The sequence below is a fragment of the Stenella coeruleoalba genome (genome assembly GCF_951394435.1).
Source record: "Stenella coeruleoalba genome assembly, chromosome: 15".
NCBI lineage: Eukaryota > Metazoa > Chordata > Mammalia > Artiodactyla > Delphinidae > Stenella > Stenella coeruleoalba.
In genome coordinates, this window is record NC_137161.1 from 83,471,078 (window position 1) to 83,584,109 (window position 113,032).

Genomic DNA, 113,032 nt, shown 5'->3' on the forward strand with positions numbered 1-113,032 from the left:
GAAAAGGAGAGGAATGCATACTCATATACACACACATATATATATACATCTAAATATACACATATTTTTAAATACATATTTATAGGGTTTGAGAGGGGTCTTTTGTTTGTTTATTCTTTAAGTAAAACGATAAACCATAAATTTCTTTTAAAGTGGTTAAGTATCAGAAATAGTCTCACAGACATAGAAAAAAAACTTATGGTTACCAAAGGGGAAAGGGCAGAAGAGCGATAAATTAATAACTTGGGTTTAACAGATACACATTGCTATATATAAAATAGATAAACAACAAGGACCTACTGTATAGCACAGGGAACTATATTCAATATCTTGTATATAATTGAAAAGAATATATACACATATATATATATACATATATGTAACTGAATCATTTGGCTATATACCTGAAACATTGTAAATCAACCAGACTTCAATTTTTAAAATTAACTTTTTTTTTTTTTTTTTTTTTTTTTTTTGGCAGTGCGCAGGCCTCTCACTGTTGTGGCCTCTCCCGTTGCGGAGCACAGGCTCCGGACGCGTAGGCTCAGTAGCCATGGCTCACGGGCCCAGCTGCTCCGTGGCATGTGGGATCTTCCCGGACCGGGGCACGAACCCGCGTCCCCTGCATTGGCAGGCGGACTCTCAACCACTGCGCCACCAGGGAAGCCCTTAAAATTAATTTTAAATAAATAAATAAAATGTTTATCTACAGTGAGAGGGAGGGAATAGAGCCAAGGCTACAGAGATAAAAGCTATTCTCTGAATATACCTTCTTTTCTAGAATTTGAGTTTGGAACCATGTAAATATTTTACACGATTATAAAAACTTTTTTTTTTAATTTAAAACCCTTAAAACAGAAAGCAAAATGAAACAAATGAACCTGTGTATCCAATTGGTGGCATAATACAGAGCGAGCAGCTGTTCCCAGAAACATCACAACTGTAATTTCACTGTATAAAAAAAATTAAAAACCAAGATAAACTCCTAAACTGTTTTCACTAACTGTATTGTGGGTAGAGGCTTCGGTATTGTTGCTCTGAAACTCATATGTATGTATTGTAATCAGTAATTATTTTGGTGTTTCTGAGAACAAGGAATTTTGGCATGGGAGAAGGGAGTTGCCCACATAAACTTGATGGGTTTAAATAAAATACTGTAATTCTGAATTTGAATTGGAGGTATGCTGTGAATTCATATGTATTTATCTTAAAAAGATGAGTGTGTGTTTATCTGAGTAGGACCCTATGGGGCCTTCCCAGGACAGACCTCCAACCATGCCCTCTGCCTGCCTCTTGTTTGTAGAAAAACTTTAGCCTCCTAGGCTTTCCCTGAGTTCCAGAGAGCAAATTTAATCCGAGAAGTAAGAAAATGCAGAAGCAAAGGAAAACAGTCAAGCAAGACAAAATAATAGTTTAGCCATAGAACAAAGTCAAGGACCTTTGGCTCCTCTTCAAGGGCTGTAGGTAATATCTTGAGCCTTATCTTTGAGCTGTTTTGCAGAGACTGAAACCCACCTGATGATGCAAACTCCTGATTACCTCACCACCAACCAATCAGAAGAATGTCCACGAGCTGATCACACACCCCTTTACCCTCTCCCTCGCCCTGTCTCTAAACAACCCTTCCCTGAAATCCACTGGGGAGTTCAGGTTCTTTGAGCATCAGCTGCCTGTATCCTGGCTTGGCCTTGCAACACATGCTGCACTTTCCTTCACCACAGCCTCGTGTCAGGAGATAGGGTTTACCGCGCAAGGGCAAACTGACCCAAGTTTGGTTCGGTAATGTACGTGTGTTTCCTAGCTCTATTCACCGAAAAAGCCTAGGAGTAGTGACCAAGCTAGTAGCAATGAGCACCCCTAGTGTCCAGGTTAGAGTCTCTAAATACTGCTTCCTACTCAGAGGCAGATACCTGATCTGGGGCAGACGATGTACAAGATGAGCCTAGAACTTCCTGTCACACCAGACAGCAGGGAAGTTCTCATAGATGCTAGGGTTGTGTCAAAAAGACTCAGGAACCAACTTAAAGAGGATCTCACTGGCCAAAATGGGATGGTTTGAGCACCAATAAGGATAACTATGATGAAATGAAACACACCAAGCATGGGCAAATCCCTGAGTTCATTATGGTATTTGTATGTCTCCTAAGGCTGCTGTAATACATTAACAAGCCAGCTTAAAACAACAAAGTTTATTCTCAGTTCTGGAGGCTGTGAGTCTAAAATCAAGGTGTTGTCAGAGCCACACTCCCTCGAAGGCTCTAGGGAAGAATCATTCCTTGCTTTTTGCGCTTCTAGAAGTTGTCAGGAATCCTTGTCTCCCTTGGTTTGTAGCTAGGTTGCTCCAATCTCTTCCTCTGTCTTTACACGGGCAACTTCCCTGTGTGTGTCTCTCCTCTTCTTAGAAGGACACCCACCAGTCATTGGATTTAAGGCCCTCCCTAATCCAGTAAGACCTCATCTTAACTATGTCTACAAAGACCCCATTTCCAAACAAGGTCACATTCTTAGGTTCTGGGTGGATATGAGGTTTGGGGGACATTATTTAACCCAATACAGTACTCAATAACAAAACAAAAGGAAACAAAAACAGCCTCACTGGTCCCCTTAGGAATATGCTTGGAGACAAACTTTTTTTATAAACTAGTCAGTAAAGGGAAGAAATGAAGCATTTATCTTACTTTACCTGTATATACTGTACTTCAGGATAAGTAAGTAGTTGATGAGGTCACTTTCTATATATGGGTCCAGCTAATAAGTAAAACAGGAATGCCAGAATGAGAACATCACCATTTTGCAGAATTTAATGAATGAATGAATCTAAGCAGTGATCGCTGATGACTGCTAACATCACGAAAAGGAAAAACTGGGACTTTCCTGGCAGTCCCATGGTTAGGACTCCACGCTTCCACTGCAGTGAACGGGTTCAATCCCTAGTCAGGGAACTAAGATCCTGCGTGCCGCTCGGTACAGCCAAGAAGCAAAAACAAAACAAAAACAAAAAAGCATACAAAAAGGTAAAACTACATATGACTCCTGACGAAATATTATTGGGAAAATATGTGACCCTAAATCTAGATCTAATTACCAGAGGAACATATTAAATGTCTACAATGATGTGGTCAGCAAAATCAAGACTGTGACATTTTTAAAAAGGTACTTTAAAAAGGAAAGAGAAAGAGTGGTGGGGAGGTGATGGATTAAAAGATGCTTGTGAGATTTAGCTACCAAATCTGATGTTGGACTTTATTTCAAAAAAAGTCAACTGTAAGAAAGACAGGGGGCAACAGGGAAAATTTGATGATCTTAGGAATTATTCTTATTTTTAAGGAGTTTATCCTTTAGAAATACCTGTTGAAATATTTACAGATGTAATGTATGATACAAGGAATTTGCTTCCAAATAATGAGTGTGGAGGAGAGTGGATAGAGATGACCCAAAAAGACCCATAAATTGATGACTGTTAAATCGGGTGATGCGGGGACTTCCCTGGTGGCACAGTGGTTGAGATTTCACCTTCCAAGGCAGGGGGTATGGATTCGATCCCTAGTCAGGGAGCCAGGATTCCACATGCCTCTTGGCCAAAACACCAAGGCATAAAGCAGAAGCAATATTGTAACAGATTCAGTAAAAGACTTTAAAAAAAATCGGGTGATGCCTATAGATGGAGATTCCCTCTACTATTCTGCTGCTTTTGCATACATTTGAAATTTTCCATAATTAAAAAAAAAGGTTTTTTAAAAGTTATTTTTGGGCTTCCCTGGTGGCGCAGTGGTTGAGAATCTGCCTGCTAATGCAGGGGACACGGGTTTGAGCCCTGGTCTGGGAGGATCCCACATGCCGCGGAGCAACTAGGCCCATGAGCCACAACTACAACAAGAGAGGCCGCAATAGTGAGAGGCCCGCGCACCGTGATGAAAAGTGGCCCCCGCTTGCCACAACTAGAGAAAGCCCTCGCACAGAAACGAAGACCCAACACAGCCAAAAATAAATTAATTAATTAATAAACTCCTACCCCCAACATCTTAAAAAAAAAAAAAGTTATTTTTGAGATAGAGAAATTTGGCCATGAATTAGGTATAATATTTCTAATATTAAAGAATTATTGCGTTAGGTGTGCTAATATAATTATAGCTATTTTATTGAGTTTTTATCTTAGAGATTCATACTCAAGTAATTATGAACAAAATTATATGATGAGGGGAGTTTGCTTTAAAGTACTCCAGTGTTGACAGTAGGGAGATAGATGAAACAAGACTGGCCTTATATTGATAATGATTGAAGTTGGGTAATAGGTACCTAAGAGTTTGCTACTCTCTTCTATTTTTCTGTATATTTGAAAATATCTTTAGTTAAGGGTTTAAATAAAAATAAAACCCAGGGACTTCCCTGGTGGTCCAGTGGTTAAGACGCTGCGCTTCTAATGCAGGGGGCACGGGTTCGAAACTAAGATCCCACATGCCACATGCAGTGGCTAATAAATAAAATGTTTCTGTTAAGCCACAAAGTATCAAAAGTTTTCCTTAGCTGTAAATTGTTTTTTGTTGTTACCAATATCAATTAACAATAATGTTCATGATGTAGCAGATGGAAAACAGATATTTTTTGACTGAATCATCACTCCAAGAATGTGTCAGAATAAAATGCGTGACATTCCGAAAGTCAGGGTCATCGAGGTAAACTCAGATTATTCTCTTTGATGTTAACTGTCATGAAATAAATTGCAAAATCCAAGTATCCGGGACTTCCCTGGTGGCGCGGTGGTTAAGAATCCGCCTGCCAATGCAGGGGACACGGGTTCTAAGCCCTGGTCCAGGAAGATCCCACATACCACAGAGCAACTAAGCCCGTGCGCCACAGCTACTGAGCCTGCGCTCTGGAGCCCGTGTGCCACAACTACTGAAGCCCTCGTGCCTAAGAGCCCGTGCTCCACAACAAGAGAGGCCACTGCAATGAGGAACCTGCGCACCGCAGCGAGGAGCGGCCCCCGCTTGCCGAGGCTGGAGAGAGCTCGCGCGCAGCAACGAAGACCCAATGCAGCCAAAAATAAATAAATTAATTTATTAAAAATAATCCAGTTATCCATGAGTAATCCATGAAATACTTAAAAGTTTTATACAGCTTGACAAAAAGCTAAGAGTAATGAAAATTATAGATGAATTTTTAGGAATTGATATGGTGATCCTCTATTTTCTCATTTCAAACAAAATTTTTGACCAAAATAAGTGTCCCTGTGATGCCTTTTTAAAAATTTTGTTTTATTGAAGTATAGTTGATTTACAGTGTTGTGTTAATTTCTGCTGCACAGCAAAGTGAGTCAGCTATACATATGTATACATTCTGTTTCATATTCTTTTCCATTTTGGTTTATCACAGGATATTGAATATAGTTCCCTGTGCTATACAGTAGGATCTTGTTTTTTATCCATTCTATATATAATAGTTTGCACCTGTGATGCCTTTTTTGGCGGGGTGGGGGCTGCATTGGGTCTTCGTTGCTGCGCGCGGGCTTTCTCTAGTTGCGGTGAGCGGGGGCTACGCTTTGTTGCGGTGCGCGGGCTTGTCATTGCGGTGGCTTCTCTTGTTGTGGAGCACGGGGTCTAGGCGCCCCAGCTTCAGTAGTTGTGGTGCATGGGCTCAGTAGTTGTGGCTTGCGGGCTTAGTTGCTCGGCAGCATGTGGGATCTTCCCGGACCAGGGCTCGAACCCGTGTCCCTTGCATTGGCAGGAGGATTCTTAACCACTGCGCGACCAGGGAAGCCCCTGTGATGCCTTTTATAAGGAGTGCTACTTGAAGACAAAAAAAAAAAAAAAAAGGAGACACTGAATAGCCTGTTAGTGTTTCTCTCTGCTTGATAATTTAGTACTCTCCCACTCTAGTATCGTGAGTGTGTACTCCTGGGGCGTCCCCAGCTCCACAGGATGACGTAGAAGTGTTCACAGTCATTCTACAAAACCTGCTTGGTGTTTATTTTTCTTTTAAGCCTTCAAGTTTGGGAGTCGTTAATTACCCAGCAATAGATGACTGATCCATCAAGGGTAAAGGTTTTAAAAGATGCCAGAATCCCTACCTGGGCTGGACCATCAGGGGCTTAGACCTCTTAGGAATGAAGTTTTGAGCGAATTAACTAACTAACTTTGACTCTGGCCAAAGGCAAGGGGATCTCAGAAAGGGTAGTGAAAAGGGAAGTGATAAACGTCAGCTCCAGGATTATGACTGCAGAATGGGGACTGTGGATAGTGCCTACCTGCATTTTCTTGCATTCTGTGTCATACTATTGTTATTTTAAAAAGTTTACATCTCTTTCCTCCTCCTTTTCCTCATTATTATAGATAAGGTGATTTGGCACCTGCTAAACTTCTGTTTGGTCCACAAGTTTCAAAACACTGAGAAGGGATGGAAGAAAGAGGACACTCCCCAGAGGTGCTGGACTTGGTGCTCTTGCAGCACCTGGACCTGAGGACGGGGAGTGTGTTCTTGGTTGAGTGTGAGATGTTGGTGGTTCCATTGTGATAGGTGGGAACATTTAAAAATATTAAATGTGGGGCTTCCCTGGTGGCGCAGTGGTTGAGAGTCCGCCTGCCGATGCAGGGGACACGGGTTCGTGCCCCGGTCCGGGAGGATCCCACGTACCGCGGAGCGGCTGGGCCCGTGAGCCATGGCCGCTGAGCCTGCACGTCCGGAGCCTGTGCTCCGCAACGGGAGAGGCCACAACGGTGAGAGGCCCGCGTACCGCAAAAAAAAAAAAAAAAAAAAAAAAAAAAAAAAAATTAAATGTGGGGAACGATGTATACGTGTGAGTACTGGGCAGCCAGATGGTGGCTATGGTAGGACCTGGTCACAGTCCTGGATCCAGGCTTTTCTTCCTTAGGAGCAAAAGAATTTTTAGCAGGGACGATATTTCCCAGCCTGCACTGCAGCTTAGTGTGGTCGTGTGACAAAATTCTGGCCAGTGGGATGCAAGGAGAACCATGACGTTTTCCCAGGATTGTGTGGACACACACTCTGCTCCCTTTCTGCTCTGTTTCTCCATCCTGTACTCGGAACTTAGACATGCTGGCTAGAGCTCCGCCTTGGTATGTGAGGAAGGAGCTGGGCCCTGAGGCTTCACAGATAAGAGGGATATACCAGCCTGAACCATTTACCTCTGGGTTTTGACACACACAGGAGGAGTCAACTTTGATCTTGTCTAAGCCGTTGTCACTTTAGGTCTCTGTCACTGGCACGGAACCTACTCCTACAAATGTTTTTGGGCTTTGCCTGCATAGCCACAACTGCCCGTTGTTTTGGTGGGCGGGGGGGACTTCCTCTACCTCATTCCTTGTGGTTCTGGTGGGCTGTGAGTCACTGGGTCCCTCCCTTTTCCCCAATAGGCAGGCAGCTAACCAGACCAGCCACCAGAATCCCCCCTCCCCTTCACCAGGAAGGGCAACCTGGGTGGAGTAGCACAGGGTCCTCAGGCAGGTGAGTCTAAGGTATTGTGATGTCTGCCCCCAAAAGAAGATCCTTAAGGGCCCCAGAGTGGTCCTGAATCATGTCCTTTTTGAGTCCTGGTTACTTATCATTTCCTTTGATTCTCTGAGCTCCCCGAGTATTTTTCCTATTAATCTTTTCTCTCTTTCTTAATTTAGAGTAGGTTTTGCAGGACTTCCCTGGTGGCACAGTGGTTAAGATTCTGCACTCCCAATGCAGGGGGCCCAGGTTCGATTCCTGGTCAGGGAACTAGATCCCACATGCATGCTGCAACTAAGAGTTCCCATGCCGTAACTAAGGAGCCAGCAAGCCACAACTAAGACCCAGTGCAACCAAATAAATATTAAAAAAAAAAAAAAACAGAGTAGCTTTTGGTTACTTGCAACCCAAGAGCCACAGCTGCTGATGTTCTCCCACATGCCCTTTGCTTCTCTTTCTTCCACCTCTGATGGTGCCAAGGTCTCTCCCTGGAATCCCTGATACTCCACAGTCACTGTTGTTCCGTAACAAATAGCCCCCTAAGCGGCTTAAAACAACCACAACCATTCTGCTATCATCTCTCACAGTTCTAGGGTTGAGTGGGCTCTGCTGAGTGGTTCTCACTTGGGGTCTCTTATGTTTTTGCAGTCAGATGGTAGCAAGAACTGCAGTTGTCTTGAAAGCTTCCTGTATTTTCCAACCGAGCAATTCCTTGAGGCCAACTGGGTGTCCAATAATTCAACTCCATTCTGACACTAGACTCCACAGGTGTAAAGGCTCAGTCCCACAAGACAGCCTTCACTTTGGACTCCAGCCACAAGTCCTGGGGGCTGCTCGTAATTCTGACAGGTCGGCTGTAAATTTGGGGGTTTCCACCACCCCTGTTCAGGTTTGATAACTCACTGAAATGATTCATAGAACTCAAGATACCACTATTACTTATGATTATTGGTTTCTTATAAAGGATACAAATGAATAGCTAGATGACGAGTCCAATAGGATACAATGGAATATTATTCAGCCTTAAAAAGGAAGGAAATCCTGCCATTTGTGACAACATGGGTGAACCTGGAGGACATTATGCTGAGTGAGATAAGTCAGACGCAGAAGGACAATTACTACATGATACCACTTATATGGAGGAACCTAAAATAATCAAGCTCCAGATGAGTAGATAAAGAAGATGTGAGACACACACACACACACACACACACACACACAACTGCTGAGCCTGCACTCTAGAGCCTGTGAGCCACAACTACTGAGCCCATGTGTCACAACTACTGAAGCCCGTGCTCCTAGAGCCCATGCTCTGCAACAAGAGAAGCCACCGCAATGAGAAGCACGCACACTGCAGCGAAGAGTAGCCCCTGCTCACTGCAACTAGAGAAGCCCGTGCGCACCAAGGAAGACCCAATGCAGCCATAAATAAATAAATAAATTTTAAAAATAATAAAACAGTCAAACTCATAAAAGCAGAGAATAGAATGGTGGTTGCCAGGGGATGGGGGAAGAGGGAAACGGGGAGGTGTTAGTCAAAGGGTGCAAAGTTTCAGTTATACAAGATGAACAAGTCCTAGAGAGCTAAGTACATAGCATAGTGCCTGGAATTAACAACACTGTATTATACATGTAAAAACTTGCTAACAGTGCAGGTCTTAAGTGTTCTTATAACAAATAGTAATAGTAAGTAAAGGAGGCAGGAGAAACTTTGGGGCTGATGCATATGGTTAGGGCATAGATGGTGGTGATAATTTCGCAGGTGTATATTTATCTCCAAGTTCATCAAGTTACATACACTAAATATGTCTAGCTTTTTGTACGTCAATCATACTTCAATGAAATGGTTAAGAAAAAGAAAGAGGGACTTCCCTCGTGGTCCAGTGGTAAGACTCCCTGTTTCCACCACAGGGGGCACGGGTTCCATCCCTGGTCAGGGAACTAAGATCCTGCATGCTGCACTGTGCAGCCAATAATAATAATAATAATAATAAATAAAATTTAAAAAGAGTTGAATAGGACGAGCTCCAAGGTGGCGGGAGGCACAGAGCTTCCATGCCCTCTCCTCACAGCATCTAGACACTCCGCCCTCCCGGCATGAAGGTGTGTTCATCAACCCAAATCTCCTCCAGCCTCATGGTCTCAGGTTTGTATCACACAGGCACAACTGATTAAATCACACTCTTGAACCCAATCTCTTGTCCCTGTCCTACCTCTGGAGGTTGGGGATGGTGCTGAAGGTTCCAACCCTCTACTCACGTGGGAGGTTTTTCTGGTGCTTACCTCCACCCTGAACACACCTAGGGACCCAGGTCTGAGTCACCTCATTAGCATAAACTCCGATATGGTGGAAAAGGTCTCCTTATGAGTAACAAAAGACACTCCTATGGCTCAGGAAATTCCGAAGGTGTTAGGATCTCCGGGCCAGGAACTGGACACAAAACCAGGTATGTTTTTTGTTATACCACACTTCCTGCTCACGAATCCGGCAGCTGATGCCAGCTATTGGCTGCACCAGTTGAAGCTGTCATTCTGAGCACCTGTCTGTGGCCTTCCCAGGTGGCCTAGGCTTCCTCACACTGTGGCGACTGGGTGCCAAGAGCAAGAGATCCCAGGCAGACCAGTGGAGCCACTTCTGTCAGAGACATAATCCTGCCCAGGCTCAGGGGTGGGGACTGTAGATCTCATCTCTCAGTGGGAGATGTGTCAATATCACTTTGTAGGCGGGGCCTGTAGGATAGGAGATCTTCCAGTGGCCAACTTGGAAAATATAACCTGCCACGAGTATGGAAACCCTATGGACACCTGTCCTTTTAGATCCAGGCCACGTCTTCCTGTGGACACGTCTGATGCATCTCCCTGGCATCATGTTTATCTTCCAAACCACAGATGGTTTCTTTTTGTGAGTGTATTCATGGCCTTGCTATCCTGGAAGCTTCTTGAGGGCAGGGACCAGACCTTTAAGAATTTATAATGAAAGAATGAATAAATGAAGTAGCTTAGGGTAGTGACTAAGACAGAAGGCACTGGCATCCAACGACTTTGGTTCAAAGTGTCATTTGCAAGAGACATAATCTTGTACAAGTTACTAAATGTCAATATGCCTCAATATCCTCATCTGTGAAATGGGTATAATAGTACTGTCTCATCCACAAGCTGCTTTGAGTCTTAGAAAGAACACAATAAAAGTATATGCAAAAAAAAAAAAGTATAGTATATGCAGTGCTTGGTAAATAGTATGTGTTCAATGATTAGTTGGGTTTTGTTCTTGTTATTAATGAGCAATTATTATTATTAATGATGATAATAACACATCCCCCTCAATACCCATAATAGTAAAGGTGAAGGTTAATTTTATGTGTCCACTTGACTAGGCCATAGGGTGCCCAGATATTTGGTTAAACATTATTCTGGGTGTGTCTGTGAGAGTGTTTCTGGATGAGATTAACATTTGAATGAGTAGATTGAATAAAGCAGAATCCACTGTAGGCTTGAGTAGAAAATGTGGGGTAAGGGAGAACTTGCTGACTGTTTTCAAGCTGAGACATCGGTTTTCTGCACTCAGACTGCAACTTCCTGGTCCTTTGGCCTTTGGACTTGGACTAGGGCTACCAGCTCTCCTGAGCTTCCAGCTTACAGCAGGTGGCAGACCCGGGCGCTTCTCAGCCTCCATAATTGTATGAGCCAATTCCTCATAACAAATCTCAGCCTCTTTCTTTCTCTCTCTGTCTCTCCATATTTCTCCTATTGGTTTTCTTTGAAGAACCCTAAGACAGTAAACAGTACTGCATTTTTAAAAATAAATTTATTTATTTATTTATTTTTGGCTGCATTGGGTCTTCAATGCTGTGCACTGGCTTTCTCTAGTTGCGGCGACCGGGGCTACTCTTTGTTGCGGTGCACGGGCTTCTCATTGTGGTGGCTTCTCTTGTTGGGGAGCATGGGCTCTAGGTGCATGGGCTTCAGTAGTTGTGGCGCACAGGCTCAGTAGTTGTGGTTCGCAGGCTCTAGAGAGAAGGCTCAGTAGTTGTGGTGCACAGACTTAGTTGCTCCGCAGCATGTGGGATCTTCCTAGACCAGGGATCTAACCCATGTCCCCTGCATTGGCAGGCAGATTCTTAACCACTGTGCCACCAGGAAGTCCCTTAATGCATTTTAAAAACATTTCCAGGGAGATAAGCCAGCATGACACACCACACCTAGAAACCTTAGGAAACAAAGGAGCAAGCGGCAGCTGGCTTGGGGTCTGGAGGGGTGGGAGACGATCCTAACATCTCTCCCACCTGAATTCTGGGCAGGACTTTCACCTTCAGGCTTCTACCTGTCCAGATGTCAGGGACAAAATCGGTGAACCCTCCAAGGAGGCTGGGGCCCAAGCAAACAGCCTGCCTTTGGGTCAGAGGCCCAAGCAGGTTGGCTGATGCTGCCTTGGTCACTCTCTGTCCAGGCACAGCACCTGCTGGCCTGGGTGAGCCTGATGAGTTATCCTCATCTTACCCAGGAGGATCCAGAGATGATAGTGAGTAAAGCAAAAAAGAGAGGGACAGTATGTTACTTAAAATTTTACTGGTAACCAAGAGAAGAACTGAAATCATGATATATACAACAAAGGGGGGAATGGTGATAGCAGTGAGCTTAATCTTTATTTATCACAGCACAAAGCCAAGATATAAGGTTGACAGTTGATCAAGCAAGAAATCGTGGTATTGGCTCGTTATTTAGAGATCGGGGAAATCACTGCAGGAAAACTGATAAAACTAGAAATGTACATTTAGGTTTAATGCCTTTTTCTTTCATTTGTTATATTTCACAATTAAAAAAAAAAAGTGGTTGGCCCTTGGGGGCAGACTTGGGGGTAGGAGATCCAAAGAGAAGTTGGGCTGAGCACCGTGGTCTTTAGTATAAGCTTTGCTGTACTAGTTGCTGGGTTTTTTTTGTTGTTTGTTTTGTTTTTGCGGTACGAGGGCCTCTCCCGTTGTGGAGCGCAGGCTCCGGACGCGCAGGCTCAGCGGCCATGGCTCACGGGCCCAGCCGCTCCGCGGCATGTGCGATCTTCCCGGACCGGGGCACGAACCCGTGTCCCCTGCATTGGCAGGCGGACTCTCAACCACTGCACCACCAGGGAAGCCCGCAGTTGCTGTTTTAACGACGTGCATGTGGCTTTACTTACCAAAAAATTCCAATAACGTAATGAGTGATCGGTACAGCTTGTATCCTCCTCATGGTTACAGCCCTTGCTGGAACTGTGGACCCATAGAACTGAGAGCACAAAGTTCATTGTCATTGTGCGGACCAGCAAAAAAAGGTTTGGTGACTCAGCAAAGCCACAGAGCCCATTGGTGGCGAAGCTGGGCATTCTCGGGCTCCTATTCCAGCGTTCCTTCCACTGTGCCAGGCTTTCAGCATCAAATGTCAGCAAGTCTGACATGATGAAGACAAGGCAGTCATTTCTTTGGGCCATGGGTGCCCCTTATTGAAGGAATCTGAACCATATCCTGGGGTTTTGCTTCTTTGCATCAAGATAGCAAAGTACAGCCACACCCTTGAGATCTTTTTGATTTCCTTCTTGCAATCTCTTACAGCAAGTTTAATTTTTATTCTGATTTTGAGCTGGTATTCCATGCACATAGGATAAAATATGAAAGGAACAAGGGTAAACAGTGAAAAGTCTCCTTCACAACCCTTTCCCCAGGTACCGAGACCCCTCCGCAAAGCCAGCACTGTCACCAGCTTCCTGCGTCTCCTTCCAGAGAGAGTCTACACGTAAATAACCATGTCTATATGACAGAATTTTTCTTATTGAGGCAAATTTGTGAATTTTTTTTCTGCATTACTGTCCAGAAAAATCAGAAGACTCTTGCTGAGTTATTAGTTAAAAGAGAGGCATGGTGATAATCAAACACACCAAAGTGTTCAACATCATTTGCATTTCCACTAGGAAAAGGCAAATTAATGAGATGCTACTAGAAACCACCAGAATGACTAAAATCAATAAGACTGATTAAAAAAAAAAGTCAATAACACCAAGTGTTGGTGGGGATACCTTGATGATGGGAATGTGAAATGGAACAATTTCTTTGGAAAAAAATGTCACAGTTTCTTTTTTTTTTTTTTTTGCGGTACGCGAGGCCTCTCACTGCTGTGGCCTCTCCCGTTGTGGAGCACAGGCTCCGGACGCGCAGGCTCAGCGGCCATGGCTCACGGGCCCAGCCGCTCCGCGGCATGTGGGATCTTCCCAGACCGGGGCAAGAACCCGTGTCCCCTGCATCAGCAGGAGGACTCTCAACCACTGTGCCACCAGGGAAGCTCCACAGTTTCTTTTTATTTTGAGCACAGAACTAATTTATTTCCCTTCAGCCACCCTTGTTAGTGCAAGCTGGGTTTGGTTCAGCAATTGCCCACGGCGGTGAGAAACGGTGGGGGCAGCGCCTTACTTCCAGCTTGAGATGATGCAAATTGTCCTCTTCTCTCTCTCACCTTCCCAAGCTGAACAGAGTGTAAAGCGTGTTTTTGTAAAGCTTGTTCAAGTCCAGAAGCTGGCCCCGACGTGAGTGGCTAGAGGCCACCGTCCTGGAGATGGCCTAGGGAAAGCACGTGAAGCCCTGTTTCTAGGGTTTGGGCCACACATAATGCAGAACTGAGCATCCTTGTATGGACTTTCCCACTTGGGGTTTATAATTTTCATTACTATTATTCTCATGACTCATCTAATGTTCATGTCTAGTCAACCTCGTTAGGGTGAAGTCCAGTCTGCTGTGATAATTTGTAGGGACCAAGTATATCTTTTTTTTTTAAAAAAAAAATTATTTATTTATTTATTTCTGGCTGTGTCGGGTCTTAATTGCGGCACACAGAATCTTTTGTTGTGGCTCGAGGGCATCGCATAGGTTCTGTAGTTGTGGCACACGTGCTCAGTAGTTACAGCGCATGGGCTTAGTTGCCCCATGGCATGTGGGATTTTAGTTCCCTGACCAGGGATTGAACCTGAGTCCCCTGCATTGGAATGTGGATTCTTAGCCACTTGGACCACCAGGGAAGTCCCAGACCAAGTATTCCCATCAGAACTGACTCGCAGATGCCAAGTGAAGCTTCTGACGCCTCCAGCAGGGGGATGGACAGTGAGACCCAGTTCTTCTGACATCCATTGCCTTCTCCACTTGGGCCAGATTCGGTCTCAGCTGCATCTCAAAGATCCTTTCCAGTTTGATTTTACTTTGGTTCTGGAGCTTCTGAACCAGGCCATCCTCAACCAACTCACTTCTCCTTTGCTGCTGAAACAAGAGGACAGAGTTTTCTCTCTCCCAATCCTGCAATAGGGTCAGACTGTGCCCAGTATCTGAAATCCCCCGCCGTTGTTGGAGAAGCTTTGAACGCGCTGATTAGGGTTCTTTCGGAATGAAATGGGAGGGAAGACGTGTTCTTTTTGTTTACCAGTTTATTGTGAAAAGATATGATAGGGACTTCCCTGGTGGTCCAGTGGCTAAGGCTCTGTGCTCCCTATGCAGGGGGTCAGGGAACTAGATCCTATGCAGGGCCCCTGCACAGGGGTCCCTATGCAGGGGGTCAGGGAACTAGATCCCACATGCATACCACAACTGAAGATCCTGCATGCTGCAATGAAGATCCCGTGTGCCACAGCTAAGACCCGGCGCAGCCAAATAAATATTAAAAAAAAAAACTGCCCTAAAAATAAAATCTATTTTTTTAAAAAAAAGGGTATGATAAAGGATAGAGGTGAACATCCAGATGGAAGAGACGTGTAGGGCAAGGTACGTGGGAAGGGGCACGGAGCTCCCATGCCCTTTCTGGGTGTTTCAACCTTGCGGCACCTCCAAGTGTTTACCAACCCCTCACAGTTTCTTATAAAACAAAACACGCCTATCCTATGACCCAGCAATTCCACTCCTAGGTACTTATCCATGATACGTGAAAATACATGTCTAAAAAGATTTGTACAAGAATATTCTTAGCAGCTTTATTCATAATGGCCCACATTGGAAACACCCTAGGTGTCCACAAACAGGAAATCCATAAACCAAGATATACAACACAAATGAATCTCAAAAGCATGATACTGAGGGGAAGAATTCAGATGCAAAAGAGTATATACTGTATGATTCCTTTTAGATGACTTTCTAGAACAGGCCAAACGATCTCATTTCACCTGTGAAAAAGATCTCAACAGAAGTTGCCTTTGTGAGTTGCGGCAGAGATCACCTGGGCAAGGGCATGAAGAAATTGCCTGGGGTGATGGAAATGTTTTACATACAGAGGGTTTTTGCGTTACACAGGTGTATATACCTGTCCAAACTTGGTAAATGGCAAACTTAAGATTTGTGTATTTCATTGTATGTAATTTTTACTTTAAAAGAAGCAAACTATAAGCAACTGTAATTAATGATATGCACGCTGAATTGTTTAAGGGTGGAATGTCCTGATTTCTGTAACTTGTTTTGAAATGCATAACATTAGATGAATTGTTGAATGGATAAATGGTCAGATAGCAAGAAAGCAAGTATAGAAAAATGTTAACTATAGAATTTCGACGGATATGTGGGCGTTCACTGTATATGCCTTTCAACTTTTCTGTGCGTTTGAAAATGTTTACAATAAAATACGGGTGGGGGAAAAAGAAAAAAAGAGAAGTATGGGTGGGAGTATACTTCATATCAAGAAGTAAGTACTTTTCTTTTGTTTCATTGTTACCGACTCACTGGTATCACATCCTTGCCCTGTCATCAGAGCTGAGCTGGTCAACACAACTGCAGTACTGTTTGTCTTCACTATCTCCAGCCATTCGCCCTGAGGGAAGTGGCCAAGAATAGGACTGTGTGTGGTTTCTGGCCATGAAGTTTCCCTGCTCGGAAGTGGCCTGATCATGCAATAGACACTATGCCCGGAGTTGGGGAGGTTGGGGGGATTGCCCTCCGCTCTGCTCCCATTTCTGCCTCTTGTGGTTTATTTCCTTCTACTGGAGGAACACATGTGCCAGTAGCTTCCCGAGACATGATGTGCGGGAATGTTCCTGTTTTACCCGCCCACTGGATCCATAGTTCAGCAGTGAGTAGAATTCTTGGTGGAAGATCATTTTCCTTCAGAACCTTGAAGGTGTGGCTCCACCAGTGTAACTGTTGGGAAACCTGAAGCTGTTTTATTTCCTGTTTCCTTATGCCTTGTGTTTTCTCTTTGGAAGCTTGTGGGATCTTATCTGTTCCCATTGTTCTGAAGTTTCTCAGCGAGGTGCTCTGGGGTGGGGTATTTCTGTTTGCTGGGCTGGTGCTTTCCCTCTGTAAATGCCTGTCCTTCAGATCTGGGAAACTTCCTTCAATTTTTTCATAGATGTTTTCCTTCTTTGCTTTTTCTTTGTTCTTTCTTTTCTATTACAGGATATTATTAGGATGGTTGGACCTTCTGGGCTGGTTCCCTGATGTTCTCACCGTTTCCTATTTTCTCTCACTCCATGTTTTTGGGTCCTCTGAGAGACTTCCTCAACTTGCTGTTGCAGCCTTTCTGCCGAGTTTTTTCAGCTGGCTTGTTTTTAATTTCTGAGGGTTTTTTGTTGTTGTTTGTTTTAATCATCTGAACGTTCCTTTTTCTAAAAATAAAAGCACTCCCTTCTTATTCATGGATGAATTATATTATCTTGAGTTATTGATAGTTTTTTGGTTTTTTTTTTTCAGTTTCCTTCTCTGCTCTGTTTTTGTTTTCTCCAAATTTACTTATTTTGATTATTTTGATTTCTACCTACCATTCTGGAGGTTTACCTCATGTCTTTTTTTTTTTTTTTTTTTTTTTTTTTGCGGTACACGGGCGTCTCACTGCTGTGGCCTCTCCCGTTGCAGAGCACAGGCTCTGGACGCGCAGGCTCAGCGGCCATGGCTCACGGGCCCAGCCGCTCCGCGGCACGTGGGATCCTCCCGGACCGGGGCACAAACCCGTGACCCCTGCATCGGCAGGCGGACTCTCAACCACTGCGCCACCAGGGAAGCCCCTTCCCTCATGTCTTTTAACCCATGGTTCCGTTGCTGATCAGAGGTGGGAAACTAGGGGGTAATGGGAAGGTCTAAAGGAGTGGGAGGCTTCCTGAAGACCCTCCCCTGTTTGGTCTTTCCTCCTAGACTGGACAGTTTCCCCAGAGAAGAGCTCCCACCCTCCACCCTCCTACGCTGAAGTAACCTTCCAGCCGGAGCCGAGAAGGAGGGGGTTAGGGAGGTCCAAGATTCAGCCTAGGCTACTCAATCCTCTGGTCTTTGTTCTGTTTTCCAGATCCTATGCCTGGAGTTACCCACCCCTGCCCCCCATACCCTCTGGTTTACCCTCTCTAGAGCGGGACCTCCAGTCCTTTGTAGGGGAAGGCGGTCACCCTGCCTGATGCATGATAGGAAGCCACACAGGCTGCCTGCTCTTGCTTCTCAGCTCTCATCCCATCTTCCTTACTGTACGCGCCCAACACCCCCAGTCCCAGAGGTGCCTGGGGCTGCCAGTTCCCAACCCTTTGACAAGTCTCTGCTCTCGATCTGCTGTTGATCACCTTTTCCCACTGCTGGTCTAGGTGGCTAAACCAGTCTGTCCCCTCATTCCACCTTCCACTATCTCTTGTCTTCTCCATACTTTCTGTTCTAGAATTACATGTCTTTTTTATTGAAATGCCTTTTCTGAAATTCTAGTGGAATTTTGGATAGAAGGGATGTTAGATACAGTACTTGCAACTAATCATGTCAACCTGGAAATGAATACTGTCTGTTCATTTGCCTGTTAAGCATCTTCCCCAACAGACTGTAGGTTCCCTGATGGCAGGGATTCATTTTGTTCATTTCACACTTTCAACATCTGGACAGTGACTGGAGCGGAATAAATGACTGACCTTGAATGAAGGACCTAAGTAGGATATATGATTGCATACGTAACAGGTACTTGAGAAACAACTATGTAGCACATTCAGAAACACACATGGTCTGATATTTGCTTATTTAATTTTTTTAAATTGAAGTATAGTTGATTTACAATGTTGTGTTAGTTTCAGGTGTACAGCAAAGTGATTCAGATACACACACACACACACACACACATTCTTTTTCAGATTCTTTTTATTTAGTTTTAATTTTTAACTTTTTTGGACCATTCGTTGCCATGTGGAACATTGTAAATGGCCACTCAAGGCCAAACTTGGAGAAGTTTTCAATTAAGTTGTAAACTCACTCAGTTTTCATTTAAAGCTGATTTTCATATGTGGTGTGTACATTAACTTTATTATTTTATATATATTATTATTTTATATTCCTGGTCAAACTTCTCATATGATGGAATTTCACTTTATCAATCTAGAGAAATAATGATCTCCATGTGGTCAAGTCACATGTTTGCTCAAAAACTCCTGTCTTATCAGAATAAAGTCCACACCCCGTCTGTAACTCCGCCTGCAGTTACCTCCAGGATTCTAGACCTGGAGCAGCACAAGTGCCTCTGCGTCAGGACTGAAGACGGCCCTGGGCCTCTAAATTCCTGGACTTTGTTCTTTCCGTGGAAAACTCTTTTCTTCTTCTTTTTTGTTTTTAATTTTTCAAATTTATTTATTTATTTATTTTTGGCTGCTTTGGGTCTTCGTTGCTGCGCGCGGGCTTTCTCTTGTTGCGGCGAGCAGGGGCTCTTCTTCGCTGTGGTGCGCGGGCTTCTCGCTGCGGTGGCTTCTCTTGTTGCAGAGCATGAGCTCGAGGCGCGCGGGCTTCAGTAGTTGCAGCACGTGGGCTCAGCTGTTGTGGCTCGTGGGCTCTAGAGAGCAGTCTCGGTAGTTGCGGCTCACGGGGTTAGTTGCTCCGCGGCATGTGGGATCTTCCTGGACCAGGGCTAGAATCCATGTCCCCTGCATTGGCAGGCAGATTCTTAACTGCTGAGCCACCAGGGAAGTCCAACTCTTTTCTTCTTATTCCATCAAGACCCATTCTACCCAGACGATCTTTCAACTCTCATCTCTTTGGGGAAAGCCTTTTTATTAGCATAACTATAGTTTTTTGCCTCCTGATAAGCACCATATTGTCCCCCACTTTTGTAACCGAGCAGGACCCTATGAGGCTTTCCCATAATAGATCCCCCACGCATGTCCTCCGCCACCTTTTGTCTGTAGAAAAACTTTAGTCAAAGAATAAATTTAATCAGAGAAGCAAGAAAATGCAGAAAGAAAGGAAAACAGTGGAACAATACAAAATAATAATACTTTAGCCATTAAACAAAGTCAAGGACCTTTAGTTCCTCCTCAAGGGCTGTAGATACTGCTCTGAGCCATGTCCTTTGAGCTGTTTTGCACAGACTGAAACTCCCACCAGGTGGAAGAAGTAAGTTAACTGCATGCTGCCCACAAGCACGTAGACCCCTGACCAGCTGGAACCAGAAGGCTGATGATGTTGAGTCCCCGTGACCTCACCACCAGCCAATCAGAAGAATGTCCATGAGCTGACCACGCCCTCCTCCTTGAACACTGTAAGACTCCTCACTACTCCCTCCAGGGAAGGACACACAGTCTTGAGGGCATTATCCTGCTGTGGGCCCGGCAAAGCAATAAGAGCTACTCTTTTCCACTTCACCTATGACTGTGTCTCCATGTTTCTGTTAGGCTGAGTTTCGGCAACACTTCCAGCACTGAGCTCAGAAGGACTGAAATCCTGGCAACTGTGTCCTTGTCTGGTTCATTTCCTATCAGTCCATTATGCAACAACAGCACTGAAATATTTGTTCAGTTAAATTGTTGACTGGAGGCCCCACCCTTTTACTTGCTCCTGGTCTAAAGATAGGAAGGTAATTACACTTAGTAGTTGAGGTTTTTCATAGATTCGCTGGACATTTCTATCAGCAAAGGGACCACAGTTGCTCTACAGTCCTTGAAATCTCAACTCCTCTTTAAGGAGGATCTTTTCTTCTTGAACAACAGACATTTATTTTCTCAAAAGTCTAGAGAAACTATGACTAGAAGTCTAGGATCAAGGTGTCAACGAGTTTGGCTTCTGAGGCCTCCTTCCTTGGGTTGCAGATGGCCACCACCTCACTGTGATCTCACGTGGTCTCCCCTCAGTCTATGTGTTGTCTGTGTCCTAATCTCCTCTTCTTAAAAGGACACCAGTCATGTTAGATTAGGGCCCACCCATAGGACCTCATTTTACCTTAATTATATCTTTAAAAATCCTATCTTGAAATACTCACATGCTGAGGCATTGAGGGTTAGAAATTCAACATATGAATCTGGGAGAGACACAGTTCAGCCCGTAACACCCCTCTTCCTTGGACTAGTATTATGTCCTCCTAACCAGCCTCTCCACACCTCCAATACCTTCTAGGGGGAATCTTTTTTTTTTTTTTTTTTTGAGCAGAGAAAGGTTTATTGCAGGGTCAAGCAAAGAGAACGGGGGGTGGCTCGTGCTCACAAACCCCGAACTCCCTGATGGTTTTGGGGGAAAAGTTTTTTTTCTTTTTTCTCCTTTTTTGCGGTATGCGAGCCTCTCACTGTTGTGGCCTCTCCCGTTGCGGAGCACAGGCTCCGGACGCGCAGGCTCAGCGGCCATGGCTCACGGGCCCAGCCGCTCTGCGGCATGTGGAATCTTCCCGGACCAGGGTACGAACCCGCGTCCCCTGTATCAATAGGCAGACTCTCAACCACTGCGCCAACAGGGAAGCCCAAGGGGGAGAAGTTTTTATAGGCAAAATTTGGGGTGAGGGCTGCAGGCGGCGTGGCCTTCCTCTGATTGGTTGGCTGTGAGGTAACAGGGCAGTGTTCCGGGAATCTTGTGCTCAGCCTGAAGTTGCCATCCTCCACCTGGCTGGGGGCCTTAGTTCCCAGCCAAGTTGTCAATGACTTGCCGCGCGCAGTCTTAATTTGGATATCCGGTGGTCGTCTGGGTCAATCTTCTCGAGTCCATAGAGATAGAGCGATAGGATAATGAGAAAGATTGAGAGGAGAAAAGCCTTGGCCTGTGGGCTCCTTCACAGCCAGAGAACTTGTCTCTGCCAGATCTTGCAGGCAGTGTCAGTCGCCACCTAAGGGCCTCCTGGAATCTACACAGCTCAGGAGAAGTCCCAGCCACCCTTCAGAGGGGAAGCCGAAGCCCAATAGGCAGATCGAGATTCTGCCCTTTGAGTTCCCACGTTGGGCACCAGAAAAGATGCTGCAGGAAAGAGAGTGCGGGGCGAGAGGATGGTCACGTCCCAGGTCTCAGGTGAGTCCCTGGGGCGGCTGCCAAGGGTGGGTTCTTGGCTTTGTGCAGGAAAGAATTCAAGAGCGAGCCACAGTAAAGTGAAGGAAGGTTTATTCAGGGAGATACACACTCCACACACAGTGTGTGGGCCCTCTCCTAAGGTGAGAGAGGCCTTCAAGGGGGATCTTAATGAACAAAGAAGAGATGCCCTTTGCTCTGGAAACGTTTATTTTGAAATAATTGCAAGACAAAAATGTTAAAAAAAATTGTATAGAAAAGGTCTGATTTCAGAAAAATTGTTATAGTACTGAACAACTGAATGAGTTACAGGAAGAGAAGACCTACAAGATGAAAATATTATTGGAAATAACTCCTCTGGAAGATCAGCTCTTAAACAGGGTAAGGGGAGTGTGAACTGGTTATCACCTTGCAGAAGGGCATTGCAGCAACATGTATCAAAACTTTAAACAACTATTCACCTCTTTTTTTCTTTTTTTTTTTAACATTCACCTCTTTTAACCCAGTAACTCCATTTTGGGGGAATGCAGTCTAAAGAAATAAAGCTACAAAGATTCTTGTACATACATGTTCATCCCATCATTCTTTCTCAAATAGGGAAATATCGGCTGTCTGATAATAGAGAAATTGGTTAAATTAAGGCACATGCGCATAATGGAATGAAAAGTAAGCAGTCATGAAAAATGTTCTAACAATGATTCAGCATGATTTCCCACTTTTGTTTAAAAACATGTTCATTATATATATACAGATGTAACTAGGAGGAGATATACCAAAATATTCTCACGTTAATGGTCTGCTAAGAGGACATTATCTCCAGAACTTGGTGCAAATCAGTAGGACATAGTAAACGCTCAACGCATTAAAAATAATTAAGGGGACTTCCCTGGTGGCGCAGTGGTTGAGAATCTGACTGCCAATGCAGGGGACACGGGTTCCAGCCCTGGTCCGGGAAGATCCCACATGCCGCAGAGCAACTAGGCCCGTGCGCCAGAACTACTGAGCCTGTGCTCTACAGCCCACGAGCCACAACTACTGAGCCTGCACTCTAGAGTTGGTAAGCCACAACTGCTGAAGCCTGCGTGCCTAGAGCCCGTGCTCCGCAACAAGAGAAGCCACCGCAATGAGAAGCCAGCGCACCACAACGAAGAGTAGCCCCCGCTCGCCGCAACATGCAGCTCGCTCGCTGCATGCATCAACGAAGACCCAACGCAGCCAAAAATAAATAATTAAAAAAATAAAAATAATTAAGAATAACTAGAAAATGCATATGCAAAGGAGGAAAGTTCAACCTATTTTTGGCTGAATGAACATTAGTTATCTGATTAATGGTACCATGTATGGTCTTTTCTTTATAGTTCTAGGTTGCGAATTTTCTAGAAGGGCCTTGTCATCACCTAAATTATGGGGATCACAAAGAACAGATGTTCACCCCTTGGGCGGCCTCCGACAGCAGTTGGTCGCGGGCTTGGGGAGCCGGCTCCTGGAAGCCGGGGCCTCCCTCGAGGCCCACTTGGGCGGGCGGGGCGGGGCCAGGACCGCGGCCGAAGCGCACAAAGATGGCTGGCGGCCCGCCCCGCTCCCGGCTCCCGGAGTCCGGAGCCGAGCGTTCCCGAGCGTTCCCGAGCGCTCCCGAGCGCTCCCGAGCGTTCCCGAAGCCTAGAGAAACCCCGGGAGTCGCGCGGGCGGGAGCGGCCCCGCCCCGGAGCCTGGGAGCGGAGGCGCCGGGGCGGGGGAGGGGAGGCCGGATGTGAGTGGAGCGGCCATTTCCTGTTTCTCTGCAGTTTTCCCCAGCTTTGGGTGGTGGCTGCTGCTGGGCTCCGGCTTCCCATCGGCGGAGGGCAAGGCGGCGTGGACAGCGGCCCCGGCACCCCGCGCCCCGCCGCCCGCAGCCGCGCGCCCGCCCGCCCGCCGCGCCCCGAGCTCTCCGCTCTTCGCCTCAGTGCCCGGCCGCCGCCGCCGCGGCCCAGAGAGCGGCCCAGATGCAGGCCATCAAGTGTGTGGTGGTGGGAGACGGGTGAGTGCGCGGGCCGCCCCGGGGGTCGAGGGCCGGGGCTAGGGGCCTGGCGGGCGGGCGGGCGCCGCGGGCTGGCCTGGGGCCTGGCCGGGCCTCTCCCGGGCGGGGGGCGCGGGGCGGGGGGCGTGGGCCGCCACCCTCCCCGGGACCGGACGGCGCGGGCCTGGTTCCGGCTTTTTTATTTTTTTATTTTTTGGTGTGTGTGTGGTGGTGGGGGGAGGGAGGGGATCGGCGATCGGCGGCCGGAGGGAAAGTGAACTCCACCCTCCCGCTTTCTCCCCGGCCCGCTGACCGCCCGGCAGAACTCGACCCGGGCCGCCACCCTCCCTCGTTTGCCTGTAGTTTGGGTGGGTTTAGGGAGTTGCCTTTCTTAAAAAAGGACCCCCTCTTGATTTTCCCATTAACCTCGAGTTTCATTGAGACCTTTCGTGGGTCCCGGCGGTCCCAGCTCGGTCGTGGGGGAGGAATATGTGCACGGGCTGGTTGGGGGTGGATCCTAAACTGATTCGCCAGGGGTGCCTTCCGCTTGTACTTAAGCCACTTTTCTGATTTTTTAAGGGACTCTCTGTTTGCTATTAAGGTGGGGAAACTTTTAGGATTTCTAGCTGCGAGGAGCTGGGTGTGCTTAAGACGGTTCCTTTCTCGGAATGTGGTGTGGTCATACATTTAAAAAAAAAAAAAGGAAAGAAAGAAAAGAAAATAAGAAGAAAAAGCTGGCCTTCGCCTCATGCGTTAGGTTTGGGATGTAGCAGAACAGCCTCCCTGAGCCGGGCCGCCCTGTGACTCAAAACAGTTCTTTTCACTACTGTCTGTGGTGGTTCCCGGCCCTAAAGGAAGACTTGTCTTAGGCAGTTTTTTCCTCCCCTGGAAACAAGAATCTCAGTGTAATCCGAGGAAAATCGTGCGTCTCAGCATGGTTCGAGTACATGAGCATTAACAAGGAAGCTCCAAGAATTACTACCAGTTGCAGCAAAGTCAGAATGCAACTGGTACCTATTTGGAGTCTTGTAAAGTCGAACGAAGAGTTCTGGCATCCCTGTACCCTAAACTTGTTATAAGGGCTGGTTTGCTTTTATGCCTCGATGAATTTATGAGTTCTCGGTTTCTTTAGATCATTGTAAATTAGACATTTGACTTGTTTCTATAACTAATTCAGATCCGTGAAGGACAATCAGACAACTGATTGTTTTAAAAAGATGCCCTCTGTATGATTTGTCAGGCTCACAAATGTGAAAGATTATTGACACGTCATAGTTCTGTCTATATTATTAAAAATTGTAAGTTTCTATTTAGGAATATGTATAGTAGTTTTGTGTTTTTTAACCCTTTAAAAGAAAGCTTTAATTTGGGGGAAATGTTCAGTTAATTGGTTTAACAGTGAAATCACTAAATTCATTTAAATGAAGTTTTGATCCTTTTGCTACTGAATTAACTGAGCATATGTCACTGTCTTAGGAACATTTTAAATTATCTGAATTTCCTTTAAAAAATAAGAATGCGGAATCAGTAATACATACTAGTTTTTTTAAAGTCATATTGCTGATAATCCATTACCTAATCCTAGAATGTAATATTCTTATTTGAAAAATTTAAAAACATATGCACAGAAGACATATTCAGTTTACTTAATTATACTTACAGACTGTGGACCTCTACTGTTTGCTTGGCTTGTTTATCTAGTTAAATACTTGTTGAATGCCTACTGTGGAATCTGGATCCTTCCTTCATATCCCCACCTCACCACTTACGGGGAAACCCTGAGCATATCACTCATCCCCCAAGAGAGGTGCCTCAAGGGGAAATTGTGAGATTAAACAAGATGCTGGCTATTAAGTGCCTCACAGGTGCCTGGCCCCTACTGAGTGCTTACTGAGTGCCAGCTGCCAGTATTTTTATTATTATTGCTGTTTCTGTTACTCTGAGGCATTGCTAGGCTCTGTGGAAGGAGTGTTAGGCATAAAACACGGTGACCTAGAGTTTTTTGTCAGTTTTTTGTACTGTATTTGACATTGATGTTGACATTAGAAGTGAAATGTACCTTTACAAAAAAAATTGAGCTGTATTACTTTAAATCAGGGCTAACATGTAGCAGACATGGCTTAAGTGAAAAATCTAGATATATACTTTTTCCATCAAAAGTATTTTCCTGCTTTTATCTGAATAAACTATATTCCTGATGGGAATGTTTTATTAAAAAATTGTTACAGCTATAAGTGCGGGTCTAAATTTTGTGGCGTGAAAGTTGCTTAATGTTATGGAATTTCAGGCAGTTAGGGGCAGTTTAAGCAGGGAAGGCAAACTGGTTGAGGTTCCACAAATTGGAGGCTTCCTTATTTTAAAAATATTCTGGTTAAAGGCTCTGTCGTAACTGTATTATAATTAGCACCAATTAGCCTATATTCTTCTTCTTTTTTTAGAACTTAGCTTCTGCCTCTGACATTGTTTTTTTTTTTTTAATTAATTAATTTTTGGCTGCACTGGATCTTCATTGCCATGCACGGGCTTTCTCTAGTTGCAGTGCACGGGGGCTACTCTTCGTTGCGGTGCGCGGGCTTCTCATTGCGGTGGCTTCTCTTGTTGCGGAGCACGGGCTCTAGGCGCACGGCCTTCGGTAGTTGCAGCACGTGGGCTCAGTAGTTGTGGCTCGTGGGCTCTAGAGTGTGGGCTCAGTAGTTGTGGCACACGGGCTTAGCTGCTCCGAGGCATGCGGGATCTTCCTGGACCAGGGATGGAACCCATGTTCCCTGCATTGGCAGGTGGATTCTTAACCACTGCGCCACCAGGGAAGTCCCCAAGCCTATATTCTTCTAATGGATTATTTTCTATACACCAATTCAGTTGGCATTGAGTATCAAATGTGAGGTAAATTTTGATACTTTTTAATTGTGTTAATCCTTCTGTTGATCCTGATTCTGTTAGTCCTTCCTGAACATGGGGTTTGTCACTTTAATTTGGGGAACTTCTGCCCCACGATTTTCTCTCAGCTTTACTTAGGTAAGACAGCATCTCACATTTATGATCAGCCACATTTTAAATTTTTGGCTGCACTGTGTGGCACGTGGAACTTCCCCAACCAGGGATCGAACCCGTGCCCTCTGGGTGGAAGCGCAGAGTCCTAACCACTGGACTGCCAGGGAGGTCCTGAACAGCCACTTTTAATTGTGTGTTGTTTCGGCTTTGCTTGACTGGGAGGCTGGGGGTGAGTGACTTGAGCCCCCGTTCCCCATTTCACTCCAGGTGGCGTTAGTGGTCTCTCCAGCCCAGTATCTGATTTAGACATTGCTGTCCAGGAATTTTTTTAGTTGAGCATGATAAATGCCTTCCATGATGTCATCTTGATAGGAATGTACACCAGTTCCTGCCTACTTCCATTGAACAAGCAGTAATGGTGTGCTCCATGAGTTTAAGTTTCTGTATTGCCTTCCAAATTTATGTTTAGTGTTTGAATCTGATCTTGGTTGGTAAAATTCTGTGTAATGTGTTTTTTGCTGTTGTTTTAATTTCAGGTGATAATTCCAGCTAAAAGTTTGGGGTTGGGTTCAGTGAAGGAATATCAGGAGTCCATTTTTAGAAACCTTAAAGCCACCCTTTTATAATCTGTCTTTTGCATTAGTCAGTTAATGTCTTTGTACTTCCTACTTTTTCACCTTTGCATCATCAGGTAGCTCTAACTTAGAATTGTAGTCTTCCTAGAAAGGAGATGTTTTACCAGGGATCCTGCTACCAGGGCAGTTACCACATGTCACCAGATGGGATTTTTTCTTCCACCATCTTAATGTGAAAAATGTCAAACATGGGAAAGTTGGAAGAATTGTGCAGTGAACACTCATATGCCCACCACTTAGATTCTGTAATCAAGAGTTTGCTCTATTTGCTTTATCACATGGTAACGTGTTCCCATTTGGGGGCAGTAGTTTAAGAGGATTTGATACAGAAGCTGATTTTGGAAGGAGAATGGGGGTGACACACAGTTAGATATAAATTCTTGGTTTTGAACTCTGCATCTTTAGCTGACCCATATAATCAGCTACCCCAGGGTTAGGCTTGGTGGTTCTAGAATGACAGTCTGGAGTAACGGCTGCTTCAGATTTGAACTCTATCGTAGGTGGCATCTTCAGCCTTGAGTGTTCTAGTAACCTAAGTGTTGAGAATCTGAACTTTTTGAAGCCTCCAATGGTGATAATGACTGGCTTTCTCTAAGTTGGTTGGAATGTCCCCTGTTGGTGGCAGAACATCAGAATTTCAGTTAGGGTTTTGTGTTTTTGTAGCACTAAATTGCTCTATTAATCCATACATTTTCTGAACTTAACTCTCTGCGTAGTTATACATTTACGGAAGGGCTGGTGTCTTCAGTAAACATATAACTGAAGTCCCCAAAACCCATTTCTTGGCATAAATTGAGGACTTTCATTCAGGGTCTTTCATTAATGCAATAAGTATAAATGTATATTTGATACTTATAATTAACATTCCACTACATTCTATTAATTTGTTCTTAAGATCCTAGGTACTTTTAGGGGTTAGGGGAGGGGGAATTAGAAGGGAGTCAGAAGGAGCAAAATTCCAGTTATAAATAAGTACTAGGTATGTAATGTACAACATGATAAAGGTAATTAACACTGCTGTATGTTATAGATGAAAGTTGTTAAGAGAATAAATCCTAAGAGTTCTCATCACAAGGAGAAAAATTTTTTTCTATTTCTTTGATGTTGTACCTTTAAGAGCTGATAGATGTTCGCTAAACCTATTGTGGTAATCATTTCATGATGTATATAAGTTGAATCATTGTTAAACGCCTTAAACTTATATAGTGCTGTATGTAAAATATACCGCAATAAAACTGGGGAAAAAAAGATCTAGGTACTTTTAGACAGCAATACAGGCTCCTTAGTTTGGTTTACAATAGTCATTGGAGAAATCTGGTTTTTCTGTCCTACTAAGATCAATTTATCTTTTTTATTTTTTTTAAGGCAATGCAGAATCTTCTTCTTTTTGAGTTGCCTGGATCCCTTACTTTTTTCTTTTCTTTCTTTTTTTTTTTTTTTTTTTGTCTGCTCTGGATGGTGTGTGGCATCTCATTAGTTCCCCCATCAGGGCTCGAACCCATGCTCCCTGCAGTGGAAGCACAGAGTCTTAACCACTGGACCGCCAGGGAAGTCCATCCCTTACTTTTTTAAAAAAATAAATTTATTTATTTTATTTTTGGCTGCATTGGGTCTTCGTTGCTGTGCGCGTGGTCTTTTCTCTGGTTGCAGCGAGCGGGGGCTACTCTTCGTTGCCTTGCGAGGGCTTCTCATTGCAGTGGCTTCTCGTTGCAGAGCAAGGTCTCTAGGTGCATGGGCTTCAGTAGTTGTGGCACGTGGGCTCAGTAGTTGTGGCTCACAGGCTTTGTTGCTCTGCGGCATGTGGGATCTTCCTGCACCGGGGCTCGAACCCGTGTCCCCTGCGTTGGCAGGCACATTCTTAACCACTGCACCACCAGGGAAGCCCCATCCCTTACTTTTTTAATGTGAGGAAATTGCCAGTGTTTACAGATTTATCGATTTTTATGTGCTTTTAAGTTTTGGCTTATAGGTTTCAGGAAGTAACACTGAAGTTCACCAAAAATTTTTTAAGGAAAAGTTTTCCTTGAGGTTCTCCTAATGGAAAAATAAAGGACATAGTAGGAACATAATTTACTGGCTTTGGTCTTGATTATTTCTACAGGATAGAGCAGAAGCATAGGTTAAAAAAATGTGCTCAATTGCCGTTAGATTAAAATGTTGTGTGATGACTCACTGTCACTTAAAACTTAAATAAATATTTTCTATCTACACTGTCAACTTTGTAACCCGTAAAAAAACTAGTAACAGTTGCGATTATTTATCACAAATAAGATACTTCTTAAATTAAAAAAAATGTGTTTATGTGAATGTTCTTCTAGTAGACTCATTCACTTTCTAGAGTTACAGCATCTTTCAAAGATTAAAAAGAGACCGAACCGAATAGTTAAATATATAAAATTGGAAATTCCAAAGCAAATAGTAACTTCCAGAAATTATGCAGCAGCATCAGTCAAGGCTGACCAAATAACTGCTTCTATTCTTTCTGTGGGGAAAAGCTGTGACTTTGTCTAGAGCCGATGTTGACTTTGGCCTCTAGCATTTATTTGTGGAGTGTGTTTAAAAGCGGTGAATAAATACACTAATGGGAGGTAAATAACCTTTTCTTTTTATCTGTTTTTTAAAATTAAGTAAACATTTAAATCAAAGGTTGGACATGTACTTATTTAAAAAAGTCAGAATTTTATACTTTACTAATTTTCTTATAGAATACAGCTTTTTAGCAAATGATGATTGGTAATAAAATTTCATTTATTATCAGGTGATGCCAGTACCTTGAATTCCTTTACAGTTAAACCTTTCAAAAGATGAAGGCTCAGCTGAAGGTGGAGTTTCAGGAAAAGAAATTTTGGAGCATTTAAAACACAGTTGGTGGTATTTATAGTGATGGCTTTGTTCCTCATGCATAGAGGAGAGACTTAGGACAGGGTCTCTGAAGTGAAACTGTGATATTTTAACATAACAGTTAAAACTTTTAGAGCTTCGTATCTTTGACATTAAGAGGCAATAACTATTAACATTTTTACACAGCAACATTTGTAATTTTGAAAAGAGATTGACTTATCCTGGCCTTAGAGTCCACTCTCTTCCTCAGCTACCACATCCAGCCCCTGGCCAAGCCACGCTTGTTTTGCCCCACATCTCGGTAGCTCTTGAAGTGGCCCACTTCTCTGCACCCTGAAACCCCCTCCACGGTCCAGGCCACCAGGGCTGGTTCCTGGAACACAGTGGCAGCTGCTTCCTTGTTTTCAGCCTCCAGTTTCAACTTCTTTGGTCCTCTTTCCACACTGTCATCAGAGGCTGCTTCTGAAAATGCAAATCTAATGGTTTCTCGGCAACAAAAATCTTCTGTTACTTCCCAAGTAGCATCAAGTTCCAGGCCCTTAACGAGAAGAGAGGACAACTTCTTCAGATTTCCCTCTGCCACTTGCCCATTCTTTCTTCGTCCTTCAGTTTTACTGGGCTTCTTGTAGTCTGGGTCTCGCCACGTGCTGTTGCGTTTGCCTAGAATGTTCCTCCTTGCTGTGTCCCCACTCATCAGTCTCAATGACATTGCTGCCGCCTCTGCCCCCAAGACTAGGTTAGATCCCTTTGCTATCCATCTCCAGAGCATCTTTAGTAACACTTATCACACCTATAATTTTGTGTAATGACTGCATTTTTCATTTTTTAGTTTAGTAACTGCATAAGTTCCATGAGATCTTGTGCGTTGCAGTGTCTTTAGCACCTAGTGTACTTCTGGCATAGCACCCAGTTTGTTGGTATAGATTGAAATTGCATTAATGCTCACAATAGTTTGGTGATGGAGTTGGTAGTTTTGTATCCATCTTACAATTGAGAAAACTGAGGCATAAGGAAGTTGAAACTTAAACAATTCCAGCCAGTAAGTGGTAGAGTTGGCTATGGGTCGCACATCTGGGACAGTGACTTCAGATATCTCAGACTCCTACTCATTCAGGTTTTTTTTTTTTTTTTTAACATTCTAAGCTTTTAACAAAATGTATGGCCAATGAGTCATTTCTGTTTAGAAAGCCTTTAGGAGTTGGACGCTAGCTCCTGATGATGTCATGTTTGACTATGAGGTCTTTGGGGTGAGGGAGTTCCAGCTTTTGTTAAGCCTTGATAATGTTATGAGTGCAACAAGTATTGGCAAGACTGCCTGGGCCTGTATGTAATCTGCTCTTGTTGAGAGGTTTTTGCTAAGAGTGCAAGGAAAATAGAAAATCACTTAACTTCTTTATTGTGAGTCCTAATTTATAGTAGTAGTTGAGATTGAACAACAAAATCTTACGACTCAGAGCTCCAGTGTATCTCGTGACCTTGGTGAGCCAACAGAGGACAGCAGGGAGATGGGCCCGTGTAAGGAGCATTTATTTGGTGAGCCCTTGGGAGGCCAGGGACTCTGAGAAGCCCCTGAAGCCACCCTGTGAATGTTGTAAAATTTAGAGAATGTGTGTTGGCTACTGGTGCAGTGATCGTCTTAATTTTTAGGTGATACCCCCCTGAAGAATTTTCCAAGTGGTTGGGAGACTTTCATCACCGCCCTGGCACCCTGTATCTGCTTCCAGTTGTGCGGGAGGCCCTCCTGTCTCGGGAGTATTTCTACACTCTTCTCTGTTACTTCTCCTCTTTGCAGCTGTTTGGGAAGTTTACTCCAGCGTCCCTGAGCCATTAATTAATATGTCTGGAATGTAATGTGTTAGCTGCTCTAAAAGTTTATGGTGGGGCTTCCCTGGTGGCTTAGTGGTTGCGAGTCCGCCTGCCGATGCAGGGGACACGGGTTCGTGCCCCAGTCTGGGAAGATCCCACATGCCGCAGAGCGGCTGGGCCCGTGAGCCATGGCCGCTGAGCCTGCGCATCCGGAGCCTGTGCTCTGCAACGGGAGAGGCCACAACAGTGAGAGGCCCGCGTACCAGGAAAAAAAAAAAGTTTATGGTGGATGTGAGGATGTGGCAAGGTGGCACGTGAATGCAGATGAATTAAAGTGAGAGCAGTTGTGTGTGGTGGTTGGTAACTAAGCACTCTCTTTAGAGAACAGCTGTCACTGATGGCCAGAGGGAAGGCTTTAGGAAGGTGGTGGGATTTGAGCTGCCACTCGGAGGCAGCAAAATATATTACTTAGCAACAAAATGGAAGCTGGAGAGGAAAGCTATGTTTGCATATTAGTATTCATCAAAATAATTTGAGGATAGATTTGCAGATTCTTGGATGAAAGCCTTCTAGAGATCTTCACAGAAGAGACTTTCAGTTTAAAAATACTTTTCCCGGGGACATCCCTTGTGGTGCAGTGGTTAAGAATCTGCCTGCCAATGCAGGGGACACGGGTTCGATCCCTGATCTAGGAAGATCCCACATGCTGCGGAGCAGCTAAGCCCGTGTGCCACAACTACTGAAGTCCACGCGCCTGGAGCCCGTGCTCCGCCACAAGAGAAGTCACCAAAATGCCCATGCACTGCAACGAAGAGTAGCCCCCGCTCGCCGCAACTAGAGAAAGCCCGTGCGCAGCAACGAAGACCCAACACAGCCATCAATCAGTCAATTTAAAATACTGTTCCTGTTCAACCTTGTGCTTATTAACAAGTATTTCCTGACTACTAGTGCTAATACCTAAAGCAAAAGCAGAGTGTGAAGCCTCTGGACTCTGCCTTTCTGAGTAGTTCTAGTTTGTTTACTTTAAATTTCAGGATAAAACTATGTGTAGTGTTAAATAAAAGGTTATAGAAACTCTTTAGGGCTAAGTACTTGATGTATATACTTCTTGATTTTTCTATAAGTTATTTTCACCGAATAATGAAATCTAAGACTGCATTCATGTTGACTAAGCAACTTACACCATTTTTTTCTCTCTTTAGAGCTGTAGGTAAAACTTGCCTCCTGATCAGTTATACGACCAATGCCTTTCCTGGAGAGTATATCCCCACTGTGTAAGTATCCTGAGTTAAACTGGAAATTAACTTGTCTGTCATACGTTGCTTTGGATTCTATTGACCTTTGTTCTGCTCTTTCTTAATCCTTATGCAAACAGATGTGATTAATTTTCCTTTCAGTCACTGAGGTCTCATTATAAGGTATTTGGACTTTTAAAAAATACTTAATGCAGGGGCTTCCCTGGTGGCGCAGTGGTTGAGAATCTGCCTGCTAATGCAGGGGACACGGGTTCGAGCCCTGATCCGGGAAGATCCCACATGCCGTGGAGCAACTAGGCCCGTGAGCCACAACTACTAAGCCTGCGCATCTGGAGCCTGTGCTCTGCAACAAGAGAGGCCGCGATAGTGAGAGGCCTGCGCACCGAGATGAAGAGTGGCCCCCGCTTGCCACAACTAGAGAAAGCCCTCGCACAGAAACGAAGACCCAACACAGCCAAAAAGAAATTTAAAAAAAAAAGTAACAAATGTGCAAGTACAATTGGTGTCTTTAAAAAAAAAAAAAAATAATCTAACGTAAAGTTTCTGCACAGTGATGAAGCACACAGCTTTCCTAATTGGTTTTTAGATATTCGGGAAGTGAAAGTTAAACCAACTGTGAAGTACAGAGACTGGATAATATAAGAGTTTCGGATAAGTTTGGCTTTCTGGGCTCTTTGTGTGAAGGGTCAAGGAACTGGAACAAAATACTCCATTATGTTTTAATTGGCCTTTTCTGGCGAGTAATTCAACGGTTACATGTCACTGTTGAGTTATTGGGCTTTGGAATTGAAATCAGGGTGTGTGTGCGTGGTGGGGTGTAGAGTGGGGGGACGGATGGGAGGACGGAATCAGCTACTGAGCTGCTTATTCCCTGTTGGCAGCAGAACTGGGCGGGGGTGGAAAAGTGCTTTTCTGATGGTGGGGTTACCAGGGAGCCTCGTAACGCACCGCCCTGCTGCTGGGAGCTCTGTCCTCATGGCTGCGGTGCTGGTGGAGAGGAAACGCCTCACTTCCCACTGTGCTCACCCCCTCAGTCACAACAGGCACGTCTCGGTGTCCTGTGTGTGTTTTAACGTAAGTGGGATCACACTGTCCTGAATTTATGGTGGGGACTTTCTTAATCTCCACGTGTAGCTAGAGCTAAATCATTAACAGCTGTTACTGACTAAAGTGCTGTAGCGACTTAACCACTGGTCACTTGGCATTGCAGACAGGGCTGGCTAAATATCATTGCACGTGTCTTTGTGCACATGTGATAGATAATTAGAGGAACTGTGGCAAAGCAAAGGAAGGGACACTTTATGCTTTGATAGATGCTACACAGTTGCTGTCCCACAGGCTGTCACTTTGAGCAGCTGTGACTGAAACACCCCCTTCATACATACTGTGGTTAACATGAGTTAAAAAAAGTGACCTCATCATTTGCATTTCTGGTCACCGGTGAGATTAAAATCGTTTGAATGTTTACTGTCCATATATAATATTCTGTGAATTGCCTTTTGAAATCCCTTGCTTGTTTTTCCACTGAAAATTCTTCTTACTGTTGGAACTGTGTGTATGAGAAATATTTATCCCTCTGTCTCTCATTTGTCTTTGAACTTTGTTATGGTGTCTTCTGCTTTTTTATGTAAACATGCCATCCTGCCTTTTCCCTGAGTTTAATGTCTTATTAAAAATGTTCTGTAGGATTTTTGTAGCTGAAGTTTTTATTTTTCATTCATTTAGAGTTTATTTTTTGGTATGGTATGAGGCAGGAACCTGATTCTTCTTCACAGGTTGAAAAGAAAAAAAGTCCCAGTACCGTTTATTGAATAATCTGTCATCTTCCCACTGAAGCGGAAATACAGCATATGAGACCTTTTCTTTATGAAAGCTGGTTTGGTCATTAACTTTTATAAATCACAATGGAACTTACTCAGACCATGACTTTGCTGTCACAGTGTAGTAAGATCCTAAGTTTTAGTCTTAAGTATGCAAAAATTAATTCTGGAATTCTATTTTAAAGGCTGATGTGTTGTATTCTGCTTGGCACTTGCCCTGGTTTACCTTGTGAAGCCAGATTTTAATGAGCTACTTCATGGTACTCGCCGTAATTTTTTAATGTCAACCTTATTTTCCCCCTGTCAGCCTGTAGACCTTCTAGGCTTCCTCTTATAGATAAACTAACTTGTGTGTAGCAGCCTCAAATTAATTTAAATACCTGTGTGAACTCACTTTGAAAGCGTTACACCATAGCTTCTCAGATCCAGTTTGCTTTGCGTTACCCTGCACTTTGGTCGCAAGGTGGATGACCAAGGCTCATCTTGGGGGGGTGGTGTTGTTCTGGAAACACTGCCAGCGCAGCCGTCCTGGTGTGCCCCCTAACTGAGAATGACTCACACGTGTACATGGAAAAGTCAACACGTGGGGTTTGAAAGAGGGATTAATTTTATACTTTATTTCTTCCTGGGGAGAAAAACTTTAATGCTCTCTTCATTAAAGGCAAGCAGGTTTTTACTGCTGACAGCGACTTGTTTTGGTTAAATTTAGTAGCTTGTTCCTGTTTCTCGGGTGTTTTTCTCAAGTGCTGCCTTTGTTTCCCTTACACTCCAGTTCCCGTTTTCCCTCTGCTTCTCAGCCCTTGGGAGCCTCGCCTCGCACCTGCAGGCTGGGCTGGGCACCTGCTGGCCTGGCCGCCTCTGGGCCTGCCTCGGCCTCCCCAGCTTTCTGCCCCCGTGACCCCAGCCTGGGCACCACTCAGCTCCCAGGTCTGTGCCTTGTGCTCCACGGCTAGAGACTAACCATTTTCACTCTGTTCCACAGCTTCGACAACTATTCTGCCAATGTTATGGTGGATGGAAAACCGGTGAATCTGGGCTTGTGGGATACAGCTGGACAAGAAGATTATGACCGATTACGTCCCCTATCCTATCCGCAAACGGTAAGGAGCATGACTGATTTTTAGTTTGTCCTTTACAATTCCTGATTATTTAATTAATTCATATCACCTCTGGATTTGCTTATATTGCCATCTTTTGGGTATATCGAGTAATAACAAATAACGTTAAATTAGTTCAATAGTGAATATCCGCCTGGATGCAAACCACGGTTTTGCTTGTTTTTATTTTTTGAGCATTACCAGTTATTAACTACGGCGCTGTGCGTTTTACATTCTTCCGTGTAGTTTTAGGACAGCCGTCTGAAATAGGTATTGATTGTTTTGTTTTGGCTAAATAGTTTTAAGAGCAGTTAGTTTCTAGATGAGTTTGCTTTGTGACAGTTTTGTACCACAGAATCAAATTAAGCAGTGAAGGTTAAGGTTTCTTTAGATCAAGTTAGTAACTAATCTAACAGGTTTAATGCTGTTTTTCTATAAAATACATGTTCATTTTTTGCAGCTTTAGTACCTAAATCTTCTCAATGTAGATTGAGGTTTTAGCTTTATAAAAACGTGTCCACCGTGTCCAGTCAGAAAATTGTTAGATTGGGTTTGCTTGCCTACCAGCTGCCAGCTCGTCTCTACCAGAGCTAATTATATGGAGCCGTAGCTGGTGGACACATGGTCAGAAGCCACTTTTCTCTCAATAAGCAGTTGTCTTACTTGTATCATTTGCTTCTCGTTACATGTCTGTTCTTTGTTTTAAAAGTGCTTTTTAAAACAGCTTTGGAGGGTTAGTGACTAACTGGCCAGGGCAGTTTGCACAGAGGCAGTTGAGCGAATTCCTCGGGTTCAAATTCCGCCCTCCCCTTCCTCGCCCTGTGACTGGGCAGGTTTCTTCACCTCTAGGCCTGCCCCGTTCCTCGCAGGGCTGGATGAGTATAGATGTAGCGCGTAGAGCACGTAGAACAGCCCCAGGCATGTCGCTGCTGTTGGGACTCCTCCTTGTGTTTGTGTAGCTGTGCTGGTAGATGTGGGGAGGCCCTCGGTTCCGAGCTGCATCCAGAGGAGAGGAAGATGCAGGACTCGCTCTCAGCGAGCCGGGCAGCCAGAGGGGTTGGGTCAGGGAAACATCCCGGAGAAGACAGGCCTCCGCCCTTGCACTGATTTAATTATCACTTTGTTCTGGGGGGGAGTGTGAGTGAAAAGAAGTAATTAGTTCTAGTCTACCCAAATCTTGTTTTTTTTGCTTTTGAAATATGGCTTTTTCCAAGCAAAACTTATTGTCTTTTCCAGTTGCTTTCTGCTAGAGGAATTGCCAGGTTTCTTTCTTTCTTTCTTTCTTTTTTTGGTCCGTGGCATGTGGGATCTTAGTTCCCGACCAGGGGTTGAACTTGCACCCCCTGCATTGCAAGTGTGGAGTCCTAACCACTGGCCTGCCAGGGAAGTCCAGGCACAGTTTCTTTGAGCTGTAGATTTTTGCTGATTGTCCTTTAGCTGAATTCTGGGAAGAGTGCTAAACAAAGACCAAAACCATAAAATGGGAGGCTTGAATTGGCTGGCTTCTCAGTTAATCTCCAGGTAAAAGTTAACTGTGATTATGTATTAAAAATCAGCCCATAGGGCTTCCCTGGTGGCGCAGTGGCTGAGAGTCCGCCTGCCAATGCAGGGGACACGGGTTCGTGCCCTGGTCCGGGAGGATCCCACATGCCGCGGAGCGGCTGCGCCCGTGAACCATGGCCGCTGAGCCTGCGCGTCCGGAGCCTGTGCTCCACACCGGGAGGGGCCACAACAGTGAGAGGCCCGCGTACCACACACACACACAAAAAATCAGCCCATAGTCACCAAATGGTTTGAATTCTTCAGTATTTTTCAGTAGAATAGTTTAGGAAACTGTTCCATCCCCAGTGGGTGCTTGCTGAGTCCAGGTTTCAAAGGCATCTGCGTTGAGTGGTAGAGTAGGAGTCCCCAGTCAACTGGATACATCTGGGAGGGCGGCGTGTCACCACTGAGAAATGAGAACCATCTGCTGTGACTCGGGGGGTCCAGGGCAGGGTGCGGCTTCTTCCTTTGAGGCGGTCACTCGCAGTAAGTGCAAGGTGACTTGGCAAGATCCCCACTTTGCATGCTGAAGAACACCTAGATAAGCGACACATTGAATCAGGCTGTAGTGTGTGAGGCCTGAAATCCAAGTGGGTGTTGTCCTTTCGGGGCCAGGACTTGAACTTTTCACATCCCATCTGGGGAAGGCAGTGGACCTGCACCGCAGTGTGTAACCCACCCCTTGCCAGCTTAGGAGCAAAGAGGGGCGGGCACCCCACTAGCAGTTAAAGCTGGGCCTGCCTGGGCTCCTTTGGAGACGAGAGGGTTCTCTTGGCTACTGAGGGCCGCCCCGAGCGCTGAGACGCTGGGGCCTGGAGGGTCTCCTTCCTTGGGCCATGCTGTCCTGCCAGGAGGAGCAGACCCTGGAAGTGGCAGGCTGGCACCTGGATTTCTTCTTGGCAAAGAGAAACCTCTGAACTTTGTATTAAATGAAGCCCGGTCTCTGGTTTGCAGGCTGTTTCTGTGGCTCATCCGTGACACTGCCCTGACCCATGCCTGAAGGGCCAGCTGGATGATTTCATACAAAGGTCTCCCCACTCTCTAGGTCTTCGTGACCTACAAAGAGACGTGTATTTCCTGTGGTCATTTAATCCTGGCATCCTCTGTGTGGCTGAGTTAAAACTGTTTAAACCATTAGCTTCCACTTGGTTCTCCAAAAGGTGGTGGGCACGGGGTCATCATTCGGAGCGGTGAGGTCCAGCCCCCTCATTCTCCTGGGAGAGGCTGGTCCATTTGCGGACGGCTCTGCCGGCAGGCGGGCGGACGGGCAGGAGCGCCGAGGGCTGCTGTCATTTTGGGGCCTGTGAGGGAGATGGGGCTGCGGCACAGGAGTCAAGGTCGGTGGAGGCCCAGGGGCGTCTGGTGTGGGGAGGACAGGCCGCCACGGAGGGAGAGTAGCCTTCAGACCAAAGGGGAGATGGGCCTGAGACCCAAGACAGCAGCTCAGGAGGAATGACGCCGCTCCAGGACACGAGAGTGACCCTGTGAGGAGGGCTGAGGACAGAAGGACAGCGCGTCAGGTCGGAGAGCAGAGGTGGGAGGGACTGGACGCCTGAAGGTTAGTCGTCAGAAGCGCTAGAGGCGTTTTCTTCAAGCCGAGTTTGGGCTGGGGGCAGAAGGAAGAGGAAGGAACAGGCAGACGGTGTCACGTTAATGTGGGACGGAAAGCATGTTCTTCTCCATCAGAAAGATGTTCTGAAAGATGCAAAAGGGTAGAACAGATGTGGTTAAAGGGTATTTTGAAGCTGAGTTTTTGTGGCCAATCCCCATGAGTCCCTGTATCACAATGAAGCTTTGGCATCACTTCAAGGTCTCCGGAGGACCAGGCTTCAAAAATAGCCCATAGATCAAATCAGGATAGTTAGAGAGACTTTAACATTCGCTTTAAATTGTAAATCGGAGAAGCTTGAGTGAGATGAAATTAAAATAGTTGTCTCGCCTGTCTTTCTGTCGATTCTAGAATTCCAGGTTCTCTGTTGCTGAAGAGCAGGCCTTCAGTTCTTACTGGAACAGAGGAGTGAATTGAAAGCACAGTGGTACATGCTGGAAGTGCGGTCCCTTCTGGGCGGCCCCTCCATGCACACGGGGGGCGGGAGCAGCGCTGTCCTTTCAGTAGAGCGGGTCCCTGCACTTGAGCCGCACTCCCGTGAGGTCACAGCCCTCACACCCGGCCGCCTTGCTGGACGGCGTCTGGGCCGAGAGGCCTGCCGTGCAGACGGCCACGCCTCCTGTTGGCTCCAGCTGGGCTCCTGTCTGAGAACTTGGCCGGAGAGCTTTAAGAGGTGTGTCGTTGCTGATGGACGCCCTCGCTGAGGGTGGGACACCCCTCTGGCATGTCCTTGCTGAGCAGAAGCCATGGGCTTCATGCTGGGGAGGGAACCTCCCTGTGCCACCACAGGTTGAAGCGCGCCTCGGTCTCCACCGTCTCTGACCTTCACAGAGTGATGGAGCGATTCAGCAGCGCCTGGCGTTATAGACCCGCTAGATCATCATCTGCTTTTAGATCCCTTGGGAGGGTTGAGACAAAATTCAGATGAAGAATAGGTAACTGGTTATATTGATTTTTCTTCTCGCTTTTTACTAAACTCAAACAAAGTTCTCATGCATTACTAGGTTGGAGAAACGTATGGTAAGGATATACCCTCCAGGGGCAAAGACAAGCCGATTGCCGTATGTAAAACTTTCAATCGACTTCAGTTTCAAGCTTTATCTGTTCTCTCGTTTCACTTAGTTTTCCTAGGATTTCCTATTGAGCCTCACGTTCCTTGAGTGTTTTATATTTAACGCACTCAAGGTTGGGGTTTTGCCTGATAGTTTACCTACTGGCTTGAATCAGAGCAGTGTGTGAACTGCTTTCCTCCCCCTCCCAGGGGACAGGAGGGACTGTCGTGCAAGGGCCCCTGTCCAGGCTGGTTGGGGAAGGAGTGCGGAGGCTCTACCTTGCAGCTCACGTGGCCCGAGTGCTTGGCGGGAGCGGGACTAACCACACTGCGGGCCCTCCTTCCTCCCGCTTTGGTGTCCGGTGCAGGGCCTGTCGGGCGAGGCTGCGCGACGCTGGTGAGCTAACCCACCCCTGCTTTGAGATGTTGTGATCAGCCCAGGTGCCGAGATGCTGTGGTGATTCTTGGACGAGCTTGCGCATGTGCTAGCATTTTCAGTGTCGTTTACGAAAAGCTGTTGTGTGGGATGTTTCTTCCCTTTCAGGTACAAGATAGCAGCTGGATGATCGCAAGGAACTTGGGAATTGTGTGCATTTCACAGAGTAGCCTAATTGCCTTTTTCCAGGAAAGTGTTTCATAAATCTAGCATTTTAGAAACTCGTAGGCATTTTTTAACATGGGTAAATATTTAAATTTCACTTTTTCTTTTTTGGCCACGCCTCGTGGCACGCGGGATCTTCGTTCCCTGGACCAGGGACCCGACCTTTCCCCCCCTGCAGTGGAAGCGCAGAGTCGTAACCACTGGACTGCCAGGGAAGTCCCAAATTTCACTTTTTACACAACACGGTGCAAGCTTTCCGGAGGCCCTCCTTGGGTCTGAGAAGCTCTGACAGCTGGCAAGGCGCCCCTTACATACCAGATCATCCTCCCTCCCAGAGGGACGTGCCTGTTTAGCGAATTCTTGAGACCCGGCTTTATGCCTGGGACTCTGACGGCAGTTCTTTAAGAAGCAGTTTAATTGGAACCCAGTGACCATCTAAAAATGTTTGTACTTAAGATTCTGATGGGAGCGTAATGAAAAGCATACCATTTGAAGATAACAGTTTTTAATTTGAATCTGCTTTTGACGGACTGAAACCAAGTTTTATAGAAATATTGCCATAGTACCTGCCACTCGTTCTTGTCCCCGTGTAGTAACAGAGCATCAAGTTAGTTCCCAGTGGGAGCTGGGAAGGATGGAAAAGAGGCCTCCCAGGGGTCTGAATTTGATGTCTCTCTGTAGCCTCGAGTAACTTACAGCATATTTCGTACTCCACTCCCCTTCTCACTGGTAACTGGTGCTTCACATGCTGGTTCTGGTCTGGGAGCGTCTGACTACACTGCAGGCGTGTCGGGGAGAAGGCGTATGCCCTGGCCCCATGCTTCCCTCCCAGCAGCACTCAGGAAGCAAAGTGCATTCCTCACTGTAAGACCATTTTCTAAACACCTCCCTGTTTTCTTTTTATAGGATGTATTCTTGATTTGCTTTTCTCTTGTGAGTCCTGCATCATTTGAAAATGTTCGTGCAAAGGTAAGTGGGATTTTTTAGGAAAATATTTTGTTACATAATGTCACTCTCAGGAAGAAACATTAAAAAATAAAATACCATTTACTGATAGAAACTTTCAGTTATTTAAGTTGATTTTAGTAATTCTACTACTTAGGTAATTTTTTACATAAGTCATCAGTTTTTTAGGTACATGACTTGAGTATGCAGAGTTCTAAAGTCTCAAGGTCTGATTCAGAAGTGCCGTGTTCCTGGTTAAAATAATGAAGCACTTCGGAGTCGGTCTAATAAAAATAATGACCATACTTTCTACTCTGGCATCTTTCATGAACGTAGTGAAAATGACGGGTGAGAGGCCCTTCAGTTGGGATCGGGGACGTGTCTGGTGGGGGTAATGGCGGCAGAGCTGAGACCTGGGTCCAGATAGTTTTATTCTCATCCTTGAATACGTAAGGGATTTTGAGATGACCTAAGAACCTGGCCTGTTTTACCAAAAACAAAGTAGTTGGGTGGGGGGGTGGGGGGGTTGTCCTTCCTCTCTCCTCTCTCACGGACAAGTATAGCTGTCAGTAGGGGCGTGAGTCCTGGGCTCCAGGCTGGCTAGGCACACACCGCAGCCAGTCGGTGGTTCTGGAGGGTGTGAGCTAGGCAAGGGGACGCGGTGACCAAGTGGGTGGTTGATGCAGTTGGGCACCTGTGTGGATACAGTTCAGGCGAGGGCGGTTCCGAAGGAGAGGCTGACTGCCTCCTCTGCTGGTGCCTAGTGGTACCCTGAAGTGCGACACCACTGTCCCAACACTCCTATCATCCTGGTGGGGACGAAACTTGATCTGAGGGATGATAAAGACACGATTGAGAAACTGAAGGAGAAGAAGCTGACACCCATCACCTACCCGCAGGGCTTGGCCATGGCCAAGGAGATCGGTATGGAACCCCCCATTGTCATGTCTGCTTTGCCCACGTTTTTATTTTCGTGATGGAGGCTGCAGTCCCGCCTGGGGGAGTGGACTCGGGGTCTGGCTTGCCTTTTGGGACCCTGCAGAGCAGGGCCCTCGGTGCCGTGTCAGGGTGGGGGGCGCCCCCGTTCTGATCTGAGGGTGAGGCTGTGTTTCCCACAGGTGCCGTCAAATACCTGGAGTGCTCGGCGCTCACGCAGCGAGGTCTTAAGACGGTGTTTGATGAAGCTATCCGGGCGGTTCTCTGCCCGCCCCCCGTCAAGAAGAGGAAGAGAAAATGCCTGCTGTTGTGAATGTCCGGGCCCCTCCCGCCTGTCCCCGTCCCCCAGGACCCTTTGTACGCTTTGCTCAAACGGTGGAGCCTTCGCACTCAATGCCAAGTTTTTGTTACAGATTAGTTTTTCCATAAAACCGTTTTGAACCAATCAGTAATTTCTAGGTTTTGTTTGTTTAAGGTGTAAGAGTTCAAACTTTCACAAGTTTAGCCCTAAGATGACAAGCTTCCTTAAAGCCTTATTTCTCAAAGCCCCTATTCTTGCTCAGATTAAGAGTTGCCAAAATACCTTGTGAACTAAGTTGCATTGTTGGGCTAAGAACACTAAGCACTAAACTGTTCAAAGACCTTTGTCTGGAAGAGACTAGCTTCTGAGGCAGGAGATGCAGACGCTCGCTAATGAGTTTCAGACGCGAAGAGCAGTACAGCCTCCTTCCTGAAACGTTGCCATTTAATGCATCCTGATTTACCAGCCCATGTTCGCTACCTAACACTGTACTGTACATCATAATGAACGAGTGTAACAGCTCAGCTCTTTGGATCAATCGTTTTGATTTCGTAGTGAGATTTTTAAAACAAATTAGTGTATTAGCTTTGGTGAGATTTTGAACAGAGCTTTTACCGCCGTGTTCCCTCCGATGAAGCATTCTGCTCTGGCCGCGGGTGCACTGGGTGGAGTGTGTGGAACACTTGTGATCAGAGGATGAAAACAGTATTTTAACAAAATATGGAGATTAATTTACACTACATTGTATACGTAATAAACTATTAAAAGTGTCACGGGTAAACGTTTTAAAAGGTTAATTTCTGTCAAATGCAGTAGATGATGAAGAAAGGCCCGTATTATCAGTAAGTGTTTTCTTAAGCTTTTCCTTAAACGTGCCCATCCCTCCTGAAATTGGGCATTTAATCCATCTTTGACCTCATCATTCTCATAGTTGCTAACTTAGTAAGTGCTTTTCTTATAGAACCCCTTCTTAATGAGCAATATGCCTCCTTGTATTATAAAATCGTCTGAATATGCATTAGAAAATTTTTTTTGTAGATTAGTAAAAGTGCATTCCTGTTTTCATGTTACCTTATCCAAAGCTAGTAAGTGCTTTCCTTGGTTTTCTAGTAACTAGGTGTAAAAATCCTATGTTGCAGCTTTACAGTTTTTAAAATACTTAGATATTCTTAAACTGTAAACCCTGCCAGATCACCGACACTGCACCTGGACTAACAACACTGACCGCCTCTTGCCTCACAGCGTGCACACGCTTCCTGTCCTTGCCCTAACGATGTTCCTTGGGGTCTGTGAGGTTCTGTCAACCCCGTGCTCGTGCTAACGAAGTTCTGTACAACTTACCCACTGGCAAGAATACGAGCTTGGACCTTTCAACCACTAGAACAAAATTTTTTAAATTGACAGTTGCAGAATTGTGGAGTGTTTTTACATTGATCTTTTGCTAATGCGATTAGCAGTATGTTTTGCATGTATGACTTAATAAATCCTTGAATCATGATTGGTAATACTGGAGTTCTTGAGAGCTTGGGGAACCACCTGCTGGGGTATGTGTTTGTTTGCCTCCCTGTAAAACCCTGGGTCGTTGGATGTTCATTTCCAATGCATGTTTTCGTGGTGGGGGGACAGGGAGCAGTCTCTCTACGGGGAGAAGACGGAGGAGCCAGCAAACAAAGAGGGGGCGTTGAGTGACGTTCGGTTTGAGACCTGGCGAATGTTGGTGAGACTCATGTGATGTCCACGCGGGGACGTGTGTCAGCATGTCGGACCAGAGCTCTGGGCTGAAGATGCACATGTTGGAACCCGAACTGGCAGCCTGGTAAGGTGGAGACTGACGATATGACTTCAAGATCCTTTCTGGAGCCTAAACTTATACTATCAACAGTTCATGTTAGAAGCAGTTTTTTAAATCCTCTTTTTTATTGCTTGGAAGAGTTTTTTTTTTAAACCAAAGATAAACAATGCAGTTTTAAGACCAAATCTAAAGATTTGCTACAAAAACAGCAGTCTTCCCCCTTCGCACCCTCCCCAGAGGCACCCATTTGAGTTCTCTTAGGTAAATTCTTCGTACTTGTCTTCACATGTCTAAAGCATGTGCTTGCTTTTTTCTCTTTTACTTACCAGATGACTGGTTTATCATAAAAGGATGTAACTCGGGAACAGCCAGACGGAAGAGATGTAGAGGGCAAGGTATGGAGGAAGGGCTGGGCGCTTCCCTGGGTGCACGGCTCTCCCCACATCTCCATGTGTTCCCCAACCCGGAAGCTGTCCAAACCAGGTCCCTTCGAATTTTCTGGAGGCTTCAGTTCAGTCACTGGCCATTGGTGACCGATTGAGCTGTCAGCCCCTCCCCTCCCCGGGGCTCAGGCTGAGCTGGGTGCTCCGCTGGAGTTTCAGTTCCAGCCACCACTGACGACGTCCCCTCCCCGGTGGGGATGCAGTAGCTCCTAACCAGCCGTGACCCCAGCCTCAACACACCTTCCCCACCCCTTCAGTACAGTCGTTTGGGTTGGCGCTGATATTCAGTGTCTGCATTACCACTGCCACGTAAACGCTCAGGGCTGAGCCATGTAGTAACAGAATCTGCCTTTCCTGCACAACTTTGGTTTCTTCTGGAGTACTAGTTTATTTGCTTTGTTTTCTGTGTATTTGATTAACTTAACTGACTTTTCCATCTGTTGTCTGAATCTCTCAGGACATTCGGATGTAGCATGTGTTTCACCAGTTTTCATTTCCCTAAAGGCACAGAGCCCTCTGACCACCACTTCTCTTACGTGTTGATCTTTTATTTTCTACATCTTAACTCCTTGTTTTCTAATTTACTTTCTCACCTTGATGGACAGATTCTCCAAGAGTTTCCTGAGAAGTATGTGGGTCACCTATGTTTTTGAGCACTTGTATCTTTGAAAATAACTTCATTCGAACCTGATACTTTTTGGCTGGGTCTGAAATTCCAGGCTGGAAATAACTTCTCTTCGGCTTCTTGAAGGCAGATCTCCCCGTCGTCTTGGCTGTTTGCACTGCAGGGGGCGGTACGTTTATCTCCACGTCTTACGGGGTCTGCCCTGCGTCTTCGTGTCCTGGGTGGATCTTTGTCTCCCGTACCCTGTGCTTGGTGGGCTTGTTCGTCTGGAAGCTTGTCTCCTATTATTCAGGTATCCCCTTCCCAGCTGCTTTTGATTTCATTTCTTATACTTTTCATGTCCAGGAGCTCTTTTTTCCCTAAATACTATTTTTCAGCCTCGTGGATCAGTTTTGTGGTTGCAGCACTCCTTCTGTTCCTAAGCTGTATGTAGCTTCTCCCGTGTCTGTTTCTTTTGGTCCTTTGTTCCCCAAGTGTCTGGCAATCCCTGGCTCGTGCTTGAACACTGAAAACTAAAAAGCAGACCGGACACTGAGCACGTAGGTGGGTCACGCCAGGGCGGTGTGGTTCAAGGTGCTGGGATCGCTTTGCTTCCTGCCGCTAGGAACGTACAGGAATTATGTTTAGAAACGAAACTTGTAGCAGTTGGATGTTACCGCAGCATTTCAGTCAGAGACCTTTGTGGGTTTTCAAAAACTAAGGTGGTATGGCTGTGACAGCTATTAGGCCCTGAGGGGGCGGGTATCCCTAGAGGTCTGATTTCCTTGGAGCACCTTCTTAAAGGTTATGGGGGCCAAGTGGGAGGAGTTGTTCTACTGCGCTGGTGTCCAGCGCCCCCTCTACCCTGAAGCAAGCGAGGAGCCAGATTTCTTCCAGCCGTCACTCCGGCTGGTCCCCCGCTGTCTGCTTCATGCCCGGGTCCGAGGTACCTGGGGCATCTGGTTTGTAGAGTGGATTTATTCTTGTCTTTCCTTCCCCACTTCACCCAGGAGTCCGCTTACCTCTGGCCATCTCATTGTTCCTGTCTCTTCTTCCCCCCGTCCTTGTGGGTCTATGCTTTCTAAAGGAATCCCATTACTCTCATCTTACAGGGTTTGGATCGGGGGTGGAGTGCAGTCAGACGCCTGGGCAACCTTCAGTCTTTAGCCAGAGCTCCAGGAAAACCTAAGACTCCATTTTGTTGTTTACAGTGGACAGAAAAAAGATGTTTAAAACAGGACTGTTGTAAAACTACCCAGTAAAATAGACCTTCCCAGACACACCCACTGGGAGAGTTCACGGCTGTGCAGGCACTCATGATACGTAAGTGCTTTTTTTTTTAACTCACTCTGAATCCACTGGCCGACATCTGCGAATACCCCACGAGAACTGGGCCATCACCCTGAGGCTGGTGAAGCAAGCAGCGTGAGCAGGGCACAGGGCACCCGGAGGCCAGGAGCTGCAGTCTCTGCTCGCCTCCCCGACCTGCTTTCGTCCGATTCCCAGTCGGAGCTCAGGGCTGACCCTCACTTAGTGCCACCCATGACAGACCCCAGTCTGCACCCTCGCAACTGATACTGAGTTTGTGCAGGCGGGAAAGTCCAGTTTGCAGAATACACTGCACACCTGTGTGCCAACTCGTAAGGCAGGACCCTGTCCCTGAAAAGGTGGCCTGAGGGGCGGGCGCCTACAGATCGTTAGGGCCTTAAACCTGGCTGTGGGACTCCCGGGAATCGGCAGGCCTACAGAAAAGGGCGTGACACCCACTCAGTCTCGGGGGGGCCGTCACCTCAGTGCTCTCCTGGCTCCTGATAGTGTGAATATTGTAGTCAGAAGTATTTCTCAAATTACTCAGTCATTTAGGAGACCACTGAAATCCGATCATTGGCATCATGGGAATCACTCAGATGTCCACGGCCCGAGCAGCTCCCAGTTGCCCTGGTTACGCGACCTCCACACTGGAGCCTCCCTGGGTCGGACAGGAAACACAAGCGGCCCTGTCGGACACCACGCTGTCCAGGGCTCTCATCAGGATGTCGGGCATGTGGTCTGTTAGCATCTTTGGGCCGATGAGTATTTTGCTGAATTCCGATTCGTGTGACCATTTCACACTATACCGAGCAGCAGGATAGCAGGAAAACCTGAAAGAGGAAAAGCCGAGCATCTCTTCAAGTCTCACCCCCGTGAGTCTCCCTTCACCGCTGGTGGGTGACTGACCGCGTCAGGCCCGCCGCACTCACCTCCCTGAAGTGCCCACTTCCTCCAGGTGGATGATCCTGCCGGGAGGGTAGAGAGGGGGGTACTTGGTGGGGGACTCGAGCGGGGAGTCGCTGGAGAAGCTGTAGGCTGGGGACCCGTGCGCCAGCAGGCTCCGCTCCCCGAGGAGAGGCTGCGTCAGGTCGCCCCCATCCAGCTCCGTCGGCAGGTCCTCGGGGTGCCCTCCAAACAGCTCGTACCAGCACGCGCGCAGCAGGATCTTGTACTGAGGGCGAGACCGAGAAGACGGCATGCGTGTGACTCCGTGAGGCTTTCACGGTCCCCGGAGACCTCCTGCGACCCGTGAGCTAGTGGCAGCAACCCCACAGCACTTAGAAGCCTGGCTGCTTTGTTTTTCAACATGGACCTTAGGAGTGTGGAGGTCAGGGGCCCAAACTCAGGTTTCTCTGGGGCAGTGACGCCATCACACTTGAAGCAATATTTAAAAACCAAATTCAGGCAGATTTTGAGGAAAAATTACCCTTAATTCTTTTTAGGCAATTCTGTAAACCAGTTTTACCCTTTACCCTTAAAGACATTAGATACAAATTTTTTTTTTTTAATTTGGGGGAGTGTAGCTGATAAGGAGGAAGTTTATCTTTAAATTAAAAAATTTTTTCTAATTAGCAACAAAAAACGTCACAAAACAAAGATGTTAAGTGAAAAATCATCTCTAGTCCCGTTATCTAAATAAAACCACATTTTGGTGTATTTTTTTGGTGAAAGCTATATATACCTCGTCACCTACCCCTGCCTTGGATTACATTCTAAGAAGCATTTTTAATCCTTCCGTTTTTAAAAAAACTCTTCAAAACATCATGGATATTCTTCTCTACTGGTAAATAACAATGCATTTATATTTGTAACAACTATGATATCCCACAGCCCAGCAATACCAGCGCCTTCTAAACTCTGTATCTGGCAGCCTTGTTTTCTAAGCTTTGGGACCAAAACCATCAGAACGCTGTTAGTCATGACAGGACTAAGTATGACCAAAAAAACAAATCACTTAACCAAACAGGGATGGTTCTAGTATAGTATGTTCTAGTTGCAGCTTCCCTGCGCATGGTTTAGCCATTTGCTTCTCAGGCGGCCTCTGCAGAACAGCAGCCAACAGTCTGTGCCGGGGGTAGAAGAGCTTCTAGCAGCATCAGTGCCCTGCGCTATGAGGCCACAAACAGCCTGGTGGGGAGGCCCTAACCCCTGCAGGTCCTCTTCCGCACCCCCCACCCCCGCGTTACCTTGGGCTTGTTGCAGTGAGCAATCACTCGCAAGATTCTCCTCTTCAGATCTTCCAAGTTGGTCACACTTAACCTGTTGAGCAAAAGACCAGACTGAGGCTTAGAACTGCCTTTCCCGCCAGCCCAAGCCCAGACAGGACAGCCAGCAGACTCACCTGGGAATCACGTCCTTGCCCAGAACAAGTGACACGATGAAGGTCTTAGAGTATTCATAAAGGGATTTGCTGAAATAAAAAAATAAAGTGATTATATTGCCCACAGAAGGCTTCCAAGAGAAAGCAAGTAACTGTACCAAGTTAGGAAGAGGTCAGTGTTCACAGAACTCCACTCTATTCTCCACCCTCTAAAGGGGAAGAGAAATAAGAGATTCCAGGTAGAGCAACTCACTGGCCAGATTCTCCTGAAAAAGTAAAAGGCATGGGGGTTTGCGTTACTAGATGTCAGCACTGGGTAGGCAACTAAGGTACTTAACCCAGTGTGGCGTCAGCAGAGTCAGACGAAGCCAGGGGAAAAGTGAGCACAGACGCCTCCCACAGTAGGGGAAGGATGGGCTTTTAGTAAACAGTGCTGAGATAAAGCACTCAAGGTGTGAGCGGGAAGATGAAACGGAACCTCTACCTCATGCTGTACACAAAAAAAACCCCGAATTACACATAGATTAAAGACCTAGGTAAAGGTGAAAGGTCAGACTAAAAGGCTTTCAAAAGATACGATAGGAGACTAGCTCCATGTCCTTGGGACAGAAAGAGTTCTTAAAACGAAAACCTGGGACTTCCCTGGTAGTGCAGTAGTTAAGAATCCACCTGCCAATGCAGGGGACACAGGTTCGATCCTGGTCTGGGAAGATCCCACGTGCCGCAGAACAACTAAGCCTGTGTGCCACAACTACTGAGCCTGCGCTCTAGAGCCCGTGAGCCACAACTACTGAGCCCATGTGCCACAACTACTGAAGCCTGTGCTCCACAACAAGAAGCCACTGCAGTGAGAAGCCCACGCACCGCAATGAAGAGTAGCCCCCGCTCGCTGCAACTAGAGATAGCCTGCACGCAGCAACGAAGACCCAACACAGCCAAAAATAATGACAAATTAGTCAATGTTAAAATTAAGAACTGATAAAGACTTGACCCAGACACATCAAGAAGTGAGTATATTTACAACACATACTTAGAACCAACAAAGAAGTGATATACTGAATATATATACAAACCAGTGAGAAAAAAAAGACAATACAATAGAAACGGGGGCAAAAGGAACTTCATGAGAGTGGAAATTCAATAAAAATATGAAGAGACTCAACTTCATCATGGAAATGCAAATTAAACAGTGAAACATCACTGCGTGCCCATCAGATTGACAAAAACGTTCAAATTGGACTCTACTAAGTGTTAGAATGTGGAGGGGTGTGCACGCTGCCGGTAAGGTGTGACTGGGTGCAGCCACAACACGCAAAGCGCGAGCATGTGCGCACTCCATGACCCAGCACGTCTGTGACAGCCCGATGTCCGTCACCAGCAGAACGGATAATTTGTGATATGTGATGAAACAACGAGAATTTACACTAACATTTCAGACATCAAACAATGTGCGGAAAAAAAATAACAAAAAAAGTATAATTCCCTTTCTCTGAATTTCAAAATCATGCAAATCCAGACTATGTAGAGACATGTCTACAGGTGGTAAAACTGATTTTTAAAGCAAGGGAAGGGACTTCCTGGCGGTCCAGTGGCTAGGACTCTGCGCTTCACTGCAGGGGGCATGGGCTCAATCCCTGGCTGGGGAGCTAAGATCCTGCAAGGCCACATGGTGCAGCCAAAAATTAAAAAACAATTTTTTTTAATTAAAAAAAAAAGCAAGGGAAGAATTTTCACAAAGATCAGGACAGTGATTCCCTGTGAACAGGAAAGGAGAGGACACACAGGGACTCTTCTAAGGGACTCTTCTAAGAGTATTAGAAAAACACATATCCACACACAAAGAGCTGGAAGAAAGCAAACATGAATAGTTACAGTGATGACTTCTGGGTAGATCCTGATCTCTCCACTTACTTATATTTTTCAAAAATTCTACGATGGATACAAATTTAATTTTTACCCCTTTCATTTTTTATTTTTTTTAATGGTCATACAGATTTCTTCTATCATCAGGCCAAAGATTATACAGGATTAAGTATGTTGAATCAGAAAAGAAAAATAATTTTCAAACTCAAAAAATGAATTAGTAACCAAATTCAGTGAAGTTGCAGGATACAAAATTAATATACAGAAACTGTTGCGTTTCTATATACTAATAATAAACTATCAGAAAGAGAAGTTAAGAAAACAATCCCATTTATAATTACATCAAAAAGAATAGGACTTCACTGGTGGTCCTGTGGTTAAGAATCTGCTTTCCAATGCAGGGGACGCGAGTTGATCCCTGGTCAGGGAACTAAGATCCCACATGCCGCAGGGCAACTAAGCCCGCACTGCAACTACTGAGCCCGTGTGCTCTAGAGCCCATGCACCACAACTAGAGAGAAGCCCAAGCACCACAACGAAGATGCAGTGTGCCACAACTCAGACCCAATGCAAACAAATAAATATTGAAAAAAAAAAAAGAATAAAGTACCTAGGAATAAATTTAACCAAGGAGGTGAAAGACCTGCACAGTGAAAACTAGAAGCCACTGATGAAAGAAACTGAAGAAGACACAAATAAATGAAAAGGTATTCTGTGCTTATGAATTAAAAGAATTATTACTAAAATGTCCATATTACCCAAAGAAATCTACAGATTCAATGTAATCCTAATCAAAATTCCAATGGCATTTCTCAAGAAATAGAACAAACAACACTAAAATTCATTTGGAAGCACAAGAGACCCCAAACAGCCCTAAGCAATCTTGAGAAAGAAAAACAAAGCTGGAGATATCGTGATCCTTGATTTCATAATATAATACAAAGCTAAAGTAATCAGAACAGTATGATGATTAGTATAAATACAGACACACAGATCAATGGAACAGAACAGGGAGCCCAGAAATAAGCCCATGCACTTACGGTGAATTAATTAAGAAGGGAGCTGAGAATACACAGTGGGGAGAAGACAGTCTCTTCGATAAATGATGTTGGGAAAACTGGACCACTATCTCACCATACACAAAAGTTAATTCAAAATGGGTTAAAGACATTTAAATGTAAGACCTGAAATCAGAATACACCTAGAAGAAGACACAGGCAGTAAGCTCCTTGACATTGGTCTTGGTGATGATTTTTTGGATTTGACACCAAAAACAAAGGCAACAAAAGCCTAATCAAATGGGACTACATCCAACTAAAAAGCTTTTGCACAGCAAAGGAAACCACTGACAAAACGAAAAGGCGACTTACTGAATGGAAGAAAGTATTTGCAAATCATATACCTGGTAGAGGTTAAAACCAAAATACATAAAGAATTCATATAACTCAATAGCAATAAGACAATCTGACGGGGACTTCCCTGGCGGTCCAGTGGTTGAAACGCCGAGCTTCCACTGCAGGGGGCATGACCCCTGCAGGGTTCAAGCCCTGGTCCGGGAACTAGGATCCCACATGTCGCGTGTCCAAAAGAAAAGGGCAGACGATCTAAGTAGACATTTTTCCAAAGAAGACACACAGATGGCCAACAGGTAACGTGAAAAGATGCTCAACATTACTCATCATCAGGGAAATGCAAATCAAATGAAAATGCAAAGCTTGAGATGGTACCTCGCACCTGTCAGAATGGCTATTATCCTAAAAAGATAAACGAAATAACAAGCACTGGCCAGATGTGGAGGAAAGGGAATGCTTGTGCATTGCTGGTGGGGATGTAAACTGGTGCAGCCACTACAAAAGAACAGTATGAAAAAAAAAAACAGTATGGAGGTTCCTCAAAAAATTAAAAATAGAACTACCATATGATGATCCAGCAATTCCACTTGTAGGTATTTATCCAAAGAAGATGAAGACGCTGACTTGAAAGATACCTGCACCCCCATGTTCACTGCAGCATTATTTACAATAGCCAAGACATGGAAAAAACCTAAGTGTCCGCTAACGGATGAATGGACAAAGACGTGTGTGTGTGTGTGTGTGTGATGGAATATTATTCAGCCATAAAAGGTAACGAAATCTTGCCATTTGTGGATGGACAACAACCTGGATGGACCTTAAGAGCATTACGCTAAGTGAAATAAGAGACAGAAAGGCAAATACCATGTGATCTCACTTATATGTGAAAACTGAAAAAACAAACCAAGCTCACAGATACAGAGAACAGACGGGGCTGCCAGAGGCGGGGGGTGGGAGGGGAGGCAGTGAAATGGGAGAAAGGAGTCCAAAGGTACAAGCTTCCAGTTATAAAATCAATAAGTTATTGGGATGTAACGTACAGCATGGCGACTGCGTATGTGAAAGCTGCTAGGAAAGTAAATCTTAAAAGTTCTCACAAGGAAAAATGATTCTGTAACTATCTGTTAACTAGACTTATTGCGATCATTTCACAGCATATACAAATATCGAATCGTTACGTTGTACATCTGAAACTAATATAATTATACCTCAGTTTAAAAAAAGTCAAATCAAAGCTATGGTTAGAGAGACCTATGAAAAGCTATCCAGTCTTTTTTCAACCAAACAGGGCTTTGAAACAAACTTCTCCTGAGGATGAGAAATTGTTAACTAACTCGCAGATAAGAGACCAGTTCTGACCATATGACTTGTGGGTAGCACCTCCTTACAGGAAAGGAAACAAAGAAGTACCTCAGCAGCCCCCTGGGCGGGGAAAAGGCGTAACACCTGACTCGTGGGTATGGGCTTCTGAGCATGATGGTCAACAGGGCTGCGGCCCCTGCCCCCAGGCTGTGCCCCACGATGACCAGCCGGTATTCCTAGGGGGCAAATGCAGAATGAGTAAAGGTTAAGAAAACAAATAGCTAATGGCAGAGAAAACGAAAGAAAAGAAGAATTAAAATCTCACAGGTGCAATGCTGAACGCCTGGCTCAAAATCCCGTCGTTGATGAGTCGTCGGTAAACGTATCTGGCAGCTTGAGAAATCCCCTGAAAGTGCAGACACAGAGGTGGCTGGTGACTGTCAGGGCAGGCCTACACGGGGTCTCCTATCGGTGACTCTGTCCCCCCAGACAGGAAAGGCATCCTGGGATCAGCGGGCACATCTACCGCTCACCGCTGTATTCCTGGCACCTGGCACAGAGCTTGGCAAGAAGCAGGGGCTCAAAAAATATTTCCATGAGTGAATAGGTGACGTCAGGAACATCTTTCCACGTCAATGGACATTTCTAAGGCTTCTTCAGCTGCAAAGCATTGTGCTGCGTGGACGTCCCTCAATTTACTTTAGCCAAGTCCCCATGATCCGTCACATTTAGATTATAAATGGCTGGGCTTTTACAAGTATGTTAAAATGTAGAGTTCTGAATCAGTGACAGTGACTAAGCAGCCACTGTTCCTGCAAAAGCAGAACTAAAACCATCGGAAATGAGTTCTAGGAAGGTCAGGCTTTGGTTTCATTTCCAAAAATAGAATGCAAAACTTCCTAACAAATACAGCTATCTCACGAAACAGACTTTTTGAAAATTAAGTAGTTCCCATCGAGGAGAGAAAACCCTGTCAACCAAAAGCATTTTCGGAGTGCTTCCTGCATGACAACACAGGACGGGCCTGGCCACCGGCCCCGGCAGCCTAACCTCCAACAGGATGAAGTGGGAGAAATTCCACATAAGATGGGAGGCTGTTTTGCTCCTCTCTGAAGCTGCTGCAAATTCCTGATTCAGTAGCTCTATAACCCTGTGAGCAGAACGCGGAACCTGGCCTCGTATGTGAGAAACCAGGAGGTCTGAAGGGTTAACACGCTGTGCACAGTCTGACGGCACTTCTGGACAAACCACCAGATCTCCCTTTCCTCCCCCTCCTACCACACGATGCTGTCGACTTCCGCCAACATTTATTAGGCACCTACCGCGTGTCTGGTTCTGGGCAGCCAGAGCCACTCGGCATCTGGACCACAACTCGGCCGGCTATGAGTCTCCCTGGCACAAGTGTTACAGGTGAAACGCCAAGACCGTTTTCAGCTGCACAGCTTTGAACTCCAACCATCGTGGACAGCGTCAGAGCCAAAACTCGGTACCGAGGCCAAGAGCAGAGAACAGTCCGTGCCCTTAGGCCCTGAGCAGCTGTCTTCCCGGGGGGGGGGGAGGGCAAGAGCTGTGTCACTGAACGAAACGGTGCTGGAGGAGGCCTCCGCTGAGAGCCGGCCAGGCCTGCGGGTCGCAGCTTGGAGGCACAAAGCCTTGGTCTGCGGCCCAAATTCTTCTAAGACCAGAGCCACAGCTGAGCCCACAGGGCTCTGAGGGTATTCCGTGCTTGGCTAGTTGATGCGTCTCTATAAGAAGTTTTAAGTTTCTTATTTGTTTTTCTTTATGCACACCCAGTAATAGTTAAACTGGACTTGTCAGTGAATTGAGGTGTGAAAAGACAGCTAAGGGATAAAGGAAAAAAGTTCACATTCCTAGGACTGTCAAGCTCCTAAGTGGCGGCAGAACAAAAGCCAAATGCCTCCACGCTGGCTTTTCCCTGAAGTGTCCAGGCACAGAAGAAAACAAAACCCCCCAAAACAACAATAACAAAAAAACCTGGAAGGAAAAAAAGTTGTCCAGACAGGACACTGGGGTTCAATTAGCAGCACCGCAGTCTGGCAATAACACGTGCTTTTATAAAAAGTAAGCATTCCAGCCTAGGTAGCTCAGCTGGGAGAGCATCAGACTTTTAATCTGAGGGCCCAGGGTTCATGTCCGTGTCCAGGCACCAAGAATAAATAAACAGAATTAAAAAAAAAAATTAAGCATTCTATTTAAAAAACTATTACTACAGAAGTAATGCATGTTTTGGTTAAAAACCACACGAAGTGTATAAAAATAGTGGAAGGCCACTGCCCTCCGCCCCCGACATCCTTCTCCCCAGAAGCAGCCGCTGTAACCTTTAGGGAAGGAATCATCCCAGACTTTCCCTCAAATGTTAAAACGCTCAGCTCTACAACCTCGTTAGTCATCAGGAAAATGCGAATCAAAACCACAGTGAGATACCCACTTCACAGCCACTAGAACAGCTACGTTCAAAAAAAAAAAAAAAAGAGGTCTTCCCTGGTGGTGCAGTGGTTGAGAGTCCACCTGCCAATGCAGGGGACACGGGTGTGTGTCCCGGTCTGGGAAGATCCCACATGCCGCGGCTGGGCCCGTGAGCCATGGCCGCTGAGCCTGCGCGTCTGGAGCCTGTGCTCCGCAACGGGAGAGGCCACAACAGTGAGAGGCCCGCATACCGCCGAAAAAAACAAACAACAAAACACAAAAGTAACCTCTCAGGGCTGTGGTGAGAAGTTGTGCTGGACAGCACCTGGCGCAGAGCAGCGTTAACGCGGGAGACCCCGAACTGAAAACACTCCAGCGCCTTCGAGGTTCCCCTTGGCAGAACATTCCAGACCACACGGCCTCGGCTCCTACCTTGTGTGCCCAGCAGTCCTGCACCTCACACTCGAGGTCGACCGGCTCGCTCTCCGCTGACAGGTCCGTAAGGATGTCCTGGAAACAGTGCGTGGGAAGAGGCCGTCAGCTGGGCTGGGCTAGATGAGGGTGGCTGCGTGGGACAGTCCCCTGGGTCAGGCTGTTGAGAATTGGACCCCAGGTGCCTGAACTCGGGAGAGATGCCAGGTGGCCAGGAAGCTCCTGAGGAACCCACGGCGCAATCAGATATGAAGACTGGGGAGGGGACACGTCTAAGACGCACCCTCTGCCCCCACTCCCTGCACACAGCATCTAAGCACCCACGAAGCACAGAGCCCTGGGCCAGGGTGTTGAGCAAAGCATGGTTCCCGTCCTCCATGGGCCCAGTCAACGGCTGGTTGAAACCTAAGGGAGGGTAAGAGACACGTCACACAGAGCAGAGGAGGGGTGAGCGCTGCAGGGCACGGGGGGCTTCCTGGAGGAGGTGGCCTGAGCCAGAGCCTGATGGAAAAGCTGGTTTTCAGGAAGCAGAGGAGAGAACAGAGGCCGGCATCCTCACCCAGGGGAGCAGCAGGACCCAGGGCAGAGGCATCTGAGCACGGGAAGAGGGCAGTGGGCTGGGCTCACGGGCACTTGACTCTGGAGGCATCGAGGGGCCGCGGGCAGAGCCTGGGAGGCTGGTGTGTCCCTGGGACCCGGGGAGGCCCACCTGCAGGGGAAGGGGCCCCAAAGGTGGCTCTGGCGCTGCCAGGGCTGGGAACTGTGCGCCACAGTGCCGACAGCCTCAACAAGAACCAGGAACCGTGTATAAAACGCAGCGGGAACGGCCTGAGGTTTGCAAGCAGTGGCAGGTCTGACTATGTTCTAGAAAGAGTCCTCTGGACAGTACAAAGGACAGACTGGGAAGACGCGAGACGACAGACAGGGACCGAGGTAGAGGACCTGTCGCTGGCCCAGGAAGGAGAGGCCTGGGACCAGAACCAGGGCTGCGGTGCTGGGACTGGAGGAGACGGGCCAGAGAGGGGCCTGGCAGGACCACACGCGACAGACTGGGCAGGAAGCGAGGAGAGAGCCAGAGACGACTTCAGCTCTGCGGCTTCTTGGTGGGCAAGGGGGCGCCGCATGGTTACTGGGGTGGGTGGTGCCGACGGGAGAGGAGACCCAGGAGCGGGGGCCCGGGCAGACCCAGGTAGCTCCTGGCGAGGCAGGGGCAAGGTTGGCGGGGGGGCGGGGGGAAGCAGAAGAGGGTGGAGTCTCGTTTCATTTCCTGGGTCAGGAGAAAAGAGAGAACTAGGAAATGAGACTGAGGAACAGCCAAGAAGAGACCAAAAAGCACAACACAGGAGAGAAGAATGTCGCCAGGTGTCTTCGTGGGGCAGAGACCGAGCAGGACGGGAGGGGGCCGCTGGGTGGGGCTGGGCAATGCTCGTTCCCACGGCACCGGGGGAGCAGCGGCCAGGGGAGCAGCGGCCAGGGGATCCAGGGGCAGGCACGTCTGGCCGGCTGAGGCCCCCAACAGGAACTGGGGAGGTGGGGTGGGGGGTACCTAAGAGTGGGCTGACTTTGGACTGCATGACTTAACCTACTGTTCTTTCTGGCTTTGGGTGCAGAAAATTCAAGGGGAGGGTCACCCGGGTTGGGGGCCCAGGGAATCCAGTGGGCACCCGCCCGGGAATAGGGGAGCCCAGCCCAGCCAGCGTCTAAGTTTCCAGTATTTCTTGGTTAAAAGGAAATGGCTTTCTCTGCTTTTTCAAAGGGAACATTTGACAGCCCTGGACTCGCCTCCCTGTTTTCCACACCCGGTGTTTCCCTGTGTCTGATGCTGTCGCTTACGAAGGTTTCCCCTCAGTTCCAGGAAAGCTGGGTCTCCTGGCGTCTGAGCTGCTGACTCCCCGCCCCCAGCCCCCTGGGCCAGCGTGCCAGGCTCCGTACCTGGAGAGACATGGTTCCCCTCACAGCCACCACCACCGACTCCTTCCTGTGGTCCAGGGCCACTAAGAAGGGGAGCTCGTACACCTGGGAGAGAGGAATGAGCATTAGCACAGGTGTCTGCGGACACGGCCGGGCCAGCCCGCAGCGTGTAACACACGCGCTTCCGAGCACAGCGCGGAGGGGTGCACTGATCCCCACCTCTGCTCGTTCTCAGTAGACAGTGTGACTTCTGATTCTCAGTGATGAAAGGCTCTCTAAAGCCAAGCCCCTTTTACCCTCGGGGGCAGCGGATAGAGCCATCTCAGCGGGCAAGACCAGAGCCTCCACTCTGGGTCAGTGCAAGCAGCGGGTGACAGGCTCTGGGCGCCGTAAGCACCCACTTGCATCAGCACCGACCGCGGGTCCAGCGGTAACCCTAGGCTCCTGCCTTCGCATCTGCAGAGGCTCCTGGAGGAGCAGCGAGAGGGTCTGGGTTAGGCAGACCTGCCTCAGGAACTCTGCTCCACCCCATTCCTGCCGTGGGACCCCAAGCAAATGTCTGAAGTTCTCTTCGACCCCATTTCCTCATCTTTAAGGAGGACAGCATGGTGTGCTGTCCTCCAGCTGGTGTGACACCACGGGGACGGCCACCTGTGCGTGGTGAACGGTCGTGCACGTGGAGCCAGCAGGAGAGGACAGACTGCCGACTTCACTGCCCTGGTTTCCGCAGGAGAGGGACTTCTACTGATGACCTTGTGGGGCGCTCCTTGAAAGAGCCCACAGAGCAGTCACGAGCCTTCTGTGGAAAATCACCTCCTTTAAACCCCATCCGCTTTCTGTCATCACCACGCAGTGACAGGGCAGCACAGGGCTCACGGGCTCCTGCGCTTTGCTGGGTACCAGATTCACTGCGGACATGAAAACAAGATCCTGGACATTCTGATCTCAGTGGGGTGGGGTGTGACTTTTACACCTCCCAGGTGAGTCTAAAATGCAGCAGTTTGGGAGCCAGGGGGGTCAAGAACAGGACACCAGTGGTTGCCTGGATCATCTGTGCGCTGGAACCGTGGGGGGCTCCTGAGCTGGGGTCCCATCGCCACAGATTCTGACTTCATTCATGTGGGGTCTGGCCTGGGCTTCTGAGTTTTAAAAGCTCCCCAGGAGATCCCAGTAGACAGCAGACGTAAGAGCCGCTGCGCTTGGCTGCAGGTTCTGGGCTTCCGGTGCCTGTGAGGACCGTGTGGAGAGCCACGAAGCAATGCAGGACGGGTCCCTGAAGCCAGACTGGCTTCCGCAGGTTCACTAGCCAGCCCTGCGATTCCGGGACCCTCCCAAGGGTGAGACCCACTGCACTGCACTGCACTGCACTCATGGGATGGAGCTCAGACCCAGAGACTAGGATTGATCAAGCCCGGGGACCTGTGTGGGATTAACGCCAAGTGCAACTCATTGTTCTTCACTAAAAATGGGCTCAGGTGAAACACAGCATAGTCTCCCTGATGAAGACTTTCTGCCCCATCTTATGTTAAACCTGTGGGGGCTTCAAGAGCGTTTGTGAACCTCGGAGATAGCGCGCTAAACTTGGGGTACGTGTCTGTGTATGTGTCTCCACACACTTTTCCGGGGGAATAGTTTATAACGCCCACCAGAATCTCGAAGGACTCCAAGACCCAGAAGAAGTTAGGAGGCATTGCTCACTCTACCTTGTCGTGAAAGCTGACGTGAATGAAATCCCGGTACTGCAGCCCCGTCGTCTGCAGGATGGAGCCAAAGTGACAGTTGAGCTGATCACCTCCAACCAAGTCATAATCGGTTGTCCGGCTTCTGAAACTAAAACGGGGGCAGAGGCGTTACTGCGCCAACCAGAGCCACGTACCGAGGAAGACCCCACCCTGCCGTCCCGTTTCCTAGCAAACCTGAGGGCGCCCGCTGCAAGTCTGCACAGCTCAGTCTGGCGAACCTATAGTGGCCTTGAAATGACACTTCTGTGTACACAACTTACTACAGTCTGACCTATTTATTAATGCTTTACATACTCAAAACTTAAACCAACAAGGATGGGAGAGACCCTAAAAGCACCAGGAACGGGACAAGCCGGCATCAGGGATCTCCTGATACGATGTACTAAGAAGGACGCGCGCTCCGCATGGAAGCATTCCTGCCAAAGATGTGTAACTTGAACCTAATCGTGAAGAAGTCACCAGACGAATGCAGAGTGAGGGCAGCATACAAAGCACCCAGACTGTCCTTTTCAAAATGTCGATATTGTGAAAGACTTAAAAAAAAAAAAAGACTGAGGAACTGTTCCAAACTGGAGGAGGCTCAGGAGACACGACAGCTAAATGCCATCCACGCTCCCGGACTGGAAGAAAATGTGCTACAAGGGGTATTACTGGAACAACTGGAAAAATTGGAATAGCTAACGATTAATGATAAACTTCCTGAATTTTGTAACTGTACTGTAATTTATGGCAAAGAAAGACCTCGTTCTTAAGAAATACAAGCTGAGGTAATTCGAGGGAAAGGGGCATGATGCCCGCAACGGAATCTCCAGTGGTTCTGGGGGGAGAAACACGTATTTATGGAGAGAGTGATACAGCACATGTGACAAAACTGAGTCACCACTGGTCATTTTAGATAAAGGACGTGGGCGTTCTTAGCACTGCTCTTGCGGTTTTGGAAATATTTCAAAATAGGAAGTTTTTTTAAACAGGGAAATGGGATTATTTTTAGAAAATAAAGTACGGACACCATAGCAAGCAACATCCGGGGCGGAATGAGGATGGAGGCCTCAGACTGCCGACCTACCAGTCACCACCAATCCTGCACAGCCCTGTAAAAGGGTTTCTGTAAATATAGAGGGGCCACCCATAGGCAGCTGCGGCGAACTGCATATAGTGATGACAGTTTTCTAATTCTGCGTCCAAATCAGCTTCCTGGAAGAGAAGAAGAAAAGCTTTTTGTTTAGGGGAGCCCATCAAGGAGAGGATCAACACACTATGATCTTTCTTTTGTTTAACCTGATTTTCATTTTATATTGGAGTATAGTTGGTTTACCATGTTGTGTGAGTTTCAGGTGTACAGCAAAGTGATTCAGTTATACATATACCTGTATCTATTCCTTTTCAGATTCTCTTCCCATATAGGTTATTACAAGACGTTGAGTTCCCTTTGCTACAAAGTAGGTCCTTGTGGATTATCTATTTGATAAACAGTAGAACACACTATGATCTTAAACCTGAACTCAAGTTCCTGATTCTTCCCTTTCTTTCTTCAGGGAATAGACCTCTCGGAGGACTTCCACTGGGAAAACTGGTCCTTAAATACAGACAGATGAACCCCTCATTTTCGGAGAATGCAGAAGTTAGCAGCAAAAACCCCTAATGACTTTCCTGACTCCTGGTGAAATAAGCCCAGGACTTCCTGCTGGATGCAGATGCAGACGCCCCTGCAACAAATGGGCTTCTGGGAACTAGGTGCAGAGATAGACACACAATCCGTATGCAATTTTCTCTTTCAAAAGCACAGAAGTCTGTAGCGGGAAAGCAATCATCAAGCAAAGCTGAACTGTCTCTGTTCCCCAGACCCAGAGAAGAGAGCAAACACACTCTGGGAGAACCAGGTCCCACCCCAGAGGGAATTTTCGATATGCAGACAACAGCCAATTTCCTAAAAGAGAATCTCAGGGGAAAAAAAAAAAAAAATACAACGGGTGGTGAACGGGCCAGGAGTGGGCTCCCTCTACGTGAACTCCAGGTGACGAGGAGATGCCCCACCGGACAGGTGACAAACCACAACTAGCAAAAGCCTCAAGTCAGATTCCAATCAACTGCTCCTGAAACGGTTGCTTTTTTTTTTTTTAATTTACAAGTAGGTGTAAATGTCAAAACGGTACAGCTCAACGGAGACGTGGGCTTACCTGGGAGGGCCCTGGGGAATGGCTGACCACCTCGTCAGGCTCCTGGTTGTTCCTGATGCTGTCCTGTTGCTGGTGGAGGAGAGCGAGCCCTGCTGCAATGTCGCTGGGCACCAGGTCCGTGTCCTGGGTGGGAAACCACAGGGCTTATCATAAACCCAGCGGGAATGGCCCACGAGCTCCCGAGGGCCCAGTTTTACGCAGTTCACATGCACACACATGCACATACACATACGGCTACGTGTGAAAAGGTGTTTTGAAAACTATTTCCCTTTCAGGACTCCTGCATGTGGGCTTCGTGTCTCTCGCCATCCTGCCCTCACACAAACCTGCTCGAGAACATAAATATTGTACTGATCTCTGCTCTCAGGTTTCACGTCAAGGGAGTCGGCTATTTTTAATCTACTTCACATCGCCTGTGAAGTGGGTGAGTAAATGGGTAAATCTGCCCTCTTTGGAGTAACGTCTGATTTTGGCCCAGGTTTACACTCTTCCTGCTCAAGATGCTGAGAAGGTTTTGTTGAAAGAGTCCACGGCAGAGATGCATGAGACTGGACTTATACTCACTGGGCAGAACGAGCCTCAGAAAGACCCGCAAACTAGGAAAGCAACCGAGTGAGTGTCCAGAGCCTGACCCGACCCTCTCCTTCCCGAGGGACACGGAGCAGACGGGAGTCCACGAGAAACCAGGTACTGGCTACTCGGCCACTTGAGCCATCGGTTCTGCCCACGATGCAGGTTAAGATGTCCTCTAAGAACAGCCAGGTTCTCTTCCTCCTTCTTTCAACAATCTTAGGACCGGGTTGAAGTGCTCCTTTGAAATTATTTAGGGGGACACACTTCTCTCATCCCTATGTGGAGGCTGCTGGTTACAGAGCCAGCCTTGAACAGGGCAGGCCTGGCCACCACAGAGAGGTGAGAAAAAGACTGGCGGGCGGGCACGACGTCAAGAGAACTCCTCTCTCTCACTTGGCTGCAGTACTGAACATAAGAGGAGTTTATCAGAGATCATTATAAGAGAAATTGGATGTGAAAGAAAAACAAATGTTTCCAAATCACTGAAGAAACTGCTCTAGAACCATGACACCCTTCTGCATTGCAACTGTCTTTAAAAAGAGAATCATCTGTCATTTCCATCATGCCATAAAGTTGTAAGAAACCAGGGCCCGATACTACCTCGGAGGCACGACACTGCCGGGACCTGGCATCTGCTGAGAACCAGCTGGACAAAGAACGTAGGAAACGCCTGGCAAAAGAGTCTCAAAATGTACAGGTTCCACTACTTAGTTCCTTAAGAACTAATTCAAAACCTTAACTGTGTAACAGATGGCCGTCAACACAAGGATGCGCCGACCAGGGCGTGGGGTCCGTGAGCACAGGGCCCTGGGTCCCTGCTCCCTGGAGCTCTCGGGCGCTCACCCCAGGGCACACCTCCACCCGCCGCACCCACAGGGGACTCACTCTCAGGAGGTGTTTTATGTCAACAGGGAGACAACAGGGTTCAAAATGCAGAGAACTCATCTTCTCAAAAGAAGTGTTTACTTAAACAGAAGAAAGAGACCAGAGCAGACCCCGTCGGCTTACTGAAAAGTAGGTTGAGAAAAGCTCTGCCGTACTCGAAAAAGCAACTCGAGTACGGTCGTCTTTGCCGACGCAGCAGCACAGGAACTTGATTCTCGTTTCCCACACGCTTGTGGCTGCCGTCTTGAGGCCATTAAGTAACTGGCTGGACTCACGACTATCCAGGTGATGGGGGCCCGCAGGGGGATACGGAGCCATCTTCCCCCCCAGCGGGTCAAAGACGATGACGATGGTGACCACGGTGGAGGCGATGATGATCCAGCTGCGACACAGAGAGAGGAAAAGGCTTGGGGGCTGCAGTCCTGAAGTGACCCAGGGGGTCACTCTCTGCATCTGTACAACTTGTGGCTCTTGTTACTAAGGAAGATGGGGGTCTCCCAGAACCTGGCGGAGGCGGGCAACTTGTTTCTTCTAGAAAGTTCCTTACAAGCCCATGGCCAACCCAGGCACGACAAAGATCAGAGCCCCAAAAGCCACAAAAGGAAAAGGGGAAGTGTCTGGTGGGCAGAGCCTCGGCCTGGGCATGGAAGTCCCTGACCTTGACCCAGGCCTACTCCCCAGGATCTCGGGGTTCCCCTCAGTAAAACCAAAGGAGGCTTCCCGTGCCACGGGATACCCTCACAGGTCTTTCATTCCTACGTTTCAATATTTCTAGGTTGTCCACCATGCGCAAGATGCCCTGGGTCCATGAGCACGTGTGCTCCTGGAAGGTGGCCCAAGAAGGGCCGCCACGGCCTCTCCCGAGAGGCTCAGCAGGGCAGCGGGAGCCTCCATCCCCTTATGTACAGCATGAGGGGGTGTGACTAGATCATCTGTAAGATTTTTAGTCTGGAAAGGGCATAAACCTTATTCCAGCGGATTATTTCCTGCAGCAATTCCAGAGACTATATTTCTTCACGTCCTACTTTTAGTTTTGGCCCTATTTTGGTCTTCAGGTCTCTTCCTTCTTGTAAGGGAAGGGAGGGAATGCAGAAAAATGAGAACGGGTAAGAAAGGAAACTACATCAATAAGTGCATAACGGGAGATGAACTATTCCTCGTGTATGAACAAGTGCCTCTGCATTTTTATGATTTACTCAGAAAGATTCCTTTCTGGGCTTCCCTGGTGGCACAGTGGTTGAGAGTCCACCTGCCGATGCAGGGGACGCGGGTTCGTGCCCCAGTCCGGGAGGATCCCACGTGCCGCGGAATGTTTGGGCCCGTAAGCCATGGCCGCTGAGCCTGCGCTCCGCAACGGGAGAGGCCACAACAGTGAGAGGCCCACGTACCGCAAAAAAAAAAAAAAAAAAAAAAAAAAAAAGATCCCTTTCTAACTATATTAGGAAGCCTGCACGACACTGGGCCACCTCAGTTATTCAGAAGGTATTTGTTTACCTGCATCTCGAGTACATTTTGGACAAGAAATTGCAGAAGACTGGAGACCTCACCTGACGGCGACAGTCGCTATGATGCCATTCCCCACCGTCCTGTCACACTGAACACCGTCCTCTATCCAGGCGGCCCCCAGGGACGCCCAGACCATCTCTGGCAGAAAGAGTGCCAGGCGCACGTAGAGCAGCTTAGACATGGATTTCCGTGGTCCAGGATTACAAATGGTCCCTGAAACACAGAAAATGTTCAAACTGGTCACTTGCCCCTTCAGAGATGAGTAGTTGCCCTTCCACAAAAAAACAGCTGTCACAGCACACATGTGTGTCCCATAGGCTCACCCGCCACCTGACTTTTCTGCCTGTACTTGGGCAACAATGCCTAAGTTTGAGAGCAAGAGACAAAGCGAGGGATGGGAAACATGACAAAAAGCCTCAGATTCATTTCTTAGACTTACCAGCGTTTAAAAACACTTCTGGGTTCTAACTAGAGTGACAATAAAATCACTGTCCAAATTGGGATACTTCTGAGAGCAAAGGGAGGCTCTATTAATAATGCTGGGACAATCAACATAAAACAGAACTGTCACCAGCAAACACAGGTATACAGTCACCCGGGTTCCCACAGCCAGGAAAATCCAGGCACCACCTGAAACGGCATGGGCCCGTTATTCTTTAATCCTCCCAATGGCTGTGACATCGTCATCATCCCATTTTACAAATGAGGACGCTGAGGCTCAGAGGGCTTAGCAACCACTTTCTAAAACATAATCCAGATTCGCACGCTGCAGGCTCTCTGCCTCACCAATGCTCCGTGGTCCTCACTTTTGGGAAGCGAACAATTCTGATGTGTGAGACCACTTGTAGAAGCTCACCACTTAGACACAACATTTAAAACTGAGTTTGGGGCTTCCCTGGTGGTGCAGTGGTTGAGAGTCCGCCTGCCAATACAGGGCACACGGGTTTGAGCCCTGGCCCGGGAAGATCCCACATGCCGCGGAGCAACTAAGCCCGTGCGCCACAACTACTGAGCCCACGTGCCACAACTACTGAAGCCCGAGCACCTAGAGCCCGTGCTCTGCAACAAGAGAAGCCACGACAATGAGAAGCCTGAGCACTGCAACGAAGAGTAGCCCCCACTTGCCGCAACTAGAGAAAGTCCGCGCGCAGCAACGAAGACACAACGCAGTCAAAAACAAACAAATAAACTTATAAAAATAAATAAATAAATAAAACTGTTTGTAAAACAAATCCAAGTATCATTAGAGGCCTGTGTACTTTAATTCTTGGTGTAAATCAACTCTCTCCCTTTGGGAAAAAGTTGTGATAAACACCAATTTCAGCAACATAAAAATGCCACATGATTAAAACAAAAACAGTGACTGAAAAAAAATCTAAGATCTAAAAAATAATTGGATAAGGAAATAGCTTTTAAATTCCAAAAGCTACCTTCCATTAGAACGAATTACTCAGAGTCATATTTTAAAATATTAGACACTATCCGGCCTTCTTTTTGGCACAAAGACACAATGTTCTAAGATAACTGAAACAGCACGCCCTCTCTCTCCCTGAGGGACAAATAGTGCAGGTATGTAAAAACCAGTCCTGCATCTGTAGTGTATTATTATATAGCAATAGTCAACCAGCAGAGAGAAACAGGAAACAGCACCTGCTCACATCCTACCTCCTGGAGGGCTAGGATTCCAAAGAAGAGGCTGCTGGAGCAGGGAGGCTCCAGCCCGGGACCCTGCCCGGATGAAGCAAACTCAGAGGTAAGGAAGCAGGAGACGGAGTTCTGGTGAAGGGTCCAGAGAAGACGTGAGAGACTAAAAAAGCCTTTTTATGTTTACGCTTTGCCTAGAAAAGCATTTTTATTTTACACAGACCTTTATTTTCTCCTCGACGTAAAGAGCTGCCGGTGTGGATCTGGTGCTGCAGCGAGCATCACAAGGCTGACGCCCCAGAATGAATGAGCGTGGCTACGTTCCCGATCGTACTATCCCTGACGCCGTCTCAGGAAGGAACCCTGTTGCCCTTCACATGGCTGAGCCGATGACATGAGAGCCACACAAGGAAGGCCCGTGTCACAGAATCTCGGGACTTGACGCCTCTAGCCACTGCAGTGATTTTCTCCGGCATAAGAGGAGCTCTTAAGACAAACGCCGAGGCCATGCAAGATGTCCCAGAATACAAACCAAACACAGCGAAGGGCAGACCTTGGAAGTGGAGGGCGTTCTCTCAGAACACCATAGGCACGAGGGTGGATCTTCCCTAATTTAACCTCCCACATGGCCAAAACAGTAGGATTTCATCAGGGAGGTTCTCAAATCAAAACTAGAAACTACCACGATATCAAGATTCTACAGTGAAGACCAAGAAAGAGGTAACTACACAAGCGTCGGTTTTCTGGATAAAGATGACTGAATTCTCTTTGTTCCAAATGCACCCTTACAATGTGCGCTGTTTCGTTTAGAGGTGTATCAGCCAAAAGCTTCAGAAACAAGGCCTTTCCGTTCAAATGACAGATTAACTATTGAGATGACTTACGAAACAGAAGGGGTGATGGGAGTTACCCATGTATCAGTAATAAGGTTTACCAAGGGGTTCACGGTTATTAAAAGATACACCTAAAGTTTATAACTTGTAAAAAACTCTGGTTCTGTGCATGCAATGCAGGTAAAGGGTGAAAAGTTCAAAGCGCTCAAGTGGGTATAAAGTAAATGTTAAGCCTCCCTCCCACCACTGAATCCCAGCCCTCGGTCACCTTCCCTCAAGGTAAACTAGTCACTCATGTACCCACCCCAGAGAGTCCACACATAAACCAAACAGGTAAGTTTATCCCTTTACAAAAAAGTAACAAACTACATACAGTGTCCTGTAGCTTAGCATATTGGAAATCACTCCTTGTCCATTCACAAAGCATTTCACATTCTTTTTAACAGGTGCACAGGAGACCATCATATGAACGAGCGACACTTAAACCGGCGGCCTATTGACAGGCACCTAGTTTCTTCCAATCTTTCATGCCTACAAGCAACACTGTGGCAAACTTCAAGTATTTTGCACACATGCAAATATATAGGGAAGAAACCGGCTGATACCCACACGTACACAACACACACAGCCAAATTAGGCTTCCAAGAGATTCAACAAATCTACATGCCCACCAACAAAATGAGCGGCCTGAGCAGAAGGGAGGTTCTGGGGAAGGCGTTCCCTGCTCCAGGAAAGACCCAGGAGCAACAGTCTCACAACTGCACAGATTCACCAACCCAGTGTATCACCTTGATGAATTTTCCTTACTGTGATTGAGGCTGAATGTTTTTTTTTTTTTTTTTTTTTTTTTTTTTTTTTTTTTTTTGCGGTATGCGGGCCTCTCACTGCCATGGCCTCTCCCGCTGCGGAGCACAGGCTCCGGACGCGCAGGCTCAGCGGCCATGGCTCACGGGCCCAGCCGCTCCGCGGCATGTGGGATCTTCCCAGACCAGGGCACGAACCCATGTCCCCTGCATCGGCAGGCGGACGCTCAACCACTGCGCCACCAGGGAAGCCCTGAATGTTTTTTTTTATATATGTAAAAATCTCTTTTACTTATTTTATTGTTCACCATATTTGCCCATTTTTGCGCTATTTGTCTTTTTCTTATTTATCGTAGAGCCCTTCTATATTAAGGAGATTGGCTCTAAGTCTCATCTATTACAATATTTTTTCCCATTTGTCTTTTTTTTTCTTTGAAAAAGTAAGAGAAAAACTTTATTTCAAACAGGTTCAGTGGTATGCATGCTACAGCAAAGGCTGGTTGTAACAGCAGTTTCATTTCAAACCTGAATTGATGCACAAATGTGACACTGTTAAGCAATGATCAATTACTGCTAAAATGTGGATTAAATCCACCAATATGCCAATTCTGACATTTATTATAGATTCTATTATTTATTTTAGTAGTAGAGGTTAATTTTCATCAGAAGAAAATGAAAACAACCTTATGGCTTCTACTAAGGTAATGAGCTGTATCCCCAGTACTGCTTTGAAATTATACCCCTAGGTTGTTAAGAGAAATTCTGACTTCATCCAAATGTATTACTTCACTGATAATCTTCAGTCATCATCTACTGTCGGCTTGATGGTTATTCCTCTTCTTATCTGACCCTAACCATCATCTGTCTTTTTTTTTAACTTTATGGTGTTCTTCACTGAAATTTACATAATATTTAAAATAAAGCATATGATGTTATTGATTTGTAACAAATTGGCAATTAAACTAACATGTTTTTATAAAATACTGTCTTCAGTTCAGTTGTGGTATCTTTACCTACAAGTATCAGAAACTCAAACTGGTTTAAAAACAAAACAGGGTGCTTCCCTGGTGGTGCAGTGGTTAAGAATCCGCCTGCCAATGCAGGGGACACGGGTTCGAGCTCTGGTCCAGGAAGATCCCACATGCTGCGGAGCAACTAAGCCCGTGCGCCACAGCTACTGAGCCTGCGCTCCAGAGCCCGCAAGCCACAACTACTGAGCCCATGTGCCATAACTACTGAAGCCCATGTGTCTAGAGCCCGTGCTCCGCAACAAGAGAAGCCACCTCAATGAGAAGCCAAGAGTAGCCCCCGTTCGCCGCAACTAGAGAAAGCCCGCACGCAGCGATGAAGACCCAACACAGCCAAAAATAAGTAAATAAAATAAATAAATTAAAAAACATAAAAACAAGCAGGACCTGTCTTGACTCAAGGGGCTGGAAATGCAGGGCCAGGACTGGCACCAGGGTGTCCTCTGCTTCTCAGCCCTGCCCTCCTCTGTATTCAGCTCCTCCTGGGCTGTGAGTGGAGGAGACTCAGCGGGAATTCAGCAGCTCACTCATGCACAGTGCCATCCAGAAGGAAAACCATATGCTGCTTCTGGATCTTTCCCAGAGGAGCAGGGAAGGACTTCCCTGGAACTTCCCAGGAAACTCCCTGAATTTCACTGGCCCGAATCAGGGCACATGTCCAGTCCTGAACCAACCACCCATCCTGCACCGGGCACAGGGCCGGTTTCTGTGAGGGGTGGGGGGAAGTCCTGTCTGGAGGAGGCTGCTGCATAAGCAACCCACCCAGAACACCCCACACAACCGACAGATGCCTGCCGAGCTGTGACGTGTGACGGTGCCTGCGAGGAGAAGCCTGAGGCATGCGGCCATCCATCCACCGCAGGGGTGTGACTGTGCCCTGACACCACCCAAAATATCTGAAGAAAAACATTTAAGGAGAAAAAGGCTTGTACTTAACCCACTATTACAGTTGTAAACCTGGTGTGCTAAACAGAATGTGCTGTGAACAGATAGGGAAACTAAATTAGATACCCTGTACCTGAAATGACACCATCTTTCAGAAAATCTGAGCTCAATAAGAACCTCATAGTGCTAAATCCTCATCGTACATATTTCAGCTCCTTCCTTTCCTTCAGCATCAGTACCAACGACGATCCAGACTTGGGGTCCGACAGAGACCAAAGAACTGGGACCGTCTTTGATCCAGACCCCATGCATTCACGTTTTCAGAGGTAAACTAAAATAGCCAGGGCTCTCTTTTCTACGTTGCTGCAGTACGTGGGCGTGCGCCATGCTTCTTGGTCATCCAAACCCTAAGGGCTTTTTCTCATGAAACACTCTGCCACTAACATTTCTCTCTGTATTTCTCCCCACGAACTACCATCTATTAAGTTTCAGTCTATCGTTCCACCCTATCGAGATCTTGATTCCATCACCCAGGGTATCAGCTACTTACTCCCTCCCAGTTTTATCATCATCATCTACAATCTGTAAGCCTCCCTCCTACATCCCGATTCAAGCAGTGATAAAACACGTTGGATGGTAGCATGCCATGCAGCCCTGCCTTTGACGGATGAGTTTTCATTTACTGATGCATTTCTTTATCAGCCACAAGAGTGCTCAGCTCATCCTACAAACCACAGTAATCGACAGGGAAGGTTTCCAACGTTTTCAGACATTCTCAGCTAAACGACTGTCTGCAGAAAATGGTAACATATAGAAAAAAACTATCAAGAAGAGATATAACTTTTACAACTCATTAATAAAGGACAAAGAACCCAATTTAAAATTGGGCAAAGAATCTGAACAGACATTTCTTTAAAAATAATATAAAAATGGCCACTGAGCATATGAAAAGATGCTCAATATCATTTGTCATCAAGAAAATGGAAATCAAAACCACAATGAGGGCTTCCCTGGTGGCGCAGCGGTTGAGAGTCCGCCTGCCGATGCAGGGGACACGGGTTCGTGCCCCGGTCCGGGAAGATCCCACGTGCCGTGGAGCGGCTGGGCCCGTGAGCCATGGCCGCTGAGCCTGCGCGTCCGCAGCCTGTGCTCCGCAACGGGAGAGGCCGCAACAGTGAGAGGCCCGCGTACCGCAAAAAAAAAAAAAAGAAAAAAAACAACACAATGAGATAGCATTTCATATCTACCAGGATGGCTATGATCAAAAAGTCAGATAGTAGGTGTTGGTGAGGATGTGGAGAAACTGGAACCCTTATAAAGTGCTGGTGGGAAAGAAAAATGGTCCAACTGCTTGGAAAACAGTCTGGCTGTTCCTCAGGAAGTTAAACAGATTTGCCATGTGATCTAGCACTACCACCCCTACGTACATATCCAAGAGAAATAAAAACATAAGGGTATGTAAAACATGTATGCGAACGCTGAAAGCAGCATTATCTGTAACAGCCAGAAAGTGGAAACAACCCAAATGTCCACCAACTGACAAATGGATAAATAAACTGTGGTATACACGTTCAGTGCAATACTAATCAGTCATAAAAAGGAATGAAGTGCTGATACATGCTCTAACACGGACGAACCTTGAAAACGTTATCCCAAGTTTAAGAAGCCAGACCGAAAGGCCACATCGTGGATGAGTCCACCTATATGATGTCCAGAACAGGCAAATCTACAGACAGGGAGTAGAGTAGTGGATGCCTAGGGCTGAGGGAGTTGGGGAGAAATGAGGAGTAATTGCTAGCGGGCACAGGAAATTCTTTTTGGGGTGATGAAATGTTCTGAAATTGGTAGCGGGGAGGGTTGCACGACTCTCTGAATATACGATAAATCACTGAATTGTACACTTAAATGGATGAATTGTATGGTATGTGAATTGTTATCTCAAAAAAGCGATTAAAAATGAAGAGGTGTTGGGAATTCCCTGGTGGTCCAGTGGTTAGGACTCCCCCACTGCAGGGGGCCCGGGTTCCATCCCTGGTCTGGGAACTAAGATCCCGCAGGCTGCGCAGCCAAAAAAAGAAGAAGAGGAAGAAGCAGTGTCAAACAGAAGAGACTAGCGTTTACCTTTCATGCTGACACACACGATGGCTGACACGGTGCATATGATAACTGCCAGCAGAATGATGAGCACGATCAGGTAACTGCTGAGCAGGACGCCACCAGGACAGTCCAGCTTCCCTCTGTGCATGAGGTACAGCGTCAGGATGCCGATCCACCTGCCGAGACACAGGTAGCGTCAGAAATGGAATCCAAGGAGCCGCTTTGAAAAACACAATGGAAGGAAGTAAATGGAGTTAATACTTTCCAAAACAAGGCGAGGTTCACTTTGGAACTGAATCTTCCTCAATAACATATTTACTAAGTCAATTAAAGAGTATGGCTTTTTTTTATTTTTAATGAGCTTTATCCTTTCTATGCTTACATCATCGTTTTTATTCTGTACCTGTTGTAGTACATTTAAAGCTATAAGTAAGCAAATATAATGTGAACTGCTGGAAAGTTGCCCCATCATGACTCCAAAGTATATACTTGATCAGTCATCAGCGAGAGACTTTTTACTTCTGTGGATTAACAAGAAACTGACAAACGCACGCCGTAATCTGCTGGGTGTAGTACAAAAACAAGGGGATGGGAAGCAAGCTATGGAAAGATGTTCTGTGGTGAACACTGATCAACTTGAAAGGACAAGGACTGCAGACTCATAAGTATATTTTGTAATTCAGGACAGAACAATGAAAGGCAGCACCCAACCATGCAACGTCATAGTGGTTCTTCACTAGAGTTATTTCAGAATCCGGCAGGGAACCATTTCGCGAGAACGCGGTATTAGAGATTCAAGGCCAGAAGAGGAACTGGACTAGATAACTTTTTATGCTTTTGTCAGTTTTGTGATATTACATCCTTGTCTAGAAATAATAACGGGAAATGATCTCAGAAAGACTGGCCCTGAAAACTATGAAACAACTAAGAAGCAGCTCATACTTTCATGTTTTTAAATTCCTCTCCCCTTAAGAATCTACTTTTTAATAACGATGATATTACTCTTCGCTCAGACCCTCTGGGACTGACTTTCAGGCACCCAATTCCACTCCCCACGGATTCCACATTTTGAAAGACTAGAGAGAAAATGCCAGTCCTGTGTGCTCGTCGAGGGATTCAGCCACAACCGGCTCAGGAACGGCACGAACGGTATTGTTGCCATTCCTGCGTTTGGCAGACAAGATGCAGTGCGTTTCCATGCAGAACGCTGGAGCGATGCTGATGGCTGTTCCCGGCTCGAGGCAGGAGGTCCCGAGGCCACGGCTTTGGGCGGCAGCGCAGTCCCGGCGGCTCCCGGGCCCGGGTCTCGACGCCCCGGAGGGGTGCCCGTGCCCTGCAGCGCCGACGTCCCGCCGGCGGGCCCACCCCATGACGCCGGGCACGGCGTCCCCGCTCTGGGCCGCCGTATGCTGTCTGGAAATGGGGAGAGCAGCGGCACCCACCTCCTCGGGCGGTGGAGAGGACCAGGTACAAGAACGCAGGGCAGGCGACACGGTCCCTGCCCTCGACCGCCTCGGCCCCGCTCCCTCCTCCGTCCCGGCCGCCCGCTGCCCGCAGAGCCCGCCCTCACCACAGCACTCGCACGAACAGCTCGAAGACCCCCGGGAAGACCAAGTCGTCGCTGGCGATGGCCCAGCGCCGGCCGAACAGCACCATCCCCGGCATGGCGAAGTACCCGCCGCCCGGGCTCGGGCCGGCTCGCCGCGAGCGCGCTGCCACTCGGAGCCCCGAGCCCTCCGGTCTCCACCGCCGAACCGCGACTCCGCGCAGGCGCACGCTGGGGCGGGTGAGGGGGGGAAGGGGGGAGAGAGAGTGAGAGGCCGAGACCGGCGCACGCGCACTGAGCTCCACGCAGCGGCCGCTGGGCCTCTGCGCCTGCGCAGGTGAGCTGACCCGGAAGACGCAGGTGGGCCTCGTAGGGACTTCGCAGGTATGAATTTTGTAGATAAGGAGTCTTCCTGACCCGAAGGGTTAGCTAGCCCAGAGACCCCCAGCAGTCAGTGGCGGATCTGGAGTTCATACCCAGGTCTGTGGGGCTGCAAGCCTATGACGAAGTTGCCCCCAGCCCCGACCGATCCTGGGATCAGGAGTGCCTCTTTGGGACCATTCCCTGGTTCAGGGCCTGAAGCCACACGGCAGCTTTGTGCTGGGGAGTGGGGAATAACCTGATCTGCCCTCCTTCCTCCCGAGCAGGTTCTGACCACTTCTCAGCCCCTCCATGCCCCTCCACCCTGGCCCAAGCCCCCTTCATCGTGTACCTAACCCGGTCTCCCTACTGCTCTCCCCCACTCTGCTACCCCACCTACGGTGCATTCTCCCTACAGCAGCTGGCGTGACCTTGTTGAACCGTCAAACGAGGCCCATCAGCTTAGGATCTTGCAAGGCTGTACTCCAAACCCCTAGAGAAGCTTTTCCTTGGTAGTTATACAGCATAAGTCTGTAAATGCGTGATTATCTGCCTTCCCGGGTTAGGGTTACTACTTTCTCCCTCCTTCACTCCACTGCCTGCCACCTTTTTTCCCCTGAAATACATCAAGCTTATTCTCGCCCCAAGGTTTTCAAAGTCCCCGTGTCCTTTGCCAGGGACGTTCCTCCTGCAGGTATTTCCCTGTCACTCTCTCACTTCATTCAGCCCTCAGCTCAAGTGTCACTGCCTCAAGAGCCTTCCCTGGCCACTTTATCTAAAACAGCCCACCCATCGGTTCCCGTTCCTTTGCCCAGCTTTAGTTTCCTTCACAGCTCTTAATCACTCCCGGACATTGTATCACATGTGTTACCGCTCTCCTTCCACCTTGAGTGTGTTAAGTTGCCTGAGCCTGGAAACCTTGTCCATCTTGTTCACTGCAATGCACATAATAGAGCACATTAAATGCACTTATTAAATACTTGATTAATGAACAAACAAACATTAAATGTCAAAATTTTCCAAGTCCGAAGAACCTTCAGTGGTCTTCTAAAGGGCAAAATTTCAGAGTTAAATAATGTTAAAAAAAAGTAATAATAATAAACTGTATTGACGGTTGTGAAAATGATACAGGGAATTGTAAACAAGGAAGTTATGAGATTTTTATAGAAAAAGAGGATCATTCAATCATTCATAAAATAAATATTTATTGGGCACTTGGTGTGGCCAGAAGTGACTTAATCAGAGAGGTCAGGGAAGACTTTCCCTGAAGAAGATATTAAAATGAGATCTGGAGGAAGAGTAGCAATTAAGGTGAAAAAGGGTGATTCAGAAGTTAGAATGTTGTGCCTGTGATCACATACATTCTTTTTTTTTTTCCCCAGTTTAAATAAAAGAGGGAATTTATTAGAAGAATACAGTTTCTTATGGGGACTCCAACAGCAGAAGTGGGTTAAGAGCTAGAAAGAAGCCTTTCTGGAGGACAGGTCATGTTGTAACCACAAACGTTTACTTCTGGGTTTTGCAAGAACATGAATAGGATATCCTAGAGGTCAGTCCTCCCTGCATAGTGCATAAGGGACTAGAATGTGGCTTCATTTCTGCTGGCTTTTTGATCCTTACATTCCTTTATGCTGGCTTCAAACGTATCAAGCACATGTTGGCAGATGTCTATTCATGAGCTCAGTCAGGCCTCTCTGAAAGGGCTCAACAGCTGGAAGGGCACTTCGAGTCTGTATGTGCAAATTAATTTTGCTCTCTGAAGGATGGGTTGTAGTGTAACCACGAAATTCCACTTCCGGGTTCTTCATGATCATGTAACGAAGAGAATTTCCCAGGATATCGTCCTCCTCGTGCAATACAAATGTCACACAGTGTCTATCTGTCCCAGCTGCCTGGACCATTTCCAGGGCTGTCTTCCTCTCGTCTTCAGCCATTGGGGTCTTCAATCCAGCCAAAAATAAATGAATTAATTTAAAAAAAGAGTAAACAAATTTTTTTAAGGTAAATGTATTTTTTTTAATTAATTTATTTTTGGCTGTGTTGGGTCCTCGTTGCTGTGCGCGAGCTTTCTCTAGTTGCGGCGAGCAGGGGCTACTCTTCGTTGTGCTGCATGGGCTTCTCATTGCAGTGGCTTCTCTTGTGGCAGAGCACTGGCTCTACGCGCACCACCTTCAGTAGTTGCGGCACACGGGCTCATTAGTTGTGGCTCGTGGGCTCTAGAACACGGGCTCAGTAGTTGTGGCACAGGGGCTTAGTTGCTCCATGGCACGTGGGATCTTCCTGGACCAAGGTTCAAACCCGTGTCCCCTGCATTGGCAGGCGGATTCTTAACCACTGCGCCACCAGGGAATTCCCTGTATTTTGTATAGTTCTAATCACTGCAGGTATATTCTGCCATTTCCACATTAACAGTATTCCATTGATTGAATTAGAGCTATTGTATTTATTTATTTTTTAATATTTGTTTTATTTGGTTGCACCAGGTCTTAGTTGTGGAAGGCAGGCTCCTTAGTTGCGGCACGTGGGCTCCTTAGTTGTGGCATGTAAACTCTTAGTTGCGGCATGCACGTGGGATCTAGTTCCCTGACCAGGGATCGAACCCAGGCCCCCTGCATCAGGAGCGTGGAGTCTTATCCACTGTGCCACCAGGGGAGTCCTGAATTGGAGCTATTTTAAAACAATATATTGTGCCATCGTGTGGGTATGTCATACAAAGCATAGACGGCCCCTTATTTTACAGTTTTTTTTCAATTTTCTATTAAAAATAGCTATTTTAAAAGTTTTTAAAAATCAACGTTAAAAAATAACTAGTTTTTGTTACTTCCAAATGAGATATCCAAGTCAAAGCATAGCTCTTGAAAAGGTGAATGACCCATCATGACTTCTAAATGATGAAAATTTTCAAATACAGAGAAGATGTCTGATACCTAAGGACCCACCATCCGATTTAACAAGGGATAACATCCTGCCATATTTGCTTCATCTTGAATTTGGTGGTGGTGGGGGGGGGGAGATCTTTGATATCCTTCCCTGCTTGTTCTTTCAGGTTAATTTCACTATGTATCTGCAAATAACAGCAGGTATTCTTCAGCGATTTCTTGGCATTTCAGTTTACCTTCATATTAACTTGAAGAAACTGATCTTTATTCTGTGTTTCAAACTGATTCACATCTTCCTCTATTTCTCCCTTTAGGACTGGATTTTCTTTGAGTAAACCCCTATGTTCTGAACAGGATTAATATGCTTGGATTTAATGTTTGCTCTATTGTCTGTGTCAGATGGGGGTTGGGATGGGGGCTTTTAGCCAGGTGATCTTTCCATCAGTTAGACAGTTGTTTCTCTGAGCATTCTTTAAAGCCCTGAGATCTTCAGTTCTCAGAACTTGAAGTAAACACATCACTTAGTTTTAGGGCACACCAGTTTTCCTATTACAGAACTATTTATTGTCTTAGAAAACTTATGAGTAAATAGGTTCTGTATTTCCATTCCATTTTGGTAATGGAGACTCACTTTTTAAGTACCCAAGGTCACACTAGGTCAGAAATCTGGAATATTACGTTCTGGTGGTATAAAAGTATCCTTGTCATTGTTTAAAAGGACTAGTGCTATATCATGCTGCAACTTGCTTTTAAATTGCAGGGACAAATTGTTCCAGAACGGGAAGAGAATGCCCTGCCCAGCACCTGCACAAGACTCTACACTGCAAAGGCTAACCCAGATCAGTTGGCAGGCGAGGGAGCGGTGGTTACTGGGCAGAGTGCAGGTTCCTTGGAGTTTCTACATTCAGCCACTACATGGTGAAGCACACAGGAGAAGACCCCACATGGAGCCCCAATCCAATCAGCCCTCATCAGACCTCACTGACAGCAGGTTTTACAAGGTACGGGAGTCACTTTCTGAAGATGCAAGCTCTCTAACAAGGGCAAAACTACTGAAGTCGTCAAATGGGTCAAAGGAACTCTGGCCGAACTGGTTCCAGCCGGCTTTCAAGGCAGCTGTCCCAAGTTAAGCACAAAGAAGGGGAGGGGAAAGAGGGCCCCTGAGGTCCTGAGCACTTGATGTACCCCAAGCTCTGTGTTGTGAGCTTCAGGACATGGGCTCATCTACACCTCGCAGAAATCCTGTGGCAGGAGTCTCTGCTGGTAACTGAGCGGGAACAAGGCTCACGTTAAATCCAAGGTCAGAGCTAGAGTGTGGGGGAGCCAGGACTCAACACAAGTCTGACCCCAAAGCTTGTGCCTTACCTAGCATTCCCACAAACCACTTACGATTTCTACTGAAATGGAATCTTTGCTTGATCTTTCCAGGAAACTGTCCAACCAATTGGTATCTTTGGAAAGGCTGGGCTGGATCTTCCCTAGCAAGCCTTCCACCTGCAACTTTTTTTTCTCCAGCCATTTCTCTCTTTGACCCGACTATAAAAAGCGGGAAACCTTCCTCTTCTTCTTTTCTTTGGCCATGCTGAGCAGCTTTCAGGATCTTGGTTCCCCAACCAGGGACTGAACCCACCACAAGTGAGGCGCCGAGTCCTAACCACTGGACCACCAGGGAACTCCCTGGGAAACTAGGATGCCTGTGATTGAACTGGACAGGGAAGGGATTGGTGTCTGTAAGCAGCCTATAGCCAGCAGCTTTTCAGAGTTACTTAGTGGGCAAATTTGTTAACTTTTTAAAATTTCCCTGTATGTTTACATTAAAAAAAATTCACACAAATAAAACAGCTCTATCAAAAGTATGAATTACCTGATAACCTTTATTCAGGAAGTGAGAGTAATTCTGAAACAGTGCTTCGTGAGGTGCATCAGACAATGCCTTTGTTTCCAGCGTGTGCAAGGATGCTGCCCAGTCCTGCGCTCCCCTAAGGCACCTGTTAAGATGTCATCCTGGTGGGCCACAAGATGGTGGCAGCATCTTGGCCAGCTTTACAGTTACTTGGGCAGAATGACTGAAGGAGGCACTGACACTTCGTGAATCAGGTGCGGAAGTCCCAGATCCTGGCTCTACGTAGTGTGCTCTCCAACCAATGATCCCAGCCTGATCCTCGCTCTACGCAGTGTGCTCTCCAACCAATGATCCCAGCCTGTGTTTGATTTACATGCACAAAAACAAGTGTGAGACCCCCACCCATCCCCAGCTTGGGCCGCAAGGAGTCTGCTCCACTTAGGACACGATTTCCTACCCTTCCTCCACACTATCAGAATCTTCCAAGGAGGATGAAGACAGAAACAAAACTAGGATGCCAGAAAGAAAGATACTCTGATACAGAAAAGCAAAGACATGCGGGGGGTCGGGGGGTGGGAATGAGAGAGAGAAAGACAGGAGGTTAAACTATGCAGTTATACTGCTTATTTGGAAAGATGTTATGAGACACACTAGATAAAAGTAAAGCCCATCCAGCTCGCTTCCTCCACAAGGTATTTTAATGCAGCAAGCAAGAAGACTACATCCTTCTCGTAGTAAGCACTGTTAGTATTCAACACGTTAACATCTATGGTGCATCACATAAAAACAAAGTCAAATGCTTTTGCATAAATCAAAAAAACACAGCAAACCAATACAATGGCAAAATCAGGAGGAAAATTCCAAATTTTCTAAAAAATACAGAGGGTTTTAGATTATTAAGTGGAGAACAAATGTTTGCAGCCCTATGTAGAGCTTTTGTTGCCAATCGAAAAACATAAAAACCCATCCTGACACAGGATGTTCCAAAAGCCTAATTCAGAAAAAAGACAGTTTCTTCTATGTTTAGTAAGATGTTTATTTAGGATGGTAACACAAGATAAGTCACGCAAGAGCTCAGTAAAAACAAAACAAAAAACAAAAAAAAGTAAAAGGAATGGCAATTGGTGCTGCCAGTTAAAAAAAAGGAAATCACTTTGCTATCCAAAAGTGGTATGAAGAATCTGAGCATAGACATGGTTGTAGTAATCTTCTGTAACTATAAATTAAAGTGATAGGTAACTACTCGTGTTCCACTTCTCAGAGGAGTCCTAGATCCAAAATAATCACAAATGCTTCCTGCACCTCACGCTCAGACAGCAGGCAGCCCACAGCCCCTGCCCACCGAGCTCTTTAACAGCCTTGGGACAGTCTCAAACTGACACTTCTTAGTAGGGGAGGAGGGCAGGCACCTTTGCTGACTCCTAAATGAGACTCCATCGACATTCAGAATCTTAAAATTTTGGCAATGAAAACCGTAAGACTTTCAAGTCACCCTTACCAGCCTTAAATGTAGTGTTGTGACGTCCAAGGAAGGATTTCCACATCAGGTGGGAAGTGATTTGAACAGATGTACCAAACTGGACACAGTGTCTCAGATTTCAAACAAAGATAACTCATCTCTTGGCAAAAAAATAAATATAGTGGAATGCAAGTTTGATAGATGGAGGAATATATAATCTACCAATTGTCAAGGAGTATGATTTCATCGCAGACACAAAGAATCAACAATTTCAAAGAATTTAAAAAAAAGTTTGCACTTATTCCTCACAAAATCTTCACTTTTGCAACTATCCCAATTGAAGCTACACACTGACTTTATTAATACAGCATTAAGTTTCTTTGTGTAAAAAAATCTTTGTACATAGTAATAAAAAAAGATAAGGCAAGATGCACTGAACAGAAACCTTCTGGTTCTTTCCCTCTGGGTTCTTACAGAGCCATAGATGACTATCTGCAACAAAAGAGTTAAGTTTCTGATTTTCCATATGAAGCATCTTGTGCCTTTGCTGTGGTAAGAATTCTGTCCGAGCACCCTGAAGGACAGATGCTGGTCATGGTCTTTGGCACTTACGCTGGCAGACTGAGCTTCTTTCCCTTGAGTACTAGAATTTTCAAGAGAGGGAGAAAAAAACAAAAGGTTACTGATCCTGACAAGCTTACAGTTTCCTCCTTCCCATTCCCAGAAGTCTGTCATACAAGATACTACATAGTAAGGTCCAAGGAAATAAGCTTCTGGCAACCAACAGGCGTCTGATTTTGCTGTCAATAAACAAAGCCCTCTGAACTATGGAAGTGTCATGCACACACAGACCGGAATTTTCTTCATGTATCTGGATGCCACAGCAATTGAATTTAAAGATAGTAATTCAATTGAAATTGTCACTAAATTCACAGCAGCTTTTTTTTATCATGACTTTCTTCCCTAATTAACATGTACTGAAATATAACTGTTATGATATTTTGGATGTTAAAAAAGGAGATAAGATACATATGCCCTTATAACTAGCAATTCCACCATTAGGAATTTTATTGCATAGCCAGGATTCTTAGCCTGGGATCTGTGGTTGGGTTTCAGAAGCTCCTGAATTCCCTAAAACTCTACGCATATATTTGTGTGAATATGTCTAACTGTGCATTTTTTTCTCAGCAAGGACCATGGCTTTCATCAGATTTTTGTGACGTTCACACATCCTCTATTCATACAAATGCAAAAATATACACATACAAGGATGCTGATATAAGCACTGGATTTTTAAGCCCAAACACCCATGAACAGGGGGCTGAGTAAGTAAATTATGGTAATCCACATAATACTCTATCGCTATTAAAAATTATGTAGATGTCTGGGGAAAAGAGCAGATTATAGAATAACATGTTTAGTTGAAATCATGTATCATTAAATGATTACATTTACTGAAGCGTTAACAATGATTATCTCTGAGTGGTAGGATTCTGGGTGATTGTTTTCAGAATCATTAGTTCTGACTGATTTTACAATGAAAACGTGTCATTGTAGAAAACAATAAAGTTACAGAAAAAGAAAAAAAAAAAAAGCCTGACAACCCTGACCGAGAATTTAACTGGACAGTCATTAAAAGGTTCCTCTGAAGCCAGTTCTGCTTTCTGAGCAAGTGTCAGATTAGGAGCATGCGAGGCAAGGAGAGCCCCTAGAAGAACACACGGCCGTACAACAAAGCTGGCAGTACGCAGCCCAATGTACCTTTTGTGATGTACAAGTAGAAGAAGTCGCAGTATAGGATGGTCTGGACAACGCCGGCCACCACAGCGATGAGGTCAAAGAAGCCCTCAAAGTAGAAGCGCCAGATCCAGTTGACAAGATACAAAGCACGGTAGAGGCCCAGGAAGAACAGGTAGTGGGTGGTGATGGTCTCGGCCTCCCCGGTCTTGCTGATCATGAAGAGCTGTGGTAGGATAGCCACTGACTCAAGGTAAATGGAGAAGGTCCACAAAATCTGTAAGAGAAACAGCACGCTTTGGTCAGCATCCAGTGCCCGCCATGAGTTCACAGGAAACACTCTTGCTTTACTGTGAAGTAGCACAGAGTGGGGAATCTGGCATCAGAGCCCAGGCCAGAGTAGCTTTGCAATTTAATAAATCACAGAAACTTCAGCCACAGATAAAAGGCACGACGCTCCCAGTGACAGGCTGGACAACCTGCACAGCTCTACCTCTTGGACTTTCATCACCTTGTCTCTCCAGCGTTGCATTCTTCAATTTTCTGGGACTCTACGTGTATGCTGCTTCTCCTGCGTCACCTTATCCCACTCCGAATCTAGGGTCCCTAATTTCTGCTTTCTGCCAGGGTTGACAGGACTGATGACTGGGTCCTTCCACTCCCTCACTGCTGTTTTTCCTCACCAACTGGGTCTCCTTTCCAGGCTATTTAAATCGTCTCACTATTTTTCTTATCCTTCAGGCTTTTAGCATGGTTAAATCAAAGGGGTAGGAAGTCAGAGCTGTAATCATGCAAACTCTCTGCCCAACACAGCACTTCATTCACGATGACGAAAGGAGGACTTGTGAGTAGTCCCTGAAGTGTTTCAAAACCCAGGCGCTCCCTGCACCATCAGATGACCACCGTCAGTGCGGTAACTGAATCAAGCCCAGGACGCTCAGGGGTGGGCGGAGCGCATAGGAGCGCTGGGGCACCACGCTAACTGCGCTTCCTGAAGACGAGGACTGAAGCAACGCTGCTTAGGTGATTCGCAGACGGCACCAATGAGCGAAGCCCGCGCACGAAGAGTGGGAGCGGGGAGAAGACCGTGTGCTTCAGACACTCGGACAGGCAGCGCACTGTGCTTGGAATCACAGAAGCCAAGTTTATATTCTAAAGGAGAGTCAGAGACACCCAAAGAGGTGTCTAACCTGGGTGCTTAATTCCTGCCCACGATTTATTTACACCGAACCATGTATGTCTGCCAACCCACCGCCCCGCCCCTCAAGAAACCAAACCAAAACAGAACCCCATTACCTGCAAACGGGTCTATTTCCCTAGGGAACGAGACAGGATTACTAAATAGCCTCTTAACTAACCTCAAGAGGAGAGAAGTCGTGATTGACTAGAAACGAGAGGCCTCCCACAGGGACCACCAGAAACTCCACTCGGAAAGTATCATGATTTCCATCGTAGGTTGCCTTAAATTTCATGTAGATCAGGTACACTGTGGCATAGGAGCAGGCAATGTAGATAAGCTACAAAGAAAAAAAAATACTGGGTCATCAATATCTTAAAATTGCTCACACTCTCTTGGCTGTCTACATCGTCCATATGTATACACATACACACACACACACACATATGTGTATATATATATTTTTTAAAATTTAAAATATATACTTTTTTGGGATATACGGTTCTATAAGTCATACAACCACCACCACAATCAAGACACAGACCAGTCCTAACACCTCCGCCACCCCAAATTCCCTCATGCTGCCCCTGCAGAGTCAAGCCTTTCTCCCAGCCTAACCTCTGGCAATCACTGATGAGTTCCTGGTCCTTGCAGTTTTTGCCTCTTCTAGAATTCCATTCCATAAATAGAATCATAACCATATGTCAACTTTAAGATCAGCTTCTTTCAGTTAGCATAACGATTTGAGATCCAACTGTGTTGTCATGTGTATTAAGAACTGGTCCCCCCATATTTCAAAGCAACAGCCCATGTCTGGGTGCCACAGCTGTTCATCCACCCAGCAGTTAAAGGACAGGTGGGTTGTTCCCAGCTTGGGAGATGGTGGGGAGAGCTGCTGTGAGCATTTGTGTACAGGCTTTTGTGTGAACGTAAGTTTTCATTTCTCTTAGGTAAATACCTACAAGTGGGATTGCTGGATCATATGTTAAGTGTTAAGTTTAACTTTACGTAAGAGACTGCAAAGAACGTATTTTTAATCTCTTTTAAACTATTAGATGGTAGCTTTAGAAAAAAAGTGAACGGGAAGTTCAATGCAGTTCAAAACCAAGGCACTTCCTTACAGCATGAAGATATTTCTGAGCTAGTGCCTTATCTAAAGATAAGATAAACAATGTAACTCATGTTAAACTTTGCAATGATGGTTTTAACTTATATATTGCTGCTATGAAATTCTGCCTGGTAACATAACAAAAGCAAAACCAAACTAAGTGGTAATTTGTAAAATACTGCTGCCTACATGTTCGTCTTTCACATTCAAAAGGTAAAACACTATATATTCATCTGAACCCAAGGAAAAGTCTGATATTCTGAAATTACACCAATTTTCAGACTGCAGAATTTTAGGCTCAAGAAGCAAACGGCAATTCCAGCCTATAAACATAGACAACCAGGATGTCAGCCGCGTGGCCTGGTGCCACTTCTCTCCAGGAAAGGCAACTTGTGAAACCTGATTAGGAAAACATTTGGGCAAAACAACTTCAGAGAAAAATGAGAGCAAGCATCCAGTCCACATACACTTAAAAACAAAACAAAACAAAGACCTAAACTGTCCCCGGCATCTTATCATGAAGTTACATTTGCAAATAAATAGGCAATACAACGTCAATATTAAAATTGTTGACGATACCCATACACCAAGAAGTAACACACACACTCCCCTCCCCAATGCAAAATCAAGGAAGGTCAGTATCTTATACTGTGAGTTCTCTCCACATGAAAATATATGCATGTATGTATATGAATAAAATAACATATAATCCACATGTATAAACAAAACACACACACACCTATGTACAGAGCCCCCCCCCCCGAACATCCTGTGAAGGCACACGGTGGCCGGGGGTCCCTCCCCAGCCCCACTCCTGCAGCCAGCCCAGACTGTGCCCATAAAGGCTTAGCAGCCACTGGGAAAAGCAGCTGCTTTTCTCCTCTCACCAGTGCTTGGCATTTAAAGTAAAAAGCTATGAGCACATAAAACTTGGCTCTCACTGCCCTGATTTTCAAGACATTATGTTTGGAAGCAACAATTAAGCAAGTAAGGATTCCTCTGAAAGCTAGGCGTCCTGGGGGTAAGGGGACTCTCACTCATACACTTCCAGTATCTACAGTTGTAACTTGCCTGCACAGCAAGCAAAGACCTAGGCTTTCTGTTTTGGGCAGCGCCATGCAGCTTGTGGGACCTTAGTCCCCTAGCAGGGATCGAACCCGGGCCCCTGGCAGTTTGGCGGTGAAAGCGCAGAGTCCTAGCCACTGGACTGCCGGCAATTCCCGGACCTAGCCATTTTTAAGGGAGCTAATTATTTCCTGATAATGACGCTCCCATCACTTAGTAATAAAGAATGGAATGATTACAGGTAACTCAAATTTGCTTCTTAGTAAAGACCACAGGCTCAAATACTGCTTTGTCTACTTTGACCTGTGCTTATAAAAATGCTTTTGAACACAAAGTGTTGGGGGGAGTTGCTTTAAATACCATACCCATGGCTTTAAACATTGCTTCCCTGGGTACCAATAACCAAGTGCCTACCATAGTGCCCAGCACGCAGGTGCAGTTAAGCATTTGAAGAATGAATGAATGAAATCAGACATCCTTTACACATGCTGAGAGCCCCATACTTTCCTTCATGGCACCAATCACACACCGCAGTCATCCATTTAGTGCTGCTATGATAGTCTGCTCTCCGCTGCCAGACGGAGTGCTGCTTGCTGTCTGCCCCACCCTCACTGCGCCCTGGCGGTGCTCACCAAGTGTGAGGTCAGTGCCTGTGGGAAAGAACTGAGGCTGCCGTAAGCGTGGAGCGCGTACCACCAGTGGCACACAAGAGGCTGGGTGGTATACAAACATTTTGTATTTTGAGAGCTATACATTTGTTTTCATGCGGGGATATATGACACCAAAGGTGTCATGGATACTAATACTTAGGACAAGTTAAAGGGTTTAAAATCCATATTAAGTAAATTATGGTGCAGCTGTTGCTTCAGCACAGCACAAGTGGCACCCAGAGGGCACAGCCTGGCCCTCCCAGAGCAGCAGGACAAGGCTGTGCGGCGAGGAGCCCCGGCTTTCGCTTCTCGTTCTGAACCAACTTGCTGGGTTTCCCAGGGAGTCTATAATTTCCCACTGCTTGAAAACATGATAGTCACCCCTCTTTCTTATAAGGTTTTCAAGAGCTTTAGAACTTTATCATAGTTGAGGAACTTAAGACTAAGAAATCTCTAAGTGTGAAGCACTTTCATTAAATAGATACTGCTTTGATGTAGGAAAAAATTATGCCTAAAGGTAACTATTCCTTCTTATATGTACTAGGTGGTCTAAAAGTGCCTACAACAAGAACAGCATATTTAGACATTATTCTTGAAGATGTTTAATTAAGTGCACAGGTGACATAAATTTAACAGTTTCCATAGGTCTGTGAATTACGGATAAAATACATTCCACTGGATGCCACACCATACCTTCATAGACGTATTATATAATGAAATAAATGAAGTAAAAAGATCCAGGTAACGAGTTGTGAAGACCAGTGCAAAGAGAAGCTGGCTTTTCCCAGAAATACCTAAAGAAACAAAAGGAAAGCATTAGAAATGCCTCCAAGAGCTTTATGATTTTTGTAGACAACACCGTGCAGGAAACGCAGGAACGTGGGACACCAGGGGTCAAGGCTGATGGTCGGGATGACTCTAAATAAATGACAGCAGTTTCAGGTTTTCTTTCCCTTAACATTCTTGAACATAACCGTTTGGGAAGGTTCTAACAACTTTTCTGTCTTACTATGATGGGTGACCATAGAAAGTGACTTAATTATGCCAGCTCCAATATACCAGGATGTGCATTGTTCAAATGAACATTAAACTTCTCAAATATGTCTAAGCAGGAAGAAATTTATTTCAAAAACCCTGCTGTTACTTAGTGTTGTAACTTGTCTGTTACCTTTAGCATCTTTCCATTTTAAAACAATGTCTCGTGGTGACAAATCTTTCGAGGATGGAGCTGGAATCTACCTGGATTAAGGAACCCTGTGGGGGACAGTGTTTCAGGGCAGAGTTTGAGCAGTAATCCTCCTGGATTGGCCTCCCAAGGTGACTTCTTTTGTGAGGGCAGCATTTACTTGGGACAGGTTAAAAACTTTAAAAGAAGTTCTCTTAGAGGAATCACACAACCAATCTCAGACTCACATAAAAATGCTCCTGGATGCTATGGCAACAAGAGGGTGGGAACCTGCTAGTCCCCCAAAGAGCAGTCTTCTATTGTTTTCACATTTTGAAACTGTTTCTCCCTCCAGAGCACTGTTGTGGCACATGGAGACACAGCCGGGGACATCTAGTAGATCAGGTGGAGTGTACCCGACATCTGGATTTGGCCAAATATTTGTGTGACAACAGACTGTGAACTGTGGGTTTCAGAGGTTGGAGAAAGAGCGAATTCATTAAGGAAACTGAGTCTTACTAGGTGTCAGAACCGGCCCAACCTCACCTACATTGCAAACTTCACACCATCAGACATTTAAGCAAGTTTGTATTTAGCAGAAATGTCACTGCAGCCAAATCATTAGCAATATTCTTCCAGAATGTGAAAATCACATTGTTTTAAATGATATTTTACAAACAACACTACTTTACAAAACAATTTTAAAGCCTGTTGAAGCGAAAAGCCTGGATCTAAAAATGTTACTTTCTACACATGCATAATTGCAGTTCCAACCTATTCACAAAAATACCTAAATAGAAACCGAAGAAAAAGTTGACTCTATCCCTCTGGATCCATCAGTAGTAACCAATTTCAAGCGCCAAAGGTGGAAATACAGATAGTCAGCCTGCCCCTTCTAGTCTTTTCTCCAGTAATAGGGACTTTTTTTTCTTATCAAAGATCAGTGTTCCAAAGGAGAAACAATGAGGCTGCCATTGACATAGAGAAGATGGGAGAGCGAAGACAAGATGGGGGAAAAAGGACAGGGAGCATGCAGTTCACGTTTGGTGATTGCTGAAGCCTTGAGTGAGAAATTTCCAGTTCATTTTCTATACGGTTCTTTCCAATATTTTAAATAAAAAATTATGGAATACACATGGGCAAATTTTGTTGTAAAGGGTTTATTCTAATGTCCTCATTTTCAGCATTCCTATACTAAACATCAGGGACTATCATATTGCTTTTACCACTCCCCTTTGGGACCCAATTCACATCACTTCCTCTGGGAAGTCGTCTTTGAAGACACCCTCCCTCATTGCTGTTTATTCATTCAGCAAGTATATACTGGGAACTACTTCATGCCAGCTGCTGCCCTAGCTCCTGTTACAGTGCTTATAAATACACTGTGATTACCTGGTTGCCTGTCTCCCTCTCCCCCAAACCCCCACCAGACACAGAGATCTCCAAAGGCCGGGGTCATGCCTTATTCCACTTCGTGTTCTCTGTGCTGAGCACTGGGCCTGACACACAGCAGGGCCCAGAAAATACTTGCTGAATGAATGAGCAAATGGAAAAAAGAAAATGCAATTCATTTTATTTTCATGTCATGGGGGTAAACTCTCATTTTATGGTATTTTGGGGTAACACTTCCAAAGAGTTTCTAAGTCATACTGTGTCTCTATGACTGTAAATAGGCGACATGCTCTGGGCTCTGCCCTAATTTACTGCCAGCCAGAGGGTGGGGCAGAGGAGCAGGGGACAGGCAGCGAGTGGCCTGCAGCTTGTCCCGTGGTGCAGAATCCATGCAGGAACCGCCATGCTGGAAACCTGAGTGTGCTTACACAGTTTTACCCTATTCTTCCTGGCCTGGGATCCTGATTAGCAGGTAGCAGCTTTTCCCTTTAAAACAGAAAAACTGTTCTGTCTTCCCGGGAAGGCAGGGATCCCAGCTGAAGACAGATCAGGCAGGGGCAGGAATCTCCTTCCAGGGGGAATACTTGCTATAAGCCAGAGGGGCTCCCACGGTCAGTTTCGGTGTCGAGACCGAAGCATGCGAACGCTATCGGTAACGAGCTCTCAAGAACACTCACTCTAAATGTTTCTGTAACAGCCACATCCCCATACCAAATGCACCAAATACCCAGAGTAAGGAGTATAGCTTGTAAAATGGAAACCAGTCACTGAACTTAACACCATTCCTGTCTTTTCCCACTGGGCCAAGTTAAGTTTAATAAAAGCCTACAACTAAATACTCCACTGTATGTTACTTTAAATTAAGCTGGTTAAAAGCTGCACTTCTCATATTCCCATTGTATTTATAGAACAAAGCCCTCAACCAAAAAGAAAAGCGTTCAATGAATTATTTTTGTCCTGGCAACAGCTGGGATGCAACCAAGCACTGTAGGTCAGACTACCAGGATAATCTGCACGGCCGCATTCAACAAGGGTCCCAGGCACCATGCTCTGCCCCATTGTCTCAAAGGATCCAGATGCTCTCCTAAAGGCCATTAACTTACCCTGGAACCAGCAGCCCAACAGTCAGCACCTGACTCATAACACAGCTCTTGGGACTTGGGGAAACAGAGGCTTTGGGGCCAGAAGGTTTGGGTTCAAGCTCAGCCCTTGAATGCACCGGGTAAGTCAGGGCCCATTGCATTCTTGGCCCCCCTAAACCTCACTTTCTGCAGCTGTCAAATGGGGACAAATTATGCCAAATTGTGGGACTATTGGAAAACGTGGTTTTGACTATACCTGCCATGCTGCAAATGCTCAATAAATGACAGCTATTACTATGTATCGCTTTGCCATCTTTTCTTGTTTTCAGAGAAATCCATGTTATTTTATTAAAAATAACAACTGGACTAACATACATGGAATAAAAATCAAAAGGACCTTTTTCACACCCCTCCCACCTCCATTTTAAGTGCAATGTTCCAGGCTTTTTGTTAAAGCCGCTTTCCATATGTGTATTTATATGTGTACCCACACGTTTGCCCCTTAAAATGGGGCCATACCATCTCTCGCTTTACAATTTGCTCTGTTAACTCAGTGTTTCAGATATACCTTCTCCTGTTAATACTTCTGGCTCATTCTTTTTAATGGCTGCATAGTGCTCCATAGTGTCATTTGTGTGACCCTTCCACTAATGGACATTTGGGTTGTGTACAATTTTTGTTCTTATAAAAACATCTTTGTATCTATAAACAGTGTTTTGTATTTATTTATGTACAACAAACATCTTTATATCTATATATAGTTTGTTCACATATAAGACAATTTCTGTAGTTCAAATTCCCTAGAAATGCTGGGATAAAATAAACACTTTGTTTTGAAATACTGTCAAATTTCCTCTACATAGGCTGTGCCAATTTACATATTCCTTAACACCAGATGAGAATACGCCTTACTTCACACCCTTGCCTACATTAGATCTTGTAAACCTCTGACTTTTTCCCACCCAGCAGCAAATGATGGCGTGCACTGCTATTTTAATATCCAGGTTCCTAACTACTAGTGAGGCAAGGCATTCTTTCATGATTAACTGGCCTTCTGTTATTCTTCTGTGAACTGCCAACACTGCCCATTTATCTATCAGATTGTTTTTTTTAATTTGTAGGAGTATTTTATTATGGATATTAACCTTTTGTCACTTAGATATATTGCAGATTACTTCTCTCAGTTTATTATCTTTTAACTTTGATGATATTCTGAATTAGTAAGTTAATCTGGGGAGACAAATCATCTTGCTTCCTCACCAGCCTGCCTGGTCCTATCCAGGACATTGGTATGAACATACATTCAAGGTCACCTTCTATGTCCATGAGCAAAGTTTCATACTTTTCCTCATAGAGGTCTTATACCCTCCTTGTTGGGAAATTAAGGGAGCCTTCCCTAGGGTCTTGCCACTTCACATCCATAGGATTTACTGCCTGTATGGTTTGATACCCTGTGTTTTTATCTTTTTATATATGTCTTATTATTTCAACTAAATTGCAGCTTTCTTGAGAGCAGAAACTTTGACAGCAACAAGCTGCTGCTCTGGACTGTGTCCCCAGTGCCTTGCACATGGTGGGTGGTCAGTAAGTGAGAGCAATGATTACTCACAAGACTGGCACTCAAAAGAACAAAGGTGACAGCTGCTACCAAGAGGGAGCTGGGAATGTGAGGCAAAAGCTTCCTGAAGTACTCAGTGACAATAAAAGAGGAGGTCTTTTCCATGTGCTTCAAAAATATAAACTGTCACAACAAGTTTTACAACAAGTTTTACAAAAAGTTTTACATACTGTATAGCACAGGGAACTATACTCAATATCTTATAATAATCTATAAGGGAAGAGATTCTTAAAAAGAATATATATGTATACACATACACACACACACACATATATATGTATATATATATGAATCACTTTGCTGTACACCTGAAACCAAAACACCGTAAACCAACCACACTTCAATAAACAAAAAAAAAACAAAACAGAAAGAGGGAAAAAACTCCCCACATCTGGAAAAGCAACTACAAAAATCAATCAATAAATCAAAATACCAGACACTGCGTACTACTTAAGACAATTTAAGATGAAATATATTAAAACCTAAAACTTCAACACATTTAAGAGCCAAGAAAATGGCTGCTTTTTGTAAATTAGATACATTCATTGCAAAAAAACTACCTCCTAATAAGTTCAAAATATAAAGGTAAATATATATATATACATATATATATATACACACACACATACACACACACACACACACATATATATATATAAAAACTGTCCAATTACAAGCAATGCAGGGACACTGTACATTACAGTCATCTTCAGGAGAATGAAAAGTCTGCAACTTACATGACAACAGCTAACAACAATCTAAGCAATAGGTGGAGGGAAGGGGAGGATGGCTGGGAGCCTTGGAGCTCAGAACTCCACTAGTACTTTAAGCACAATAGATACAGTACTAATAATAACTATCAGCCTACAGGAAAATGTAGATAGGAAATCCTTCACCTACAAACCAAGGCTTGTTCTCCCAACACTACCCAGGTCAGTGTTGAAGACAATAAAGTGACAACTTGAGCATACTGTGGATCCAGCTGCAGTCATAGTTCAGGAAGATGAGGAACTCACACTTCATTTGGGTACCCCTCTGTCATGACAACGGCAGACACCGGAGAATGCCAGTTCAAACTAAACCAAGATCAACTCCCCTGCCCTCACTTTACAATAGGTCCTTTAAGGCAGTTGTTCAAGAAAACAGAATCTTCTTCACTCACCTGTCTCATCCCTTACCCTAAGGAGAAAAAGCCCCGTGGTTCTATAGCTGCAGCTATGTTTGTTTTTATTTATTTGTTTGTTTGTTTATTTATTTATGGCTGTGTTGGGTCTTCGTTGCTGCACACGGGCTTTCTCTAGTTGCAGCAAGCAGGGGCTACTCTTCGTTGCGGTGCGCAGGCTTCTCACTGCAGTGGCTTCTCTTGTTGCGGAGCACAGGCTCTAGGTGCGTGGGCTTCAGTAGTTATGGCAAGCGGGCTCAGTAGTTGTGGCACGCAGGCTCTAGAGCACAGGCTCAGTAGTTGTGGTGCACGGGCTTAGTTGCTCTGCAGTATGTGGGATCTTCCCAGACCAGGGCTCGAACCTGTGTCCCCTGCATTGGCAGGCAGATTCTTAACCACTGCGCCACCAGGGAAGTAGCAGCTGCAGCTGTGTTCAAAACAAATGCCAAAATCCTAAAATGAACCCCAATACCCGTATTTTCAAAGTGAGAAACACAACCTGAATGTACACGTCTCCTATTTTAGTTGAGAACCTCATATCAAATTCTTACTCTTTCAAAAGTCTCCAAACAACTTTAAATTAGGATGGAAAAAACAAGGCAGTTAGTCAAATTCAGACTTTAATTCTGAATAAAAGATCTTGGTGATTTTGATTTTTACAAGGCCAGGAAATCTCACATATAAGAACTGAAATGATCCTAAGTCTGATAAAGAGGATAGTTTAGTAACTATTGGGATACTGGGCAAATGCACACAAACTTAACTCACCTATTCACCTTCCTTATTATTTTGGCTGAAGTATTTTATTTTCCTAAATGCTCCTAAATCTCCCAAATGAGAACATTTAAAAATGTTCTAAATGAATGTTTTAAAACAAACAAAATAGCAAACCTCCTTACTTTCTCCTATTACTCAAGGTTCCCTCACGAGTTCTACATTCAGCATCGCACTAACTTCTCCCCAACATCTTAGTTTAGATACACACTTAGGAGATCGCGTGCTTCAACATTGAATGACTTGACAGAGAAGGGGATTCTGAGGAACGTGTGAAGGATAAAGAGATTCACACAAAGATTTTCATACAAAAATAAAGATTAACAGTAACATTTTCTGGTGGGGGGATGGGCAAAATGGGTGAAGGTAGTCAAAAGGTAAATCCTGGGGATGTAACATACAGTGGTTAACTGTAGTTAGCAACACTGTATCGTATGTTTGAAAGTTGCTAAGAGAGTAGATCTTCAAAGTTCTCATGGCAAGAAAAATGTAGCTATGTGTGGTGATGGGTGTTAACTAAACTTACTGTGGTAATCATTTCACAATACACATATCAAATTTCTACCTTGTACACCTAAAACTAATAAAATGTTATATGTCAATTACAGCTCAATAAAGCAGGGATAAAAAATAACATTTCCTGAGTGCAACAGAAAATGTCCTAAACTACTCACCTGAATAATTTTGAATAATTTAAAACAAAATTGTTCAGGCCAAATAGATATTTATTCAAATCCTTAATTGTGAGTTACTGATCACCTGTGTTCCAACCCTGGCACTAATTTTCTCACCTCCCTGAGCCTCAGTTCCCTGGTCCACAGAATGGGGGCAACAGCACTCACCTCATAAGGTTATTTCAAGGACTACACGGGATAAGCCATATAAGGTACTTAGCTCACTACCTAATACATAGCAAGCGTTTAAATGTCAGCTATCACAATCGCTGAAATTACTTCGCTGTCTTTGGAAATCATACAACTGAACCTCTCAGAACTATACATAAATTGAGAGATCACCTCCAAGCCAAACACACCAGCTTCAGTACATGGACTTTGTAACATCCACTTTGATTGCTCAAAGGTCTTTTTTGGTTTTGCTTACTTCCTGGATTTCAGCTATGTTCCAGGGAGACAGGTGAGGCCTGAAGACAGCAGCCAAAGATGTGGTGTTCCTTGACAAGTGAAAATATTTAGAAATCAGTCACGTAAATGGAATCTCTGCCACCCAGGTCCTTTGGGACCCCATCTTTTACTGTCTCTGCAAAAATTAAGCTCTTTAATTCATCAAACGTTATTATACTAAGGCCATGGCATCAAAAATATGTTTAAGGAAGACGCTGTAATTTTAAGAAATCATTTAAAATTCGCCATTCTTAAGCTTTTAGGGTTAATGAAATGCAAAACCCCGCAACTACTAGCCGGTAAAGATTTGTCTCACTGCCTCCCAGCAGTGTGAGCATGAAATGTGTACTCCAGAGGAGCGAGCCGCCAACTCACTGGTGACGTGGAGTGAGGAATTACAGGAGACCACACGAGACCTCGGCGGTACCCGGCGCCGCGCCGCAGGTTGAAGAGAACCCATTATTAGATGAAGGCACTCGGAGTTTGACAAACTAGATCGTCCCTCAAAGCAGCATTAACTGCCCCAAGAAATTCGCTTAGAGACCTCCCCATACCCCCTCCCGTGGCAGGCGTGATCCTGGACCCGAGAGCTGGCGTGTTAGAGCAGGACTCTAAGGACAGGCCTGCCCGGACACCCTAACGTAAAGACCAGTCCTCGAAGGGGCAGGGTGGGGAGCAGGGTGACCTCTCCCCACACCAGCCCCACCTACCGGGCTGGGTAGTCTGCCACGTCAGGCCGAGCCGCCGCCGTCCTGCCCATCCTCCTACCGCGCGTCCCATTGATTCGCGGGCTCTCCGCACCTCGGGACCCCCAGAACAGGCGCTCGGAGAAGCGCCCACTAAAGCCGCGGGCGGAGGCCGCGCCTGCCGGACCCCCGCCCCCCCCATCCAAACTTTTCAGAGATAACAAGGCCTCGCGCTGTCCAGTTGGCGCCTCCCCCGCTCCGACGGCTCAAGTTCGCGAGCCGACCAAGTGCAGAGCTGGGCCCAGCACCGCGACACCTCACCCCGGCCTGAGCTTCCACCCCGAGGGGCCGCAGGCTCCCCCGGGGCCCCGCCGCCCGCCAGGCCGGCCGAGGGGGTGTGTCGGGCCGGCGCAGGCCCGCGGGGCGTGGGGCAGCCGAGGTCGCCTGGTCCTCCCAGAGACCCGGCCCTATGCCCGAGCCTCTCCTGGGCCTCGTCCGCCGCTTACCGGCGCAGGAGCGCGTCTTCCAGATCTTCAGCAGCAGGATGACGATGGCCGCCAGGTGGGACAGGTCCCCGGTCAGCCGGAAGATGTTCATGGCGGCGGCGGTCTGCGCGGCGGCCCCAGGCTCCGCGGCTCAGGCTGCGGCGGCGGCGGCGGCCACAGACAGGAAGCTGCGAAGATGGCGAAAGCGAGCGCGACGTGGCCAGGGACGTGGCCGAACTGCCGGCGCGCGCGCGGGGCAGCTTGGGAGAGCGGACGGCCGCCAGGCCCCGCCCCTTCCCCGCCCCTTAAAGGGGACGCTTCGGGAGCAGACCGGGAGGGCGGGCAGGCTCCGGGGCCCCCTACCCAGGACCCCGACTGCTTGCGAACTTCCCCCTGCCGGGTTTCCGGCTTCCCCTCGGGTGCCAGCGATTTCCTTTAAGTTTTGAAATGACACTCTCTTGTGGAGGATTTTTTTTCCCCTCCCACTGATCTTAAGAGCTCTATAGGCTTACTGTATGAAAAAGTATGAGGGGGGAAAAATTAATGTGACTGCATCACTCAAGATAAGGTGGATATTGGGGTTTCGGGGACGGTGCGGCTTATGCCGGGATCTGAAGGTTTTACCATTCTGGGGACTCTCTTTGACAAAGAGTGTGCAAAATTAGGTAGAAAACGAACATTTCTGTAGGATGTGAAAATAAATCATAAGAAATTACTAACGGAACGAAGCGGACGAACAGGATACGCTGCATAATTTGCGGGGCCCAGTGCAAAATGAAAACGGGGGTTCCCTGATTGTTTAAATGCAGGAAAAAAAAAAAACCCTGCTGCTAAAGGTTCTAAAATGTAAACCTTTTCCCTTTATTTTGCAGTCTCTCTCGACTTCATGTCATTCTAAGTAAAGAAAAAAGAAAATGTTAAACTATGATCATGAATTTTACCGTTTGTCTTTATATAGAGCCATGTCAGTTTTGAGTGCAAATATCAGAGCATTTAACACGGGTGCGGAATCGCGGAAAGTGTAATTTGTATTTTATGGCTTGTGCATGGAGGGCGCCTGGAGTTGGCCAGAAGAGATGAACACAGGCCAGACCCAGGAAGGTTGGAAGGAGGAAAAAGGGGTCCCCAGGGACAGTGGAGGCCAAAGGAGCACATCTTTGGGCGTGGGATAATGGATGGGCCAGTGCCACTGCTCCAGTGAACCAGGGTCTTGCCCTGGACTTGGCTGGAGGACCAACATGGGCCTGATGGCTGCTGGTTCCCTCTCCCTCCAGCTGAGCTTGCTGGGGCAGCGAGGTGAAACCAGGCACCTCCCCTTACCATCCTCTACCACCTCAACCCATGGCAGAGGGCAACATCAAGCGTATTGCAACCTCGGTGCCAGGATACATGAGGTACCTGGATCAGGGGTGGGCACGAGGCTTGCGCCTGCCAGGTTGGCCGCTAAAAGGTGGGACAGCCATCACCATGTCCTGCTCAGAGAAGCCGCAGGGCACACGAGCTCAACCCCACCCACTCTGACCCACATTGCACCTGCACCCTGGCCCCCACGTAAGCAGAAGATGCAGCGGTCACTGGGCAGGAGAGAGAGGAGGAGGCCGGGCTCCCAGGGCACAGGGGAGCAGGCACGCTGAGGGACAAACGACCAGGAGCCAAGACTCCAAGTCTCCGTTGCATGTGCCATTGTCTCATGGGACCTCACTTGCAAAACATAAATCCAAAGGTAAAATTATTAAGAGTTTGAAGAAGATGAGGGTAGAGCATTATGCCTTGATTATGGGACCTTCTGTCCCTGTGAAAATGCATGAAGTCAGCCCTTCCAACAGATACCACAAACAACACTAAATCCTGAAAATGAAACATGTTTTTATTAATTAACTCACTGGCGCACTTCTGTAATGCTCGTTTTTCCTACATTTTTTTCATTGTACACTCTTCAGCCACCTCTTCATAGGACGATGATTTTTTTGTATGTCTGTGTGTTGGGATTAACAACCTTAATAATGCAGAACATTGCCATTTTTTTCTATTTTTTATTGAGATATAATTGACATAAAACATTCGTTTCAGGTGTACGATGTAATGATTCAATATTTGTATATATTGCAAACGATCACCGCAATAAATCTAGTTAACATCCATCACCATGCATAGTTACACAATTTTTTTCTTGTGATGAGAACTTTTAAGATCTACTCTCTCAGCAACTTTCAAATATACAAGACTCTATTATTATAAACGATAGTCACCATGATGTACATTACATCTTCAGGACTTATTTTATAACTGGAAATTTGACCTTTTGACCACCTTTATCCATTTTGCCTAGTCTCACCCCAACAATGATTTGGAAATATTTTCTATAGAGAGAATAGAAAAATTATGTTTTCTCCATCATGGTTAATTGAAAAATGCTTTTGATAGTTTGGAAACATTTCTTTCATCTTCTCAACTTGTTATTGGTAATATCATGGACATTATTAGGACAGTTGTCACATTCAGAAAACCTCAATCAAGTTATTTCATATAAAAGCTGCAAGTTTGGGACTTCCCTGGTGGCTCAGTGGTTAAGAATCCACCTGCCAATGCAGGGAACACGGGTTCGAGCCCTGGTCCCAGAAGATCCCACATACACAGGAGCAACTAAGCTCACGCGCCCCAACTACTGAGCCTGAGCTCTAGAGCCCGTGAGCCACAACTACTGACGCCCACGAGCCAAGAGCCCGTGGTCCACAACAAGAGAAGCCACCGCAATGAGAAGCCCGTGCGCCACAACGAAGAGTAGCCCCTGCTCGCCGCTCGCCGCAACTAGAGAAACCCCACGCGCAGCAAGGAAGACCCAACGCAGCCAAAAATAAATAAATAAATTTATTAAAAAAGAAAAAAGCTCCAAGTTTTCAGGGTGTTTTCTTGCGCAAGGACTAATGTAATACTTTTTGGATTGATGACACTAATTAACTAGCTTGTTGGCACTTCTTGTTGTATTTCATGGTTTTCATACACAAATTCATTGACACTTCCCTTAAGAGGGAAGCTTAATCCCCTCCCCCAACCTTGAATGTGAGCTGGATTTAGAGATTCACTTCTAACAAATAGTATACGACAGAGGTGATGTCATATCACTTCCGAAAGTAGGTCATAAAAATTCTTCTTGCTTCCTCCTTTCTCTCTCATCAGTCACTCTGAGAGAAGCCAGCTATAGGCCAGGAGGACACACAAGCAACCGTGCGGAGAGGATCACATGGTAAGAAACTGAGTCTTCTTGTAAACAGCCAGCAAGGAACTGGGGCCCGTTGCCAACAGCCGTGTGAGTGAACCGTCCTGGAAGCAGTATCCCAGCCCCAGTCAAGCCTTTGGATGAATGCAACCTCGACTGATGTCTTAAATGCAACTATTGGGGAAATGTAATTAAAAATAAAATCTCCGGCCAACCCAGTGAAACCTCTGCTCAAAATATAGCAAAGAATACAATAGTTTTGCTATTGAATAAGGATCAAACCAAACTGTGATGTGCATCACAGACAATCCACTAAAGAGATTTCGGACAGAAAGAAATCTCACCCTTTTCTTAATATATAGCCAGGCAGACACGACTCGTTACATATATATGAATTGTCTTTGTCCAAAAGAAAAGAGAAAACTTATCTTTTCAACAAGCAAGAAGTTATGACTGTGAGCCAGGCACAGTGGCTAAACTCCCACACAGACAGGAAGCCTTGGTGTTTGCATTTCAAAGAGACAGCTCCAATACCCCCCAAGGACAGTCCTAGGATGCAAAACTGGCAAGAGGCTTATTTAGTCTTTAAAAAGATTTACGTGCCTGAAAGAGACAGAGAAAGGAGTTAAGATGACAAGTTTTCTAAAGGAAATGCTGAAAGAAAAGGTGTGTTGGGGGGAGGGTGTTTTTCCCTTTTGGCACCAGGAAAATTGTAAACTTTTTAGATTTTTATTTACCTAATCTCATGATATTTCCTGGGAGTGAGGCACCCAGCTGAGCCGCTCCCAAATTCCTGGCCTTCCAAAATACATATTCATTCCAAAATGAATATTTGCTGTTTTAAGATGCTAAGTTTTGGGGTAATTTGTTACCCAGTCACAGAAAACCAGTGCTGGAGTGATACATAAGGCCTGCAACTTCATCCAAAGACCCACGCGATGTTTGAGCTCCACCAGGGTTTGTGCTTCACACAGAGGTACAGAGGCACTGTGATCATTCTACTTCACTGGATTTCCATGAACGCAAAAATGAATCCTGTGTCCATAACTGTGTACACTGGGTTTTTGAATCTATTGACACAGGAGAGATTTTCCATTTTTATGGAGCATCACTGAGAACCCAATCGTCCACCTACCATTTTACCCTCTTACTGGTTGGAAGAACTTTTTGCACACTAGCTTCTGGCCCTCTGTACTGTACACACTGTCTGTGCCCCACTAGACACAGAGATGCATCCCCAGCTGCAGAAGTGTGGTCAGGATCCAGCTGGCAGCTACAGAGATTCTCCTCATCCAACGTCACACCTCACCCAAGCCCATACCTGCTGCCGGAGAGTGAGATGGGGTGTCAAGGCCTGGCCATGTCACCTTGAAGAGGGACATGCTAGTGGACCACACTCAGTCTCAAACTCCGCATCATGTGGCCGTGACTTTCTTGGGCCTGTGTAACCACTGACTTCTCCATCTTCCCAATCCTGCTTCCTCTTCTGCCCTCCACAGGTTCAGATTCCTAATAAACATCTCATACCCCAAACCATCTTGGTAGCATCTGCTTCTGGAGAACCCATCCCGTGACAGTTGGAGGTGGGGGTCCAAGAAAGCAGGTGATTAGATCCTGATTGGAAAACTAAGATCCCACAAGCTGCGCAGCACGGCACGGCCAAAAAAAAAAAAACAAAACACACATACACACACAAACCCCCCCCCAAAAAAAAAACAAAAACCAAAACAAATGTGGTGTTCCAAGGGGCCAAAGGATTGGGCCTCTAACAAGTTGCCAATCAGCTTACACCTGCCTTTCCTGCATGCAGAGCTCTGTTGACACCACACGCTGAGAGCTTACTGAGTGCTTGGTCTACCAGCACGGGATCCCCCGTAATACTACAACCCACCGGAGGATCCACTCCTCAGCAAAGGAAGTAGGAAGCGGGCCCATGACCCCTGGAACCGCTGGCGATGTCACACGCCACACCACCCAGAAGCTGCCATCTAGGGGTGACGTGAGGGCACCGCCTGTGGATGGTGCAGCTGAAATGCCAGCTCAAAGGCAGTGCTCGGCAAGATGGGGTACCATCCCCCAGGATGGTGTGTGCCCTAAACCTCTGCCTGCCACTGTGTCCTCACAAGGAAGAATGCATGGACCTGGACACCAAGGGGTGGAAGCAGGAGTGGTCCCATGTATCATATCTGTTGCTGGGTAACGCATCACCCCCAAACTTAGCAGCCGAAAACAATGCACATTCATTACCTCGCTGTTTCCGTGGGTCAGGGATCTGGTTGCAGCTTGCCTGGGGGCCTCTGATTCAGGAGCTCTGAAATCAAGGCATTGACATCTGTGGTCATCTCAAGGCTTGAGTGGAGGATGATTGGGGCCGATCGGCTTTCAGGCTCACTGGTATGGCTGTTGGTAGGCCTTGGGCCCTCTCTGGCTGCTGGCACGAGACATCTGTCCTTTGCCACGTGGGCCTCACCCTACTGCAGCTATACCATGGCAGCTGGCTTCCCTTAGAGCAAGTGGGCAAGAAAGCAAGAGAAGATGCTCAAGGCGGAAGCCACAGTCTTTTTATAACCTGATCTTGGAAGGGATATCCCATCACTTCTGCTGCCGCAACTCTGGGCTCTGCGGGGCTAGAGTCCTGGTCCCCAAAGGGGGACTCTTCCACCAAAGGACACAAAAGAGTCCGATGGGATGGTAAGCCACAGATGCTGCCTGGGCACTTCGGGCTTCTTATGGGCAGACACCAACTGGCAAGAAAAGCCCCCACCTTGACAGGGAAATTGACCCTAATACCAAGAGGAGGTAGCGCTGCTGCAACTCCATAAAATTCGGGTGATCTGCTCAGAGCCCCCTGGTAGCCCCTTGCACAATTATGACCATAAATGAATGGGTACAGCATCCCCAGCCTGAGAAGGGCATGTCCCAGGGAGATGAAGGTCTGGGTCATGCCCCCAGGTAAGCCATCAAAGCCAGCAGAGGTAGTAACTAAAGGTGAGGGGAGTCTAGAATGGAGGAGGGAGAGGATGGGTATCCCTTGCAGCTTTGAGGCTGCCTACAGTGACAATGGCTACAGTTCATCCTACTAACTTCCCTCTTCTAAGGAAAGCAAGAAGAAAGGCCGACTGAAATCCTGCAGGATCAGAACCCTCAAAATATGAGAGAGAGGGAGAGAGGTGTGTGCGTACGAAGAGCATGGGCTATGAAACCCAACCATGCACCACCAGGATCCCCTTGGAGGAGGAACTTCCCGTGTAGCTGTGGAGAGCTTGGTCAGCCGAGCAGAGGGAGGTCAGGGTACAGCATCTGTAACTTCAGTCTGTCCATGCACTGGGAGCTGCTTCATCCCAGGTCATGCCCTTCCCAGGGCAGCCACACCCAGCCACTGAGCATAAAGGCCCTGCCCCTCAGCTCACAGGACACCCCCGTGGACAAACCTCGCTCCAGAGCTTCCACCTGGTCGGCTAAGGCTGTGTCAGCCCTGTGTTGCAGTTCACGTTCTCACTCCTTCCCCTCCCAGGCTTCGATTCTCAGTAAACTTCTTGCACCACGGGCTCTATCTCAATATCTGCCTCCAAAGAGCCCAACCTTTGACACGTGCTACGGGACGTGTCTGTATGATGATCTGACCTCCGGCCTTACACCTGCCCCAGGTGAATTGGCACAGGTATTCCCGGAAGCCATTCAGACACCGGGAGAGCTAGCAGTCACATGACTGGATGTGTACAGGATTGTGGGTCCTCTAGATGTGTCCCACTAAACCTAAACTGAATATGTCCCCTATGCAACTTCCCCTTAGCCAGACCACAAAAATGCCTGGGGTCTCTCCATGAACACTTAGAATGTGCGGGGGCGGGTAGAGTGGAGTCAGTGATCTTAACCAATTGTGGTTCAAATATCTCACTTTTGCAAAACTTGCAAAGACACATGACCCTGGGAATGCATAGTTAGAGCCCCTCCCAGGGTCTTCAAAGTAGCCTGTGCAAGTGAGGGGCCCTGGAGCTTAAGCTTCATTCACTTCATGGTAAGTAGCCTGCCAACGTGTATTTTGTCCTGTTGTTTAAAAAATATGTACTAGGGGCTGCCCTGGTGGCACAGTGGTTAAGAATCTGCCTGCCAATGCAGGGGACACAGGTTTGAGCTCTGGTCCGGGAAGATCCCACATGCCGCGGAGCAACTGGGCATGTGCGCCACAACTACTGAGCCTGTGCTCTAGAGCCCGCAAGCCGCAACTACTGAAGCCCACGGGCCTAGAGCTCGTGCTCCGCAACAAGAGAAGCCAGCGCAATGAGAAGCCCACCGCAATGAAGAGCAGTCCCCACTTGACGCAACTAGAGAAAGCCCACGTGCAGCAACAAAGACCCAACACAGCCAAAAATAAATAAATAAAATAAATAAATTTTTTAAATGTACTATATATATGTATATATAGTAAAATTGCACCTTGTTTTTGAATAATTAAAAATTATAACCATTCTTCCATATCATTAACTCTTCCTGAACATCATCTTTCCATGGTACTTCTTAAACTTGTTTTCTTTTTTTTTTTTTTGGCCGTGTCAGTCACAAGGCTTGTGGGATCCTAGTTCCCTGACCAGGGACCAAACCCGTGCCCTCGGCAGTCCCAACCAGTGGACCCCCAGGGAATTCTCTTCTTAAATGTTTTTTAATATCCTTTTTGTAGTAAAAAGGAGTCCATACTCATTATAGGAAATTTGAAAACATAAAAAGGTAAAAATAAGGGGGGGAAGTCACCTATAAGTCCAAACTCTAGAGCTGAAGCTCAGAGAAGATGTGGTATCGAGTAGGGGGGCCTCCCCATAATGATTCCCCAATTCCCAGGGGAGATTTGGAGTTGCAGAGTCTTGCTGATTATGGGGCAAGATGGGGGAGGATTGAACAATGTCTGAATTGTGGTGTCAGTAAATATAGACTTGTCTGGGAAGTCTGGAGGGGAAGCAATGGAAGTCCAGCTCCAGACAATCCTGTGAGCCCATGAGGGGACTCCCTGTATGTGAAGAGTGAGTGGGACTTGGCTGGTACTGGAACAGCCTTGTCATCATGTTGGAAGGTCTAGGTTGAGGGCCTGGGACAGCTGGACCACTGGAGTCTGTAATTGGGGTTCTAGACATTTTGCTCTGAGGTTGCATTGAAGGAGCAAAATCTGGGGAAGGGGTAGAGAAAGAGGCTCTCCACCTCTTTGCTTCACAATAGCCTGCCAAGGATGGTGTCCATGTGTGGTAACCCCCATGAGCCATGCCACCTGGTATGCATGCGCGTGTGTAGTCTCTCCCACCCAGGGTCTGGGCTGGGGCTGTGACTCACCTTAACCCATAGAATGAAGCAGAGTGATGCTGTGCTGGCTTCACACTATACTATAAAGCTACAGTAATCAAAACAGTATGGTAGTGGCACAAAAATAGAAAAATAGATCAACGGAACAGGATAGAGAGCCCAGAAATAAACCCACCACCTATGGCCAATTAATCTACGACAAAGGAGGCAAGAATATACAATGGAGAAAAGACAGTCTCTTCAGTAAGTAGTGTTGGGAAAATCGGACAGCTACATGTGAAAGAAGTAAATTAGAACATTCTCTAACACCATATACAAAACTAAACTCAAAATGTATTAAAGACCTAAATGTAAGACTGGATAGTATAAAACTCCTAGAGGAAAACATAGGCAGAACATTCTTCGACATAAATCACAGCAATATTTTTCCAGATCCATCTCCAAAAGAAAAGGAAATAAAATAAAAAATAAGCAAGTGGGACCTAATTAAACTTAAAATCTTTTCCACAGCAAATGAAACCATTGACAAAACAGAAAAAACAACCTACTGAATGGGAGAAAATATTTGCAAATGATATGACTGATAAGGGATTAATATCCAACATACATAAACAGCTCATACAACTCAACATCAAAAAAAACAAGCAACCAGGAACTTCCCTGGTGGTCCAGTGGTTAAGACGTTGCCCTCTAATGCAGGGAGTGTGGGTTTGATTCCTGGTCGGGGAGCTAAGATCCCACATGTCTCGTGGCCAGAAAACCCAAAAAATGTGAAATAGAAGCAATACTGTAACAAATTCAATAAAGACTTTAAAAATGGTCCACATCAAAAACATCTTAAAAACAAGCAAACAAAACAAGCAACCCAATTTAAAAATAGGCAGAAGAACTGAACAGACATTTTCCCAAAGAGGAAATGCAGATGGCCAACAGTCACATGAAAAGATGTTCAACATTGTTAATCATCAGGGAAATACAAATCAAAACCACAGTTAGATATCACCTCACACATATCAGAATGGCTATCATCAAACAAAACACAAATAACAAATGTTGGAGAGGAAGGGGAGAAATGGGAACCCCCTAACACTGTGAGTATGTAAATTGCTGCAGCCACTGTGAAAAACAATATGGAGGTTTCTCAAAAAACTAAAAATAGAGCTACCATATGACCCAGCAATTCCACTCCTGGGCATATATCAGAAAAAAAAACCACTAATTCAAAAAGACACATGCACCCCAGTGTTCACAGAAGCATTATTTACAATTGCCAAGATATGGAAGCAACCTAAGTGTCCATCAACAGATGAATGAACAAAGAAGATGTGTCATATATACACAATGGAATACTACTCATCCATGAAAAAAGAATGAAATTTTGCCATTTGCAGCAACATGGATGGACTTGGAGGACATTATGCTAAGTGAAATAAGTCAGACAGGGAATTCCCTGGTGATCCAGTGGTTAGGACTCAGCACTTTCACTGCCAGCATCCAGGTTCAATCCCTGGTCGAGGAACTAAGATCCCACAAACTGTGTGGCATGGCAAAAAAAAAAAAAAAAAAAAGCCAGACAGATAAAGACAAATACTGTATGATATCACTTATATAAGGAATCTAAAAACCCCAGCAAACTAGTGAATATAACAAAAAAAGAAGCAGACTCACAGATATAGAGAACAAACTAGTGGTTACCAGTGGGGAGAGGAGGTGAGGGACAATATAGAGGTAGGGGAGTGGGAGGTCCAAACTATTGGGTGTAAGATAGGCTCAGGGATCTATTGAACAACATGGGGAATATAGCCAATATTTTGTAATAATTGTAAATGGAAAGTAAACTTTAAACACTGTATAAAAAATTTTAAATTAAAAACAAATAAATAAAAGAGAATGAAATATCTTTCTAGACACAGAAGAATGTCAAGAGCAATGAGAAAGCTTTGAAATCAAGCACAGAGCCTTTTCTGTGTATCTGATATATTTATGGTGGAGACATAACCTACTGTACTGGGTCAAATAATGCTCCCTCCCCTACTGCAAATTCTTGTCCACCTGGAACCACAGAGTGTGACATTATTTGGAAATAAGATCTTTGCAGATGTAATTAGTTAAGGTGAGGTCATGTTGGATTAGGGTGGGTCCTAATGCAATGACTGGTGTTCTTATAAGAGAACACAGAGATGCAGACACACACACACACACACACACACACACACACACACACACATACCCTATCATGTGAAGACACTGACAGGCAGGGAAAACACCACATGATGGTGGGGGATAGAGTGGGGCATCTATAAGCCAGGGAATGCCAAGGATTGCTGGTAACCTAACGACCACCAGAGGCTAGAAGGGAGGCAATGCTGCTGACGTGAGTTTGGACCTCTGGTCTTCCAAACTGTGAGAGAGTACACTTCTGTTATTTTAAGGCACCCAGTTTGTGGTAGTTTGTTACAGCAGTCCTAGTAAATGAATACACTTACCTTTTACAACAGAATGCTTATTAGACTTACTGCTGACTTCTCAATATAAAAAATGGAAGTCAGAAACCAGTGGAATTCAAATTGATGAGAAAATATAACTGTCAACCCGGAACTGTATATTCACTAAAACTGTCTTTCAAGAACGTGGTTAGTTACAAAGATATTTTCAGATGCAAAAACTGAAAGAATTTACTACCAACAGACCCTCACTACAAACAAAATTCTAAAGTAAAAAATGTACTTGAGGAAGAATGAAAATGATCCCAGAAAGAAGGCGCAAGAAGCAAGACAGGATCACAATTCAGGATGTGAAGATAAGAATTCTGCAGGGGTGGAAACTTTGGGAGCCCCAGGGAAACACAAGAACTCAGCTGCCAGCCTTTCAGTAGGCAGAAGCTCTACAGCTAGGGGACAATGGGTCTGATTGTTTCCCAGGATGGAGTTTTCCACCAAGCAGGAAAAGAAGCTGACAAAAAAATGTCTCCTATACCGGCGATCCCTTCCGACTCAGTAATTCAGCTCCTGAACCAGCGTTATTCGTGTCCATTTACACAGCATTTTTCAGAAATATCACTTGGTGCTTAGTGTAAGGAAAGGCTAATCGAGATTTTGCGATGAGTTTCTTTCTTTTTGCGATGAATTTCTTGAGCAAATGAGAAACGGCTCTATATTCTTGATACAGGTGTAAATCTTCTAATTTATTTTTGGGATTCTTAGATGGTTTGGGGTAACTAATATGTAACTTATGAAAACTGCAAGTATTTTGTATTTCAAATACTTCTACCTACTGATGAGTGTAAAAATATCAGACTACTTAATATCTGGGACCACTTATTGGCAACCGTCGCAAAACAAATTGATTTGTATAGTGAGATGTTGCCAAATTGTTTAAATATTTACATACAGCATATACCTGTGTATTTTAGCAATGACTGGGGTCCTGTCACTTCCTTTTTTTCTTTCATAAGTGAAAAAGGTTCAGAGCACACAACCACTTTTCATTCTTAGAAACAAATGCATAAAACGATCTTTTATCAGAGCAGTAGAAAGTTAAACACTGGAAGTACCCAAATACTTTGAAAAAGCTGTCTTCTTTTCATCTCTCCCTCCATTTTGGATATAGTATGTGTGTATCTTTATTGGTACACACAGACTAGGCTTTGTGAACTACTTTTTTTTGCTAAAAAATCATGGCTTGTTGGCTCATAATGACATAGTCATACCTAAGAGATTTGTAACTTCTTTTCACTCTTTTCTTGAGCTTATGAGATAGAGTTTCAGTTCTAAGTAAGCGTCATCCAAACCTTCTGTACACATTTCAGTTTGCTGTGTAACATAATGACATGAAATCGTATTCCTTTTTCTCTTCTTGTTTCCTTTAGCATGTAAGTTTGCTGTGAAAATGTAGATCTCTGAATGGGTATGAGGTTAGATCTGAGATGTATTTCTGCGCATTATGTCTGAGTCTATGATTTCTCAGAAGGACCATGTGTGTATATACACACACGTGCACATATACGCTTATGAATAATATGAAATTTGAAGGAAAAACTTTCTGCAGGTGCCTTCACCAATCAGGATTAATGATTGCTTAAAGACCCTGACGACCTGAGGATAACTTTCTCACGAAGTAGATTCAATGGCTGATAACAGACGCTTAGAAACGGCAAAACAGATGAAATGGCTCAAACCAGCAGGAAGTCTGGTCTTTCTCCTGGGGTTCCCCTCCTCAAGGAGCTTCTGGGGGAATCCCTGAAGGATCTGTTCTGGAAATCTGTTCTGGTAGCGGCCTGACACCTCGACCCAGATTTTGCACTCAGAGCCACTACTTCTGCCCAAGCTCTTTGTGTTTCCTGAATCAATTCCCTCCTAACACATACAAGTCCTGCCAACACAAATAAGGTCACATGATGATGTCTGCCTAAAGCTCAGAGGGGGAGGGCAGTGCTTCCAGGTTGATGCTCTAATCCCACATCAGGGCCTCTCCCCCCAGGGCCCAGTTTACCTCCCGCTAGTGCGGGAGCTCCCAGCTCCTACCTCGAGGACTCTCCTCTTCCACAACCTCCAGTCCTTCCAGCTCCTAGATGTTGGACATTGGGGTCATCCATTTCCTTCTGCGGAAACCCCCCACTGACCCCACATGGTCCGAGAACACACCATCAGTGCTTTTATTCAGTGCCGGGGACATCAGGAATCCAGTTAACATCTCTTTAGAGAAAATATTTTCCCTCCCTTTTAGGGCGCTATCAAGAGAAAGATTTTGCTAATTTGCACAACCAACAGACCCTTAAGCCAGTGGTCTATGCCTAGCCCTCGGTTTCCTGGTGACGTCATGGTTTCCCCGCAGAACACTGCGTGGGTCCTGCCTGCCTGTGACTCCCCATCGTCTGGGTGAATTTCCTAAAACAAAGAGCATCTTCAAGATAAGGTAATCAGCATCTTTCCATCTAGAAACCAGAACGGCCAACTAGCTTCAAACACAGCTCCCTTGCTAACATCTAAAAGTGAACCGAATCCCTTTTTAGGGGGTACACCACTATACCCCAGGATAGCCCGAATGAGTCAACTGGCAGACATGCTTCATGTCAGGGGCTGCAAACTCACAGCTGGGCTCCATCTGGCTCACAGAAACGTTTTCTTTGGCTCATAATTGATCATCTTCCTTAAAGTTTTGAATTCGTTGCCAACATTTCGTTAGGACATTTGAAATAGAAATCTGGATTTCTAGCTTCCTTTGCGAAAGCCTGAGATCAGGCATCCCAGGGTGTGCCTTCTCACATGGAGGCCCACTGACTAGAGGGTGCAGCGGGGCCCCCGCAGACAGGGCATCCGCTCTCCAGCCCTCCCTACTGTCTCTCCCTGTCCCTCCGTGTCAGTTACCTGTCATCCTTGGTCCTGTGTAGCTGTCTTCTTACACCACCCTCTTCACAAGCCTGCATTCCTCGTCCAGCCTCCGTGGGCATTCCGTCTGCAACCCTTGCATTAGGGCTTTGGATACATGTGGCCAAACTGTTTCATAGAAAGGAGCCATTCATTTTCTTGAGCAGCTTGGTCACCTTCACCTTTGTGTTGTTTGATGTAATAGGCAATTACGGAACCTTGCTGTATGCAAAGGCTAGAAGCAGATGGGCCAATGGGAAATCAGGCTGATGAATGGGTTATCAGTGAGTAGACATCTACTAGCTGAAGCCTGGGTGTGTGAGAATTTGCGGAGGGATGGCAAACAGTGCCCAGCGCTGCTTAAATAAAGGTCAATGAAGATAAGGACAACTAGAGCTTCCTGTGGTTTCCTGTCGGGACGACAGCAGGTTCAGGGGAGTGACAGGAGAGAAAGCCAGGCTGCTGTGTGCTGAGAGGTGAGTGGATGGTGAGGATGCAGAGGCAGCAAGTGTAGACAACAGCTCTGAAAAATTTGGTCTAAAGGAGGGAGTGAGAGGGCATGAGCCACTGGGGTCTAGACTGTTCTTTGAGGGTTGCAGGAAGAGGGATGTTTATTGGTGAAGGGGAAAGAGCCAGTGGAAAATGACGTGTGGTCATAGGTGCGTTGGGACCCCTGGGAGCCTGGGGAGGTGGGGATATGGGACAAAGAATTAGCTCCGAATTGGAGTTGAGAGCAATGCCTGAACATCATGGGATGAAGATGAGGGCAAGTACATAGAAGTTTGCAGATGGTGGGGGAGAAGATGAGTAAATCCCGCTTGATTGAAGCCTTTCTCTTTGGAACATCAGCTGAATCCAGAGATCTGTGAGGCCTCCTTGGAACTAGCACTATTATATCCTTGGCACCTGGTAAGAAGGTGGTATGAGCTGAATTGTGTCCCCCTCCCCAAATTCATATGCAGAAATCCTAGCCCCCAGTACCTCAGAAGGTGACTGCATTTGGAGATGGGGTCTTTGAGGAGGTATTTAAGGTTAAATGATATCATAAGGATGGGGCTGTAAGCCAATAGGACTGGTGTCATTACGAGAAGAGACGCCAGGGATGCACAGAGAAAAGGCCACGTGAGGACACAGCAAGAAGCGGCCGTCTGTAAGCCAAGGAGAGCAGCCTCAGGAGGAACCCAACCTGCTGACACATGGATCTTGGACTTCCAGCCTCCAGGGCTGTGAGGGAATAAATTCCTGTTGTTTAAGCCACTTAGTCTATGGTATTTTGTTATGGTAGCCTAAGCAGATTAACACAGGGAGGAATAGAAGGGGGTGAGAAAAGAGGTAAAGGCTTTCTTTATGTCGAAGTCACCAGAATCTGTGGCCCCTGGAATGCTGATAGATGTTTTTAAAAATCATATTAAGCAAAACAAAGAAGGTATTTCCACTAAGAGGATGGGCTTTGGATTTAGACAGACTTGATTTTCCATCAAGCAAGTCACATAACCCTCCGAGTTTTAGACTTTTTATTTGTAAAAAGGAGATAACAAAACCCACCTGAGAGGGTTACTGTGAAAGTAAAATGAAATATGTAAAAACACGGAGCACACTACCTAGTAAACACTAACGGATTGTTAGGAAAGGCGGTGTGTAATTGGGCTAGGCTATTTTATTAGTATCATTGAGAGAGAAATACATTCCTGCTTGTCACACCCTGTCATTTGGTGAGGAAAGGGGCGGAGGGTCTGGCGCACATATTGGCTCACATATAGGGTTTCGAACTGACTTGGGTGTAGATCACCATGAAATAGAACCCTGGGAAACGAAACTCAGAGAGGCTGACCCATAAGGTTATCTGCACCCAGCATTGTGGCTGGCACATGGTAGGCAGTCAAATAGTATTGGCGATTGCATTTATGAATGAAGAGAATGCACTGAGAATGTTAAAAGACTGAACATCTATAACGATCTGTTGATGAGTATGTTAGTCAACCCTCTTAACATTGCAAGTGACAGAAACACATTCAAAGCAGCCTAAGCCAAAAAATTAAAAGAAATTAAAAAAATTCACACGTGGTGGCAGAATTTGTTGGCTTGGAAACTGAAAAGTTGGGATGTCTGCTTCAGGCACAGCTGGATCCAGGGACAAGAGATGGATGGAGTGGTCTTCTCTCCTTTTCTTCTGTATTGGTTTTACACCCAGGCAGGTGCCCTCCACGTGGTAGTCCTGGCAGCTCCTTCCAGGATTCCACCCTCGTTACACCCAACAATTCATCCAGAAGTAAGGAGCCTCCTTTTCCAAACACTTCAAACTTGAGTCTTGAATTGACTCTGAGCCACCCAACCAGAGTCACAAGATCATCCTTAATCCAATCAGCAGCACTCCAAGGCCTGGGAGCAGAGGAGGGATAATTTCCCAAAGGAAAAACAGGGAGCTTTCCCCAGCAGAAGGGAGACTGGTTGCTAGGCAGGTGCAGGCACAGACACAGACCACTGTGCCCCTGGACTTAGTGTATCGAGAGAAGTCAGGTAACTCATGGGTGCCTAAGTAAGAGAGAATGAAAAGCATGGCACCTGCAGGACACATGAAGATGAGTAATCAGCGCGGTGCTGGGTCCAGCGAGGACCGGGGCCACTGAGGATTTGAAGGAGGTTGGGATGTGCACCAGGGTGCCTGGCCACGGAGGTACGTGGTACACTGATGGCAACGATGGCCCTGACTCTACCTGACCCTGAATCCACACCCTCTGCCATGTAGTTCTGCAGCATCTCTCATCAAGAGGGGAGCCTATTTCCCCTCTCCTAGAATCTGGGCTGGACTTGTCACTTGCTTTGACAATATACTGTGGCGGAAGGGAT

The 113,032-nt window shown here is 46.1% G+C and overlaps 3 protein-coding genes across 4 annotated transcripts; 1 reads left to right on the forward strand and 2 right to left on the reverse strand.

Moving 5' to 3' along the window:
- Positions 1-23,393: 23,393 nt before the first annotated feature.
- RAC1 (Rac family small GTPase 1) lies at positions 23,394-45,298 on the forward strand. Its single transcript, XM_079945370.1, has 7 exons — positions 23,394-23,664; positions 33,119-33,190; positions 35,975-36,092; positions 41,799-41,861; positions 42,602-42,761; positions 42,956-44,890; positions 45,196-45,298. Exons 1-6 carry the CDS (start codon positions 23,630-23,632, stop codon positions 43,084-43,086), a joined length of 579 nt encoding a protein of 192 aa, XP_079801496.1. The 5' UTR covers positions 23,394-23,629; the 3' UTR covers positions 43,087-44,890; positions 45,196-45,298.
- Positions 44,167-74,757, reverse strand: DAGLB (diacylglycerol lipase beta). Of its 2 annotated transcripts, XM_079945362.1 has the most exons (15): positions 74,575-74,757; positions 73,029-73,180; positions 65,756-65,927; positions 64,332-64,590; positions 62,751-62,873; positions 61,640-61,767; positions 60,535-60,661; positions 58,853-58,936; positions 56,921-56,998; positions 54,387-54,467; positions 54,170-54,297; positions 49,566-49,634; positions 49,411-49,483; positions 48,154-48,395; positions 44,167-48,054 (listed from the first exon to the last, which is right to left on the reverse strand). In XM_079945362.1, exons 1-15 carry the CDS (start codon positions 74,667-74,669, stop codon positions 47,856-47,858), a joined length of 2,010 nt encoding a protein of 669 aa, XP_079801488.1. In that variant the 5' UTR covers positions 74,670-74,757; the 3' UTR covers positions 44,167-47,855. The 2 variants fall into 2 exon arrangements, with proteins under 2 accessions (XP_079801488.1, XP_079801489.1); XM_079945363.1 differs by lacking the exons at positions 61,640-61,767; positions 64,332-64,590.
- Positions 74,758-79,682: 4,925 nt separating this feature from the next.
- Positions 79,683-96,564, reverse strand: KDELR2 (KDEL endoplasmic reticulum protein retention receptor 2). Its single transcript, XM_079899162.1, has 5 exons — positions 96,335-96,564; positions 87,522-87,622; positions 84,187-84,345; positions 82,853-83,105; positions 79,683-81,734 (listed from the first exon to the last, which is right to left on the reverse strand). The coding sequence occupies exons 1-5, from the start codon at positions 96,423-96,425 to the stop codon at positions 81,700-81,702; spliced, it is 639 nt and encodes a 212-aa protein (XP_079755288.1). The 5' UTR covers positions 96,426-96,564; the 3' UTR covers positions 79,683-81,699.
- Between the last annotated feature and the right edge of the window lie 16,468 nt (positions 96,565-113,032).

Coding starts and splice junctions, on each gene's coding strand:
- RAC1 (XM_079945370.1), top strand. CDS start 23,630: ATGCAGGCCATCAAGTGTGTGGTGGTGGGAGACGG. Junction 23,665..33,118: donor TGTGTGGTGGTGGGAGACGG/GTGAGTGCGCGG, acceptor TTCTCTCTTTAG/AGCTGTAGGTAAAACTTGCC. Junction 33,191..35,974: donor GGAGAGTATATCCCCACTGT/GTAAGTATCCTG, acceptor TCTGTTCCACAG/CTTCGACAACTATTCTGCCA.
- DAGLB (XM_079945362.1), bottom strand. CDS start 74,669: ATGCCGGGGATGGTGCTGTTCGGCCGGCGCTGGGCCATCGCCAGCGAC. Junction 54,298..54,386: donor AGGCGTTCAGCATTGCACCT/GTGAGATTTTAA, acceptor TTTGCCCCCTAG/GAATACCGGCTGGTCATCGT. Junction 49,635..54,169: donor CCGCCCAGGGGGCTGCTGAG/GTACTTCTTTGT, acceptor TTTTTATTTCAG/CAAATCCCTTTATGAATACT.
- KDELR2 (XM_079899162.1), bottom strand. CDS start 96,425: ATGAACATCTTCCGGCTGACCGGGGACCTGTCCCACCTGGCGGCCATC. Junction 87,623..96,334: donor GAAGACGCGCTCCTGCGCCG/GTAAGCGGCGGA, acceptor TTGTTTCTTTAG/GTATTTCTGGGAAAAGCCAG. Junction 83,106..84,186: donor ACGACTTCTCTCCTCTTGAG/GTTAGTTAAGAG, acceptor TTTCTCTTACAG/ATTTTGTGGACCTTCTCCAT.